Source organism: Procambarus clarkii, chromosome 69, assembly GCF_040958095.1.
Source record: "Procambarus clarkii isolate CNS0578487 chromosome 69, FALCON_Pclarkii_2.0, whole genome shotgun sequence".
Taxonomy (NCBI): Eukaryota; Metazoa; Arthropoda; class Malacostraca; order Decapoda; family Cambaridae; genus Procambarus; species Procambarus clarkii.
In genome coordinates, this window is record NC_091218.1 from 18,030,389 (window position 1) to 18,174,567 (window position 144,179).

Below are 144,179 nucleotides of genomic sequence, written 5' to 3' on the forward strand. Positions count from 1 at the left end.
CCACCCACAGGACGGGTGTGGAGGTCTACGACCACCCACAGGACGGGTGTGGAGGTCTACGACCACCCACAGGACGGGTGTGGAGGTCTACGACCACCCACAGGACGGGTGTGGAGGTCTACGACCACCCACAGGACGGGTGTGGAGGTCTACGACCACCCACAGGACGGGTGTGGAGGTCTACGACCACCCACAGGACGGGTGTGGAGGTCTACGACCACCCACAGGACGGGTGTGGAGGTCTACGACCACCCACAGGACGGGTGTGGGGACCTATTACCACGCACAGGACGGGTGTGGGGACCTATTACCACGCACAGGACGGGTGTGGGGACCTATTACCACGCACAGGACGGGTGTGGGGACCTATTACCACGCACAGGACGGGTGTGGGGGCCTATTACCACGCACAGGACGGGTGTGGGGGCCTATTACCACGCACAGGACGGGTGTGGGGACCTATTATAACGCACAGGACGGGTGTGGGGGCCTATTACCACGCACAGGACGGGTGTGGCGGTCTACGACCACCCACAGGACGGGTGTGGGGACCTATTACCACCCACAGGGCGGGTGTGGGGACCTATTACCACCCACAGGGCGGGTGTGGGGACCTATTACCACCCACAGGACGGGTGTGGATGTCTACGACCACCCACAGGACGGGTGTGGATGTCTACGACCACCCACAGGACGGGTGTGGAGGTCTACGACCACCCACAGGACGGGTGTGGAGGTCTACGACCACCCACAGGACGGGTGTGGAGGTCTACGACCACCCACAGGACGGGTGTGGAGGTCTACGACCACCCACAGGACGGGTGTGGAGGACTACGACCACCCACAGGACGGGTGTGGAGGTCTACGACCACCCACAGGACGGGTGTGGAGGTCTACGACCACCCACAGGACGGGTGTGGAGGTCTACGACCACCCACAGGACGGGTGTGGAGGTCTACGACCACCCACAGGACGGGTGTGGAGGTCTACGACCACCCACAGGACGGGTGTGGAGGTCTACGACCACCCACAGGACGGGTGTGGAGGTCTACGACCACCCACAGGATGGGTGTGGGGGCCTATTACCACGCACAGGACGGGTGTGGGGACCTATTACCACGCACAGGACGGGTGTGGGGGCCTATTACCACGCACAGGACGGGTGTGGGGGCCTATTACCACGCACAGGACGGGTGTGGGGACCTATTACCACTCACAGGACGGGTGTGGGGGCCTATTACCACGCACAGGACGGGTGTGGGGACCTATTACCACGCACAGGACGGGTGTGGGGACCTATTACCACGCACAGGACGGGTGTGGGGACCTATTACCACGCACAGGACGGGTGTGGGGACCTATTACCACGCACAGGACGGGTGTGGGGGCCTATTACCACGCACAGGACGGGTGTGGGGACCTATTACCACGCACAGGACGGGTGTGGGGACCTATTACCACGCACAGGACGGGTGTGGGGACCTATTACCACGCACAGGACGGGTGTGGGGACCTATTACCACGCACAGGACGGGTGTGGGGACCTATTACCACCCACAGGATGGGTGTCTTGTGGGTTGACCCCATACCCCAGCCCATGAGCTATAGTTGACCCCATACTCCAGCCCGTTAGCTATAGTAGACCCCATACCCCAGCCCGTTAGCTATAGTAGACCCCATACCCCAGCCCGTGGGCTATAGTTGACCCCATACCCCAGCCCATGAGCTATAGTTGACCCCATACTCCAGCCCGTTAGCTATAATAGACCCCATACCCCAGCCCGTGGGCTATAGTAGACCCCATACCCCAGCCCGTTAGCTATAATAGACCCCATACCCCAGCCCGTTAGCTATAATAGACCCCATACCCCAGCCCGTTAGCTATAATAGACCCCATACCCCAGCCCGTTAGCTATAATAGACCCCATACCCCAGCCCGTTAGCTATAATAGACCCCATACCCCAGCCCGTTAGCTATAATAGACCCCATACCCCAGCCCGTTAGCTATAATAGACCCCATACCCCAGCCCGTTAGCTATAATAGACCCCATACCCCAGCCCGTTAGCTATAATAGACCCAATACCCCAGCCCATGAGCTATAGTTGACCCCATACCCCAGCCCGTGAGCTATAGTAGACCCCGATACCCCATACCCCAGTGTGTAAATATATAACAATCGTGTAACTAGCTTCGACAAATAAAATCTATAAAACGCGTTCTCTAACGAATTAAAAAGTTGTTCAGCCTATGCCTTATTAAAAAATAAAACCAAAAACTACCTACTTTCATCATCATAGTTTCCTACCAAGTGCTTTAAACTCGCACTGCATCTTGTGCTACCCACAAGATTTATAGGGAGCTGAGCGGACAGCACGCTGGACTTGTGATCCTGTGGTCCTGGGTTCGATCCCAGGCGCCGGCGAGAAACAATGGGCAGAGTTTCTTTCACCCTATGCCCCTGTTACCTAGCAGTAAAATAGGTACCTGGGTGTTAGTCAGCTGTCACGGGCTGCTTCCTTGGGGTGGAGGCCTTGTCGAGGACCGGGCCGCGGGGACACTAAAGCCCCGAAATCATCTCAAGATAACCCACTCCCCAAAATATATGCGCCAAAGCCATTCAACTTCACCTTTGTAATCACTGCTATCAACCTTTATCATCGTTATGTTGAACGCAAATTTTACTACAATGTACCCGTTAATATTCTTCAAATTTTGCTGCAAATTACCTACTAAAAATTATCTGTTAGATCAAGTACCTGCCTGACACGCTATGCGTTTAAGTGGCTTTGTAACAATGTAAAAACATCAATGCTCTGTACTCTGATAACCCCAATGTACCTTCTTGTATATAAAAATATTGCTTACATTATAATGAGGCGCCAATTGAAATATATACAGATAATAATTCATGGAAAAATTATTATAATTTACTGAGAACTACCAAGATTTCTCAAAACAAAACTTCGAGTCTTCAATTGGATGCAGCCGATCCATATTCAAACAGGATGGAAAATATTACGCAAATTTCACACCAGAAGTGGAACTGGAAAATTACAATTATCATTAACAAGTTTGAACAAACTATTCGGGCGAGGGGACGAGTATTATGGTACGTGAGGAACTGTCAATCTACCACAGGGAAACTATGAATATTAGCAGCATAGGAACTACGAGCATTACATGACATAAGCACTATAGTACCCTCAAGAGAGGTTGGATTTTTCGGGAAACAAACGTCCTCGCGGCCCGGTCTCCGAGTAGACCTCAGCCAGAGTGCTTTTTGAACTTGTGGACTGAGCTTTTTCTGGTGGTGGTTCGGTCTTTACTCTCTTGACAGTTATTCTTTGGGTTCCGTTCGTTACGAAATTACAGATCTATCTTCCTACTTTCCCACTAATTCCTTTTGTATACAATAACTGACAAACGGAAGCCATTTATACATAACAACCCAAGCCTAGTGACGAAGGAATAACAATGTGTTTATATATATAGTTATCGCGCCTAACCCTAAACTATGCAGTACACCCCCTTATTAATAGTAAAAGCTAAAATTTACCTTAGTACGTTAATAAGAAGTGACTGTCCATACACCATTTAAACCCAACAAAAGAAATATCAAATGGCTTAGCTGGCCAAGAGAGGAGGAAGCAGCAGGCCCGCCACCACCAAGGCCTCGGGCCACACTGATGTCTCGCCTTGTCTTCCATTCAACGAAAATGTCAGCCAAGGTGGTAGTTACCGTTAAATAGTTACCTCAACTACTATTGGCAGTTTTAGTTAACCAATTAATCAAGAATTAATATATAATTCATTAGTAAAGTAGCCATACACTTAAAAGATTATTATAATCTTTGTAAAGAACAATCTTAGGAAATGTTTAACAATGCACGCATTGGAATTGTCCTTTTGCAGTTCATTAGTCTTGATATTTTTTCTGTTTACTCATATATATACGTCCTATCTCCATAGATAAAGGAGGAATTGTGTATTGTGTATTTTACCTCAATAAACTTATTTCAATTTCAATCTTCATAGTACATTTTACGGGCTATTCATGCCCGTGCCACCTCTTGGGTGGTTTAATCTTTATCAATCTTCATAGTACACACAACTTGCTGATCACTCCTCCAGTACTAAGGTCGTTCATGTTAATCATGAGAGGGAACAGGCACTTCTAAAATGAGTCATCCTTCACTCCATTTATGCGGACCTTTTTCATCTATGCGCTCTGATTTTCATCAGTTATAATAAAATTCGTTAAATATTACTACATAATAAAAAATTATCATAACTCGTTATTGTCCACGAGGGAAATTAAAATGACTTCAATATACTGAGCCGAAGGATTGAAAACTCAAAATGCATTGATCACATTCATTGTGATCAGTGCCAGTGTAATATGTTGGTCTATGAGGTTCCAGTTTAAAATATAAACAAATCCTATTCTCTTCTTAATTCGCATAGCTTTACAATAGTACTGTAAAATCAAATATACAAGATCAGCTGACCGACATTAAAATTACATTCACAAACTAATGAACAGTTTTGTTGAAATATCGAGTTAAGCCGCAGTTAATATATTCAAATGAATTTTGAATATATTCGATTTCTTAATATTCAAACCATCCCTTTGAAGGGATCATCAGGTTCTAAATCCGTCAGACTTAAGACTATGCCACTCGGCTCTCATATAAATTTATCAATTGAGGGTATACCCCCCCCCTCTTGCTGTTGAACATGATCAATTACATTAATAAGGGACCCCGCTAAATATAGACCAAAGGGCTTGCTGCGGTCATCCCTATATGAAACTGGATAAAATATCTCCATATTAAAGTTACAAAAGCGTATAAATTGGATTTAACAAGATTTATGCGTATAATTTCCTGGGAGCTCATCAATGTTTCCAAACGGCAATGAACGTACCCACTCTATTACGACGGGGATAATTTAGCAGCGAGCAAATCTCCTTATAGACTATATAATCGCAGATAAAAGCTGGTTAACGAGCAGTAAAGCAATACCCTTGACGCTTTATGGAGGAAGCATTAAAGCTAGACACACGGCGCTCGACAACACCAGAGGAAGATTAATAACAAGTTGACGGAGTACGTAGTAAGGCACACTACTATGATAACAATACATGTATAGTAGACAGGCTAGGAGACGTGGAGGACAGACAGAAGGCGGGGTATATTATCAGCCATAAGTCTGATGTAAATTCCGGCTGCAGTAGAAGCAAATTAGCCCAACCACTTGGGTAATTCCATTCCATTCATGCCTCTGTTCACCTATCTTTTACCTAGGAGGTAAAAAGACAGCAAATTACACACAGAAATCACAATAGCGTGATGTATCAAATGAACAAATCCACAAGGGCCGTGACGAGGATTCGAACCTACGTCCGAGAGCATCCCAGACGCTGCCCTAATCGACTGAGCTATGACACGGTCAAAAGAGTTGAAGCCAAAAGTTCTACTGAACTTACTTGGATCCTGCAGCCTCTCCGAGACACAAACCAGAGTTTTGCACAACTCTCCCATGCACTCGAGCTATGTCAATAGGTCAATAGCTCGAGTGCATGGGGGGAGTTGTGTAAAACCCTGGTTTCTCTCTTGGAGAGGCGGCAGGATCCAAGTAAGTTCAGTAGAACTTCTAGTTTCAACTCTTTTTGACCATGTCGTAGCTCAGTCGATTAAGGCAGAGTCTGGGATAGGTTCGAATCCTCATCACGGCCCTTGTGGATTTGTACACAGCAAATCATTTTAAACTCATTATACGTTTCTATTTTCTGTTTAAAATCAAAACACAAGGAACATAGTTTTACAGGAAATGCATTAGTTGCTATTTTGTATTCAAAAAGTTTTACAGTAAGCTCAAATGTCAAAACTTGATACAAAATTAAGTTTTTATTATTTTAATTTTAAACAAAATGAAAAAAAAAAGCAGCAACATGCATCTGATGCATGAATTTCTTTCGAGCATCTGATATTCCTTCATCCTTTGCAATTTTATCATGATTTTTTTCTTTTATGTCCTCTGTGCTGCTTGTATTTTGTATTAATATAATTTTTGAACCAACTCGGTTGCTACATGTTCAATCCGTTTGAACCGATTCATACTCATTTTGCCCATTTTTTCATACATTTTTTTCAAACGGCTGAATCAAATGAAAACCGTTTCCAGATCTATACTACTTTTCTGTAAACATGTGGATAAAAAGTAAGCAAGTAATTATCAAAGATGATGTGGATAAAAAAATGTCTAGCACTTTACTCCAGGATATAAGTATTATAAGTATATACTCCAGGATATAAGTATTATAAGTATATACTCCAGGATATAAGTATATTTCCAGTATTCCCTTGGCCTCAGCATGCTGCTTAAGAGTAGTTATTCTCTGTTGACCAGACCACACACTAGGTGGTGAAGGGACGATGACGTTTCGGTCCGTCCTGGACCATTCTCAAGTCAATTGTGATGAAGGAACAGGAGGATCAATAAATAGGCAAGAGAGGTGAGGAGCAAGGCAAAAGGTACGAACAATAAGGTTAGTTATTCTCTCACCAGCTTGATCAATTCTGCAAAACTGCCTCCATTGCTGACTTTCTGGACGCCCATATAGTATCAAAGTTTCTTTAGTCAGTGCAAAAGATTTGATCTGATTGCATTGTTCTTCATTTAGTACTTACTAAAAGATGATGTAAACTGCCAGAAAAAAGGTCGTAAGTAATTACCAAAAGAAGGCACCAAACCGGGAAGGCTATATAGCACCATCAAATGTGCAGAATAATCAGAGGGTGCTAAATATCACCAAGGATGCCAATACGAGAACAAACACATAAGGCGAACGACATCAAAAGTATCCAATTCACCAAGAATTCTATTGAGGGACAAGCGACCACGAGGGACGGTCGGAAAACAAGACACACGCTCGTCCTGGAAGTCAGGATATTCAACAAGGATATGCACGATTTCTGATATGCGTAATTTCTGTGTGCATACTAAATAAGATCAGGATCAGTAAAATCAGGGTTAGGGGGCATGGATAAACTTAGCAAGGGAGTAGGAGGACGGACAGGGTCCAGAGCCGGAGGAAGTAGTGGAGAGGGGCGGTCAAGGGAATCAGGGGAAAAGGGGGGTTGGGGCAGAAACATGAGAGCGTACCTCAGCTAGGGCAGCAACTGGGAGAGAATCGAGGGCTAAAGAAACCTCCATATCTGGGACGGGGGCTCGACCACTGAAATGGGAGGGGATGCAGTGAAAGAGTTGGAGTGTGGGGAAGAAAGCAATGCCTTCTTACCTGCTGGGAAGGAAGGAGAGGAGCCAGGCTTATGTTTGATTTAAAGAGACAGGTGTGCCAGCAGCAATGCACTGGGTGACAATCTCCAGTCTCAACAGGAGAAGAAAAAGGGAGCGGTTCACATGAAGATTGTTGGGAGGATGATGGACAACAGCCTGGACAGACAAGCGGTATGGAGGGCCAAGAGACGGGGAAGGGCTGGGAAGAAGGATCGTGAGGAAACAGGAAAGAAGACACAGAAGATATGGCAGACTGGAAAGGAAGGAGGGGAAACCACCAGATGGAGAACCAGGAGGACAACCCCTTAGTTCAGAATGCAAAGGAGCAGGGTAGGAGGCAGTGAACATGTCCAGATCCAGGACCTGGAAATGGTTGTGAGACTGAGAAAGAAGGGAAAGGCGAAGAGAGGAAGAAAGCAATGCACTAGCATAAGATATGCCAGCGAAAGAGGAGAGACTTGGCGTCTCGCTTCAGGAAAGGACAAACAACCGTGGTGCTTTAAATTGAGGATGGCTTCCTCAAATTTGTAGTGTATACACGTGCGGGAGAAGGTAGGGTGGGCATCACTGCAATTGAGGCAGTGAGCCTGGGAAGAAGAGCACTCTGTCTCAGTGACCAGAGTCCCCACACATGGGCATAGAGACAATGCACTTGTGCATTTGAGAGCACCATGCCTAAATTTCCAGCACTTATTGCAAAGTCTAGGAGAGGGAATGTACTCCAGAACAGAGCATCTGGCACCAGCAAGAATTACAGAAGGCGAAAGGGTCCTACTATCAAAAGTGATCTTCACAACTCGAAGAGGCTGATGACAACCACGAAGGGGTCGAGTGAACGCATCAACCTGGAGGACAGAATGGCTTTGGGCTTACTTTGGACAGTACTGGCATTTAAATGGGCATTTTTGGGGACCCAAACAGGGGTCTCCCCCAATGCTGGACAATGAGGCTAAGCGGGCAGCTGCTTCCTGAGAAGGAGCAGCAACGACACGTGTACCAAAATGAGTGGGGTCAAAAGTAACAGAGGTATCCACTGAATCAACAAGGTGTTTATGGAGGAAGAAATCATCAGGACATGTAGAATCCAGATGGTTGAGATCAAAGTATTTAGTCCATGTAGCAGGACCAAACAAGGCATGGAATGTAGGAGCACTGGTAGGAAATGCTCCTACATTTTAAGTGAGTGCGTCTGTAGGGGTGGGGATGGGGTGGGGGGGGGGGGGGGGGGGGTGGGGGGTGGCACTGAGCACCCCCAGTAAATTGAGGGGGGGGGGTAAAAGGTAAAGTTGTCACAATGAGAGGAGCCGCCACTCCAGGTGATGAGGTGGTCATCAGTGACAGTAACACAGCAGTGGCAACATCAGGATCTGCGGGTTGGTACAAGAATTCAACCAACTACGAACCACTTATTTTGATGAAAGGGAGCAGTAGAACAACAGAAGTACACTTACATCACATCAGGCTTGCATAACCATGTGCATGGGAAATAGGTTTACAAGTTCCAGAAGATGAGAGAAAATGTCAGCACTGTGGAGAAATGTCCGACAGACCACTGGAACATTATCTAACACGGTGCAGTTACAAAAACATTGAGATTTCAACTTTGATTCAACAGAGCAAAAGTTGTTAAAACATTTGGGGGCAAAATCATACTGAAGCAACCATATGAGTCAAAGTCATGCTCCGCTTAAGTGAAACAGAAACAAGCAACATTTTGTGCGGGAGGGGGGATAGTCGGGAGGGTCAAAGAAGTAGCTTTGTGTGGGCCCAATGTAGCAAAGGCTACAGAGCCCGGTCTTCCAACAGTCTGACTCTAGGACCTGGTCGTCCACCCCACAAGCCTGGAAAGTTGCAAGAGGATCATTCAGAGGCATAGAAACGAGTAGGTAATAATTTCATTCACAAATAAGCCCCCATACCCACCATGCAGCCACAATTAGAGGATAGGACACTCAACCAGACAGGAGTCCCCCAGGGGTGCATCGTGAGCATACGCCCCACAATCGCCACCTTAAGAACCGTCAGTCCATCGAGATCAGGTTCAGCAACCAAGGAGAGCATTGACAATAAAAGCATTCCCTTGCTCAAAACATTGGGTACCATAGTTCTATGGGCGAGTGTGTGCCTCCCCAAATATCCGGGTGTCAAAACAGAAGATGTCCGAAAGAATAATCAAGAATGGCAACAAGTCGGCAGGAAATGACAATTAGAGAGAAGAGAGGGGAGGAAAAATGAAATATAAGGAAGAGGAAACAGCTTCCAGCAAAATTAGTGAAGATGGCAGCAAGAGCATAAGGCTTCAAAAGGACAGAGGACTGTCCCATGGAGCATCACACCCCGGCAGCCACCCACGAAGCCCCCCCTCACGATGACAATGGGCTGGAAAGGGAGGGAGAGTATTAACCAAGGTAACCTTTTAACTTCTTTCCTGGATAAAAAACATTCATAGGATAAATAACATTTGTTGATGCTGAATATTTATATTTGGAAGCTTGTGAACATCTCATTGTTTAAATGTTCCGTTTCTTGACTGACATCCTAAGCGCAGCACATTATGAGCATTGGTGCCTGACCACAGTGCCCAATACTGGCAGCATTCATAAAGAGCAGAATATGCAACATGTTTATGACTTGGCAACATTGTTCTAGATTTGTTCAATAAAATGATGAGGGAATTTTTCCGCTCAGACTAATCGCCCCAAGATCATCTTCAGTACAGTACGTATAATTTTTACATGTCTAATCTGCCCTTTGATAAGCCTGACCAGGTTATGGTAGACTCTGTGCTTGGCTTGTTTGTACATGTGATTCATAAAAAACTGGATATACTGTAGTTTACATGACACCTATGAAATGTGCTAGATGGGACATACACCTTCTGACTCTCAATAATTAGATATAAGAACATCGTCTACATTAGAAACTTTCCCTCTGAGACTGAAGTATAAAAGCATGGATAAAACTCATAGGAAATAGGTTCATGTATTATGCCTGAAGCTCACAAAGTAACATCCTTTTTTTAAAATTAAGTGAACAAGAATTACAATAATAACATGATCTTGTATCAAACAAGCATAAATATCTACGAGTAAGTTTTGAATATATACTACTGAATAATGGCAGTATATAACTCCGTCTTTATACACAGTCTTGGTGACCATACGTCATTCTATTTACATGAGGTTTCCTACTGCAGTTTTCTGTACATGACTTTCAAGAGAGGTCAGGTGAGGTTGGCTGCAAAACCAAACAGGTGACTAGGATGCCTTTGTCAAGTTTAATCGAGCAATGTGTGTCAGGGAATTTGGCAGCTTCTGTATATACATTTCACTTTCCCTATCTTGACACAAACTTATGCTTGACGTAGCACTGACAAGACTTTCTTCAAAGTTTCCATGGGTTGCAAATTAAGTTGCTTCTAAATGACACTACATAAGACGTCCAAGCAGCTGGCACACCGCAACTGAGAAGTGTCCGTGTTACTTGTACAACGCTCAAGCTTTAGGAAGAAATTTCAATACCCCACTTTCCTTAATGTCCATCATGAAGTTATCACCAATGTCATTCAAGAGGTAATGGTGTAACCAATATGCTAATGACAAAAGGTACAGGATTAATAATGTTAAAACATGAGAAAAGAAAAGATACAATAATAATAATAATAACTTTTTATCACAGACAAAAGAACAGGTACGGCAACATATTGGCTACACCTCTCATATTACGCGTGCAAAATATATGCCGAATATAATTTTGTTTAGCCATTCAAGACAATTTTTATGACTATGATGAATACAGAACAAGATAATAACAAATGCTTGAATATTGTCTGCATGAACTGAATTCCATTTGACTTCAAGCTGATGAAAATAGTCACCATATCAAAACTAGCATTATTGCACAAAATTGTGAGCAAGATTGGACAATTGTAATAAATTTCATGTATTAATAGTAAAAGGCCCAACTTTAATATGTTGTGTGCCATCTGCACCTTGTGAATTGTTATATACCCTTCATTCAATACCATAAATCTTTGCCAATCCATACAACTTACAATGACTAAACCTGGGATTACAGTATTTAGATGCTTTATCATTTAAACAGCTGATTTGTCTAAGACTAAAAAGAATTTTGATTTTTATAAATAAAAATTATATATTATATTATATTATATTATATTATATATATATATATATATATATATATATATATATATATATATATATATATATATATATATATATATATATATATTTGTGTGTGTAAATTCATACTGTGTGTGTGTAAATAGACACACAGTGTATGTACTTACATATGTATGTATTCAATGCTGATGATAGGCAAAGTCAGGGTTATAAAATCTTTATATGTCTTTGTTAAGTGCTGAATATATCAAATTATTATTGTACTACTACCCCTCCCTCCCCCCCCCCCCCACCCCCAAAAAAAAAACTTATATCAATTACTGCAGCAATACATTTACATTAAGAATTTCTTAACTTTCATCATGAGCCTTCTCAGCTTTCATTATGTTAAGAAAACCAATATAAAAATAATATGCACAGTTGTAGCCATAGAGTTGATTTATCAGTTTAGAAAATATATCCAACAATTGGAAGGATACATTCCATGTAATAAAAATATGCAATCGATAGCAATGTTTCACAATAAGAAAAACTTATTTCACTTACCTATTTCACTGACTTATACAACCAAGATCTCATCTTTGTGTACACACTGCACTGCAATCTCTGATATTATATAATAACACCAGAGAAACTGTATAAATAAAAGAATCACAGGTTCTACATCATTTGTGCAACACATTTAAGAAAATCAACCTGTAATCATTCTAAACAGCTATAACAATTTTGGTTATACCAACTCCACAATCATTCTAGCAACATATTTGGCAAGCGAACAGTACCGCTGCATCTTGAAATATTCATTACATCAATATAAAACAAACACGACACCTGGGGACTTGTGGCCAGTGAAATGGATGACCAAGCTTTGATACTCTGGTCATCCCCCCGTGTACACATCCAAGATTGGTAATCTTTCCTTTGATTAGTCTTACAGTTAGAGTAGTTGAAGAGAAACAATTCACATATACACACATCACAAAACCTCTTCATACACTCAGTTCCCTGAGGAAGCAGATCCAGCAATATACTGCCTTCAGCACAATACTGAACCATCTCTCCACATAAATGGCTTAACTTCAATACCAAAAATCCAACTTGGCAATTAGAATCAAGAATGTTAAAATGAAGTACAGTACCAGCATGTTAATAACTGGAGATAAATATGGTGACCTAAGTAACATATTTATAAATGATTACATAAGGAACCATTAATTTTTTCTGTAATAGTAAATGGATTATTGAGATAATAATGACAATAGACAAAATACAGCATCAAAATTAATAATAATGAGGAGTGCCTTTGAAAATGAAAGACGGGATAATTTATTTCATACCAAATGTATAAAGATATTTGAAACTATTTATAATTGTATCTAGGATGGTGGGTGGAACTCTCTAGTTCCGGTGATGGAAGAGATGATGTCATAAAATGCAGTGAAGAAGCCCAGGAGAAGAATACACAGTGGCACGATGCTTAGCGCCACGGCCTGTTAGAGAGGTAAGAGAGCATGGCACATTTAGATACTGTGAGTAACTTAAAACTTATACAATTCTTAACAAATTTCAGAATTCTCCCCTTCCAACATATTCTGTTCAAATTGATAGATATTACAGGTATGCTGATGGCTTCTCTAGACAAAACCTATCAAAATATCAATATCAAAAATCAAAATATCTTCTAAATTTGCAAAATATCTTCTTCCAACAATATAATTTCCAGCATTAGTTAAGAATATCATGCAACTGATATTTTTCCTTAAGAGTATTCCTTCAATAACATTTAACTGCCTCCAAATTTTCACTTTAAGGCGACACATTTTGAGAGATGCATTTTAAAAAACATACCGAGTGAACTTTACTGTATATGAAAAGCTTCTTGAGCAGGACACACAGTGTAAGAGCAGGTCAACTCTGCATTCAGGTAGCTGAAAGCCTTACAAATGCTTCTTGGGTCGTAATGGTGCTAGGTAGACACTGGAGAATGCTCACTTCAACCCAGAATGACTACTCAAAGCCTATTAAGTACTCCTTAGCATCACATAGACCACTTAAGAGTGATCTAGCCAATTACCCATGCTGGAAGCTCACTGTTCTCGTGACCTCGCTCGTGACAGCTGTGGCCTCCCTTAGAGTCAAAAGTTTCCACATTCCGGTTATTTTATCTTGGGTATTTGTTGTCACTTGCTTTATAACCACTGCAAATTGACTTCCAAATGGATACTGATCAAGAACAGAGCCAATCCATGACAAAAGCATTGAAAGAAACACATAAGGAAAAGTTAAAGAGTTTTCGATGAAAGTATAGAAAGGCAAGACATATATACTTATATGCAAGTATCCCTTTACAGTATTCTATTGCGAACAATTTGATACCAAATTGAACGACGTAGCATGAAAATTGAGGTCAGAAAGCTAAAATGAGTATAAACCATTTATGGGTGGTGGTGGTGTACATTACACTGCTCAGCTGACCTTGAGGTGCGCGGCGAGTCACCCGAAGGGGCAGCGAAAGTGTTAAATGAGAAGGTGGTGGAGGCCAAAATCCTCAGTACAGTAATTTCAAAGCATCAGTTGACAAAGAGTACTGGGAAGACGGGAAACCCCAAGTGTAGCTCTCATCCTGTAACTACACTTGGGTAATTACACCTCTCTCAAGTCTCATAAGCACAAACATGCAAAATACAGTAGTACAAAATAGTGACAGGCATCAACACACTTGACAAGAAGCAAATTCTTGAAAGTGGCAACCTCAAGAACAAGGCCATAAATTCAAGCTTCGAAAAAAAAGATACCCACACAAATATATTAAAGTCCTCTTTTGCAAACACAGTTGTGGACGGTTGGAACATTTTCAACGAGAAAGTGGTTGATGCCAAAACCATCAGCAGTTTCAAAATGTCAGAGAAACAGGTTATAGGCAAGATTATACTCAATGAGTATAGCTCTCAATCAGTAACTACACATGTGTAATTACACACTTTATGGTCAAGTATACATGTACTGTACAGTATTTAGTTGCACATCTTTTCTTTTGAACATTCATTAATACTGTAATTTAAAAAATACAGCATCTGATAATGGAAAATTCAGATTAAATTTTATATTATTGATAAAAACAAACAAAATTTTTTGACAAAGTGGTTTTAATTTTATGTAATAATTGGGGCACAAATAAATCAGAAAAGCACTAAAGGATTAAAAATGCAAGCGGATTTCAACAGCATAAGCTGAAAAAGGCAAAAAGCAACACACACACCTGGTTAAGAACCCTAATGCAAAATACTGTAAAATGAGAAAAATAACAAATTTGATAATAAACCTCATTTATCCCTTTTTGAAAAGTGAAAGAATATAAAGTGAAAAACGATACATAAACAATAGTTTATGCATTGTGACCGAATGGAACTTAAGTGATGGTACAATCCCAAAATAGAAAAAACTTATTTTCATATTCCTTTGTTTTCTTTTGCCCTTAACAAGCTTCCAGAAAAGTTACTAGTATAAATTCTTAAATGACAGGAAATTAATTCGACAAGAAGTGTGATTTTAGGGAATTCTCCCATACTCGGGTCCAGGCACTACGTGACTCCTGTCCCCGGCCACTTTATTGATAGGTGGTTAAATGTTCAGTATAGCATGCATTTATTTGCATACATCACAAATCCACAGTTAGGTGCATTTAACAATTCAGACTAAATAAACATGCAATTACATTGTTAATTATGTTTCTAGCTTGTTATGGGTTTGTTAGAAAAAAACGCAGGCATTTCTTGACATGTCAAGTCTACCAATACATTTAGTCTTCATAACTATACACAAATTACAAAGGTATTAATACACCTGGATGGAAAATTATTTTAGTGCAATTATGATCATTTGCTTCTGGATTGTATTTTAAAAGATTATTAATCTCATATCACATAATAAATAGAAGGAAAATTACAGTGCAATAGTTATGATTGCTACAACACGTGAGATCATGGGATTACAAATTAAAGTATGGATAAGCTTGTCTTAAAATAAGACACACTTAAGCTGTCATTCTCCATCATATAAATATCTTGCTCCATTTTCAATGAAATGGGATTAGTGATTTACATATTTTTCCATGTATGAATTTAAGAACCAAATTTGCTTATTTAGTGACTTGATGGAAGTTATGGAGAAGTACTAAACACTCAAGTTGAAATTGTCTCAGAATTTAGAATAAAGCATGTAACTATTACAAGAGACTCACCAACTCTGTAAAAGTTATAAATGATATGTTTGAATATAAACTATTGCAAATTATAAGTGAGCCATTTAATGTAGAAATTTATTACCAAAATATTTTGTAAAAAAAAAGACAATTCCCCATCCAGCAAATCCACACAGCCTCACACTGTTATAGAATCCAAGTAGAAAAAGCATAGGGAGAAGATCAAGAAGAAAAGTAATTATCTAATCCCTCACTTTACTCTCCCTACAACACTCCTGCAACTAGCAACACACGGCACCAGTTGTGCCATCAATTACCTGTAGGTGTGACTTGTGGTCGGGCCGAGGCAGCAACAACCTCTTCCCAAGGGGCCTTCTAAGAGCCTTGCAGGGCTTACATTCGCTAATATCTCAAGGCTTCTGGGACTGGCTCAGACTAACTTCTCTGTCGCACTCAGGGATTATATTTAATTCTCTCGATTTTTTTTTTTATATTAGAGGACTTCTACATATCTTTTTTACAAACAATAGCTATATATACATACTGTAGTTATATTACATAGATACAACAGTAGAAGGGATGCTATGCAACACTAGTTTATATATACTAGTAATATTAGCTTAAATCAATATCAAGGGGAAACTGTACAATCTAAATACACTTTAATATAACCTATACTGTACATCAGTAATACAAATCTTGGCACAATGATCACACACGTTGATCGAAAATAGGGATTTTTTTTAAATCTATAATTCCTCTGTTTCTTCTGTACATTTTGCAATAACTTGCCAAACAACAAGCTTTAGTGCATGTGTGTTAATAACAGGCAAACTCGGATGTGTAAAAGCTTTGCTTATTTCTTCCTACAAAAGGCTTTGAAGAAATTCAGAGCCAAGAACCAGAGCCATCACCACAACTCCCAAGACCCATGTTGGGATCGTCTGGGGGGAGAGCAATAAACAACCAAACGTAAGAAAACAGTCCAATGTGCCTCAGCATGCTTCATGTTTTGATGAAAGATGGATTTATGTGAAACTTTCTCTAGAAATATAATAAAAAATGCTTATATTTAACTGACAAAGTCTTATCAAGTCCTAAGACTTTTAGACAAGAGCTTCATTACTCTTCCTTGCTCAGACAAAAACAGCAAATAAATATAAAACAAAATTTACTCAAAGAATTGTGGACAAATGTAAGGGAATTTTTTTTTTGTTTACTTTGTCTTATGATTTCTAAGATAACGTACTTTATCTTAGCAAGCAAGATGGAAAAACAATCAAACAAGCCATGAAAGTAATCCAGTCTCATCTTTCAACGGTCTATAAAACAGAATTCCAGAACTGCAAGTGTTATGATAAAAAGTTGTACTCCAGCTAAATTTTTGTTTAAGAATTTCATCAAACTGGAAGCTAGTTTTGAAAATCAACTCAAATATGGATTTATTGTCTTCCACATGTAAGACAACACTTGCAAGTACTTGGCAGTCACGCTGAGGCAAGTGGACAAAACAAAGGAAGTAAAGTCCCCTTATTGTTACACTCAAGATAAAGGGGAAGCCTGAAAAAGCTGAATAAAGAACTCAGGCTGAAAAAAAAAACCTATCGGTGCTTAATTTAAAAACATGCAAAAGATTTCTTTTAAGAAGACAGAAAAATTATATTTGATTATAAGACAGCAAACAATAAGAAGACTTCCTATTATACAAAATATACATAGCAAAACAACTTTAAAATAATATCAAAATGAATGAAAATTGCTAAAAACAAGAACAATTTCAATTGCTGAACTTCAGCTCTAAAAGTATAACAAAATAAATTATAAAAGAAATTGATGAGCAAAATTTACAAGTTACTTAAACAAACTATAGACAAAAAATGATATTCAACAGGCTCAAATATTGAAAGATTACAGACTATAATTGAACATACCATCTTGTTTTGTACGGCCAGGAGCTCATAATCTTCATCCACTATGCCGAGCTTACTCCGTAGTTGATTACGCTCTTCCCTCAAGGAAGCCAACTCCTCTTGAAGCTTTTCCAGCTTGTTTGATACGAATGATGTGTCCTGAAAGTTAGGTGAAAAGCTTTTATTATTCGTCATTCAGTGTACCTGACTGATAAGACCCATAAAAAATAAGCAAAGTGAAAGCCAAGAGAGGCCATAAAATACAACAAATTGTAGGAAATGTAAACTGTGAGGTACTACTGTATTTTGGTATTAATAAAATTACTGTTTGGTAATGTAATGTAAATGATATTATACATCACTTACATTACTACAAAGTAAATGCTGTATAATATTTATAAGCAGAAATATTATACATCATTTACATTGTAGGTTCTGTATTAGTTACCTTCAAAACTGGCGTTATTAATCCATCAATCAAATCTTGTCGAGTATCATTCAGATTTTCGCTACTTTTCCTCTTTTCAGTTTCTAGTGTTTGTTGAAGAATGCGTTCCCTCTCCTGCAAAGAGGCACATTCTTTCCGAGTCTGGGATAGCTCTTCATTTAATTTTATCAGGGTATTTTTTAATTCACTAAGCTCTATTTCTTTGGCTGTAACCGATTGACTGGTTTCGGGAGAGTGTATGTTGTAAGTCTGAGTTCCAGAATTATCTGGTGTATTGCTAACTGATATTCTTGAGGAAGACACTGAAGTTTCATCTGCACTTGGGTTGGTAGTACTCTCCTCGGTGGATCCTTCCCTTGTTGCTGGAGGGGTGTCACATTCGTCGAGGGTGTCATTTCTCAAGAATTCATTACTGCCAGAGGGGACGCGAGATGGAGGAGGAAGAATCAGGGGCGTTGTCGGAGAGGCCTGGTTGAACTGCAATCTCTCCTCAAGCCCTACTATCCGTCTCTTTAGAGATTCGGCTTCCTGCACACTAAGGCTTGCTAATTCTTCTGCCTCACTTAGTTTCTCTGGGGAAAAAAATAAAAAATAAGGAACATGAGCATATAAATAAATTTGAAGTGTGAATGAAATGGGAAATCACCATATGTGAAATGTAAACTCAGGAATCCCTTATTTGAAACAATAACTTTAAAACATTGAATCAATCTATCTATATCTATATATCTATCTATATCTATAGATATCTATCTATATCTATAGATATAGATATATATATATATATATATATATATATATATATATATATATATATATATAGATCTCTCAATATGACGTGAGCTTCATAACAATGATTATGTTTCTTTTACCTCTAAGTAATCGAGTTTCCTCCTGAGCAGCCTGAACCTTCTGTTGCTCGTCCCTTAATCTTAGTGTAAGGTTTGACAACTGCATCTGCACCTCTTTAGAAGAATCCTCAAGACGGCTCACTTGATTTTGTAGTGATCCAACTGTTTTCACCTTTTCACTCATTAAGGCTTCACTAGCCTATAAAAGGAAACAGAATTAGGCAAGCAAATGATACGTATGAAAAAGGGAATTTACATTTTCAGCCTGTCCACATACATATGTAAATCTGCTAGATAAACTGTTATCATCTGCAAGCAATAATATTGTACTGTATTGAAAAACGGATCAGGAAGCAACACAATCAATGTACGAGATACAAAGTTGAAAGAACAAAGTGGGTAGAGGCAGTTTTTTCGTAGGCAAGAGAGAACACGACACAGAAGGCAGATGGAAACAAACAAGCCACAAACTAAATATTTGTATGCACTGAGTGAGAGAGAAGTGCAATGAGCTCTCATCATGTGTAACGGCAGTAACCACCATTCACATCATTAAGAGTAAGTATGACCAAGTACTGAAACATTGGGAATAATAAATGCACCAGGAGCAACAACCACGAGGAGGGTCTTCAAATTGGATATCACTCTCTATAACTAGAACTAGGTTAGTACATGTGCTACTCCCTACACTAACTCTCTACATCATGTAACACAACACATCCAACTCCTTCCTTGTTTGTCACTCTACAAAGTTCTTCCTTTAACTTTGTCCCATATTTTCCAAGTTCATGAAGGCCATTTACACCTTGCAATCTTTCTCACGTGTCTAAAGGAGCTGTCACATCGGCAAGAAAAATAATATATGCCAAACCAATGCTGGTACTTTAAGACACTCGTGCTCTCTAGGGATGGAATATTCTTGCACACTAATGGCCCTATTCAAAGCTGGAAAAGCTGCTGACCTGGAGAATGTGTAGAAAACTTTTACTACTTGAATCCAATCAATAAGACATCTAAATTATTTGGAGTGCTTAAAATCCCTCAAACTGTACTCCTTGGAGTGTAGGCACAAGAAATACATAATTTACATCCAGAAAATATTAGAGGGATTGGTTCTTAACCTGCACACTAAAGTAATGCCTTAGGAGGAGGCAGGAGGCATGGAAGAAGGGGAAAAATAGCCCCACTAAGAAGTAGATATACAACAGGAACTCTAAAATAATATTATCATTACAGGCCTAACACTTCAACACCCTCGTTCTCAATTACACGAGGTATAACAAGTCAACCTCTTTTGATATTCAAAAGGGCAACTTGATAAACACCTCCAAAGGGTACCCGAGTAACTGGGGGTGCAATTTATATTAGCGCGTGTGTGCAGCAGTGTTCAAGTCTTTGAGTCTTATTGACCACATCATCAACTACTTACAGCTAATTGTTGCCGAAGGTTGGAAGCTTCATGTGATGCTGTGATGGCTGCTGTAGATGCCTGCGCCAAATCGTCCCGAATACGAGTTACTTCCTTTTCTGAATCCTCTTGTGCTTTTCGATTAGATTCCAAAAGTTCTGGGGCAGAATTACCATCATTAATTTCTTAGCCATAACATCTTTATTAAAAGGCAAAATATATTACAGTACCTTTACTTGCATCAAAATGATGTTCAAAAGCTCCCCACGGAGCTGAAGATATCCACGGTTGTTCCGGCAATATTTCTTATACTCACTGGGAGGATGTTGAACAACCATGGACCTCTGATGTTTATACAGTGTTTTCTGATTGTGCCTATGGCAGTCCTGCTCTTCACTGGTTGTATTCTGCATTTTCTTCCATGTTGTTCACTCCAGTAAGTTGTTATTTGTAAGGGGTATTGATCCCTTATGGGTATTTTACCCTTAAGGGGGGTCCCTTAAGTATTTGTAAGGGGTATTGCTAATATCCATTACACCACTTTCCTTCTCCAAACAACATTTTTTTTTTTAATCATTTAACAAAGCTATAAAGTGAACAAATCCACAAGGGCCGTGACGGGGATTCGAACCTGCGTCCGAGAGCATCCTAGACGCTGCCTTAATCGACTGAGCTACGACATGGTCAAAAGGCACATGCTCTTGTGGATTTGTTCACTTGATGCATCACGCAATGGTGATTTCTGTGTGCTATAAAGTGAAGCTCAGTGATTTAATATAGTGAATATCTAAAATCCCATTGTAAAAAACAAGAACAAAAATGATTGAAGGCAACACAAATTGGAGGATTAAGAACAGATTGAACTAATGAGAGAATAATTTACTGTATTTATTTCCCTAGCATTTATAAGGGGCAAACAAAAATCACTTTCTCGTACAAACCTTGAAGTTTTAAGATGTCAGAGCGTAATATTGATTCTTGGGCTACCTCCACTTCCTTTTCCTCATCTTTATCCTCCAAACTACCATTAACATTCGAGTCCTGTTAAAAAGTTAAATTTGTCATAACATCTTAATCTTTAGAGACATCTTAATGACAACTTTACTTGACAGCAAATTTACCCCCTTCCCTCACCCAGCACTCTCGCGGTGTGCATCACACACAAAATAACTTGAATATTTCCTTTTTTTTTTTTTTTTTGCATTTTCCTTGCCTTTGGCATGCACATGTATTACATTATAAAAAAAATGGGGGAAGGGTACACATAGCCAAAGAAGAACATTTGATAACTACACTTTAGGGTAAAGGGGTTAATCTCCAATACTGGCCTTTTTATACTCTACAGTATAGTACTAATATTTAACCAACCCATAGTCTAAATTTCTTAATGACATCCACACTCTTTGTGCCTTTATAACAAACTTCAATTCATCTTGGGTTTCCTCCATTGTTCCAATAACATTTCTAGCTATCAACATCATCCCCAATACACATTGAATTTACATTGAAGCACTTTAATATATTAATTCAATCATTTTCCAAGTCGATTGAGAACAGTACTTTTTTGTTATTATCTAACTCGACTCTAGATCTTCTAAGTACGTACTACATTTTTCACAATGTTGATAATAAAGTAAAATAACAAAATGGATGTTTTACCATGCATTCCTTGGTCGGGATGATTGTGAGAGTAGTGTCTGCATCACGGGAATCATCCAAGTCATTCGGTCTTTCTTCGTCTTTGGTATCATCTTCATTTAGTTTGTCTTTACTTTTTATAGAATCCTGAGAAAACAATTAAGAATGAAAAATCTATGTTTTTATCAAGGTAAGCCGCTTGCAAAACAAGGATCTTAGATAATGCAATATATTGCAAACACAGATTCTTTAAGACAAACAGGCCATGGGTACAAAAATTGAGTTTAGTTATCCAATATTTCTTACGCGTTTAACTGGAAACAAAACCTATTTCTATTTATTTTCTATTCTATTTATAACAAAACCTTCGCTATTTATGGAATTACTAATGTTGCGTTTATTACATACAATAAAATAACAATTAAATAAATTACAGTACCTTCTTTTTCCTTACAAGAGTGTTGTCGTCGTAGATGTCATCATATATCACAGGGATCTCGGACACCACCTGGTACTCCCGTAAACGATCCTCTAAGGTTACTATCTGGGCTTGTAGGTGCTCTGCTAATGCTGTGCTCGCTCCACTCTTGGCTTTGTTGTCGGCAAGTTCCTCTGTTTAATACAAACCAAAGAATTTATTCAGATACCATTTATATACAACACATCTAGAATAATACAAAAATTAATAATAATAATAATAATAATAATAATAATATTGTGATCATGGAAAATGCTATAAATTTTAAATTGTCATGCAACAGCAAGCATGATTTAGGTAAAACAATGATGATATACACCCTATGTATTATGAAATCCATAAAGTCTGTAAATGTGATATAATACATCACATGTTGCTGCATGGAAGGTATATTTCAACCCTAACAATGGTGTTTTGCTTCACAAGTGTTGGGTTTGATTCCACACTACAACTGGCATATTACACGACTCAGAAGTGATGTAAACAATAATAATAACAAAAACACTCAACAATTTACACCTGTGCAATATTTAACATCCACTAAAGGAATGAATTATTATATACTGTATCCTATGATCTTCAAAAGGCTTTTATATTTTAATTGCCATACAAGCACTAATTAATTACTGCATACTATCATATAAAAACAAATTAATTACACTGTGACCTCCAAAATCTGCATCATATTATTCCATATTTCCAAACAATAGATAGTTTTTTTTACTATTCGTTACCCACTTCTACTGAGTTTTCTTGGAGCAAATGATGTAATACACATTTCCACATAGACATACAGTATATCAACAATGACTGTATTCATATAAATAATAATTCTGCACGAAAAAATAAAAACATTAATTTGTTCTTACTAGCATTTTCGTACCACAGACTGGAGTTGGTAATCCAGAGGCCATAAAATACAGTTACAGGTGCTATATGTCTTGGCGGATGACACTTTAATCATAAAAAATAGCATCCCGAAACTAGAGGCCATCTTATAGACCAGGTACAAAAATAGGGGTTATCTTGAGATGATTTCGGGGCTTTAGTGTCCCCGCGGTCCGGTCCTCGACCAGTCCTCCACCCCCAGGAAGCAGCCCGTGACAGCTGACTAACACCCAGGTACCTATTTTACTGCTAGGTAACAGGGGTATAGGGTGAAAGAAACTGCCCATTGTTTCTCGCCGGCGCCCGGGATCGAACCCAGGACCACAGGATCACAAGTCCAGTGTGCTGTCCACTCGGCCAACCGGCTCCCTTAAAATTTCACTCAAAATTCCAAACTATAATTTGTAAGCTATTAAGATTGTAAATAAAAAAACTCAAAATCCGGTACAATCATTCGTAGCGGAGAGTCAGCAAAGGTTGCTGGGGTTTCTTATCTTCTCAATAATATTAAATGTCCTTGCAGTAGCACATTTATTAAGATTCCTTGGCCACTTCAATGACTTAACTTAAAACTTGCTTCAGACTTTCTTCCTCTTGCTAGTTGCTCCATGATAATGATACAAATTTCTTAAACTGGTTCAGACAGAAACTAGCAATAGATCAACATGAATCTCTTTGTAACTCTGCTTCACCAACCTACTGGTAATGCCCACCACCTCAGTCAACGTGACATCACATGTATGATATGTGAACAAATTGATCATGGACTTTAGTTAAATTACCAACTACCACTACAGACAACAGTCTATTGTATTTACCTTATTATGTGCCTCATTGATATCACAGACAATTCAAACAATTTACTGGTACTGTATCATATCATTAAGATATGATACCTTGTAACTGGTAATACCTGTACATTCAAGGTATTGAATTCATATCACCGTTTGGGGTTCACTGACCTAAACTTCACCACAGATTGTTATGGTATTTGAGGTCATCTTGTATCACAGATATGAGCTAAAACCACGAGACTGAAATTTGTAAGTTGTCTTATCTGGCGAGATATACAGTGCAGTACTATACTGTACTACTTTGTAATAGCCACTGTAAACTCTCATTATGAAGAGCCTTAAAATCCTCTAAGGCTCACTGTTTGATGTCATTCTTTTTTCTGGAGACTAACTGTGCACCATCAACAGTCAGGTAAGGCTACAGAGATACATATATTATTGGCCAATACCATCCCAATCCTCATGCTTAGAAACTTTCAATGTTTTTTGTCACTTCTCTTTCCTCCACTGCTCCCCATTTTAAAAACTATATGGTCTAGTTCTTGTTTTTTTATGTCAAGGAACAGCACTAGTAGCCGGTCGAGGGAGGGAGGGAGCCGGTCGGCCGAGCGGACAGCACGCGGGACTTGTGATCCTGTGGTCCTGGGTTCGATCCCAGGCGCCGGCGAGAAACAATGGGCAGAGTTTCTTTCACCCTATGCCCCTGTTACCTAGCAGTAAAATAGGTACCTGGGTGTTAGTCAGCTGTCACAGGCTGCTTCCTGGGGGTGGAGGCCTGGTCGAGGACCGGGCCGCGGGGACACTAAAAGCCCCGAAATCATCTCAAGATAACCTCAAGATAGTACCAATGTCACACTCCTGTGCTGCTATCACATTCCTCTAGTAACTTGGCCATATTATCCATGGCATGAAAGTTTTTCTTATCATTATCTCATCTACCCACACTATTCTTGCCTCACAATATGGCGTCAATTCGCAAATAATTAAAAATCAGAAGAATAACCAGTGAAAATGCTTCGGTAACAATAGTTCAGACAACATGCACTCTCACTAGGGCTACAAACACAACAGAATATGCCAAACTCTTAAAAATGTATCGTCCTGTACAATAAAAGTTTAGTAAAACAAAAAAATAAATGCATAACACTATTTTGAATAATAATTACAAATAAAAAAGCAAGGTTAGCTAAAATAAAATAAAATGAATCAATCTGAATTTCAAAACATTCCCCTCAGTTACAGGATTATCAGTAACAGAAATTAGAATTCTGGTGAAGCAGATTTGATCTATTATTTAAAGGTATCAGTTATATGGAAGTTCATATTTTGGAGGTTGCAGTGTACTACTCTTTTCTGTACAACTACTAGTTCATTTCTTTATTTCTTGGTAATAAACCCAAACAAGCTAACTTCTCAGCCAATATTTTTATGGTTTCCTAAAAAAAAAAAATGAAAAGTCAATCAAATAAACAATGAAAACTTACCAGGACTGCATTAAAACTCTCCATATAAGCATCTGTTTGTTGCAACACAAAAATCTTGATATCACTACAGCATAACTCAAAAAAGTGCTTTCAGAATAAATGCTAATCACACAAAGAGCAAAGCCATACAGTAACTACTGGTAAAATAGCTCTTTTCTACAATTAGTAATTCACATGCAATACAGGCAGAAAAACAAGATGGAGGCAACTAATACTATCAATCAAGTTTTTTATGTACACGCTACAATTAGCTAAATGGTAATGGTTTAACATGATATAAGATGAAGATAACATTTACTATTTACTGTACTGCCTTCCTAGTCCAACTTGATTCTGATTTATATGTAAATTCTGGCATCTTACCTGCTTACACTGATGTAATTACTTGGACAATATGAACAATCAAATCTAGCAATGTATTTATGGATTATGGATTTATGATTTCTTAAAAAAAATGTCTATAAAATTATTTAGTTAATATTGGGATTCAAGTAAAAGCCAGGATGAGATGGAAACTCACCCTGGAGGCGGGCGCGCGTGCTCAAGCATCCAGCCTCCGCACTATCTGCCAGCTCAGCTTCATCTAGAGTAGACAGACAGCATTGTCCGTCAGCGTTAGAATCATTAGCCAAGGTGTATTCATTCACTATCATCATGAGCATCAGTTAAGGTCACCAGCCACACTCAAAACATACAATTATTACAAATTTCAGTTTTATAAGCAGCTGATCTTTTCACTTCAGAACGAGACATGTATCACCTTTATTTTTTATTGAAATGACAATCGATAAATGATAATGTACACAATTCATTAATCTACACGTGCAGATTAATTAGTCCCTAATTAACCTTGCCTGCAAACAAGACTAGTAAACACAATGATCACGACAAGTAAAGCTACTATGAGCCATTTGAAGGTCCAAGCAGCTAAAATGAGGAGAAATGCTAATTAGGAAAAAAGATAACTTGGCCATAGTCAAAGTTACAAAATTAAAAAACTATCTCCTATTTTTGATCACTGTACTGTATATAGAGTGATGAGAGCCCTTAGGTGCACATGGAACAGAGCTCTCCATTGCAAATATAGAGAACAGAGTGGTACCACATGGTATATGGACATAAGAGTATTCTACAGTAAATAGCAAGGAGAGGGTACTCAGTTGTAAATAGAGAAAAGGGAATATTCCACAGTAGATAAAAGCGGGTACTATAATATACTGCCAGCAGAAGTAAACAAAAATCTTGAGGGGACATCTACCATACTGTTTTGTTGAGTGATATAAAAGAAATGTTCAAGGGTTCAGCTGGGGCCTTCATCAAAAGTATCTGGTCAAAATTAGGCTACAATAGACTGGATAGGAGGAACACCAGACCTATGTTTAATGACTAGACACAAAACACACAAATTTAAGAAAAAAAAAAAAGGATAGGAGGAGACGGGATAACACACAACTTCCATGTTATGACTTGCACCACCTTCATAATTAATCCAGTAGCCATTTGCTTGCACTTGGAAAGAACTACTAGGGAAGAATGACGACTGCCTCAGAGAGTACATTCAAGTGAAACAGGAAGACAAGGTGATGTTGGAAATATGAAGCGGACCACCACCACTAGTCTATACCAAAGAAAAATGTGTGGGGAAGGATCTATACCAAAGAAAAATGTGTGGGGAAGGAAAGCCCATTTTGTTTCCTCACAGAATGGGTTCTACGGGCAACTTAGACCAAACGTAGATAATAAGTTAATAAGACTCAAAATTACACACCCAACTCACATATCTGAAATATAGGGAGTGACAACTTTCAATCTATCCTGGACCACTATCAAGTCATTAAGAACAGTGGTAGACGAAGTCAATATATAAAGATTAAAGTGAAAGGCAAGAAGACTAACGTATAGGAATAAAGGTAAGGGAACAAGGGCTAATGACAAAGAGAATGAGGTGAAATATAGACAATATAGAACATAATAGAAAGAAGAGAGAGATATCCTATATGAGCTAAAGGCTAAATGATCTACCACATGAATATAAAATGAACGTATGGCAAATGAGTTTGCATACCAAATACTTTTTTAACATTTAAATATGTACATTGTTCCTCTTACCATGGAAAGATCAGATTTGCAAATATATACTGTTTGTAGTAAAATATTTTGTCACTCATTAATATTTCATCAGTCATGCAAATATCTGCCAGATATTAGTAAATTCAAAGTTAATAATTTTATAGTACAGTATTAATAATAATGACACACTACTGAAAGTCTATGTGCTTTTTGCTTTAATAGCCCAGACAATCCTTCAATATAACCCTCACTTTCCTCTCATCATAACTCTACATGACTCCACTCACTGCTTCAAAGACAAAATCTAACCATATTATCAGAAAAAGTGAATATGATTAAGTAGGCAATGGAAAGAAAGAAGTGCCAAATGACAAAATTATATATTTATAGAAATAAAGATAAATACACAGTTCATCTCTGTGTGTGTAATGTGTTGCTACCCCAGAAAACCCCCTCTCTTTCTCTCTCTCTCAGAGCAGGGGACTATGACAGAGGAACCCCAAGTAGGCCAAAATAAGCACCCAATCCATTGTTCTATATTCTTTATGCATTCCTAGCATCTTTTTGGTTAGCAGTCAACTACCTCTTTCCATCGTGATACTCGTTTTCTAATCACAAACTTTGAATTTCTCTTTACAATTGTATTGCCAATTATCACTCCGCTTTGTCCAAATCACCATAGAGCAATTCTCTGAACCCTTTCCACTACCTTGTATCTTTGCCCTCTGCTGTCCAACATATTCTATACACATCTCTATTCCTTACTTCAACCATTTTTACATACATACAGGTAGTGTATATATATACATTATCACTACCACATTTTCCACTTTCAGACTGAAGAAAGGTGAGCAATAGGTTATAAAAGGTTATACTGTACTTTGAACTAATAATAAAAAACATTAAAAATATTATTTGTTCATTCATTATATCATTCACAAATACAACATATAGTGACATGGATAAGCATTAACACACTCCAGCAGTTATTGAAGATTACAATATACTGTACTAGTTATGAACATTCAGTCAAATTCACACCTAAGTCAAATAACAATCATCAGACCCTTTTATTGGTAGCAGTCTGAGGTGGAAATGTAAAACAGAGCCAACAATATTGATGACGATATTGATAACTGGGATAATATTGACAATATTGATAACTGGGACAACTATGTAGATCATAAAGAAAAGGGAAGAAATACTGATGAATTTGAAATGGAAATTACAGAATACAGTATTCCAATAGTTATAGAAATACTGTACTCTGCAGCCTTTTGGGTTTCTAACAAGAAAAAAATTAACAAAATGTGTGTAGAAACAGAGAAAGCTGATGAAGAGTAATATGTCACACAACACGAAAGTATATTGTATTACAATGTTCCAAAATGATGACAAACTTGTAGTTATGACAAAGAAAGCTACCGATAATTGAGATGCATGCCAACTAAATTCAAAGCAAGTTAAATGTCTACATTGAACTATATACTGTGCTCTAAGTGGCATGAAAAGAAAATTCATTAAGTGTTCAAAACGCACACACGCGCACACACACGCACAAACACACCCTCAATTAGAGGCACTACAAATCCTTCATTAATAAAGTCAAGTTACACATGCATTAATAATCTACATTTCTGGTATGCTTAGAGTACTGTACTTCGCTGTGAATACTTACGTTTGAGCTGGGAAACATTTGCCTCGGCTTGCCTGAGTTCATCCTGAGCAGTTTGAAGGCGGTCCTTTAGTGTATGGATCTCCCTCTGTGTTGTTTCTAGGGCTTGTTTGATGTCACAAGGCTCTATACTTAACATATCCACACCTGCAGATATCAATGATATTGTAACCACAAAGCATCAAGCACAAATTTCTCCACTGATCATACAAATTAATAAATTAACCACAACTAATTACAGGATTTTGTTTAATACAGTATTTACATAAACATCCCATTTCTTCTTTGCCTTATTATGCATACATTAAGCAAATTTCTGATTTTCAAAATGTAATAAAAACGTACCCTAACAGAATGGTAAGGCTTTATTCATTTTTATTTCATTTCATTTTGATTCACTATGGAATGCTAGTTAACGTGCCTAAAGACATGGGTTAAAGTATGCTTAGTCGATACAATTTCTTAAAAAAAAATAAGAATAAGGTTTTCACATTAGATAACCAACAGAGTATAATCTAAATTTACCCTTTAGCTCTCGCAAGTTTTATGTGCAACCTCCTCATGACAACTTAAATCTCACAGCTGAGAATGACCCCAAGGGACGTTTTCATTAATGGGATACCGACAATGACCTATATATCTGTCCATTATTAAAATGCCCCTGGAATAACAAGGGCCATCAACAGCAAGTCTATGAACTCACCACAGTCCCAGTCATCTGGAACGCTTGACTTAATTACACAATTCAGGGGAACAAGGTTTCATAGAAGGATGTTCCAGCTTCTGACAGTTGCTGGGCTACTATGATTGGTTATACAGACTTTTGGAAAGACTTTGGAAAATGTAACCAAGGTGTACAAATCAAATTTGTGCAAGTTTATCAAGATGATAAAATGCATCCCAAAAGGATACTTTTGGGATGCTTAGGCTATTTATACCATCCTTAATGGTGTCCAACCACTGGGACTGTCAGGAATTGAATGCTGTCTTGCAAGAAACAAGACCATCACCCTACTGTCCACCTGAAGTGGCTGGACACCTAGTGTAATAGCATAAAATATGTTATCAACAAATAATTAGAACCCCAAGAAGATAGTTTTTCAATCTAACAAGCCAAATATAAATGAATAACTGCTAAAGCTCTGCACCTCATAAGAAAATAGATCATTAAACAGACAAACTCAGTTTAGTAATCAAGCAGAACTAGAAACACGAGAAAATAGTTACTTTTAGAAAGAAAAATAACAACGAAAGTACCAAAGTAAACATAGAATTTCCATTCCTTTCATATTACATAGCAACACATTCTCTTAAAAACAAAACAAATTAAGTGTACCTGAAGAGTCTTTAACTGGCTTTATAAGTCCACTTATTTCACCATTTTTAATATTCTCATATTTTGCTTTCATGGCACATAATTGTTCTTTGGTGAAGTCACTTTCTGCTGTTATACTTTCTATTCTAGCCATTAATTTATTTTCTTCACTAGATTTCTCAGATAATTTGTTTTGTAGTTCTTTTTTCTCCTGTTCGTAGTTTTCTTCTGCATCCTTTAACTGGTCCTCTGCAGCCTGCAAAAATATCAAACTTATGATTATATATGAATATACATAATTATATATATATCTGGGTCATACAGAAATGAGTCTAATAAAGTATATTATGCCTTGAAGTTAGCAAAATATGCTTTAAAATCCAATTCAAATTCAATCCCAAAAGCAATAGGCAAGTTTACCTGCACTATTATGCACATAGGAAAGGTTGACTTGACCTTAACCAGTAACCACACATGAAGGTTACCTGCCAAGGTACGCACATGCAGGTACAGTACCCTGCAAGGTACTCATAGTTAATGTTGCCTAACGTCCACTATGTCCACTATGTAGACAACAAATACGTCCAAAACTCTGCCTGTTCACCTGCTTGCCCCACACATTGCTGCATCATATACAGTAGAACAACATTCAAATTTGTTGCTCTTCTATAAAAAGCTAAAACAATACTGACGTGAGGATCATTATGGAAATATAACCCAAAATGACTACAGTACACCTCTGGGGGGCCCCTATTAAATATGGGTTAAAATCAATAGCTAAAAATTAAGAGATAGTTACAATAAATAAGAAACATTGGATTTGTTAATAACCACCTTTAATTTTTCTGTTAGTTGTGCAACTTGTTCACTTTGAGCAGACTGCTTCTCTAACAATTCAACAAGCTCCTTTTGAGTAGTTTCAAATATTTCCTTCATATGAGCTAATTCATCTTCTGATGTACTTAATGTTCTGGAAAAAGAGGGAAGAAAGTTACAAAGTAAAATTAAATTCCATCAAATATTAATAGCACAGTACTGTATATGCTTTTACCACATGAATGATAAAATTTAAATCTTTCCTGAGCAGATACAGTACAACATTTACCTTTCTAAATCTGCAAGTTTTGTGACAGCATCTAACTTTTCCTGTAAAACTCGTCTCAGTGATTCTTTGGCAGTGGTTTCGTACTGACCCTTCTCGTCCAGTAATCTCCTCATCTCTTCTCGAACACTGTCTTCAGGGTAATTCTACAGTGCAAGAGACATTACAATATTAGCAGACATGAATATTTAGTTGTAGTTTATCCCTTCTGTCTTTATGTTACAAATACAATACATAATTACTACCCAATTAAGATTCTATTCTATACACTACAAATATTACAATTGTTATCATTAACGACTACCCAGAACACCAAGATAATTCTAAATCCCTCTGTTATCTTTAGTATAAACACAAATGTTAAGACTGATATACAGTACATTATAGCATATAATAATTTAAGCAATATCATTTGAAATTAACAAAACCATACATAAATTATTATTGCCATTAAATAGTTATTCCATATTTATGATATTTAGGTATGACTGGTATGCCGTGAAGTGATTGCAAGGAACAACGTCCCCGCCGCCCAGTTTCTGACCAAGTATGTTACGTTTCAACGCATAAAACTTGCTAAACTATGGTAATTAAAATAAAGCTAATATTACAATTAAGTTTAATTAAAAATCAACCTACACAGAGCGAGCTTACTCGTCGTACATTAAACCTTCAGTCCCACCATCATGAAAGTTAAAACAACAAAATTACATTGTAGGCGTACTTTAGCATATGTAGTAAGTTGAGCTTCAAGAGTTTCAAGTCGCTGAAGTAATCGGTCTTCATCAATCATTGCTTTCCAGCTGTGAGTAGCTGCTTCCTGTTGAAGATAATTAAAACATTGCTAGAATATAGTGTACTAGATGGTAAAGGAATACAGAATAGTAACGCTGTTAAACATTACTACAGGAGTATCAGACCATGACAACACCACCACCACTACTCCTTCTCTTACTTCATTCACACCTATTATTGTCAAGTTTTATCTAGGCAACATTTAACATTTATAGCACATGTACAGCATTTTGCCTTATATCAGTACAAAAGAAAAAATATATACTATATATATATATTTAGAACCTAAAAAAATATCTGTACAATTGAAGAGAGAATTACAAAAGCTGAAAGCATGCTGTATATACAATGATACTCCCCTACCCCACATGCTTAATGTGTGTAAGTCAGTGACGCTAGCCCTAGACATCTGGCCACCCACCTCAGGACAGACTGACTTCTTATTCTATATAGATAGATAAGGTTATGACAAGAAAAATCCAGCCACCATGACATTCATCATTGATATTCACGTGCTTTACATACATTACTGAGATAAGAGAATTGCAAGACTATCTGAAACATTTCCTTACGACTCCAACATTCTCATATGATTAAAGGAGGGAATGTGTGGGTAAAAAAGTGTGTCCAGACTTTTGATACACTCCATTCTTGGCCAGCCATGTAATTGTCCCTAGTCAAAAATGCTGGTAATGTACACCGATTCATAAATATAACCAGAAGGTAAGTACAGTAAGGCTCAATGATAAGCACAAATGATTTGCATTAATTCATTCTCAACCTGCACAGCTTTAAATTTACACATTAGCTTCAAAACTTCATATCGCAGAACTCATTTGTGTAACTCCACTTTCACTTAATCCAATGTTGGACAGTACTTCACAAATTACCTGTATACAGCACCTCAACTTCTCTTACCTGAGTAGATGAAACCAGACGTTGTAAAGTCGCCAATTTCGTTTCAATTTGTTGTTCCCGATGCTGAGCTTCCTGCAGGTATGTACGTAGCTGGTATAGTTCCTGAGCAGACACACTAGACACTGCTCCACCCACTGCTGTTGACGGACTGCAAACACAATTATTCCTTCACCGAGTGAATTGAAATCATTGAGCACGAGTGCTATTTTAACGAACCTAATTTGTAAATATTAGTACTGCACTATACTGAATAATAAAGGAGGCAAACTTGAAATCAGTTGTGGGGAATGGGGTTTCCCCTCATGGTAATTATTTAATGGCATTAGGGTCAAGTTACAGGTCTCTGGACACTTGAGTTATTGACATTCACAATGGGACAGTGTAGTTGTGAGTTTATTGAAAAACTTTTTGTATGAGTTGAGAGGCAACATTGTTCTTTAAAATGACACTGGAATAGATGCTGTACTGTACATGTAATACTCACAGAGATATCTCTTCTGTATTAATAAAAAACAGTAGCACCCATTTGTAAGGAAATTTTGCTTGTATAGCGATGTACAGTACATTATACCTGAACTCTATATTATACTACTTTTCATTTGTTTACTATTAGGCAACACTCCTGGCATAACAGTTGGTTCAGAGGTCAGAAGAGTTGTTTTACAACTCAAAGGTCCCGGACTCTATATCTACACAGGAGACACATTTGAGCACATTTACTCTCACTTGATATTTCTGTTCACCTAGCGGTAAATAGGTACTTGAGAGCAAGGTAGGTGTTATGGGTTGCATTCTGAGAAAGCCTAGTTATTAGCCCAGGTGGGAACTTTAATAAGCCTAATAGGCATCCTGTCCCCAATAACAGGAAACATCCAGGTGCATCAGACTCCTGCCTCGGGTACCCCGAGCCGGTCGGCCAAGCGGACAGCACGCTGGACTTGTGATCCTGTGGTCCCGGGTTCGATCCCGGGCGCCGGCAAGAAACAATGGGTACAGTTTCTTTCACCCTATGCCCCTGTTACCTAGCAGTAAAATAGGTACCTGGGTGTTAGTCAGCTGTCACGGGCTGTTTCCTGGGGGTGGAGGCCTGATTGAGGACCGGGCCGCGGGGACACTAAAGCCCCGAAATCATTTCAAGATAACCTCAAGAAGATAACCCCCAATGTTTGATGGGTCATTTCTTGGAAAACAACAAGCATTAATGCCTCTTATTATAGGACATGACTGTGTTAGTGCTCTTCAATAGAATTTTCATACTGCTGTAGTGCCTTTTTTTTTACATGCCAATGCATCCAGAGACTAAAGACTGGCAACCTGGCTCAGTTATTTATTCCTTGTACACCACTGAGCATTAAGGGCTGATATTAATATGCAAAGTAGCCTGGTGTGTGTTTTGGTACATGCTGGTGGCAGTTTTAATTGATATGGAGATACTGAACTTATGTTTGGAGTATGGAGACTAGAAACAGGACTAATTCAGAAACCGGTGCCTAAAAAACATTACACAATGTCCCTTTTGTGTGTAAGGACTATACATTTGTCAGAAAAAAAATTAAATCAAATATAGCTCCTTAACTTTTATGAAACTGAACTTGGGATTTTTATAGGAATGTTCAAATGTTTATCCTCATAGGTTTTTATTATATACGTTTCAGGTTTCAATATGCTTTTGGAGGACATTCAAAGAGTACTGTACTTGGGATTTTGTGGTTCCATTCTACATATGCACAGGTACAAGAGCTACAGAGTTTGACCAGTGCCAATGTCTGGAGACCAGTGACTGTTCAGAGATGGGGAACTTTTTACCTTTTATGATAATTTTGATTATAAAATATAATAAAAGAAAAAAATACAACTTGAAATGTCACTGAAAAAAGGGAGAGGAAATTAATTTTATAAACTTTTCAGCGATATGGTAAAAGAGAGAATAGTCAAGCTCAAACTCTGCAACTCCTGTTATTGAAACCCAAGACCTAAAATATTATTTTACCTGGCTTTTGCTTCTTGACCATCAGGCATATACAGCTTCAATGTCGCAACTATACAGCCATGTGTCACTGTAAAGAAATGACAAAATTATCAAAATATAATCAATAAAATATATATATATATATATATATATATATATATATATATATATATATATATATATATATATATATATATATATATATATATATATATATATATATATATATATATATATATATATATATATATATATATATATATATATATATATATATATATATATATATATATATATATATATATATATATATATATATATATATATATATATATATATATATATATATATATATATATATATATATATATATATATATATATATATATATATATATATATATATATATATATATATATATATATATATATATATATATATATATATATATATATATATATATATATATATATATATATATATATATATATATAAACACACACACACACATTATATATACTGTATGCAAATGTTAATCTGCTGTGAATTATACAACAAATTTTTTCAAGCTCGTAATAAAAAAATAAAAAATTTACAATTTTTTTCCATGTTTTAAATTATTAACAATAGCCTTACCTTTCTTGGAATTCTCCATGACATCAACACCAAACTGTACAATGTCCCCTGAACAGACCTCCCTCGGTGCCGACTCTTCAGATCCCTTGCTGAGGCGCTGGTTATTGACGAAGGTGCCATTGCTGCTCTTGGTATCTTGCAGGTAGAACTATGATAAACAAAATAATAAGCTCAAAAGCATATAAAAGAAGACTACTGTTGAGTAAAACATCTTGCACAACATTTTCCATAGACAAAACCATGAGCCTATGAAGATGTGGTGCCCATACCTATGCCAGTGTCCCAGAGAGCCAGAGGTACTGCTGTTAAGTGGTCTTACACCGCTAAAATATCCAGCTCCAGTACTGCACTTACCTCACTCAAAATATTACTTGCTCAAGTAAGCTCTTAACATTTTATGTTTGTACACATACATAGGCTGCATGAACATGAATGTCTTGCTGATATAATATACAGACTCAACTGCATTTATCCATGACTATCAGGTTTCAGACTAAATATAAAAATCTTATTCACTTGCAGTTAAAATACATTATCTATACAGTAATATAAATGAACTTCAAATAGTCTGCAAGGCACAGTTAAGCAACAAACGGCAGTATTATTCACCTTTCCATTCTCATACCACAAGAGGGCATGGTTCCTGGAGAGCACCTTACAGTCAAAGATGGCATTGTTGGTTGCTGGCCGGGCACGAGCCACAGATCTCCCAATCTTCACCGGCTGATCCAACACTAATGTTCTCTCCTGAGGACAAAATAACACATTTGATATGTCGTTCACTTTTTAGTCTACACACACACACACACTCGCCCATTACTAAAGAAACATTCACATCTAACAATTATCCACGTCTTCCTCACTCAAATTAAATGGTTCAAGATAACCTAAGAAAATCAGAATGAAGGTGACTGCTGAAGGCCTATACGAGGCAGCAGCTATTTATATCCACCCCAACTATTTACATCACCCATATATGTGTATGCATAATCTACGCTTCAAATAACCCGGCGATCCCACATTAATTATGTTACCAGGTAATGTGTTACCTGATAACATAATTAATTGTGACAACATATTAATAGTGGTTTCAAAACAACCTCGTTTCAAAACCATTATTTACCCAGGTCTTTCCTCGATCTAAACTCTAATGATGAGCACTTCAGCTCAATAATGGGGGACATAATTATGAACATACTCTAAATGCTACTGAAGGCTCAGTCCAGTGAAAAACCCTTTCCTCAATGTCAGGGAACTTTGACCTTTATTCACAGTTCTCACGAAGACGATTTGCTTAGTGAGGGTAACTCCAACATTCGTAGTGACAACTCCCCAAAAAAATTATTCTACGCACTGCCAAGACATTTATTAATTCTGATAATAACTAATAATGTAATACTATGCAAATAAACAAAAAATTTTCTTTAATGTAAAAACAATTAAGGAAATATATGCAGAGCAACATTTAACAATGCTGGTGACTGCAAAACTTCCAAAGGTAAGTAAAGATATGCAAATACACACACACACACACTCATTAGGTCATTATGGAACAGCTGCACTACCACAATCAATTGTCAGTCTTACAAAATTACACACTTCAAACAATTTTGTCATTTTACTTCACTAATTTGAATTAACCTCAAAGGCCTGAACAAACACCAAACAAGCATTAAACACACTTAAAAAAAATGAGTATTTTCTACCTACTGGAGCATATTGGAGCATACACAACACCACCTCCATCTTTACGTTAGTGATGCAGCAGCCATTCCCACCCCTGCATTACTTGGCAACCAATACCCTTCCACACATAAATATCCAACATTGTCTTCTTTGTACATTAAATTTAGCCCACTTCCTCCCCAACACGGACACAAAAACTAAGTACCGCCTGAAGAAACACTAAAATATCGCACCACCGCACCCGACACCGTACATCATAGGGTTTTGTCCCACCAGTCACAGTGCAACCTGATGCCATACAGGAATACAGGTGCAAGATGGAGAGAGAGAGAAGGGGAATATGAAGAACAGTTGTGGGTAGGAGATACAGTAGGACTGAGAAACATTGATGGGGAAGACGACAGGAAGAGGGAGAAACGGGGAACAATTTAAGTAGGATGAAGGAACCCAAAATGACAGACTAAGACACCGCGCTATAAAAACATAGGAAAAGATAGAGCCCCACCCACCTACACCATCCCACAATAGATTACAACACATATACCGCGCAAAGAGAGGTTTAAAAATAAACAGCGAGTCTACCACCTGGCAACTTCCTGCCTGTCTCCCAGGTCGGCCATTACAAGAGCTCCCTGGTTGGTCTTTACACCAATATAAAGAACCACAGTCCTTCCTTTGATCCTCCTCTGTTGAGGCAGTTGTGGAGGACCACATCTGGAAGCCTTCCAAGATTTCCTCCTCCAGATCGTTCACATTGCTAAATGGAGCCAATTTATTGCCTCACCGGTTTACAGACTTTAAGATTAGCGTTTTCCATTTAGAGTGAACAGTTATTTTGTAAGCGTAAAGCAATGTAGTACATCCTCCCCGCTATATCCCAGGAACCACGACCTAGCCAACCCTCAATGCTTACATACCAAGTCAGCAACAGTAACAAATTGCAAAGTGGTTGGCTTTCTGGTGACGGCAAACAAGTGATCAATGCAAGTTTACATACAAGGTGACAAGAGGATGCTTGAGCAGAAGACGGGGGGGGGGGGAGCGGGCAGGGGAGGGATAGGGGCAGGAGAAAGATGGGAGTATTGCCTGTGAAGTGAGGATATCAACTAGGTCTTATTTTTTTAATACAATTGACTAGATGTGGGGATAGCAGCCGGTTCCAATGATATGACAGGCTTCTAATTGATGTGGTTGACAATCAAATATCCGCACGAACCCACACAAACACAGCAGGCCTAAGAGTTGTATCGATGTTATATGCCCCGCAGTTATGTTATTTGTGTGTCAAAAAGCAAGAACACGAGGCAATACATTGTGTTGTTACCCGCATCAAGGTTTACGTCAGCTTGTATGGTTTCCTTCTGCACAAATATTTAGTGAGAGAACTGATGTAAGGTCTTGATGAGGATGATAACTTGGTAAACCTTAGGAATTGTGGAAGCATCATAATAAATTATAGCAAATCTGATACAGGTATACAGAAGCATGCACGAACAACATATGCATTAATATCTCCAGGCCCAGGCTATGGCATAACCACAATGAAGAGCTGACGACGAATCACAATAACGTGGCTAAAGTATGTTGACCAGATCACACACTAGAAGGTGAAGGGACGACGACGTTTCGGTCCGTCCTGGACCATTCTCAAGTCGATTGTGTGAAGTCTTTATTAAGTCACACAATCGACTTGAGAATGGTCCAGGACGGACCGAAACATCGTCGTCCCTTCACCTTCTAGTGTGTGGTCTGGTCAACACAATGTAGAGATCATTTGCGCTAATACAATAACAAATATATACCACAACATCCTCTGACCAGGATGGGTAATTTCAGTCCTTGGTGACTTATTGGTTTGGGGGGCCCAATCAAGTTCTCATACACTATAACGTATCTGGACAACTTAAGAAAATAACTTAAATAGCATGATGTTAAGAGAGAAAAGGTGCAGAAGAAAAGCGAGGCAGCATGATAAATAAAAAAGGATAAGATGTGGCAAGGAAGGGAAGCCAGGCCGAGGACCTGTCACATTACCCGTTCCCTCACCACATGGAAGGGAGGGAGGAGGTGCAGGTGCCAGAGGAAGGAACGACTGAGGGAGGACTAGGCTGAGGTACACGGGCCTTACATTACCCACCTTAGGTTCGGCCAATTTAGTGCATCAGGGGCCAGATTCACGAAGCAGTTACGAAAGTACTTACGAACGTGTACATCTTTCCTCAGTCTTTGACGGCTTTGGTTACATTTATTAAACAGTTTACAAGCATGAAAACTTGCCAATCAACGGTTGTTATTGTTATAAACAGCCTCCTGGTGCTTCGGAGCTCATTAACTGTTTAACAATTATAAACAAAGCCGCCAAAGATTGAGAAAAGATGTACAGGTTCGTAAGTGTTTGCGTAACTTCTTCGTGAATCTAGTCCCAGTTTAGCGACGTCGTGAACACACTTAGAGGACGGAGCCGCTCCCAATCACCGACTCTTATAATCCTCAACCACCCACTTCCTCACAACACGCCTCCCCTAGCTAGCCCTCACCCCACAATATTATAGTCCTCTAAATATCGATAAACCCCCACAATCCATATATCTAGGCCCACCACATTATTGTACAGCAATCAAAGCCTATGATATTACAATTATGACGGTATTGTAACGTCATACACCTCGCCAACACTGAATAAAACTAAATTTTATCAATTTTCGCTAGGCTAGGCAAGGCTAGGCTAAGCTTGGCTAGGCTAAGCTTGACTAAGCTAAGCTAAGCTAAGCTAGCCAAGGCTTTTCTAAGAGTAACGATGACGTAGATAGGTAAAACCTCTTTTAAAAACAGGCCGAACCAGTGTTGAAAAAGTTGAACATTGTTGGAGTAATTAGCAGGGCGTGAGGATAACGAGGAACACCAGCATGAACAAGACTGCTTTTTATCCTAAATTTGCTTCTCCGTAATAAAGAATTAACTTTTTAGCATGTGTTTAGCGGCATATCATGAATCACTGCCTTATGTGGCTGCATTTCAAATTCGTAAACAGAAACTATGTACATCTGATGTAGTGTAACCTCGTGAAAATATATGCTTCAATCCACAATTTAGACGTATTGTGTATGATCATCTGTCCTGTGTGGCAGTGGATATGTGCAACAGACCTAATTGAATTATTAAAATTAGGAAAAATTGTACATAAATTGTCATTAAAGATGTTAAATCATCATCTCCCTCGTTTAAGATCAGTCGTTATGCTTCACAATACCAGCGAAAAGCAACACACACACACACACACACACACGAGCCGGAGTTACAAGCAACAACTAACGTGCGCCTATGGAAGCACAACAAGACAATATCAAAATAATAAACTTTTTTTTCCACCGTCGCGTTCTGTTCCCCAGATGACCCCGACAATTGTCTGGCAAGGTGGCCACACACCGACACCTGACACCTTAACATCTGGCGCCCCAACATCTGAGCTGCCGACGCCATCTACCAAGACTCACATATTAAGACTTCCCTGCTTCCACAAAGTCTTACTCTCTTCCCTACAGTCGCGTGTTTTCAAAACCCACAAATTGTTAACAAAAGACCCCGTGTATAGATCTGCCAGGAAGACAACTAAGCGTGGAGGTAGGGTAGGGCACGAGGGTGAAGAGTGAAGGCAGAGTGAAGGCAGAGTGAAGGCATTCAACAAACATTTCCTCATTCTTATGTGGCTTGTTGATCTTGACGCACGTGGTCATCTACCCCCAGCCAGCCACGGCCCTTCTCACCCCTCCCCCTTCCACCCCATTCCATCCCCCTCCCACACACACATTAATTCAAGTACAGTACTTAAACAGATCTCCCCACCATGATAAAGCCTACCGCTTCTCAACGCTATTTGGTATCCTTGCCCGCAGCTCTTTCTTATAACTGTATATTTGCTGATAATCTCCAGGTTTTTGTCAAATGTTGTCGCTGGTGTTGATACCGTGGCTTGTGTTTAATATTGTGGCTGGTATTGTGCTCGAGAGCAAAAGTGCTCGACCATTAACCAGCGAGCGCTTAAACAAGCGAGGCATTATTAACCTATTATTAACCTATCCGCACTCCCAGCAGCGCACCCAAGCTCCACACAACACACCTCACCTCTCGTACCTGCAGTATATCTCAAAGTTCTTCTACTACTTGTACAAGTTTTACTAGCCAAGCCCCAGTCCCTGCTCCTGTGCCAGATAAGTCCACTACGGGATCACCATAGCCCGTGCTGCTTGGAACTTTTTCTTCCCAGTAGCTGAATCTAAAAACCACAACAACTAGCCAAGCCCGGCCTGGGATCTGGCTTGTCTTGTGATAACTTGATCTAAAACGGCTGTTGTTTGGAGCGGCCCGCAGGCCCGCGTATCCACTACAGTCTGGTTGGTCCTCCTTGCATTAATCACAAATTTGACATAATTGATATGATAATGCTGATGTAGTTCAAGCCCCGGGGGGGGGGGGGGGGAAGAGGTTCGACTGTCCAAGAGGTGACCGCCAGCTACAAAAGGCGGGAGCCAGGTGGTGAGGATTTACGGTGGCTTAATCTTCATCGATCAATCAGGTGAGGATTAGTCCCTACAGGCTCTCTCTGGCGACATAGGCCTAGTGTGTGTGTTCCCTGGAGTGCACGGGAGGCATAAGCCGGGTGTCATACCTGCCGACCGCGCCCCACCACTTTTGTCAACCACGCTATATCCTGGTTCTCCTTTACTTGCAGGTTGACCTGGAGAGGGTTCCGGGACGTCTACTTCCTTCCGAGCTACTTCCTTCTGGCCACACTCGACTTGTGATAACTTGGTCTAACAGGCTGTTGTTTGGAGCGACTCGCAGAGCCACATATCCACTACTACCCGGTTGGTCCGGCACTTCTTGTACAAACTCTTGAAACTTTCGCCAATATTTCTTACGCTTGCAGGGATAGTATTGACCAGCCGTCCATACATTACTCTCTGATTGTGCCTATGGCACCTAAGCTCTTCTCTGGTCCTATTCTGCATTTCCTACCATATCTTTCGCTCATCTTTTGTTATTTTATAACATGGAAATTTGGGACCCGGCCTTCCAGTATAAGAACATAAGAACAAAGGTAACTGCAGAAGGCCTATTGGCCCATACGAGGCAGCTCCTATCTATAACCACCCAATCCCACTCATATACTTGTCCAACCCGCGCTTAAAACAATTGAGGGACCCCACCTCCACCACGCTACGTGGTAATTGGTTCCACAAATCAACAACCCTGTTACCGAACCAGTATTTACCCAAGTCTTTCCTAAATCTAAACTTATCCAATTTAGTATGGACTATGATACCTCTCGTCTCCTTCCCAGAGTACATACTGAGATCTTTCACACTGTCCTAATAATTTAGATGCTTTATAGTACCTTTTTTATGGCCTTTCTTAGCACAGTAGTAATATGTTCTCAACAGGATGGTAGAGGGAGCTACGAACACCAACAGTCCATTAGATCCTTTATATTTACAGTATGTCGTGTATTATATACAGATAGCAAATAAGTAGGCAGCAAAGAGATACGAGTATTGAGTGAAGACTAGTACGTTGCGTGTAGGATCTCGGACGTAGGTTCGAATCCTAGTCACGGCCCTTGTGGATTTGTTCATTGAGTGAAGAGCCATAAAGAGTGAGGGCGGTAGACAGTAGCAGGGACCATATGCAGGTACTGTAACCACCGCTGGTGTCTGCCCCCACACCCTCATGACTATCGAATTATTGACCAGCGTCTAGTACACCTCCCAGGTAAATACATGGCAACGGACGGCTGTTTGCGTGTGTGTCTGTCTGTCTGTCTGGTGGTGGTGGTAACTGTACCTTCTGTCACTAATCACCTGTGTGTTGGACGGGGCCACGTGGCTGCCTCTCTCTACCCTGCCTCGTGACTGCAGTTAATGGCCGTGGTGGCGGCACCCGGAATTTTATTCATCAAGTATCCAACGCTTCCGTAGTTTGTTATTTGGCGTTATTCTTTATCTCTCACACCATGTTTTAACTGCATACGCACCCCCCCCACACACACACACACAGGTTCTCAGGAACCTGTACACCTGTTGATTGACGGTTGAGAGACGGGACCAAAGAGCCAGAGCTCAACCCCCTCGTAAGCACAAGCAGGCGAGTACAATTAGGTGAGTACACACACATGAAAGATATAACCGACAAAATAAAAAGATGGATCTCTCATTTCCTAACAAACGGACCCCAAAGAGAAACAGTAAATTCTTTATCACGCCAAATCCGAGCTGGTACTTGGAGACACGAGGCACTAGTGCCATCTGGGTGTGGAATATTAGTCCACACCAACTGTCCCAATAAATACAATTGAATAAACCATCACAGTCATTAAGAACGCTTAACATGTCTCGGACTAGTGGAGGGGGGGGGGGGGAGGCACGCCAGATACATAATTATTTACACTTGGAAAATATTAAGAGGGACTGATTTCAAATCGGTGTACGAAAATAACTCCCTATGATTTAAACAGTCAAATCAGTGTGGATAACGGTCCAAAGCGGAGAGTAGCCTGTCCAGGCATAATATATTAATACAGTGAGCGGGGGCGGTGCGATCTAATCCGGTGTTAGGCTACGAGAAACATCGCCTCAGCGGCCGTACACGCCAGCAGTCATTCAGCGCTGCATTACACTACCTGTATAGTGGTCCCTCATCATGAAACATATTCAACTCTTGCCTATTTTGCATTCATTTCTAGCCACACAAATTCCACTCCTCTGTTACCACCCTCTCACCCCCCATACCTTAATCTACAACTCTACCATAAAACATTTTTCGTACCTGTCCTTCCCAATTCTCACATCTTAAGCCTTTTTCTTATCCCTGAGAGAGGGGCGAGCGAGGCGTTGGTGGAGGCAGTGTAGCCGGCGGGGCCACCTCTCCCTCCAAAAACTTCCCTATATACTATTTGTTTTATATACAATCTCCATTTCAGGCTATTTGCGCATTAGGTAATGGGTGGAAGGTGGGTGGCTCACCTTGGCCGATTGTGCTCCCCCCCGCCCGCTAAAATATTACTGACCCTCACACACACACACACCGACCACTCCCCAACTGATCAACCCACACCACTCACACTGACTTTATCACTCCCGCCCACATCACTGCCACCTACACAACTCATGACTCTGACACCCACATTCACACTGGTGCCCAAACATCACTGACTGGCTCAGCCTCTACACTCCCGGCTTGCCTCCTCGCCCAGGGCCACACACACCACCACCAGTCACCACCTTGCGACATCCTACCACTCACTGCATGTGTGGTTAAGAACACTATTCCCATGTCAGGGAGCCTTCCAATGCCGCGTCCTGAGGCAGGGACAGACACAAGGACACACACAGATTAAGCAAGAAAGAGAGGGCTGGGCGGACTGCATTTTCTTGGATTGTCGGAAAGCCTTTGACACAGTACCGCATAAGAGGCTGGTACATAAGCTGGAGAGACAGGCAGGTGTAGCTGGTAAGGTGCTCCAGTGGATAAGGGAGTATCTAAGCAATAGGAAGCAGAGAGTTACGGTGAGGGGTGAGACCTCCGATTGGCGTGAAGTCACCAGTGGAGTCCCACAGGGCTCTGTACTCGGTCCTATCTTGTTTCTGATATATGTAAATGATCTCCCGGAGGGTATCGATTCATTTCTCTCAATGTTTGCGGACGATGCTAAAATTATGAGAAGGATTAAAACAGAAGAGGACTGTTTGAGGCTTCAAGAAGACCTAGACAAGCTGAAGGAATGGTCGAACAAATGGTTGTTAGAGTTTAACCCAACCAAATGTAATGTAATGAAGATAGGTGTAGGGAGCAGGAGGCCAGATACAAGGTATCATCTGGGAGAGGAAATTCTTCAGGAGTCAGAGAAGGAAAAAGACTTGGGGGTTGATATCACGCCAGACCTGTCTCCTGCAGCACATATCAAGCGGATAACATCAGCGGCATATGCCAGGCTGGCCAACATACGAACGGCATTCAGAAACTTGTGTAAAGAATCATTCAGAACTTTGTATACCACATATGTCAGGCCAATCCTGGAGTATGCAGCCCCAGCATGGAGTCCATATCTAGTCAAGGATAAGACTAAACTGGAAAAGGTTCAAAGGTTTGCCACCAGACTAGTACCCGAGCTGAGAGGTATGAGCTACGAGGAGAGACTACGGGAATTAAACCTCACTTCGCTGGAAGACAGAAGAGTTAGGGGGGACATGATCACCACATTCAAGATTCTGAAGGGGATTGATAGGGTAGATAAAGACAGTCTATTTAACACAAGGGGCACACGTACTAGGGGACACAGGTGGAAACTGAGTGCCCAAATGAGCCACAGAGATATTAGAAAGAACTTTTTTAGTGTCAGAGTGGTTGACAAATGGAATGCATTAGGAAGTGATGTGGTGGAGGCTGACTCCATACACAGTTTCAAGTGTAGATATGACAGAGCCCGATAGGCTCAGGAATCTGTACACCTGTTGATTGACGGTTGAGAGGCGGGACCAAAGAGCCAGAGCTCAACCCCCGCAAACACAACTAGGTGAGAACTAGGTGAGTACACACAATGGTCACGCAAGACAACTCCAGCCACATCTTTATAAGATCTGACAGTCATAAACTGATAGAAGTTGCCCAAGGTTGTGGAGTGCGCTGATGGACGGCTGATATTGATCACAAATGAAAATCAGCACACAAAGGCCAGCAACGCAGAAACAAATTATATACAAAATACAAATAAAGATTGCTTAATATTTAGCCCATGGTTAAGGAAGATGGGACATTCACTGATGAACCAACGTGTGAAATACTGGGGACACAGTACGAGCCAAAGACTAATAATATAGAACAACACTACACTTCTTGATGAAGTCCACTTCCGGGTTCACACGTCACACTAGCCCTACCGGACTCACGAGGAAGCCAAGCACATTCCCTTCTCGCTCCAGTAATTCAGCAGTCATTACAAAAGCCGACATATCCACTGGAGAAGGAGCCTGGATGGTACACCTTGAGGTTATCTTGAGATGATTTCGGGGCTTTTTAGTGTCCCCGCGGCCCGGTCCTCGACCAGGCCTCCACCCCCAGGAAGCAGCCCGTGACAGCTGACTAACACCCAGGTACCTATTTTACTGCTAGGTAACAGGGGCATAGGGTGAATAGGGTGAAAGAAACTCTGCCCATTGTTTCTCGCCGGCGCCCGGGATCGAACCCGGGACCACAGGATCACAAGTCCAGTGTGCTGACCTAGTTTGGTCGACACACAACACACCACAAACACTTACCTAATACTTAACACTGTCACTCCTGTAACAAACCTCACATAATACCATATACTATGCACACCAGAGGCATAACTAGAAAAAAGCAACTAGATGAATCTTACATATCCAATGATTCGAATGTGCAGAATAGGTCAAGACTCTACACAAACACCATCCATCACGTGCTCACGACTGTCCAACACTCCTGGTATACACTTGAAGAGGGCATCACTGACCGACCTCTCACGGTGTTCAAAAGAGAACTTAACATATCCAAAGGATACCCGATTAACCAGGCTGTGATAAACGGCGTCTAACGACCTGGTTGGCGTCACCACCAACTACTAGACCTGTACGAAAGACCTCTGACCCGCGGAGACAGAGATTCTTAGAACCAACAACAGGTCAATAGGTATCTCCGTTGCATCCTGGAAAGCTCAGCTGTTTGCCCAACACACTTTCCGTCCTAGACAACAGAAACCAAAACCCAGTTAAACCACGCCACCGAGAGGAAAACCAGGTGGGACGGGGGGGGGGGGTAGGGGGTAGGGGGTAGGAGAGAGAGAGAGAGAGAGAGAGAGAGAGAGAGAGAGAGAGAGAGAGAGAGAGAGAGAGAGAGAGAGAGAGAGAGAGAGAGAGAGAGAGCTATGAGGGGAAAGCGCCAAGCCATTACGACTATATAGCCCTTGGAAGGGGTCATGATAAGGATTTGGGATGGGACGGGGGGAAGGAATAGCACCCAACCACTTGGACTGTCGGGAATTGAACGCCGACCTGTATGACGCGAGACCCTCGCTCTACCGTCTAGTCCAAGTGGTTGGGGAGGGGAGGGGGGGGGGGGGTAGGAGATACAGGACAATAGGGCACAAAACTGTTAGAAGAATAATCAGTTGGCAAACGAGACTCCAAGTTACAGACCCGAATGATAGAATAAGACACTATAATACTCTATACGGTGGAATACTGCTGTACATCAAGTGATCGTGTAAGCTTAGTGAAACTACTCACCTCCCAATATACATTTAAATAAATCATTTACGGCACGAACTTACTATTAAACATACATAAATTATTCTAATAATTTGATGACCAGACCACACACTAGAATGTGACGGGACGATGACGTTTCGGTCCGTCCTGGACCATTCTCAAGTCGATTGTGACTTATAATGGTCCAGTAAATCTAATAATTTACAATCGCTCAAACTGTGTTTCGTGAAAGGCAGGAGAGAGAGATGTACAAGATGTGGTGAGAGGCAGGAGAGGCAGTATCAGGTGTGGAGGCTGCCACGCCGAGGTTCACTTTGCATGCCTCCCAAGTCAAGGTTTCCAGGTGGTGGTGGTGGTGGCTGTTATAGCTTCAGCTACTCGGAACAAGTTCCAAGTAGCACGGGCTATGGTGAGCCCGTAGGTACTAAGACCGAGCATGAGCAACATAACCCCGCCATCAACACATTGCTACACACGTGCAAACAAACCATCACCCTCCACACCTCATCATTTCATCAATCAATTGGCTAATTATGCGTTTATCCGCTAATCCACCGCTCCCATCCCTTCACTCTCGTCATCCATCAAAACAAGCACTTTCATTCATCACACGTAACATTCATTCAGGTCTCGGTAAGTGTTGCAACTTGTGATGAGAAATATACTGAGTGTAGTGGGATTTATTGTGTGTGAGAGATGTCCTCAGGTGGCGGCTTGGGTCGGGGGAGAGAGAGAGAGAGAGAGAATATTAAAGTAGGTAGACGCGAACACCACAGTAGGGAGGAATAAATGAAGAACATAGCATAGAAAGAAAAAATTGGTCACGCAAGGGAAGAGTAAAACGTGGGAAAGGAAGGAAAATGAAAATAAAAGAGTATGGGAAAGGAGAAGAAAAACACGGGAAAGGAGAAAGGCGAACGAGAGGGAGATAAGGAATGGGGGGAGAAAATGGAATAGATAAGTACCGCAAAGAAAATTCTCAAAAGGAATTGATAGGGCGGAGAACTATTATTTAGCACGGATGGAACACGAAGAAGCAAACAAGGAATAAACAGCTGAACACTAAGTACCCAATAGCTTCAGCCAGCAGCTGTTTGATGGTTGAGAGGCGGGACCAAAGAGCCGAGGCTCAACCCCCCTCCACAGACACAACTAGATGAGTACACTGCACCTCTGCTATGACTAAGGCCACTCCACAAGAGCCGAAGGCAGAAACAAAGAATCATAGAAGCTGACCCGAGTATAAAAGAGGACTAAAGTTATGCTTCGCTCCATCTTCTTTAATCCTGTGATCGCTCTTTTTTACTACAGAGGGCGGCATGTGTCTAGTCTGGCACCAGTCACCTCACACACACACACGAGGCAATAGGTGGTTAGGTGGAGGTTACACACGAGGTTAGGTGACACTACACACACACACACACACACACACACACACACACACACACACACACACACACACACACACACACACACACACACACACACACACACACAGTTTAACATCTAGCTACAAGAGTCCAATAGGTTCAAGAACCTGTACACCAGTTGGTTGAGAGTCTAAGAGGCGGGACCAAAGCTCAAACCCCGCACCAACATCTAGGTCAGTACTACAAGGCAGGGGCCAGGAGCTCCGGACACTTCATTCCTAACTATAGACACGAATGGCAGCAACACTTTACGGGCTATTCATGCCCGTGCCATCTCTTGGGTGGCTTAATCTTTATCAATCAATCAATCGGCAGCAACACTAATGTCACGACCATTGGGATCACCACTACGACACAACACCCATCATCACAACATCCCAAATACCATCTACCGTCAACCCTCTCCACCACACAAACCCAGCACCATTTTCAAGAGGAAACTAGATTGTATCCTCCAAGGAGTGCCGGACCAACCGGGCTGTGTTATGTGGACCTGCGGGCCGCTCCAAGCAACAGCCTAGTGGACCAAACTCTCACAAGTCAAGCCTGGCCTCGGGCCGGGCTTGGGGAGTAGAAGAACGCCCAGAACCCCATCAACCAGGTATATGTGGGCCTGCGGGCCGCACCAAGCAACAGCCTGGTGGACCAAACTCTCACAAGTCAAGCCTGGCCTCGGGCCGGGCTTGGGGAGTAGAAGAACGCCCAGAACCCCATCAACCAGGTATATGTGGGCCTGCGGGCCGCTCCAAGCAACAGCCTGGTGCACCAAACTCTCACAAGTCAAGCCTGGCCTCGGGCCGGGCTTGGGGAGTAGAAGAACTCCCAGAACCCCATCAACCAGGTATATGTGGGCCTGCGGGCCGCTCCAAGCAACAGCCTGGTGGACCAAACTCTCACAAGTCTGGCCTCGGGCCGGGCTTGGGCAGTAGAAGAACTCCCAGAACCCCATCAACCAGGTATATGTGGGCCTGCGGGCCGCTCCAAGCAACAGCCTGGTGGACCAAACTCTCACAAGTCAAGCCTGGCCTCGGGCCGGGCTTGGGGAGTAGAACAACTCCCAGAACCCCATCAACCAGGTATATGTGGGCCTGCGGGCCGCTCCAAGCAACAGCCTGGTGGACCAAACTCTCACAAGTCAAGCCTGGCCTCGGGCCGGGCTTGGGCAGTAGAACAACTCCAAGAACCCCATCAACCAGGTATATGTGGGCCTGCGGGCCGCTCCAAGCAACAGCCTGGTGGACCAAACTCTCACAAGTCAAGCCTGGCCTCGGGCCGGGCTTGGGCAGTAGAACAACTCCAAGAACCCCATCAACCAGGTATATGTGGGCCTGCGGGTCGCTCCAAGCAACAGCCTGGTGGACCAAACTCTCACAAGTCAAGCCTGGCCTCGGGCCGGGCTTGGGCAGTAGAAGACCTCCCAGAACCCCATCAACCAGGTTAAAACAATCACCACCTCAAGCAGCATTACAAGTGACAAGTTTCCAGACTTTAATTACAATATATATGTACATGTGTACGTAACATTAACAATTGTGTACTTAGCTATTAGAAGACTGTCACCTGCTTAGCTAAACTACGAGGTTCAGTTCCTGAACCCATTATGTCTCTCTGTAACCCTTTCCAACGCCGCCCACGGGATGGGTATGGGGTGGTTATCTTGAGGTTATCTTGAGATGATTTCGGGGCTTTTAGTATCCCCGCGGCCCGGTCCTTGACCAGGCCTCCACCCCCAGGAAGCAGCCCGTGACAGCTGACTAACACCCAGGTACCTATTTTACTGCTAGGTAACACGGGAAACAGGGAAGCAGTTAGTTTCCCAATCTATGCGTAATAATAAAAAAAAAACTGAATATAATTATAACCCCACAGCCCAGACCAGAGGACAAGGCTCAGAACTTTACGTGTAAGGCAGTAAGTTCCTGGCAGGAACCATGACAGCCCGGGGCATCAAGCCTGTCAAGCCTGTCAAGCCACAAGTGGGGGTTGTGGACCCCCAGGACATCAAGTTCAACCACACGGTTGCTATAATTACTATAATTTCAGGAGAATAGGTTACACACACACAATCAAAGAACACTGTATGAACATTACAGGTGCACGGCTGTTCAATATCCTCTCAGCAAGCATAAGCAAATTACAGAAACGAAAGTGAACTTCAAGAAAAAAACACTTTCCCCACAAGAAGTGCCGGGATATGTAGTGAATATGTGTGCCTGCAGAATGCTTCAACCAACAGACTGATGAACAAGTAAACGAGAACCCCCCCCCCCTACCCCCCTTCAGATACACAAGAACAATTACCAGAATAACTATAGAAGTGTTCAAGACTAATGTAGGAGGGTTCCAGGAGGTTATGACTGCTCAAGTCAACACAGGGAGGTTCAATGATGCTGATAAAGATTAAGCCACCCAAAAGGTGGCACGGGCATGAATAGCCCGTAAGGAGGTACGAGTAGCGCCTCTGTGATCCCAGGGGACCACCAGAGAGAGCGAGCAAGCAGAAAGACAGGGGTGTTAGTCTACCGAGGGAGACCAAGTATACACTGGTTTACGGGAGTCTACACCAGTGTGATGCATCAGTCTACATCACGATCACCCCACCACTAGGCCCCCCCCCACCTGTCACTTCCCATGACAGATATCTATCTATGTAGTCGCCTTGCAGCGGCACAGCCGGGGAACGTCTCCAGCTTTAAGAAATTGCAGTTAGGTGCGGTTATGCGGGCACTGGTTGATGGGGGGGAGAGGAAAGTCTTTGTGGTTAGTTCATTTACCATCCTGTGAGTGGTAGTGGACCCCCATACTCATCCTGTGGGTGGTAGTGGACCCCCATACCCATCCTGTGGGTGATTGTGGACCCCCATACCCATCCTGTGGGTGGTAGTGGGACCCCCATACTCATCCTGTGGGTGGTAGTGGTACCCCCATACCCATCCTGTGGGTGGTTGTGGACCCCCATACCCATCCTGTGGGTGGTAGTGGACCCCCATACCCATCCTGTGAGTGGTAGTGGACCCCCATACTCATCCTGTGAGCGGTAGTGGACCCCCATACCCATCCTGTGGGTGGTAGTGGACCCCCATACCCATCCTGTGGGTGGTAGTGGACCCCCATACTCATTCTGTGGGTGATTGTGGACCCCCATACCCATCCTGTGGGTGGTAGTGGGACCCCCATACTCATCCTGTGGGTGGTAGTGGTACCCCCATACCCATCCTGTGGGTGGTTGTGGACCCCCATACTCATCCTGTGAGTGGTAGTGGACCCCCATACTCATCCTGTGAGTGGTAGTGGACCCCCATACCCATCCTGTGAGTGGTAGTGGACCTCCATACCCATCCTGTGAGCGGTAGTGGACCCCCATACTCATCCTGTGAGTGGTAGTGGACCCCCATACTCATCCTGTGAGTGGTAGTGGACCCCCATACCCATCCTGTGAGTGGTAGTGGACCCCCATACTCATCCTGTGAGTGGTAGTGGACCCCCATACTCATCCTGTGGGTGGTTGTGGACCCCCATACTCATCCTGTGGGTGGTTGTGGACCCCCATACCCATCCTGTGGGTGGTAGTGGACCCCCATACTCATTCTGTGGGTGATTGTGGACCCCCATACCCATCCTGTGGGTGGTAGTGGGACCCCCATACTCATCCTGTGGGTGGTAGTGGTACCCCCATACCCATCCTGTGGGTGGTTGTGGACCCCCATACTCATCCTGTGAGTGGTAGTGGACCCCCATACTCATCCTGTGAGTGGTAGTGGACCCCCATACTCATCCTGTGGGTGGTAGTGGACCCCCATACCCATCCTGTGAGTGGTAGTGGACCCCCATACTCATCCTGTGGGTGGTAGTGGACCCCCATACTCATCCTGTGGGTGGTAGTGGACCCCCATACTCATCCTGTGGGTGGTAGTGGACCCCCATACTCATCCTGTGGGTGGTAGTGGACCCCCATACTCATCCTGTGGGTGGTAGTGGACCCCCATACCCATCCTGTGGGTGGTAGTGGACCCCCATACTCATCCTGTGGGTGGTAGTGGACCCCCATACTCATCCTGTGGGTGGTAGTGGACCCCCATACCCATCCTGTGGGTGGTAGTGGACCCCCATACCCATCCTGTGGGTGGTAGTGGACCCCCATACTCATCCTGTGGGTGGTTGTGGATCCCCATACCCATCCTGTGGGTGGTTGTGGACCCCCATACTCATCCTGTGGGTGGTAGTGGACCCCCATACTCATCCTGTGGGTGGTAGTGGACCCCCATACTCATCCTGTGGGTGGTTGTGGATCCCCATACCCATCCTGTGGGTGGTTGTGGATCCCCATACCCATCCTGTGGGTGGTAGTGGACCCCCATACCCATCCTGTGAGTGGTTGTGGACCCCCATACCCATCCTGTGGGTGGTTGTGGACCCCCATACCCATCCTGTGAGTGGTAGTGGACTCCCATACCCATCCTGTGGGTGGTTGTGGACCCCCATACCCATCCTGTGGGTGGTTGTGGACCCCCATACTCATTCTGTGGGTGGTTGTGGACCCCCATACTCATCCTGTGAGTGGTTGTGGACCCCCATACCCATCCTGTGAGTGGTAGTGGACCCTCATACTCATCCTGTGAGTGGTAGTGGACCCCCATACCCATCCTGTGAGTGGTAGTGGACCCCCATACTCATCCTGTGGGTGGTAGTGGACCCCCATACTCATCCTGTGAGTGGTAGTGGACCCCCATACTCATCCTGTGAGTGGTAGTGGACCCCCATACTCATCCTGTGGGTGGTAGTGGACCCCCATACTCATCCTGTGGGTGGTTGTGGACCCCAATACCCATCCTGTGGGTGGTAGTGGACCCCCATACTCATCCTGTGAGTGGTAGTGGACCCCCATACTCATCCTGTGGGTGGTAGTGGACCCCCATACTCATCCTGTGGGTGGTTGTGGACCCCCATACTCATCCTGTGGGTGGTTGTGGACCCCCATACTCATCCTGTGGGTGGTAGTGGACCCCCATACCCGTCCTGTGGGTGGTAGTGGACCCCCATACCCATCCTGTGGGTGGTAGTGGACCCCCATACTCATCCTGTGAGTGGTAGTGGACCCCCATACCCATCCTGTGGGTGGTAGTGGACCCCCATACTCATCCTGTGAGTGGTAGTGGACCCCCATACCCATCCTGTGAGTGGTAGTGGACCCCCATACTCATCCTGTGAGTGGTAGTGGACCCCCATACCCATCCTGTGGGTGGTAGTGGACCCCCATACCCATCCTGTGAGTGGTTGTGGACCCCCATACTCATCCTGTGAGTGGTAGTGGACCCCCATACCCATCCTGTGGGTGGTAGTGGACCCCCATACTCATCCTGTGGGTGGTTGTGGACCCCCATACCCATCCTGTAAGTGGTTGTGGACCCCCATACCCATCCTGTGAGTGGTAGTGGACCCCCATACTCATCCTGTGGGTGGTTGTGGACCCCCATACCCATCCTGTGGGTGGTTGTGGACCCCCATACCCATCCTTTGAGTGGTAGTGGACCCCCATACTCATCCTGTGGGCGGTAGTGGACCCCAATACCCATCCTGTGAGTGGTAGTGGACCCCCATACTCATCCTGTGAGTGGTAGTTGACCCCCATACTCATCCTGTGGGCGGTAGTGGACCCCAATACCCATCCTGTGAGTGGTAGTGGACCCCCATACTCATCCTGTGAGTGGTAGTTGACCCCCATACTCATCCTGTGAGTGGTAATGGACCCCCATACCCATCCTGTGGGTGGTAGTGGACCCCATACTCATCCTGTGGGTGGTAGTAGACCCCCATACTCATCCTGTGAGTGGTTAGTGGACCCCCATACCCATCCTGTGGGTGGTAGTGGACCCCATACTCATCCTGTGGGTGGTAGTAGGACCCCCATACTCATCCTGTGAGTGGTTGTGGACCCCCATACTCCATCCTGTGGGTGGTTGTGGACCCCCATACTCATCCTGTGAGTGGTTGTGGACCCCCATACTCATCCTGTGAGTGGTAATGGACCCCCATACTCATCCTGTGGGTGGTTGTGGACCCCCATACTCATCCTGTGAGTGGTAATGGACCCCCATACTCATCCTGTGGGTGGTAGTGGACCCCCATACCCATCCTGTGAGTGGTTGTGGACCCCCATACTCATCCTGTGAGTGGTAATGGACCCCCATACTCATCCTGTGGGTGGTTGTGGACCCCCATACTCATCCTGTGAGTGGTAATGGACCCATACTCATCCTGTGGGTGGTTGTAGACCCCCATACTCATCCTGTGAGTGGTAATGGACCCCCATACTCATCCTGTGGGTGGTAGTGGACCCCCATACCCATCCTGTGGGTGGTAGTGGACCCCCATACTCATCCTGTGAGTGGTTGTGGACCCCCATACTCATTCTGTGGGTGGTAGTGGACCCCCATACTCATCCTGTGAGTGGTTGTGGACCCCCATACTCATCCTGTGAGTGGTAATGGACCCCCATACCCATCCTGTGAGTGGTTGTGGACCCCCATACCCATCCTGTGAGTGGTAGTGGACCCCCATACCCATCCTGTGGGTGGTTGTGGACCCCCATACCCATCCTGTGAGTGGTAGTGGACCCATACTCATCCTGTGGGTGGTTGTGGACCCCCATACCCATCCTGTGAGTGGTAGTGGACCCCCATACCCATCCTGTGGGTGGTAGTGGACCCCCATAGTCATCCTGTGAGTGGTAGTGGACCCATACTCATCCTGTGGGTGGTTGTGGACCCCCATACCCATCCTGTGGGTGGTAGTGGACCCCCATAGTCATCCTGTGAGTGGTAGTGGACCCATACTCATCCTGTGGGTGGTTGTGGACCCCCATACCCATCCTGTGGGTGGTAGTGGACCCCCATAGTCATCCTGTGAGTGGTAGTGGACCCCCATACCCATCCTGTGGGTGGTAGTGGACCCCCATAGTCATCCTGTGAGTGGTAGTGGACCCATACTCATCCTGTGGGTGGTTGTGGACCCCCATACCCATCCTGAGAGTTGTGGGAAAGGTTAGAGGCATATAATAGGCTCAGGAACTTGAGTGGTGCAGCTTTCAGGTCTCTGGGCATTTGTTAGTTCTTCTAAATCTGAATAAATTTATTTAATTTGTACGTTTCTAATAATTGCATTACATAGTCCAAAGTCATAATCAATGTCGTCTTTCCTGCAAGCCTCATTGGCCAATCGATCTACAAAGTCATGTTTTCCAACTCCAACATGGGATGGGATCCACACAAATTTTATACAATAGTTATTGACAAAAGAAGGAATGGTGCCCAACCACTTAGACGGTCGGGGATTGAACACGGACCTGCATGAAGCGAGACCGTCGCTCTACCGTCCCATGTGATGGGGGAGAGAGAGACACCAAGAGGAGTGGAAGGTGGAAAACGTAGAGACGGAGACTACCTTGAGGTTACCTTGAGGTGCTTCCGGGGCTTAGCGTCCCCGCGGCCCGGTCGTCGACCAGGACTAGAAGGTGACAGTGGGAAGGGTGCGGGGTGAGAAAGCTAAGAAACAGGAGGTGGTGGTGGGAGGGATGGAAAGGGAAGGGAAAGTGAGGCCCTCACGTAACACACACTTAAGAACACTAACACAAAATTCCTCTGATAGCCCCCATGAGCAGGATCAACGTCCCGGCGCCACATCACTTACTTGCCCATCCTGCACCCCACTTGACACTCCCACACCCCCACCCCAGGGGGGGGGGGTCCACTGCCACTTGACACTCCCGGGGCTCGTCCCCCTTGACACCCCAAGCCTCGTCCCCCTTGACACCCCAAGTCTCATCCCCCAAGCCTCATTCCCTTGACACCCCCGTCTTGTCCCCTTGACACCCTCTGGTCTGGACGTTCACACTACACACCAGTTGAGACCTCAATTATCGTGCACATCCTCCACTGCACCAGGAGCTCCACACACCCTCCCATCCACACCCTCGCGACAAGCGTCACCACGATGGCGTCATTGAACACAAAATGCGCACAAAAAGAACCTCTGGCATAGTCAACAATGTACAATCCTTATCACGGTGAAGAGCTCACTCCCTCCCCGTCTCTAGACAATATGCTTGCTCCGGCACTTTTTCTCATCCTCGTATCGGACATAGATACACCAGGTAGCTGTGACTCATACGTCAGGCTGCGAGCAGCCGCGTCTAACAGCCTGGTTGATTAGTCCAGCAACCAGGAGGCCTGGTCGACGACCGGGCCGCGGGGACACTAAGCCCCGGAAGCACCTCAAGGTAACCTCAAGGTAAGGTAGCTGAAACACACAATACACCCGCCAACACCATTCCTTCAACCAGTTTAAAACTTAAGATACATGACTATGTTTTCCATACGGAGAACAGATGGCACACCAAGAGATAAGAGAGCAGAGACAGGAAGCCAGGAGGTATGCACGCAGATGTGAGAGTCAAATGCTGATTGGCTGGGCCTGGCCCGTACTCCCTCTCAACACTCCCTCATACCCTAGGCTCACATTTAACTACGGGATCACCATAGCCCGTGCTGCTTGGAGCTTTTGGTTCTAGGTAGCGAATCTTAAACAACAACGTAAACTCACCAGAATTAAATCAATTCATAGATCAATTCGCCTTTGGATATTTGTATATGAAAATATATTCTCTTTTTTTTTCGTTAAACTCTCTAATATTTTGATAGTTCAGTCTTCAAGAAGGAAACATTAATACCGCGACCCGGACTTGGCTGGCGACGTTTGGGTCAAACCTGGAAACGTTGTTGTTGGTCGTTTGTTTAGAGTCATGTTTATTGTGTCTTGTCCTCTTCCACCATAGTTCCCAGTGACGTGTGAACCAAGAACAGCGCACCACATGCCCTCCAGAGTACAGGCCACACTCCCAGGCACACCCGTGGTAACATGGGAACACCCGTGGTAACATGGGAACACCCGTGGTAACATGGGAACACCCGTGGTAACATGGGAACACCCGTGGTAACATGGGAACACCCGTGGTAACATGGGAACACCCGTGGTAACATGGGAACACCCGTGGTAACATGGGAACACCCGTGGTAACATGGGAACACCCGTGGTAACATGGGAACACCCGTGGTAATATACCTGGAGCATACCTGGAGAGGGTTCTGAGAGTTCTTCTACTCCCAGAGCCCGGCCTGAGGCCAGGCTCGACATGTGATAACTTGGTCCACCAGGCATGGTCCACCAGGCATGGTCCACCAATATGGGAACACCCGTGGTAACATCTTGAGGTTATCTTGAGATGATTTCGGGGCTTTAGTGTCCCCGCGGCCCGGTCCTCGACCAGGCCTCCACCCCCAGGAAGCAGCCCGTGACAGCTGACTAACACCCAGGTACCTATTTACTGCTAGGTAACAGGGGCATTCAGGGTGAAAGAAACTTTGCCCATTTGTTTCTGCCTCGTGCGGGAATCGAACCCGCGCCACAGAATTACGAATCCTGCGCGCTATCCACCAGGCTACGAGTCCTCCCTGGGACTCGTAGCCTGGGAACATGGGAACACCCGTGGTAACATGGGCACAAGAAGGCTTACTAGCGCACTCTCCTAGTCAACAATTAAGACTCCTTCACATAAGCCTTAGTACTGAAGACTTACGCACTGAAGCAGCACGCCATTCAACTCTGCACACACACACGCACTAAGTGCCAATGAATCAACATGTCCTCTCAAGTAACATTGCGGTTATCGCGCTGGGTTCGATTACCAACGTCCCCGCGACCCAATCTCCCACCACATCTCAGTTACGCCTCGCTGTACCATATAGGCCCCCCTCAACGTACAAAATACAACGAAACGTTATGACACACACACACACAAACGTTTTTTATGCATTGTTAAGTTAGGTTGGGTGGGTTCGTAACTACGGCACGCAAAGTTTCCTTACTACCCCTCTCAAAGTCTCCAAGACCCTGTAGGATTTCATCAATGTTACACCCACTGTACTCCTTTATCCTACTCCTTTATGTACTCCTATATATATATATATATATATATATATATATATATATATATATATATATATATATATATATATATATATATATATATATATATATATTCCTGCAACTGATGTAGTCAGTTTTACAAATGCTGTTGCAACTGGGACTATTATTCTTGCTACATCTGCTACAGCAGTTGCTACGTTGGGGCCGATTCTTTTATGTGAAGGCCAATCCCAGGAGTGGAATACTTGGCACGGGGCTTCTGGCCGGGCAGACAACCCTCCTCAGGAGTGGAATACTTGGCACGGGGCTTCTGGCCGGGCAGACAACCCTCCTCAGGAGTGGAATACTTGGCATGGGGCTTCTGGCCGGGCAGACAACCCTCCTCAGGAGTGGAATACTTGGCACGGGGCTTCTGGCCGGGCAGACAACCCTCCCCAGGAGTGGAATACTTGGCACGGGGCTTCTGGCCGGGCAGACAACCCTCCTCAGGAGTGGAATACTTGGCACGGGGCTTCTGGCCGGGCAGACAACCCTCCTCAGGAGTGGAATACTTGGCACGGGGCTTCTGGCCGGGCAGACAACCCTCCTCAGGAGTGGAATACTTGCCACGGGGCTTCTGGCCGGGCAGACAACCCTCCTCAGGAGTGGAATACTTGGCACGGGGCTTCTGGCCGGGCAGACAACCCTCCTCAGGAGTGGAATACTTGGCACGGGGCTTCTGGCCGGCCAGACAACCCTCCCCAGGAGTGGAATACTTGGCACGGGGCTTCTGGCCGGGCAGACATCCCTCCTCAGGAGTGGAATACTTGCCACGGGGCTTCTGGCCGGGCAGACAACCCTCCTCAGGAGTGGAATACTTGGCACGGGGCTTCTGGCCGGGCAGACATCCCTCCTCAGGAGTGGAATACTTGCCACGGGGCTTCTGGCCGGGCAGACAACCCTCCTCAGGAGTGGAATACTTGGCACGGGGCTTCTGGCCGGGCAGACAACCCTCCTCAGGAGTGGAATACTTGGCACGGGGCTTCTGGCCGGGCAGACAACCCTCCCCAGGAGTGGAATACTTGGCACGGGGCTTCTGGCCGGGCAGACATCCCTCCTCAGGAGTGGAATACTTGCCACGGGGCTTCTGGCCGGGCAGACAACCCTCCTCAGGAGTGGAATACTTGGCACGGGGCTTCTGGCCGGGCAGACAACCCTCCTCAGGAGTGGAATACTTGGCACGGGGCTTCTGGCCGGGCAGACAACCCTCCCCAGGAGTGGAATACTTGGCACGGGGCTTCTGGCCGGGCAGACATCCCTCCTCAGGAGTGGAATACTTGCCACGGGGCTTCTGGCCGGGCAGACAACCCTCCTCAGGAGTGGAATACTTGGCACGGGGCTTCTGGCCGGGCAGACAACCCTCCTCAGGAGTGGAATACTTGGCACGGGGCTTCTGGCCGGGCAGACAACCCTCCCCAGGAGTGGAATACTTGGCACGGGGCTTCTGGCCGGCCAGACAACCCTCCCCAGGAGTGGAATACTTGGCACGGGGCTTCTGGCCGGGCAGACAACCCTCCTCAGGAGTGGAATACTTGGCACGGGGCTTCTGGCCGGGCAGACAACCCTCCCCAGGAGTGGAATACTTGGCACGGGGCTTCTGGCCGGCCAGACAACCCTCCCCAGGAGTGGAATACTTGGCACGGGGCTTCTGGCCGGCCAGACAACCCTCCTCAGGAGTGGAATACTTGGCACGGGGCTTCTGGCCGGGCAGACAACCCTCCCCAGGAGTGGAATACTTGGCACGGGGCTTCTGGCCGGCCAGACAACCCTCCCCAGGAGTGGAATACTTGGCACGGGGCTTCTGGCCGGCCAGACAACCCTCCCCAGGAGTGGAATACTTGGCACGGGGCTTCTGGCCGGGCAGACAACCCTCCTCAGGAGTGGAATACTTGGCACGGGGCTTCTGGCCGGCCAGACAACCCTCCTCAGGAGTGGAATACTTGGCACGGGGCTTCTGGCCGGCCAGACAACCCTCCTCCGACTCTCATCAAAAAGTCAAAAGCCCAAAAAAAACAATCTAAAAACTGATGGTCAAAGCAACATTCCTTGTCTAAATGAAAAGTATGATCAACAAACGTCAAAGTCTAAGCTAGCAAATTCAAAATCTAATAAGATAAGTCTAAGTTAAAACCTGATATTAACCAACTTTAAAAAAAAAAGTCAAAAAAAAAAGTTTGAAGTGCCTAAACCAGTTTAATTAAAAGTTAAAATAAACAGTACTTTGATTTTTCTTTCTAATTCATCATTTACATACATAAAAAGTAAGATTTATTTAAGAATGCATGAAATGCGGCTAAGCCAAAAAGGTTCCATGCCTTAGTCTCCAATCCTCAGATACAAAGAATTATAAACACGCCTAAAAATATATATGAGAAGGTATCTTATTTAAAAACGTGAATGCTATTCCAAGTATTTGTGAATAATGCTTTAGAATACACATTAGAGGGTGTATAATACACATTAGAGGGTGTATAATACACATTAGAGGGTGTATAATACACATTAGAGGGTGTATAATACACATTAGAGGCTGTATAATACACATTAGAGGCTGTATAATACACATTAGAGGGTGTATAATACACATTAGAGGGTGTATAATACACATTAGAGGGTGTATAATACACATTAGAGGGTGTATAATACACATTAGAGGGTGTATAATACACATTAGAGGGTGTATAATACACATTAGAGGGTGTATAATACACATTAGAGGCTGTATAATACACATTAGAGGCTGTATAATACACATTAGAGGGTGTATAATACACATTAGAGGGTGTATAATACACATTAGAGGCTGTATAATACACATTAGAGGCTGTATAATACACATTAGAGGGTGTATAATACACATTAGAGGGTGTATAATACACATTAGAGGCTGTATAATAAACATTAGAGGGTGTATAATACACATTAGAGGGTGTATAATACACATTAGAGGCTGTATAATACACATTAGAGGCTGTATAATACACATTAGAGGCTGTATAACACACATTAGAGGCTGTATAACACACATTAGAGGGTGTATAATACACATTAGAGGGTGTATAATACACATTAGAGGGTGTATAATACACATTAGAGGCTGTATAATACACATTAGAGGGTGTATAATACACATTAGAGGGTGTATAATACACATTAGAGGGTGTATAATACACATTAGAGGGTGTATAATACACATTAGAGGCTGTGTAATACACATTAGAGGCTGTATAATACACATTAGAGGCTGTATAATACACATTAGAGGCTGTATAATACACATTAGAAGCTGTATAATACACATTAGAGGGTGTATAATACACATTATACGAGTGGCTGAATAGCTGGGGGGGGGAGGGAGAGGGGGGGGTTTCCTAGGATGAAAGATGGGGGTGGGGGAAGGTAGTGGTGGGTGGAGGGCTTCAGTGATTGCAAGCTTTATTTTGTCTTTTGTATTCCCTTACTGCTGATAAACTCTACTGACTTTTTCCACAAACATTTCAAAGCTAGTTGACCAGACCACACACTAGAAGGTGAAGGGACGACAACGTTTCGGTCCGTCCTAGACCATTCTCAAGTCGATTGCGAGAGAATCGACTTGAGAATGGTCCAGGACGGACCGAAACGTCGTCGTCCCTTCACCTTCTAGTGTGTGGTCTGGTCAACATACTTCAGCCACGTTATTGTGACTCATCGCCTGCATTTCAAAGCTACTCCCCCCGCCTTCCACTCCCCATCTATCTCTCAACACCGTAAATATGTAAACAACGCTAGAAACAATAGTTGGTAATAGGCTACACTGCCAAATAACGAATAGTAGAAAGACCTATTGGCCGATACGAGGCAGCTCCTATTTATACCCCCCAAACTCACTCATATATATCAACAGCCCCGCTCCTGTGCCAGGCAAGTCCACTACGGGCTCACCATAGCCCGTGCTACTTGGAACATTTTGCTCCCAGTGGCTGAATCTAATATGTTGTCTAACCTAAGACTGGAACATTCAAGCGATCTCACGTCTATTATGGTGGCCGAGCGGACAGCACACTGGACTTGTGATCGTGTGGTCCCGGGTTCGATCCCAGGCGCCGGCGAGAAACAATGGGCAGAGTTTCTTTCACCCTATGCCCCTGTTACCTAGCAGTAAAATAGGTACCTGGGTACCTATACCTGGTCAGCTGTCACGGGCTGCTTCCTGGCGCCCGGGATCGACCCCGGGACCACAGAATCACAAGTCCAGCGTGCTGTCCGCTCGGCCGACCGGCTCCTAAGAATGGCTCCGACAGTGCTTCTTAAGAATGGCAAAAGAAGGTGGATAAGGAGATACGGTAATATAGTCAATTATAGGTATGAATGTGATGCAATACTTATACACTCTATAATTATATGTATTATCCGTTATGTTAACAGTTTCTTCCACTTGTTCGTTGAGTCATCACTCCACAACAGCTGCCCTGAACTACAACAAAATTTCCCTGACTATATTGATTGCTATTGACTTAAATCACGCGGACTAAGCGTTCCATTGAGGCGGTATTTAACGAGCAGAGTTAATACAGAGATTTACTGTGGCTCTCCCACTACAACCCCAGGGTCACACAAGTTTAGCAGTTGGACGCACCCACACTAATAGAAGCTATCTCCGCTTCCCACCTCCCAGTTCCTCACTGACTGGCTAGCAGTTCAACTGTAAGTCAACCACCCACCCTTCAACAAGGCACCGTTTATGCTCTCTCCTGGCAGGAGGGTCAGCAATATGGCTCCTAAGATTAAGTCACACAACCTGCTTCACCTACACAAGTCTCCAAGGAAGATAACCTATCTTCGACGTCAACTCGAAGCTCAGCCCACTTTAAAGACTATTCCAAAGCAAATGTGGAGGTTATTTTTAGTAGAGGACAAAGCTATCAGATCTACAGTCTGTTGATACAAGTATCAATACGTCTGTACCCGAAACTGAATAATGCCAAGGGAAGGGAGACGAGCAAGGAGGCAGCGAAATGGAGAAAAGGGAGAGTGTGTGGGTGGCGAAGGGAGGTGGAAAGGGGGTAGATATGGAAGAGGGGTAAATATGGAAGAAGGGGGAAAAAGGAAGGAGGGGAATTGGGAAGGAAAGAGACTGAAATAAGAGAAATAAGAAAAACAACCACACTACTACCTGACCACAACAGGTCCCTTGTCACTATGCCAAAACCAAGGACTAGTGCGACTGTGCACGTGAACATGCCTCCACCTGGTGCACACGCGAGGGCGTGCACAAGACACCCTCAGCCAGACGCAGTTTTTTTTATTATTATTATTTCCTACCACAGACGTGGCCACACTTTTACAATGCTAACCAGCATACATACATTTTCTTCTGTCCTCCATGGACAGGGTTAGAGATGTGTTAAACATATAGTTCAGGGATTTATTGATCAACCACAGAAGGTGATTCGGTGCTTTTAAAATGCTAAGCTAACCTACATACGTACATACATAGATACACAGATTTACGTATGCCGAAGTGACAGGTGCCGCACTCTGCTATCGCCGCTGTCTCGGTTCCGTAATACTCTCTCACGCACTCGGTCAAGGGCTTCACTACCTCACTTGCTTCACCTCTCGTTCTCTACCACACTACCTCACTTGCTTCACCTCTCGTTCTCTACCACACTACCTCACTTGCTTCACCTCTCGTTCTCTACCACACTACCTCACTTGCTTCACCTCTCGTTCTCTACCACACTACCCCACTTGCTTCACCTCTCGTTCTCTACCACACTACCTCACTTGCTTCACCTCTCGTTCTCTACCACACTACCTCACTTGCTTCACCTCTCGTTCTCTACCACACTACCTCACTTGCTTCACCTCTCGTTCTCTACCACACTACCTCACTTGCTTCACCTCTCGTTCTCTACCACACTACCTCACTTGCTTCACCTCTCGTTCTCTACCACACTACCTCACTTGCTTCACCTCTCGTTCTCTACCACACTACCTCACTTGCTTCACCTCTCGTTCTCTACCACACTACCCACTTCTCCTCTACCACCCGCGCCATGTCACTCACCCACACTCATATTTATCCAAGATCACAATGACACTTAATCCGTCTCACACCATCAAAAATCCACACATAACTCACCGGCTTGCTGCCCTACTCTCCCCCCCCCCCACCACAGGGACCTGCCTGCCTGCCTGCCTGCCTGCCTGCCTGCTCGCCCAGCCATCATGAATTAATTTCCGATTTACACCCGAGGATCCATTCCTATGGGAGGGGAGCCAGGGGAGGAGGGAAGGGGGAAAAGGAAAAGTTACAGGGAGACTTAGTGTGTGTGTGTGTGTGCATGGACGTGTCGGCTTCTCCACTCTCCTGCCCACGCTCCAGGCTCATGGAATTTTATAATTATAAAGAAATGTCAAGTGCCAGCAGCACGAGCCCTCAAGTGAGTGCTTGGTTACCAGGGAGATACCAGAAGCACTTACAACACCACATTTACTACATGGGAGAGAGCAAAGATTCTCTCAAATGTATGGACCAGTTGCACTAACATCACACTTAAAGAGTTTTTGAAAGAGATCAAGTCACACCTCCAATTCAGTTTGGAGCAGACCAATGACCGTCACAACTCCCAGGTCAACATGGATTTAGAGCAGGAAGATCCTGCTTTTCGCAGCTACATGGCCACTATGACAATCACTGATGCACTAGAAGAAACACAGAATGGAAATGTGGTATACGTGGACTTTGTACAGGGTTGTTGATAACTGTGACCATGGAGGGAGCCGGTCGGCCGAGCGGACAGCACGCTGGACTTGTGATCCTGTGGTCCTGGGTTCGATCCCGGGCGCCGGCGAGAAACAATGGGCAGAGTTCCTTTCACTCTATGCCCCTGTTACCTAGCAGTAAAATAGGTACCTGGGTGTTAGTCAGCTGTCACGGGCTGCTTCCTGGGGGTGGAGGCCTGGTCGAGGACCGGACCGCGGGGACACTAAAGCCCCGAAATCATCTCAAGATAACCTCAAGATAGTAGGAAGGAACATGGAAAGGCTCTGAAAATAATGATGTCTGACGACGTAACATAGAAAATACTGTAAGGCCGGGTCCCAAATTTGCTCGATAAAATAACATACTGGACCGAACAATATGGTAGAAAATGCATAATAGAGCTAGTGAAGAACAGAGGCGCCATAGACACACTCAGAGAACACTGTATGAACATCACAACCCCAGCAGGTATAACTAATATTGCTGGAACAAAAGTATACTTATCCGAGAACACATTTACAGTTTACTGCAAGAAGTGCTGGACTAACGGAGTGGATATGTAGGCCTGCGGGCCGCTCCAAGCAACAGCCTGGTGGACCAAACTCTCACAAGTCAAGCCTGGCCTCGGGCAGGGCTTGGGGAGTAGAACAACTCCCAGAACCCACTCCAGGTACAATCATGCCCTCCACACTCTTTCTCCCCGCCCCTCCACAATCTTTCTCCCCGCCCCTCTACAATCTTTCTCCCCGCCCCTCCACAATCTTTCTCCCCGCCCCTCTACAATCTTTCTCCCCACTCGTGGTCCAATCAAGCAGTGGGTGGCATCTTGAGGTTATCTTGAGATGATTTCGGGGCTTTAGTGTCCCCGCGGCCCGGTCCTCGACCAAACCTCCACCCCCAGGAAGCAGCCCGTGACAGCTGACTAACACCCAGGTACCTATTTTACTGCTAGGTAACAGGGGCATAGGGTGAAAGAACCTCTGCCCATTGTTTCTCGCCGGCGCCCTGGGATCGAACCCAGGACCACAGGATCACAAGTCCAGCGTGCTGTCCGCTCGGCCGACCGGCTCCCTCGCGGCATAACCCACAAGGCTGTCTCACCTTTAACTCTCTACAACACCCACTTCTCTCTTCCTCCCTCACTTCTACTCCAGCAAAATATATCTTTAAAACCTTCACCACCACCCCCCCCCCATCTCCTCCCCCAGGCTCTTCCATAACGCATGGCTCTCTTTCCCTTTTGCCTCTCCCACCCTCGCCCCCTCACCTTTTCAACCCCTTTCCCTCGCTTCATTGTCTTCCCCTCTCTGTCTCTCCCTCCTTCCTTTAAATCTTCCCCCTTCTCCGTATTGTTTTCTTCTCTTTGTCCGTGCCAGTGTTCCTCCTGGTCTCTCCCTCTCCCCCCTTTCATTTGACTATTGTGCGTCCCTGTCGTATTTTCCTGGTCACCTCATGCTTCTTTACCTGTTCTTGGCACAGCCCTCTGCTCCTTCCTCTCTCTCTCTCTCTCTCCCTCCCTCCCTCCCTCTTCTCTGTCTCTCTGTCTCTGTCTCTCTGTCTCTCGTTATAGTGCCACTATTGCCCTCACCACCATCTTTCTGCCTCCTGCTTGATGGAGGTTCTGGCAGTTCTTCTACACCCCAAGCACCCTTATTCCCTCCCTCCTCCTCTCAACCGCAATTATCCTGTTCCTTTTCTTTCAATCTAGAAGCCCCCCATCCCTCACCCTGGATATTCTCTTCCCGTTCTCTCATTTCCGTTCACTTGCCTATCTTCACTTCTGCGTCTCTTCCTATTTCATCCTTGGACGAAGCCTCTCTTTAATGTCTCTCTCTCTCTCTCTCTGGAGGTGTATTAAGTAAACTGTATGGGATGGAGCACAGGTGGTGGTGGACGGGTGCTCCACCACAGTCACGGGCGTGGTCGCCACCTTCCCACCACTGGCAAGGTGGGAGGCTCACCCTGGGACAGGCAGTGGTGGGTGGGAGAGGAGCAGTGGCCCACCCTGGGACAGGGAGTAGTGGGTGGGAGAGGAGCAGTGGCCCACCCTGGGACAGGGAGTAGTGGGTGGGAGAGGAGCAGTGGCCCACCCTGGGGCAGGGAGTAGTGGGTGGGAGAGGAGCAGTGGCCCACCCTGGGACAGGGAGTAGTGGGTGGGAGAGGAGCAGTGGCCCACCCTGGGGCAGGGAGTAGTGGGTGGGAGAGGAGCAGTGGCCCACCCTGGGACAGGGAGTAGTGGGTGGGAGAGGAGCAGTGGCCCACCCTGGGACAGGGAGTAGTGGGTGGGAGAGGAGCAGTGGCCCACCCTGGGGCAGGGAGTAGGGAGAGGAGCAGTGGCCCACCCTAGAGAAGGAAGTGGTGGGTGACCCGCCGGGAAGTGGTCAGAGGCCTCTCTGTATCAATCTAGAGCGCTTCCTGCCGGACCTTGACATCAACATCACAATCACAGCTTTACGAGAGTAAAAACAGAGTTAATAGATATATTCACATACTTGTAAAGGCTTCGGATACCCGTGTACAATATACCTGATATAATCCAAATACACTAGGGCGGGTCGCGGGCGCCGTGAGCCACAGAACATCTTGGCGATCTATAATAATTTCAGCACATCTAAATCACAGTTTTTACGATGTTCAACCATCCAGTCTTGACCCATACACACACACATGCTATCAGTTATCTTTACCCAGTGAATAACATGTTTTATTCTATTTTATCAATTCAGTTTTATGTATGTACAGGTTGGGGACCGATGCCTGGATGGTTCAACTGGCTGCGTACCGCTCCGTCCCTCCGTCCTCCCGTTCCTGTGGCTTTCCTGTCCTCGTATACTTGTGTATACTTGTGTATACCTGTGTATACCTGTGTATATCTACCACACGCGTCTTATCATACTCCAGGAGAACCACCACTTAACCAACGTATGTTTCGTCGCCCAAACAATCTACACTATCAACCGGAACAATTCTAGTAGGATACCAACATAATCACCCACACATATACCCATATGTGGCAGACAGATATACGGCATATAGACATACCCAGTCTATATAAACTATCACCCAAATGATAGTAGTATAGTATTCAGATATTGGTGCAGACAGGTGTTGTGGTGGTGAAAGGTTGTACACCGAGGTGCCTCGCTACACCTTGCCCAATACACTTACCTGGTTGATACCTGGTTGATGGGGTTCTGGGAGTTGTTCTACTCCCCAAGCCTACACTTGGTGGCAATGGCGTGTCTACACACCTCTCTCTCTAGCCAACACCTTGTCCTCACTACACCCATTGCCTTATCTACGTTACCTGTTCATGTTTACCTCCTCAAGGAGCTGCCCACATGCCAATGATTTAATACATAATGTAAACAGTCTACACAATATAATGCTACACGGTCAAATTATGCCACAACACTTACAATCACCGCCTAATAAGTATACTTAATGATAAACTTAAGTGTGTATTCACACAGTATACCTTAAAAATGTTCCTACTTGTTTCTATGTAAGTATATGTAAGCTACAATTACTTGTATGTCTGGTGGAGCACTTAAGAGAGTTTACCAGGCAGTCTTACTTCATCACAACTAATTAAAACATGGACTCTACTGTTACTAATAAAACACACATCTGATTATGATTATAGGTGGAGACATCCGCCCGTCGCCTTGAGGAGCATCCTCTTGCACCCTGGCCACCACAAGCCTGCCCAACCGCTGCTGCTGCAGCTGACACACCTATGTACCCACGCACGGTTACTACTCGCTACCAGTAATGATATATGCCAGTTACTCAAGTGTTACAGACTCTAATAGAAGACGCGGGCCACCCCTGGCTGAGATTGTTGTTGTTAGAGATTCAGCTACTGGGAACAAGTTCCAAGTAGCACGGGCTATGGTGAGCCCGTAACTTACCTGGCACAGGAGCGGGGCAAGTAGCACGGGCTATGGTGAGCCCGTAGTGGTCTGGCTGAGAGCACTCAGCAATATGCTGGTAGGAATTCCCCACACTGGCGTGTGTGTGGATGCCTCCACCTGCCGATGACCCCAGCCACACATCCATCTATATCCACACCAATCCTGGAGTATAGTGCTCCAGTATGGAGTCCATACCTTACCAACAACACGACGAAACTGAAGCAGGTCTAAAGGTATGCCACTAGGATAGTCCCAGAACTCATACGTCTGAGTTACGATGAAACGCTGCGTGAATTGCACCTCACGTCGCTGGATGGCAGAAGAGTTCAAGAAGACATGATCACCACATACAAAATTCTCAGATGAATTGACAGGGTTGATAAGGACATTATTTTGCAAGAATGATACTCGCAAAAGAGGGGACACAGGTGGAAACCGAGTACCCAAATAAGCCATAGAGACATTAGAAAGAATCTTTTCAGTGTCAGTAGTTATTGGAATGCATTAGGAAGTGATGTGGTGGAGGCTGACTCCATTACACAGTTTCAAATATAGATATGATAGAGCTAAATAAGCTCAAGAACCTGTACACCAATGCATTGACAGTTGAGAGGAGGAAGCAAAGAGCCGAAGCTCAACCCCCCCGCAAGCACAACTAGGCTGAGTACATACTACTGAACAAACTAAACTGTAATCGCGCATGCGTGCGTGTGCATGTCTGTGTGTGTGTGTGTGTGTGTGTGTGTGTGTGTGTGTGTGTGTGTGTGTGTGTGTGTGTGTGTGTGTGTGTGTGTGTGTGTGTGTGTGTGATGTATATCATCATTGTAAATGAGATCAAGTGTTCAAATGAGCATCAGATGATGAGTGGTAGATAATATGATGACCAGACCACTCATCACAAGAGGAAGAGACGACGACTCTTCGGTCCGTCCTGAACCAAGTCTACTGGTTCGTCTACTGATGATAATGATTGTATCAATCTACCAGATACTCCTCCAAGACGGACCGAAACGTCGTCCTATCCTTTACATCGTCTGGTGTGTGTGATTTAGATATCACAATACAAAGACAAGATAACGGACAGACATCTTCCCCTCTCCGCCCGATGCACCACTACCCTTCCCCTCTCCCCTCTTACTATCCCCCTAACCCCTCTAATCCTGTTCTCTTTCCCATCATCGACCAGACTACCCCACCCCTCTATCCTCTACCCCTGGAGAGGATTTACCCTGGAGGCCAAGCCAAGGGAGGCTGAGTAATACGAGGCGTCGAGTGTAACTCCGTGTTGTAGTGAGGTGAACCTCGGGGATCGAGTACTACTCCATTGCCGCCCAGTTCCATCCCGACGTCTATAGTAACGGGGCATGAAAAATGAGGAAAGCCTGTGGCATCCTGTCAAGGCTGAGACGTTGCTGTTATAGATTAAGCTACTCGGAACAAGTTCTAAGTTGCACGGGCTATGGTGAGCCCGTAGTGAACTTACCTGGCACAGGAGCGGGGCAAGTAGCACGGGCTATGGTGAGCCCGTAGTGAACTTACCTGGCACAGGAGCGGGGCAAGTAGCACGGGCTATGGTGAGCCCGTAGTGAACTTACCTGGCACAGGAGCGGGGCAAGTAGCACGGGCTATGGTGAGCCCGTAACTTACCTGGCACAGGAGCGGGGCAAGTAGCACGGGCTATGGTGAGCCCGTAGTGGATTTACCTCGGGGAGGATGTAAAGATATACTACCTGGGACCGCTGGCTGTCTCTCTAGGAGCGGCTCGAATTATAGGATCACGGTGCAGGGGGTAGAGCTACAAAAGGTATAAATTATATAGATGTATAATTTTAAGACAATCGTGGTCCTATTCTGAAGCAGTTTGCTTATTGCTCAAACTGCTTCACACGCTGTTTAGGATACACACATGCGAATTTGGCTCTCTGAAACGTAGTAATACATGCCTTTTAAAGCACAATTTTTGCTACGAACAACCAAGCCTATTGTTTAGCCTTACCTTAAGTGCTTTACAAAGACAATCCACAAGCTCCACAGTATATTATTTAGGCCAGTTGTAATATATTCACCAAATATACATGAAAGATATCAACAATTAAGGTGACTATAGTGGCGGTAGACTTAATAGGCCACGTTGGTGATAACGGTTGGGAAAGTAACGGTTATAGCCGCTATAATGCCCCATAGCAGTGGCGTTATTGATGGTAGTTGTAAGGGTGGTGATGTTATTGTGGTGGATTGTGGTAGCGGGGGAAGCCAAGAGGGACATGGGGGGGGGGAGGGGGATGGGTGTTAAGAGTTAACAAGTTAATGTCCATTGGCTAGATGGTGCATTAGTCTCACCAGCTGGGGTCTAGCCGACCAGGGTGCTCTTAGGAGAGGGGGAAAGTTGTGCTAGGCAAGAGGGAGAGAGAGGGAAGACAAGGGCAAAGATGAAGGAAGAGAGGGAGCTGCGGGTTGAGAAATGCCCTTGAAGGGGGGAGTTAAGGAATTGAAATAGATTTAGATAAATGTACTGGAAGTGATACAAAGAGGGAGATAATGAGTGTGGAATGAGAAGAATTAGAAGTCAATTAAAAATGAAAGGACATGGAAGAGCATAAGAGGAAGATGATGATGGGTAAGGGAAGGAAAATAAGAAGAGCGGGTAGTGGGGGGAGGAGGGGGAGGGTGTAGCTGCAGTGTGCATCTGCAATGACCTCAAATATTCTCACTGATTTATACAGTCTCACGCGGCGACTGTGGGACCCGCACGGTCACAGCTACACCCCCCTACACCACTCACAACACACCCTACACCCCCAACCTCCCCTCTGACAACACACCCTTCACCCCCCCCCCACCTCCACCCATAGCGTCGGGCCAAATCAAATTATAAAAATGAGCTTCGGCGAGTAAATATTTCAACCCCTCAAATACCTTCACATTCGTCCTGAAATATACCCAACCTACGACTGACAAAATGAAAGCTAATAAGCACATACACAACATACATCGCTACAGTAGGCTTAAACGTCGAGCTGCGCCAAATACAACCAAATACACACACACCCATTACCAGGCTTCAACTCAGGGGACGTCTATTACATCAACAACATTTACACTTGTAACCACCATTAGCTCAACACTTACAGAGCCAAACCGTTCTCGCACCTATTATACCTATAATAGGTTAAGTAATAATTGTAATTACTAAGCAATAAGATGCTTATCTTAACATACTCAGAAGGTTAGGTAAAGTCGGTGTTTTCTATGAAGCTTTTCAAGGTAAAATAGTATGTTTAGTATGTCACATCTGCACGTATTTAATAAGTCAATATTGACTGTAAGAAAGTGCGAGAACGGCTTGACAGAACACACCCCCCCCCCCGCCCCCCTAACAACCTTCAACACAGGGGTTGGTGTTGTAATAACCACCAGGGTTGTTATTGTGACCACCCCCATTACTCGTCCCCTGCTTTACCACGCCAGGCGGGGGGATACTAGCAGATGGTTATTGCACTCTTTACTTCCACACCAACGTTGTCACAAGTCGACCCTGGCCTCGGGCCGGGCTTAGGGAGTAGAAGAACTCCCAGAACCCCATCAACCAGGTTGTGAGGATTTGGTCGCCTGTCACTCATATGTCTGGGTGTACATGGCCTGTGTAGGTTTGGGTGTACTTACATACTATACACACACACATGCATGCATACACACACTCGCCAACTATGTAAGCACATACATATGCATGTACTGTCTGAACGTGCGTGTATGTATACATATATCCAGCATGTATGTACGTATATTTGAGCATAGTTCCAGATGAAAATCTCGAAGCAACAGCAACAAAAGTCAGCAATTTAAACTTGAGCCCATCCTCACTCTAGCCCAAGGAGAGCCGGTCGGCCGAGCGGACAGCACACTGGGCTTGTTAACCTGTGGTCCCGGGTTCGATCCCAGGCGCCGGCGAGAAACAATGGGCAGAGTTTCTTTCACCCTATGCCCCTGTTACCTAGCAGTAAAATAGGTACCTGGATGTTAGTCAGCTGTCACGGGCTGCTTCCTGGGGGTGGAGGCCTGGTTGAGGACCGGGCCGCGGGGACACTAAAGCCCCGAAATCATCTCAAGATAACCACCCAAAACTATAGCAGCTCATACCGAACACTTAGGTATGAATAACTTAGACTAAAAAGATATATACAAATTATTACACTTGTGACTTTCAATTAAAGCGATGAGAATTATTTTGCCAAAAGATATATCATTAAATAAGAATGATGAGAATGCAATCTAAAGGAAAATAAAGTAATTACTGTATCCTATACAGTCATAGAAGTTTACGAAGCCTCTGAGTATTACATGGACACATTCAGAGATTATCCCGGATCACAATCACTGAATACACAACTCATTTGTAACAATCTGATTACACTCACCATTTAAAATGTTTAATAAGCCACCACGGCCCTTGTGGATTTGTTCATTTGATACATCACGCTATTGTGATTTGTGCGGGAATAAGCCGCCTCTTCGTGACGGTAATTCCTTAATAATTACAAGTATCCAATTAGGTCTGTCACTGCTTTATCACCTGACTAGTAGTTTAGTACGTTCACGATAAAAATAAGGAGGACGGACCGAAAGTCTTAAAACCTTAAATAAAAAGCCTTAAAACTTTAAATAATATAAAAACCCAGTACCAGCACTTAACCTACGCACCGCTCCTGTGCCAGGTAAGTCCACTACGGGCTCACCATAGCCCGTGCTACTTGCAACTTGTTCCGAGAAGCTGAATCTACAACAAAAACTACTTAATCTAACGATTCTCAGCAACTCCCACCCCCTCCATAGCCAAGTAAAATGTTAGTTTCCTTACAGGAAAGAAGAGAGAATGGGGGGGGGGAAGATGGTGGAAGGGGAGGGGGGAGAGAAGCCAATGATAACACAGTGGTGTAAGCATCATGGAGGAGGTATGTGAGGTGTAGGATGGAGGAGGGGGGAGAGGGGGAAGGAGAAGGGGGGAGAGGGGGCAGAGGGGTGGACACAGCTGGCCAACTCTTGCACCACAGATGGGCTTCAACTAGCATCAACACCCCATGGTTCGTGCCTCGTCGCAGCCAAGCTTCCACGGGCACTTGTCTACCAGAGCAGATTTACCCGCGCACTCCACCAGTGCCTCTAACGTGGTTGATTAATGTTATTCTTGTTGGTTAACACTCGCTACTTGGACCAAAAAGTTCCCAGTAAGACGGGCTATGGTGAGCCCGTTACCTGGCACAGGAGCGGGGCTGTAAGTCTCGCCTGCCTGGGGTGGATTGATTGAGGAAGATTAAGTTACCCAAGAGGTGGCACGGGCATGAATAGCCCGTAACTCTATAACATGGTGTTCAAGAGCCTTATTATATAGTTGACCGTAATGCATTGCCAGTATTTACGGGCTATTCATGCCCGTGCCACCTCTTGGGTGGCTTAATCTTTATCAATCACTTGCCAGTAACATGCCGTGGTCATTACCCCTCATCTCGGTAATCTAGTGTAGAGGTTATCTTGAGGTTATCTTGAGATGATTTCGGGGCTTTTTAGTGTCCCCGCGGCCCGGTCCTCGACCAGGCCTCCACCCCCAGGAAGTAGCCCGTGACAGCTGACTAACTCCCAGGTACCTATTTACTGCTAGGTAACAGGGGCATTCAGGGTGAAAGAAACTTTGCCCATTTGCTTCTGCATCGTGCGGGAATCGAACCCGCGCCACAGAATTACGAATCCTGCGCGCTATCCACCAGGCTACGAGGGCCCCCGAGGTGCAGATAACTGTTTGATGGTTGTTGTTGTTGTTAAAGATTTAGCTTCTCAGGACGAAGTGTCCATGTAGCACGGGCTATGGTGAGCCCGTAATTGAGTTTGGTTATACATGATAACCTTTTTCCTGTGATTGCTTGATGGGGTTCTGAGAGTTGTTCTACTACCCAAGCCCGCAGTGTCTCCGTTGCTTCTCCCCCCCCCCCCTCAATCACTTAATTCCTCTCCAAAACTGAGCGGTAGTTACATAAACTAAACTAGGTGCTTGGCGGAATCTTATTGTATACACTCACCTTTATGACTTACTAAAAACTCCCGTGCTTCAGTATTAAATATTTAATCCTGCTAATATGTAGCCCTTGTTTAAGAGTTGAGATATTGCAAGTATGAGGCTAGAGCATCATAGGAGTAAGGTCAGTGTTACAGAAGTGGTTACCGTGACCTAGCTTGGGCGGATAGCTAAATAAACTTTGGGTTGAGCGCCATGATGTGTCTCTGTCTGACCTTTCCACTGTACCCCCAGAGGACAGGTATGGGGTGCATAATAAACCACCTTCTACATCGCATTCTTCCCTCCTCCCCGTGCTTCCCCCAGCCCGCCCGCCCACACACACACACACACACACACACACACACACAGTTAGGGGGGACATGATCATCACATTCAAGATTCTGAAGGGAATTGATAGGGTAAAGACAGGCTATTTAACACAAGGGGCACACGCACTAGGGGACACAGGTGGAAACTGAGCGCCCAAATGAGCCACAGAGATATTAGAAAGAACTTTTTTAGTGTCAGAGTAGTTGACAAATGGAATGCATTAGGCAGTGATGTGGTGGAGGCTGACTCCATACACAGTTTCAAGTGTAGATATGATAAGAGCCCAGTAGGCTCAGGAACCTGTACACCTGTTGATTGACAGTTGAGAGGCGGGACCAAAGAGCCAGAGCTCAACCCCCGCAAACACAGCTAGGTGAGTACACACACACACACACACACACACACACACACACACACACACACACACACACACACACACACACACACACACATGGGGCCTCGTAGCCTGGTGGATAGCGCGCAGGACTCGTAATTCTGTGGCGCGGGTTCGATTCCCGCACGAGGCAGAAACAAATGGGCAAAAGTTTCTTTCACCCTAAGTGCCCCTGTTACCTAGCAGTAAATTGTACCTAGGAGTTAGTCAGCTGTCACGGGCTGCTTCCTGGGGTGTGTGTGTGGTGTGGGGGGAAAAAAAAGTAGTTAGTAAACAGTTGATTGACAGTTGAGAGGCGGGCCGAAAGAGCAAAGCTCAACCCCCGCAAAAACACAACTAGTAAACACACACACACACACACACACACACACACACACACACACACACACACACACACACACACACACACACACACACACATGAGAGCGACCCACGCACACACACGCGCACACACATGCGCACACACATGCGCACACACACACACACACACACACACACACACACACACACACACACACACACACACACACACACACACACACACACACACACACACACACACATGAGAGGTATGAGCTACGAGGAGAGACTACGGGAATTAAACCTCACTTCGCTGGAAGACAGAAGAGTTAGGGGGGACATGATCACCACATTCAAGATTCTGAAGGGGATTGATAGGGTAGATAAAGACAGTCTATTTAACACAAGGGGAACACGCACAAGGGGACACAGGTGGAAACTGAGTGCCCAAATGAGCCACAGAGATATTAGAAAGAACTTTTTTAGTGTCAGAGTGGTTGACAAATGGAATGCATTAGGGGGTGATGTGGTGGAGGCTCACTCCATACACAGTTTCAAGTGTAGATATGACAGAGCCCGATAGGCTCAGGAATCTGTACACCTGTTGATTGACGGTTGAGAGGCGGGACCAAAGAGCCAGAGCTCAACCCCCGCAAACACAACTAGGTGAGTAACTAGGTGAGTACACACACACACACACATGAGAGCGACCCGCGCGCGCGCGCACACACACACACACACACACACAAGGCTAAAGGAGCTGAACCTCACATCCCTGGAAAACAGAAGAGTAAGGGGAGACATGATAACCACCTACAAAATTCTCAGGGGAATTGACAGGGTGGACAAAGACAAACTCTTCAGCACGGGTGGGACACGAACAAGGGGACACAGGTGGAAACTTAGTACCCAGATGAGCCACAGAGACGTTAGAAAGAATTTTTTCAGTGTCAGAGTAGTTAATAAATGGAATGCACTAGGAAGTGATGTGGTGGAGGCTGACTCCATACACAGTTTCAAATGTAGGTATGATAGAGCCCAGTAGGCTCAGGAATCTGTACACCAGTTGATTGACAGTTGAGAGGCGGGACCAAAGAGCCAAAGCTCAACCCCCGCAAGCACAATTAGGTGACAATTAGGTGAGTACACACACACACACACACACACACACCCATGAGAGCGGCCCACGCACACACACCCATGAGAGCGGCCCACGCACACACACCCATGAGAGCGGCCCACGCGCACACACCCACATCGCCCTGTATATTTCTCAATTGGAAAGATCAGCGCGAGTTAGGCAACACTCGATGTCTCCTGTTCACTCTGAACTGCCTCCAGTTCTTCCTTCCGAGTCTTTCTTTTCTATGATCAGAAGTCATTTGTTACAGTCCGAGCCTGGAGCCTCGGGGTCCAGTTCTCAACTTTAGTAGCAGTTACTGTCTAGGGTTTGGCTCAAACTGCAGCACTTCCCGTCCATACCACGTGCTGCTCTCCACACTTTTGGAGCTCAATCATCACTTGCCGGACAACTGACCTTGCCACACCCGCCAAATAAGTGACCTTGCCACACCTGCCAAATAAGTGACCTTGCCACACCTGCCAAATAAGTGACCTTGCCACACCTGCCAAATAAGTGACCTTGCCACACCTGCCAAATAAGTGACCTTGCGACACCTGCCAAAGCCCCCAAAAGAACAGAGCCCAAACACCACACACATGCCACCGGAAGAATTAGATGATTGATGAAGATTAAGCCACCCAAAAGGTGTCACGGGCATGAATAGCCCGTAAGTGGTGGCCCTTTTGAGCCATTACCAGTATCAAGAGCTGATACTGGAGATCTGTGGAGGTGCGACTGACCCCTGCGTGACGGGAGATGTCTCCCTTGTGAATGTGTTAAGATGAAGATTAAGCCACCACCAGTATCAATAGATGATACTGGAGATCTGTGGAGGTGCGACTGCACCTCCACAGATCTCCCGTCTCGCACAGCGTGACGGGAGATGTCTCCCGTCAAGTGAAAAGAATTAGAATTGGATATGTTGTTATATATTCAGCTACTCGGAACAAGCTCCAAGTAGCACGGGCTATGGTAAGCCCGTAGTGGACTTACCTGGCACAAGAGCGGTTGCTGTAGAATTGGAACGCCAAATGCATCATATAGCAACAGACCCAACAAGGACAGTAGGCTGGGGCAGACCTGAACCTCGCTTCCATATCACTGGTAAGGCTGATTAACTGATAAAAGATTAAGCCACCCAAGAGGTGGCACGGGCATGAATAGCCCGTGGATTTGGATGGATTTGGGGGTGTAAAATAAACGAAGACAGTCAAACACCTCAACTCTCCTGCAGTTGGGCAAACTCGCCAACCGTTGCCAAAAGCCACTTAAGAAGCATCCAGTTCCTTGAGCCCTTTGATGGCAGTTACTCTGGCAACAATGTCTGCTGGTCACTACCCAAGAAATATCTCCTCTTGTACCCGAAAAAGAACTACGAAACTAAATGTCATACAAAACAAATTATGTAAACAATATTTTCATATATAAACAATTTTCAAACACAAACTATCAACAACAAAAGGCCACAGTCGTCGAAGTGTACGGATTAAATGATGGCCGCCCCGAGGCAAAGCTTTTTTGGTACCTTTTAACCCAAGGAAGGTTTGATCAGACCAACACGACGTGACAGCAATCCTGGGCGACAATGGCTAAACCTGTCGTTCTTAAGATGGCTGGCGATGGCGTCTTCGGAGGCGATACGAACATGAGGACGACCCATTGTGAGGGGACGACCTATTATGAGGGGGACGACCCATTGTGAGGGGAACGACCCATGAACAAATCCATAAGGGCCGTGACGAGGATTCGAACCTGCGTCCGGGAGCATCCCGGACGACCCATTGTGAGGGGGACGACCCATTGTGAGAGGGGAACGACCCATTAAGGGAACGACCCATTGTAAGGGGTCATGGCAGCGCCGTTACTTGTTATGAGAAGATATTTGATGTATTAATCACTTTCTACCACAGAGAAGTTGGCCAACCACTTGGGCTGGGCGGTAGTGTGACAGTCTCGCACTACACTACACACTATTTGGTGCACACTACGAGGAAGTAGAGAGGGCGGGCCAGTAGTACACGCTACCCCAGGCACGCTGGAGACACCTAGGTGGGTTATCTTGAGATTCTAAACTCTATCTTGATTCTATCTTGAGACTGGCTAAACTCGAACGCGGATGTTCCTTGCCAAGGTGAAGGCAGGGAGGTCTTGGCCACAGCTCACGCCACCTTACACTTCTACCTTACACACACACAAGCACATGCACGCACTCACCCACCCACAACAATCACACTAAGGCACTACCAAATTAACAGTGACACGGTAAGCTAGGCCTGCCTGCTGCTCGGTGAATGAAAGCACTAATGTCTCACAATCCTGCCTCATTTGCCACTCCAAATAAAACACCATTTTTTTTAACCTGCCCATTAATGTACGGACCCAAGCAACCCACCAAACCTATTAGGCCGATGCATAGAAAACGTTATTAAGGTTTTACTAGCAAGTCGCTTATATTACGAGTTGTTCACTGTTCACTTGGTGTAGGAAAAACCTCAATGACACGATGCTTCAACGAATTTATATTTCACTCATAACAACATAATATACGAATATTCTAATAACCTCAAGAAACCCCGACCTTCCTGTGACGTCAGCTGTGTTTACATAGCCTGAGTTGCCAACTAGGAATAAAGACTGGCGCACCGGGTGTGTGGTGCACCCAACCCATCAACTGTTGACACTGGCTCCTCTCCGTCTCTAGGGCATTCAGAGCATCATCTCGAAAGACTGTAGCCCACGGGAGACATCTCCCGTCACGCAGGGTGCAGTCGCACCTCCACAGATGTGCCTGTGCTGTTTAACACAAGGGGAACACGCACTAGGGGACACAGGTGGAAACTGAGTGCCCAAATGAGCCACAGAGATATTAGAAAGAACTTTTTTAGTGTCAGAGTGGTTGACAAATGGAATGTATTAGGAAGTGATGTGGTGGAGGCTGACTCCATACACAGTTTCAAATGTAGATATGATAGAGCCCAGTAGGCTCAGGAACCTGTACACCTGTTGATTGACAGTTGAGAGGCGGGACCAAAGAGCCAAAGCTCAACCCCCGCAAGCACAATTAGGTGAGTACAGATCTCCAGTATCGGCTCTTGATACTGGTAATGGCTCAAAAGGGCCACCACTTACGGGCTATTCATGCCCGTGCCACCTTTTGAGTGGCTTAATCTTTATCAATCAATCACCTGTGGCCACTGGCGCCCATTTCAACGTTATTTACACAAGAGCGGTCGTCGTGCACCCAGGCACGGCTAGCCAACTATAGTGTTTGTAACAAGGAGCATGAATCCTTCAGGGCTGGGGCTAACTTTAGCGAGGAGTCAAAGCACAAGCTCGCTACCCATCCAACACAAGCATGATAACACACACGTGGGCCACAGTAAAATGCTTCCACGAAATTTTAGCCTAATCTTATAGACCCGCAAGTGTTAGGTATAAGAGACGGGAGAAGGAGAGAGAAACGGGAGAGAGAGAGAGAGGGTAGAGAGAGTGAGGGGGTGAGAGAGTGGGGGGAGCGGGGGAGAGAGAGTGGGGGGGGAGGGGGGGAGAGAGAGTGGGGGGGGAGGGGGGAGAGAGTGGGGGGGGAGGGGGGGGGAGAGAGGGAAAAGAGGGGGGGGGAGGAGGTTTAACTCATTAAGGAGTGGACTTTCCATGTAGCTCAAACTTCTCAACTCTGGGACTAGTCTAGTAACATTGTTCTGGAGTTCCTGTACCTTCGTTGTGTGTTTACGATTTTTTTTCCTCCACGCCGGAAGTCTCGTATTACACAACTGGGTTGAGGTAAATGGTTTACCTTGGTATACCTTGGTATACAATGTCTTGAATGACTTCCGTACTCAGATTTCTAAAGGCAGCTTTAATGTTAACTAACTTTACAAACACAGTTGCCGATAATCATTTAAAGCGGCCATCGGAAGACTGTCATAGGAGCCAACACTTTTATTCTGATCTAATTTCCATTTGGTATCTTGCGAATGGCTTCTTCCCAGAATCATGACTTATTACGTTGCATTTTCTTAAATTAAACTCTAGTAACCACATTTTAGATAATTCTTTCCGGTTTTCCCATGGCATCTTAATTTACCGAAGCATTTAACTATTCATCCTTCTTAAGTTTGAATTATCAACAGACAAGAAATTGTCAATATATTCAACAAGATCAGGAGCCAAATGAGTTATAATATCGTAGTCCTAAGGGTCCGAGTTCGATCCCCGGGGGGGGGGGGGCGGAAACAAATCGCAGTTTCTTTCACCCTGATGCACCTGTTCACCTAGCAGTAAACAGCTACCTGGGCGTTAGACAGCTGCTACGGGCTGCTTCCTGGGGGATGTGTAACAAATAGGAGGCCTGGTCGAGGACCGGGCCGCGGGGACGCTAAGCCCCGATAATCATCTCAAGATAACCTCAAGATAATGTGTAACTTAACATTTGACAACAATAATTTATCTCGTAGAAGAGAGATTTGGGCTTCGAATCTCTTTTTGGAGCCGGTCGGCGGAGCGGACAGCACGCTGGACTTGTGATCCTGTGGTTTCGGGTTCGATCCCGGGCGCCGGCGAGAAACAATGGGCAGAGTTTCTTTCACCCTATGCCCCTGTTACCTAGCAGTAAAATAGGTACCTGGGTGTTAGTCAGCTGTCACGGGCTGCTTCCTGGGGGTGTAGGCCTGGTCGAGGACCGGGCCGCAGGGACACTAAAGCCCCGAAATCATCTCAAGATAACCTCAAGATATTCTAACATTAGCCTTATACATGGAGTGATTCGCCACCGGTTGTCTGGTGGGAGTTTTATTCACAGTTCAGTTTGCATAACTGTTGGCACCTAATCAAGAAGGTTGTTGTTGTTTGCGTCAAGCAAACTCCCGCCTTATCAGATAACCTTCACCGTGTCCCTCAAGTTACACACAAGATAACTGTGGGTTATCCTGGCTAAGGTACTGCCTGTTTCCTTTCTTGAAACACAGGTTGTTTGAACAAATCCACAAGGGCCGTGACGAGGATTCGAACCTGCGTCCGGGAGCATCCCAGACACTGCCTTAATCGACAGAGGTTAAACCTGTCGTAGCTCAGTCGATTAAGGCAGTGTCTGGGATGCTCCCGGACGCAGGTTCGAATCCTCGTCACGGCCCTTGTGGATTTGTTCACTTGATGCATCACGTTAGTGTGATCTCTGTGTGTAGAGGTTGTCTGTGGGCGTGGTGTACCAGGTAGTAATTGCCCGGGTGTCTGCTCGTGCGTCTCCACACATGGAGGCGGGACCAAAGAGCCAAAGCTCAACCCCCCATCACCACAACTAGGTGAGTACATCTGTATGAGAGAGCGTGGCCGCCATACTCATACAAAGGAACGAATCATACTTCACAAATCTGAAACATATCGACAGTGTTATTCCTCCCTTATATTCAAAAGTCCGAGTCCCCCTTCCCCTACCTTGAGGTGCTTCCGGGGCTCAGCGTCCCCGCGGCCCGGTCCTCGACCAGGCCTCCACCCCCATGAAGCAGCCCGTGACAGCTGACTAACTCCCAGGTACCTATTTACTGCTAGGTAAACAGGCCCATTACGGTGAAAGAAACTCTGCCCATTGTTTCTCACCGGCGCCTGGGATCGAACCCAGGACCACAGGATCACAAGTCCAGCGTGATGTCCGCTCGGCCAACCGGCTCCATTCGACTTGCTAATCGTAAACACAGTTAGGCAAACGCAGCCTTCCTCCCCCGTGACGCAAGCAATGTTTAACACGATGAGAAAGAAAACACTGGCGCTGACGCCCTAAGCGTTTGGGCAACAAACAACATTGATATATCAGTGTTTAGTAACGGCGTATGAGCACAACACCTGCGCTAGAGGTGGGTAATATCTGGCAGTGTTGCGTTGACTTGTGAGTCCTCATGATGGAACACACCCACATACAAGGTGTGACCCATGCACCACCCACATACAAGGTGTGACCCATGCACCACCCACATACAAGGTGTGACCCATGCTGCACCCACATACAAGGTGTGACCCATGCACCACCCACATACAAGGTGTGACCCATGCACCACCCACATACAAGGTGAGACCCATGCACCACCCACATACAAGGTGTGACCCATGCACCACCCACATACAAGGTGTGACCCATGCACCTACATACAAGGTGTGACCCATGCACCACCCACATACAAGGTGTGACCCATGCACCACATACAAGGTGTGACCCATGCACCCACATACAAGGTGTGACCCATGCACCACCCACATACAAGGTGTGACCCATGCACCACCTACATACAAGGTGTGACCCATGCACCACCCACATACAAGGTGTGACCCATGCACCACCCACATACAAGGTGTGACCCATGCACCACCCACATACAAGGTGTGACCCATGCACCACCCACATACAAGGTGTGACCCATGCACCACCCACATACAAGGTGTGACCCATGCACCTACATACAAGGTGTGACCCATGCACCACCCACATACAAGGTGTGACCCATGCACCACCCACATACAAGGTGTGACCCATGCACCACCCACATACAAGGTGTGACCCATGCACCACACACAAGGTGTGACCCATGCACCACATACAAGGTGTGACCCATGCACCACATACAAGGTGTGACCCATGCACCACATACAAGGTGTGACCCATGCACCACCCACATACAAGGTGTGATCCATGCACCACCCACATACAAGGTGTGACCCATGCACCTACATACAAGGTGTGACCCATGCACCTACATACAAGGTGTGACCCATGCACCCACATACAAGGTGTGACCCATGCACCCACATACAAGGTGTGACCCATGCACCACCCACATACAAGGTGTGACCCATGCACCACCCACATACAAGGTGAGATCCATGTACCACCCACATACAAGGTGTGACCCATGCACCACCCACATACAAGGTGTGACCCATGCACCACCCACATACAAGGTGAGACCCATGCACCACCCACATACAAGGTGTAACCCATGCACCACCCACATACAAGGTGAGATCCATGTACCCACATACAAGGTGTGACCCATGAACCCACATACAAGGTGTGACCCATGCACCGCCCACATACAAGGTGTGACCCATGCACCACCCACATACAAGGTGTGACCCATGCACCACCCACATACAAGGTGTGACCCATGCACCACCCACATACAAGGTGTGACCCATGCACCACCCACATACAAGGTGTGACCCATGCACCACCCACATACAAGGTGTGACCCATGCACCACCCACATACAAGGTGTGACCCATGCACCACCCACATACAAGGTGTGACCCATGCACCACCCACATACAAGGTGTGACCCATGCACCACCCACATACAAGGTGTGACCCATGCACCACCCACATACAAGGTGTGACCCATGCACCACCCACATACAAGGTGTGACCCATGCACCACCCACATACAAGGTGTGACCCATGTACCCACATACAAGGTGTGACCCATGTACCACCCACATACAAGGTGTGACCCATGCACCACCCACATACAAGGTGTGACCCATACACCACCCACATACAAGGTGTGACCCATGCACCACCCACATACAAGGTGTGACCCATGCACCACCCACATACAAGGTGTGACCCATGCACCACCCACATACAAGGTGTGACCCATGCACCACCTACATACAAGGTGTGACCCATGCACCACCCACATACAAGGTGTGACCCATGCACCACCCACCAGTGTCACCCATCCACACTATGTGCTGTGCACATCCCCCAGTACCTTCCAGGTCAGCCATTTCTCTATCATTAACTATACAACAATATTCTAATCTAGAGTTTCATTTTAAAACATCATTGGAATAACACATAGTTTAACTGTTTATATTTAGCCTATTATATCTCCCAGACAGCTATAATGATTCCCTAATTGTGTTCTAAGGTGAAACTCATCATCCGAATGATGATGTGGATGAACCAGACTGTTGACGGCAACTCCAAACATGAAGCAAAGGGTGAAACATGAAGCAAAGGGGGCAAAGGGTGCAAGGGGCACACGTAGAGACGATTCTATCAACACCAAGGGTCATAAGACTCTTCAACACACTCCCCCTCTACACATAAGGGGCATAACTGGCCAACCTCTCGCGAACTAATAAACATCTCGAAGATACCTGATCAACCAGGCTGTGGCTCGTGCCTCATGCTGCGAGGAGCGGCGACTAACATGGTTGACTAAACCGACCCTTACACCTATACATACCCACAAGCCTATACCCACACCACCACTCCGATATAATGCCCGGATACACATTTTCACGCAAAAACACAGCCCCGCTCCTGTGCCAGGTTAGTCCACTACGGGCTCACCATAGCCCGTGCTACTTGGAACTTGTTCCGAGTAGCTGAATCTATAACAACAACGGCCTCCAACACCATATATTCCAGGACTCGATCCACAGACACAACTAATGAGAACGATGAATACAAGAGGAAACGAGATACAAGAGAGAACGTGAGATACAAGAGAGAACGTGAGATACAAGAGAGAACGCGAGATACAAGAGAGAACGTAAGATACAAGAGAGAACGCGAGATACAAGAGAGGAGAGAGAGAGAGCAAGAGAGATGCCAAAATAAAGCAATCTATAGACATTCACATATAAACGGCACTCTGAATGATTAAACCAGGAGAGAGGTGGCACGGGCATGAATAGCCCCATAAGGCACTCTGCCATAATAAGCCAGCTATATTAACCGGTGCCAAGTATACGTTGAGATGACGTGCCACGCACCTCACGACCTGCCCCCCCCCCCCCCACCCCCCCCTCTTATACTAACACATACCTCAACCTCTTTACCTAGAGGCGCTTATCTTGAGGCTATCTTGAGATGTCCTCGACCAGGCCTCATTTTTGTTACACATCCCCAGGAAGCAGCCCGTAGCAGCTGTCTAACTCCCAGGTACCTATGTACTGCTAGGTAACAGGGGAATCAGGGTGAAAGAAACATTTTGCCCCTTTGTCTCCACCGGGGATCGAACCCGGGACCTCAGGACTACGAATCCGAAGCGCTGTCCACCCAGCTGTCAGGCGCCCCTTCCCGCACAGGGGGCGCTTCCCCCACAGTTCTTCTACACTCAAAAGCTGAACTTAATTGAGACTTTATCTTGTGGTAACTTGATCAAGAAGGCTGTTGTTTGAAGCGTCTCGCAGGCCTACACATCCACTACAACCAGGTTACACTGGTACTTCCTGCGGGGGTCTTGTCCATCGGTCTCTAACATCTCCACTTTTGCTCCAGCAATCTATTTTATGTTTGGTGAGAGGTTATTGAAGCGCCGTGGACCTCTGACGTTCATAGTGTTCTCTGTGCTCAATTCTATGTCAATCCCACACCTCCAAGAAAGCCACACCCCGCATCAAAGCCACAACCTTCATAAAGCTAAGAGAGGCCAGGCCGCTCAACACCACCGCTCCTGTGCCGGGTAAGTCCACTACGGGCTCACCATAGCCCGTGCTACTTGGAACTTTTTGTTCCAAGTAGTGAATCTTAAACAACAACAGAGGGGAGACTAGAGGTGGCGTTGGCCAGGAGGGTAGACGAGGGGTTCTCGTGCACAAGGAGGAGGAAGGAAGAGGAAGTAGAGGAAGTAGAGGAAGGAAGAGGAAGGAAGAGGAAGTAGAGGAAGCACCAGCAAGTATGAGGACCAAGCAAGGGTAACGCCTCACATAACTCCCCACAAATGAGAGGAGACTAGTAAGAAGAGCCTTAAAGGTGAGGGAAGGGCAGGGAACACCTCCCCTACACCCAACCTCAGTCTACCTGACGTGACCTCCAGTTTACCATATACCCTACAATTTACCAGTCTGCCTACATTGGTCTGCAATTCACCAGTTTAAATCCCTTAATATATACAGTTTACCAGAGTTTGACAATCTACAGTTTATTACAACTTTCACACAAGTTTACTTTCAATTTGCTTAAGGTGACCCGAGCGGGTTGAAAATGAGCGAGAGTTGAGGAGGGTTGTGGATGCAGTAGTTCACCTCAACCCTCGACCACCACCACCACAACACACACGTAGTACACACCAATTTAGGCGCCAACGGAGCCGCCTCAAAATTCCAGTGATTCTAGTTACATTAAAACCAAACATTAATGCTTCCCCGAACTACGGAACCTTGGTCTTGGTTCCGGGAACCGAAGGACCTACACAACCAATGTCAGTATTGCCTTGGTGCACCTTGCTAGATGTCTCTAAGATATTCGTCGTCACATAACCGTACCATCTGGGCTCCTCACACCAGCAACCGTCACCATTAAGCTAGCAACCAGCTGGCTGGTGTTACAGATTCAGCTACTCGGAATAAGTTCCAAGTAGCACGGACTATGGTGAGCCCGTATGTGGACTTACCTGGCACGGGAGCGGTGCCACCAGCTGGCATTATCGTGAGGTCAGCTGTAACAGTTGGAGGGCACTGGGTGCCAGCACTCCTGTGAAGGTCTCAGCTTTGTTTACGTCCAGAGAGATAAACACACCTCCCACACACACACACACACACACACACACACACACACACACACACACACACACACAGACACACACACACACACGCACACACACACACGCACACACCTCCCTCACACACACACACACACACACACACACACACACACACACACACACCTCCCCCACACACACACACACACACACACACACACACACACACACACACACACACACACACACACACACACACACACCTCCCTCACACACACACACACACACACACACACACACACACACACACACACACACACACACCCACACACACACACACCCACACACACACACCCACACACACACACACACACACACACACACACACACACACACACACACACACACACCACACACACACACACACACACACACACACACACACACACACACACACACACACACCTCCCCCACACACACACACACACACACACACACACACACACACACACACACACACACACGTGGAAGTTGCAAGAACAATGATGCCATAATAGTATCCCGCGGACACTGTACACTCAGCACATATAACAGGTGATTATAAGAGTAAGGACACACGCACCCACGTGCTGTCACCACTCGAGATATACTATACAAAGCCGTGCACACCAACCACTAAGACTTTCGTAATAATGTATCATTGTGACCAATGATGCTGATGTCACGCCAGACCTCACACCACGAGTACAGGTCACGTCCTGTACAGCAGACTACAAGCGAAGAGTAACAATCAACACACACACCTACCTAATATATCCCCAAACATACAAGACCTCCATGTTACCATTTTAGGCGCTCTCTGGCAGAGAGGTTGAGCAGTCACGCTACACTCAGTCATCTTAAGGTTTTCCAGCGTCAAGAAAACTGTCAATTTAACTGCCACGTGTTCCATTGTAGCTCATTAGTCAGAGGAAGAACAATACTGCAGTGCCTGGATGATACCTGGTTGATGGGGTTCTGGGAGTTCTTCTACTCCCCAAGCCCGGCCCGAGGCCAGGCTTGACTTGTGAGAGTTTGGTCCACCAGGCTGTTGCTTGGAGCGGCCCGCAGGCCCACATATACCTGGTTGATGGGGTTCTGGGAGTTCTTCTACTCCCCAAGCCCGGCCCGAGGCCAGGCATTGAAGTGCCTTCAATGTAACTAAATTACAGGAATTTTGACTGGACTATAGTGTCAAAATTGGGATCAACTGAGAGGACAGGTTGAGGACGTTAGAAGGGGGTGTGCAACAGGTGATCAACAACAACTTTCTTGGAGCTACAACAATCTTGTTGGAGCTACAACAATCTTGTTGGACTTACAATAACCTTGTTGGACCTCAATCCCGCCCGCCAGCTTCACAACCCGCCTCATCCACTGAGTTACTCAATCATTTATATACTGCTTTACTTAAGCAAAAGTACAGATATATACATAGAATACAAGATGATTGTATGATTCATTGGTCAGTCAAATACAATGCCCAAAGCCGCTGATACGTAGCGTGCTTCGACCATAATGTGGAAACAAAAATGCAACACTTTCAACTAAATGTGATCAAAAACATAAATGAATCGAAGTAGAGAAATGGGAATAAAATGACAATTTTGACGCGATGATTAGAGCAACAAAACTTGCAACACAAGAGATAGCGAGAGAAAGTGTTACAGAGGCACGTGATGGGTTCAGGGACGGAGCCGTTTAGATAACCAAATAATATTGTGACACTAGTTACACGAGAGATAGATAGATAGTATTTGGTGCAAGCCCCCCCCCCCCCATAGGCCTATCTGCTTACAAGATAAGGTACTAGGGAGGCCTGGTTGGAGACCGGCCCGCGGGGACGTTGATCCCTGAAACCTGCACAAGGTAGGTCATCCCTTCTCACTTCCCCCTTCCGATGTGTTTTAAAATGCTCCAATAATGTCACGGTGGCATTTGGTTACCCGTCAAGCGTTTCCACTCACCATCAACGCCTTGATATATATGACCCTATTAAAAGCCAACAAGAAATAACAAAACATATAAAAATAGATAACGATAAAAATCAAGATAACGCCTGAATCTTGCTTGAAATTGATGGGCTGCACCGCTTATCTTGATGATGTTATCAGTGGACAGATGTGGTGGCAGCATCTTGGTACACAAGCACATCACACCTACCAACCTTCCTTTTCTTATTAATACATGAGGTACATCTGCATTAGTGCAGCTACCCTAGACTATATGAAGTGGAGTACAGTGTGTCAAAAAAGCTAAGTAGGTGATGCTAAAAAAATCCCCATCACACAGGATGGTTAGTCATACAGAGGCATGTGATAGGCAGTCTGCACTGGCAGACTCCAGAAGCATTTTGAGGATATCATCAACACAAGATTGAATAAGGTAGCAGTGGTAATACAAGTCCCCATCTCGCAGGATGGTTAGTCATACAGGGCCATATATTTAGTAGCCTGCACTGGCAAATTGTGGGTACCTTCCTACCTGTGCTACCTCCACCACCTTGAGGTTACCTTGAGGTGCTTCCGGGGCTTAGCGTCCCCGCGGCCCGGTCGTCGACCAGGCCTCCTGGTTGCTGGACTGGTCAGCCAGGCTGTTGGACGCGGCTGCTCGCAGCCTGACGTGACCACACATTATGTTCTTGAGCACAGCCTAGCCTAAGCTACTCTATACCTTTGAGATGTATTATATTGTCTCAATAAACGTACTGGAACTTGATGTCAGCCACGGAAGCTTGGCCACAGCTATGAGTTGTATCGAGAAGAATACTTTAAGAGGCCCCAAGGAGTCTCGCACCAGGCACGGAGATAAAGATATAGTATACAAATTGCCTCCATTAACGTGCCTCCCACACCATACTTCCTTACCCTTCACCAGCCCGGTATTACATCACACCCTCACAGTGTATCGTAGTCGTCTCTACGGTCTCGAACATTATCCCAGGGGAGATACCACAATGACTTGTTTACTAACAATACTCTTTGATGGGCACACACACACACACACACACACACACACACACACACACACACACACACACACACACACACACACACACACACACACACACACCCTCACACCGTTATATGACAAAGAGTGCTGGGTAGACGGGACACCACGAGCGTAGCTCTCATCCTGTAACTACACTTAGGAGGTAATTACACTTAGCTAAATACACACACACACAGCCACCATTATGAATCATTATTATTTCATGAATTATTACCAGAAATAATATTATATATACTATCCATAATTATCACATACCTAATCCACCAACACCAATTTGAATGGCAAAGTAACTCCATACACAGTAATAAAGTGTGTCACATCTTGGCAGCCTCTCCTGATGCCGGAGTTTTCAACACCCGACGTGAATGTCACACAATCATCTTAATTATTTACACCTACAGCTACACCCTCTCAATAACTGAGGCGCTGTAGAGGGTGTTGAAACACTCTCACACACTCTTGACCGAACGGGCATTCTGCGCCAGGATCTCAAAGTCTGCATCGGCATCATCATTAATAGAACGTTATATGCCTCGTCTGTACCATATATCTTGAGGTTATCTTGAGATTGATTGATTGATAAAGATTAAGTCACCCAAAAGGTGGAACGGGCATGAATAGCCCGTAAGTGGTGGCCCTTTTGAGCCATTACCAGTATCAAGAGCTGATACTGGAGATCTGTGGAGGTGCGGCTGCACCCTGCGTGACAGGAGATGTCTCCCGTATATCTTCAGATGATTTCGGGGCTTTAGTGTCCCCGCGGCCCGGTCCTCGACCAGGCCTCCACCCCCAGGAAGCAGCCCGTGACAGCTGGCTAACACCCAGGTACCTATTTTACTGCTAGGTAACAGGGGCATAGGGTGAAACAAACTCTGCCCATTGTTTCTCGCCGGCGCCCGGGATTGAACCCAGGACCACAGGATCACAAGTCCAGCGTGCTGTCCGCTCGGCCGACCGGCCCGACCGGGGAGGAGAAACTTTGCATATGAAAAGTTTGGCTCGAGCTAAATCCAGCAACCCACCCAGTGTGTTCGATCCTGAATGAAAATAACACCTGTCCGTGTCGCACTTTGGCTTCTGCGCAAAGTTTAATTAAAATTCATAGCTATTTGAATACGCTCTCCGGGATGAAGATATATATATATGAGAAACTATACTGCGTGCGTGCGCGCGCGCGTGTGTGTGTGTGTGTGTGTGTGAGTGTAATTACCTAAGTGTAGTTACAGGATGAGAGCTACGCTCGTGGTGTCCCGTCTTCCCAGCACTCTTTGTCATATAACGCTTTGAAACTACTGACGGTCTTGGCCTCCACCACCTTCTCATCCTAACTTGTTCCAACCGTCTACCACTCTATTTGCGAAGGTGAATTTTCTTATATTTCTTCTGCATCTGTGTTTAGCTAGTTTAAATCTATGACCTCTTGTGTGTGTGTGTGTGTGTGTGTGTGTGTGTGTGTGTGTGTGTGCGTGTACTCACCTAGTTGTGCTTGCGGGGGTTGAGCTCTGGCTCTTTGGTCCCGCCTCTCAACCGTCAATCAACAGGTGTACAGATTCCTGTATGTGTGTGTATGTGTGTGTGTATGTGCGTGTGCGTGTGTGCGCGCGCGCGTGTGCGTGTGTGCGTGTGCGCGCGCGCGTGTGTGTGTGTGCGCGCGTGTGTGTGTGTGTGTGTGTGTGTGTGTGTGTGTGTGTGTGTGTGTGTGTGTGTGTGTGTGTGTGTGTGTGTGTGTGTGTGTGTGTGTAATTACCTAAGTGTAGTTACAGGATGAGAGCTACGCTCGTGGTGTCCCGTCTTCCCAGTACTCTGTCGTATAACGCCTTGAGATTACTGACAGGTTGTAAACAAACTTCAGTTAATTACAACATGCAGATATTTTACCATCAGCGCAGACGAAGGTTTCTAGGTCACCGGGGCCCAACTTGACATTCTCGCAGAGAAAACCACGAGAATAGAATGTGACGAATGGGTGTGGCGAGTAATTCTGGGTATGCAAGGCCCTCCCCATCACCCTCCCCATCACAAGACCCTCACCCTCTTTCCCCAAATACTTTCCTCCCCCCAATGTATCCAGCCCTTTAATCTCACCCATATACAGCAAAAAGTTTCAGTTTCCCCTCAACTGTCTTCCCCATTTTCTCCTGTCTTACTGTTTTTCTTCTCCTCAGCCTTACCTAGGTAAGGAAGGCGAGGCTTCCATCAGCTACAATATTTACGTCGCTTCTCCACCGCTGGGCTTCTGCTGAAGTCACTCGCCACCACCACGCGGAAGCTGTATTTAACCCTTCAACTTCATGTATCTTTTACTCTTCCTGCTCAACTTCACATTATCCGACCTAACCAGACTCTAGTGTCACTCAAGGTCTCGTAGACTAGTTGGCTTCGTTCCCGACTCTCACTCGGGGATCCCGGGTTAGATTCATGGGCGGGAGAGAATGGTTTGTCATGTTTTGTGTTATCTAATGCTCTTGTTCACCTAGTAGGTCCCCCAGGGCTATTGGTGGTAGGTGGCCTGCCGGCCATCAACCTGGGTGATCAGGTATGTCTAAAACTTTAGAAAAGAATGTATATTTACGTCATCGCTGCTCTCTCACTCTCTTTCACACACACACACACACACACACACACACACACACACACACACACACACACACACACACACACACACACACGTACGTATATACGTAACTCAACCCCACAAACACACCAGAACATGTTTATATTTGCTGTAGAGACGTGTGGGGCCACTTGCATGCTAATTCATAATAGATAAACATTAAACAACATAAACCTTGAGGCTACCTTGAGGTGCTTCCGGGGCTTAGTGTCCCCGCGGCCCGGTCGTCGACCAGGCCTCCTGGTTGCTGGACTGATCAACCAGGCTGTTAGACGCGGCTGCTCGCAGCCTGACGTATGCGAGCAGCGAGCCTGACGTATGCGAGCCTGACGTATGCGAGCCTGACGTATGCGAGCCTGACGTATGCGAGCCTGACGTATGCGTATGCGATACTATTAAAGCTGAGAAATATATATTAAGGTGAAGTAACAATGAGCGAGAACTACCTGTTGTGTGTGTGTGTGTGTGTGTGCGTGTGTGTGTGTGTGCGTGTGTGTGTGTGTGTGTGTGTGTGTGTGTGTGTGTGTGTGTGTGTGTGTGTGTGTTTAAGGTTGCATAATGTACACACACGATCAATCACAATCACCAGATTAATCATACTCTGGGCACTGATGGTTTTCTCTGACCCATCAATTCAACAATTTAGTGGAGATGAGTTTGTGTCGGAATCATCCGGCTGAAGGAGGTAGGAGACCCAGGGTGTGGGTGTAGAAGCCGTCCAAGTCGACGGACGGACGGACCAGGCGGCGAGACAGTTGGACGGACGGATGGACGGACGGTAGCCGGAGGGACCAAGCAGTGGGACGGAAGGGGGAGAAAGGAGGGAGAGGCAGCTAGGATCTGGCCAGCCTTACTATTGATTGACCCTAAAACGCTGCTTACCTGCATACCAAACACTTGCATGGAAATCTTGACGATAACAACCCTTCACACCGGGAACAAAGAAAATTACATAGAAGGCAAAGGTTAGACAAGGACACGGCCGGGACAACTGAAACACGGACAGGTGTAAAAAAAAAAAAAAAAAAGTCACGGAACGGGGTAAAAAGGCGTAGGAGGGGGTAAAATAAGCCATTGGAAAGGGAAAAAAGGTAATAGAGGAGGGTAAAAAAGGCATTGGAAAGGGAAAAAAGGTAATAGAGGAGGGTAAAAAAGGCATTGGAAAGGGTTAAAAAAAGACATGGGGAGGGGGGTTAATAAGAAAAGGCACGGGAATGGGTAAAAACAAAAAAGCACAGGAGTAATATAAAAAAAAGATTACTGAAGAGATGAAAGGGGGGAGTGGTGGTGGAGAGGGAGAACAGGCAACTGGCGAGTGAGACAGATGACAATATACGAGAGAAGGAATACAGAACATAATTTAACACAAAAAACTGGGCGTGAGGAAGGCAGTACTGGGAAAACTGAACAAAAAACACAGGCTGCATGCAAAAGAATGAGAGGGGCCTTCAACCAAACATGATGGCACCATTACAGTCACAATCAAATACTGTTATTTGAACTACAAGGTAAATGTCACACTTCGAAGCCTGATGCTGAATGTTACACTTCGAAGCCTGATGCTGAATGTCACACTTCGAAGCCTGATCTGAATGCCACACTTCGAAGCCTGATGCTGAATGTCACACTTCGAAGCCTGATCTGAATGCCACACTTCGAAGCCTGATGCTGAATGTCACACTTCGAAGCCTGATGCTGAATGCCACACTTCGAAGCCTGATGCTGAATGCCACACTTCGAAGCCTGATGCTGAATGCCACACTTCGAAGCCTGATGCTGAATGCCACACTTCGAAGCCTGATGCTGAATGCCACACTTCGAAGCCTGATGCTGAATGTCACACTTCGAAGCCTGATGCTGAATGCCACACTTCGAAGCCTGACGCTGAATGTCACACTTCGAAGCCTGATGCTGAATGTCACACTTCGAAGCCTGATGCTGAATGCCACACTTCGAAGCCTGATGCTGAATGCCACACTTCGAAGCCTGATCTGAATGCCACACTTCGAAGCCTGATGCTGAATGTCACACTTCGAAGCCTGATGCTGAATGTCACACTTCGAAGCCTGATGCTGAATGTCACACTTCGAAGCCTGATGCTGAATGTCACACTTCGAAGCCTGATGCTGAATGTCACACTTCGAAGCCTGATGCTGAATGTCACACTTCGAAGCCTGATGCTGAATGTCACACTTCGAAGCCTGATGCTGAATGTCACACTTCGAAGCCTGATGCTACAAGCCCGGTGAGGAATTGTGGTGGTCACAGCTACTCATACTCGTGGCTGAGTGGACAGCGCTCTGGGGTCTTAGTCCTAAGGGCCCGGGCTCGATCCCCGGCAGAGGCAGAAACAAATGGGAAGAGTTTCTTTCACCTTGATGCCCCAGTTCGCCTAGCAGGAAATAGGTACCTGGGAGTTAAGACAGCTGCTACGGGCTGCTAGCAGTAGAAGAAAATATTCTCCAACTAGTATTCAGGAATGACTGTGTCAAGCCATCATCGTGACGAGGTGTCCAGTCTGAGCACCACTCTCATATCTCACACACACCTGCCTGTCTCTCATATCTCTCTCATATCTCACACAAAATAGTCCACAGCATTCCACTGTAGTTACAACTGCTGTCGACCAAGGAATGTATCCCGGTCCTAAACATACCTCTACATTACTGTGAACAACAGCCAAGTATAATTTTAGGATTAGATTAAAACAATAGACACCATTAGGCTACACTGCCACATAACTCTCCTCGCTTCAACACACTTTCTCATCCTCATATCGGACATAGATAAGGACACAAATTTTAGTACTGCAATTTATCATCCTTTGCAGATAACAGTCAAGACTTTTCATGAGAGTAGACGATACAGAAGACATAACAAATCTTCAAATTGATGCTAACAAGATCTTTCAATGGGAAAGACAATGACACGAGGTTTAATGGAGATAAGCCGATCTCTTAAGATAACTTCAAGAAGATAACCATGAGATGATTTCGGGGCTTAGCGTCCCCGCGGCCCGGTCCTCGACCAGGCCTCATTTTTGTTACACATCCCCCAGGAAGCAGCCCGTAGCAGCTGTTTAACTCCCAGGTACCTATATACTGCTTGGTGAACAGGGGGTATCAGGGTGAAAGAGAGACTGCTCATTTGTTTCCGCCTCTACAGGGGATCGAACCCAGAACCTTAGGCTACGAATCCCAAGCGCTGTCCACTCAGCTGTCAGGCCCCCCTGACTTGGATGGTGTCCAAGACAACATTATAAACGCCTCCTAAAGATACCTGATCAACCAGGCTGTGATTCAGACGTCAGACTCCGAGCAGCTGCGTCCAACAGCGTGCTGATCACACCAACCAGGGGCCTGGCCAGAGACTGGGACAACAAGGACATTGATCCCCGGAACCACCAGCAGCTAAACAATAGGTAGTTAGAGCTATTAGACATTAGACACTGTACATTGTTGCTGTTATAGATTCAGCTACTCGGAACAAGTTCCAAGTAGCACGGGCTATGGTGAGCCCGTAGTGGACTTACCTGGCACAGGAGCGATGCCGAGAGGCTGCCATGAATGCTCAGTGTTGTACAGTGCTCAGTACAGTGTTGTGGGGCCTACCCAGCCCTGCCTACTTGATACCCATGTGCGTGTGCGCGCGCGCGCGCCTCTTAGGTGATGCCTGTGGGAGTCCAGTTCTCACACGCAATGTTTCAAGTTCACCCCCTCAAACCTGACCCCAAAGTACAACACCCCCCACCCCAGCACACACACACACACACACACACACACACACACACACACACACACACACACACACACACACACACACACACTTAGATATGATAGAGCCCAATAGGCTCAGGAATCTGTACACCAGTGTATTGACGGTTGAGAGGCGAGACCAAAGAGCCAGAGCTCAACCAACGCAAACACAACTAGGTGAGTACACACACACACACACACACACACTCACACACACACACACACACACACACACACACACACACACACACACACACACACACACACACACACCCACACACACACACACACACACACTGCAACCTGATCATCGTATGTAATTACGTCTGCGACGCCACCCTCTCGCCACACACCTGTCCTTATGCAGCCAAATGCAACTTGCAGAACCAATCACCTCTAGGATGCCGTCCGCCCCGCAATATTAAAGCAGAGAGCCATGCGAGCCACCCCCCCCCCCCATGTGTTGCTCCAGCAGACACCTCACCAGACGTACACAAGTTACAAAGAGTGTACAGATAAGCTCACAACATCAGCTCACAGCTATCATCATGCTGATAATACTTCACCATTTTTACCAGAGATATCACTATCTTAACCACTATCATGCACAGTTGATTTAGCATAGGGTAGTGTACAAACAACGGGAACAAGCACAAATGAGTCAAAGAGACATTAGAATTAGAATTCCATTAAACTAATGGAATTGAACTGTGAAGGGAAGTGGGAGCCCAACTCTACATACATACACAAGTCGAGCCTGGCCTCGGGCCGGGCTTGGAGAGTAGAAGAACTCCCAGAACCCCACTCCCAGAACCACATCAACCAGGTATCAACCAGGTACAGCTTTAAAAACAGGCTCTGGAACCTATTCACCATTTGATTAAGGGTTGAAAGGCGGGACCCAAGAACCGTGTCTCTTCCTTCGCAAATACAACTAGTCTATTTACATTCTGGATCATTGAGAAAAATGTCTAAGAAAGGACAGTTATACAAATCGCGAAGCATACTTTAAACATGGATCAACTCAAATGTCTGTTTTCCCCCATACTTAAGAAGCATATCTGGAGGGGTATGCTGGTAGGGGTTCTACTCCCCGAGCCCGGACCCGTGAAACAAGTCTGATAATACTGACACATACAGGGCTGAAACAACCACACACACACACATACACTCTTGGTCCAACCACTTACACAAGTATTGGGAACTACACCAAAAAATTAACAGCTGTGGAATTGCTCATAACCACTTGCACGTAAGTATGTGCGTCCAAACCTGCCTCACTGAATCCCAAACCTACAAGGAACAGTTGCAGTGCCTGCAGTGTTGTGAGGACAACATTGCCAGGTCTCTCTGCTACTCTCACACTGGGCACCACGCTGCACCTACACCTGTGAGACACTCCCCCCCCCCCCCCCCCGCCCACTACACCCCCCCCCCCCCCGTGTCCATCAGTCTCTGTCACATGAACGGCTGGAGGGTCTCACCCTCCATAATATAAACATTCGTACACAAGCATCTGTGTGTATAGACGAATGCTACTCGGTATTCATCAATATACATCCATACATGTTGAAATACACGTGAAAACCCCTACCCACACTCGCAGCTTCTAGCACTAACAGCAAGCTTAGCTTACCTACCAAATATATACATACAGTACAGTATGTGTCAGCAAGGCGGACAGCCCGCCCTGTTGCCCTAACTCGTTCTCTGTTTCCCATTTCGAAACATATTCCTTATATACTACTTCATCTTTACTCCCTCCAATGCCATCAAGGTCACACTTCATATTTCTAAGACTTGGGGTTCATCTGGAATGTCATTGATGTTAGTAATGAAACAGCAAGCTAAGAGCTATTATTCTACACCAGCTCATGTGAAGCCTAACCCAAGCAAGGTAGTGATCTAACTCTGGCATCCTCCTTAAGTCTTCTCTGCCAACTTGGCAAATCGACAATCACTTAAATCTAAAGAAAACGTATCGAGTGATAAGCAACAGAAGAAACACTTCATCAAGAAGCATTAAAGGCCATAACACTGTCCCCCAGACATCTTAAACTCCATATAATTACGTTAACTCCAAGACGTGAGGACCCGAAAGATTGCCCTGCGTTGATTTGCTTCCTCACCAACACCCGACCACTGCAACCACCACAGCTTGGTCACACCACAGGCTTACCCACAACCACAGCCTGGCCACACCACAGACCTACCACAACCACAGCCTGGCCACACCACAGACCTACCACAACCACAGCCTGGCCACACCACAGACCTACCCACAACCTCAGCCTGGCTACACCACAGACCTACCCACAACCACAGCCTGGCCACAGCACAGACCTACCCACAACCACAGCCTGGTCACACCACAGACCTACCCACAACCACAGCCTGGCCACACCACAGACCTACCACAACCACAGCCTGGCCACACCACAGACCTACCCACAACCTCAGCCTGGCTACACCACAGACCTACCACAACCACAGCCTGGCTACACCACAGACCTACCACAACCACAGCCTGGCCACACCACAGACCTACCCACAACCACAGCCTGGTCACACCACAGACCTACCCACAACCACAGCCTGGCCACACCACAGACCTACCTACAACCACAGCCTGGCCACACCACAGACCTACCTACAACCACTGCCTGGCCACACCACAGACCTACCCACAACCACAGCCTGGCTACACCACAGACCTACCCACAACCACAGCCTGGCCACACCACAGACCTACCCACAACCACAGCCTGGCCACACCACAGACCTACCACAACCACAGCCTGGCCACACCACAGACCTACCCACAACCACAGCCTGGCTACACCACAGACCTACCACAACCACAGCCTGGCCACACCACAGATCTACCCACAACCTCAGCCTGGCTACACCACAGACCTACCACAACCACAGCCTGGCCACACCACAGATCTACCCACAACCTCAGCCTGGCTACACCACAGACCTACCACAACCACAGCCTGGCCACACCACAGACCTACCCACAACCACAGCCTGGCCACACCACAGACCTACCACAACCTCAGCCTGGCTACACCACAGACCTACCACAACCACAGCCTGGCCACACCACAGACCTACCCACAACCACAGCCTGGCCACACCACAGATCTACCACAACCACAGCCTGGCCACACCACAGATCTACCCACAACCACAGCCTGGCCACACCACAGATCTACCCACAACCACCAGCTTCCCCCACAACGTTACAACCTTAGTTTAGATTGCCACCCCAGCAACCAAAAATTACATTTGTATATTATGCCTCAGGATATATGAGAAAAGGTACAAAAAGCCTAATATCGATCACCCGTTCTTCTTGTCACCCCAGGAAGACTGATGGAACATTTATCCTCCCATTCTCCCCTCTCCCCCAGGGCTGACAGAACACGTATCGCCCCCCTCCCCAAGGGTTGATGTAACAGTCACCCCTTCCATTGAACTGATGGAACAGATACCAACCCCCGGAGGCCTGAAGGAACAGGTACAGGCACCACTCCCCTCAAGGACTGATGGGACAGATATCACCACCCTCTTCGCTGAACGAATTATGAAAGGCGTATATGAACAAGGTCACTAAACTATGATTGTAATTGTCGGCTCAAATCAGTGTGTAATACCTTTGACGTCATAATAAAATATTAATATAATAAAGTACAGCTTTAGATTTACACTACATACTATTTTGCATACAAATACACCTATGCACCGTACATAACAAATGTAGTGCATGAATAAACGTGTGTGTGAGCGTTCCACATATAAAGGAAGCAACATACATAAATGTTAAGAACTAATTACATGAGTGACACTAGCTAGGCTATATCTGTGAAGGACAGCAGGAGAGAGAGAGAGAGAGAGGACCTTCCAAGACGTTGGTCACAATAAGCGGACAATGTATTGTACTTGGCAACTCAACCACACAAGATGCCATGCTTGCCAACTCATGTGTGTGTTTTTATATACACAAGTGGGTACAGCAGTAGATTTCTGACTCCTGTTGGTAGATTGAGTTTTCTTTGGTACCCGTTTCCATGGTCAAGGATTCATATTAGATTTAGCGAGGTTCCACCCACCTTGCACCCATAAGATAACGTAAGAGTTTAGGGTAAATGTTAATCTTGTCTGATAATTCACTTGAGACAGTTAAGGAAGTCCCAGCTGTGTCTGGGCACAAGTGACAGGATGAACAACCCAACTGGGGTTTCTTCCTATTGGGGAGTGTTGTACATGTTGCTATGGTACATGCTACAGCAACCAGGAGGCCTGGTCGACGACCGGGCCGCGGGGACGCTAAGCCCTGAAATCATCTCAAGATAACCTCAAGATAACCTACCCTTACAATACTTCCCACGGCACTAAACAGACACTAACCGCCATAAAAACTTGGTCTTAAAGATATAAACCCAAAATATAACAATGTAGAGCTAAGGAACTACACCCCCACTTGTTACACCCGGGCTACAAGGCCCTCATCAAAGGAGTAGTGTCCAGGGGCCAGATTCACGAACCAGTTACGCGCTTACTTAGGAACCTGTACATCTTTCCTCAATCTTTGACGGCTTTGGTTACATCTATTAAACAGTTTACAAGCATGAAAACTTGCCAATCAACTGTTGTTATTGTTATAAACAGCCTCCTGGTGCTTCGGAGCTCATTAACTGTTTAATAATTGTAAACAAAGCCGCCAAAGATTGAGAAAAGATGTACAGTCGGTTCGTAAGTGCTTGCGTAACTGCTTTGTGAATCTGGCCCCAGTACGCTAGGTACTCTTAAACGCAACTCGCGCAAGTAATCCTTCTAGTCATAAATAATCCTAGGGGAAATCTGGAAGTTTTTGGAAAAATTGTTAGTGTCAAGTGTTGGAACTGCGAACCACAACTAGGAAGCGAGCTGCCCTATAAGCTCCCAGAGTCATCACATTAGTGGCCTCGCTGCTTGCAGGTCGGTGTTCGATCCCCGCTAGTCAAATTGGTACGCTTAGTTTCTTTACCCCCATATTCTCACATCCTTTCCAAGTGCTGTACAGTCATACTGGCTTACTGCTTTCTTCTGATGCTTTCATGTTCTTATCCTAGCATGACTGCCCTCTATCTAAACAAGCCTCTCTCTTAGTGGCTCATCTAGTCTACGATAGCCGGCGATGAGTCACAATAACGTGGCTGAAGTATGTTGACCAGACCACACACTACAAGTTGAAGGGACGACGACGTTTCGGTCCGTCCTGGACCATTCTCAAGTCGATTGACTTGACTTGAGAATGGTCCAGGACGGACCGAAACGTCGTCGTCCCTTCAACTTCTAGTGTGTGGTCTGGTCAATGTACGATAGCCGTTTACCTTCGTGGCTTCCGACGCCACCGTAGTTCCCAAGTTGTACTTGCAGGGAATGAGCCCCGGCTTGATGGGTCCCCCGAGAGAAAGGGTTGATTCTCGTTTCCTGTAAACACATTAACTCCATGCGCAGCCAATAGACTTTTAATAATCTAGATTACAACCTCTAAACCCGACATTAACTTTGCAGCAGCACCTCTAAAACCTCTGGTGTATAGTATGAAATATTCTCCCCCAGGTGGTAGTGTGTGTGAGAGAGAGAACATCCCACCTACCGAGACGACCGGACGCACAGCCAAGTCTTATCTACCACACGATAAGACCGCTGCTCTTGCTAAAGTTGGAATAAAATAAAATAAAATGTTGAATGTAATCTTAATGCAAGTCTAAAAATCTGTCATCAGGCTTCTCAGATAAATTTCTAGAGCAGAAGAGTGGTAACATTGTCATTGGTTAAACACGATACGACAAGAATATACAATTATACTGCTTGTATGGGGATTTAGATCATATGAAACCAAGTGTGACGGACAGAGATATAATCAAAGATTACAACGTCTTAGAATCTGTACAAAATCGAACCATTTAGAGAGATCTACATTAGCTTTAAACTGAATGACACACCTCTTGTGGGCAAGCAGTTGAAGAGGATAAGGGAGATACCAACGACACCCCCCCCCCCTCCCCCACCCACACAAACTCATCCTACCCAATCTCACATCCACCCACTACCACAAGATACACCTTCACATACAATCCTACGCGTATGTATCCATCAAGCCACAATTTGTACACATCTCCACACCATGTTCCCAAACACCAGCACATCCGCCTCAACAGAGTCAACGAGGCAAGGCATGAATATACAAGCACAAGGTAAGTCTCACGACACTGAAAACTGTACTCAAGGCCAAGCAACAGTTGAAGTTATACCCTAGCCATGTTAGAGGAGGATAGTGTGTGTACACTAGTTAGGTTCTGACGTAGCCTAGCCGATCCCTACATGTATCTCCAAGCTCTTATAACTCAGGATACGAAGCTTCTTGTAGCGATACACAGGGAGGGGTTGCTATAGCAATAATAGCAAACTATAGTGGTTGTGGTGATGATGTACGTGTAATGGAGGTGATAGAGACTAAGATACTGATAATGAAAGGTGGTTGGTTTGTTGCTACACACGTACACAAACAAATACCAATTAGTGGCCTAGCCAGAGGCCTAGGGCCCGCACACTGCAAAAAAGTGATACCGGAGGAAGTAGTGTTGGGAATATTGTTAGTGATTGGAAGGGAGGGATGGACAGGTAGGCCTGTGGTGGCATAAGGTGGCATTCGGCACACTATACACCACATACGCGAGACCAGTCCTAGAGCATGCAGCCCTGGCGTGGAGTCCCCCACACCTCGAACCTCACTCCAAGCAAAGGATATTGTTTATGTAGTGTATAAGCACATGTTAACTTTTAATAAGACTTGGTAACAAGTGGTCAAACACTGATGAGGCGGCGTTAGGGTCACGCTGTGGATATAGTGACACCACACAACACATGCCAGGCCAGTTTGGTGGTTCCTCACTGTGTGTGTGTGGCAGCTTGGTGGTTCCTCACTGTGTGTGTGTGGCAGTTTGGTGGTTCCTCACTGTGTGTGTGTGTGGCAGTTTGGTGGTTCCTCACTGTGTGTGTGTGTGGCAGCTTGGTGGTTCCTCACTGTGTGTGTGTGTGGCAGCTTGGTGGTTCCTCACTGTGTGTGTGTGTGTGGCAGCTTGGTGGTTCCTCACTGTGTGTGTGTGTGGCAGCTTGGTGGTTCCTCACTGTGTGTGTGTGTGGCAGCTTGGTGGTTCCTCACTGTGTGTGTGTGTGGCAGCTTGGTGGTTCCTCACTGTGTGTGTGTGTGGCAGCTTGGTGGTTCCTCACTGTGTGTGTGTGTGTGGCAGTTTGGTGGTTCCTCACTGTGTGTGTGAGAGGCAGTTTGGTGGTTCCTCACTGTGTGTGTGAGAGGCAGTTTGGTGGTTCCTCACTGTGTGTGTGAGAGGCAGTTTGGTGGTTCCTCACTGTGTGTGTGAGAGGCAGTTTGGTGGTTCCTCACTGTGTGTGTGAGAGGCAGTTTGGTGGTTCCTCACTGTGTGTGTGAGAGGCAGTTTGGTGGTTCCTCACTGTGTGTGTGAGAGGCAGTTTGGTGGTTCCTCACTGTGTGTGTGAGAGGCAGTTTGGTGGTTCCTCACTGTGTGTGTGAGAGGCAGTTTGGTGGTTCCTCACTGTGTGTGTGAGAGGCAGTTTGGTGGTTCCTCACTGTGTGTGTGAGGCAGTTTGGTGGTTCCTCACTGTGTGTGTGAGGCAGTTTGCTGGTTCCTCACTGTGTGTGTGAGGCAGTTTGCTGGTTCCTCACTGTGTGTGTGAGGCAGTTTGGTGGTTCCTCATTGTATGTGTGTGAGGCAGTTTGGTGGTTCCTCATTGTATGTGTGTGAGGCAGTTTGGTGGTTCCTCACTGTGTGTGTGTGTGGCAGTTTGGTGGTTCCTCACTGTGTGTGAGGCAGTTTGGTGGTTCCTCACTGTGTGTGTGTGTGACAGTTTGGTGGTTCCTCACTGTGTGTGTGAGGCAGTTTGGTGGTTCCTCACTGTGTGTGTGAGGCAGTTTGGTGGTTCCTCACTGTGTGTGTGAGGCAGTTTGGTGGTTCCTCACTGTGTGTGTGAGGCAGTTTGGTGGTTCCTCACTGTGTGTGTGAGGCAGTTTGGTGGTTCCTCACTGTGTGTGTGAGGCAGTTTGGTGGTTCCTCACTGTGTGTGTGAGGCAGTTTGGTGGTTCCTCACTGTGTGTGTGAGGCAGTTTGGTGGTTCCTCACTGTGTGTGTGAGGCAGTTTGGTGGTTCCTCATTGTATGTGTGTGAGGCAGTTTGGTGGTTCCTCACTGTGTGTGTGAGGCAGTTTGGTGGTTCCTCACTGTGTGTGTGAGGCAGTTTGGTGGTTCCTCACTGTGTGTGTGGCAGTTTGGTGGTTCCTCACTGTGTGTGTGAGGCAGTTTGGTGGTTCCTCACTGTGTGTGTGAGGCAGTTTGGTGGTTCCTCACTGTGTGTGTGTGTGTGAGAGGCAGTTTGGTGGTTCCTCACTGTGTGTGTGGCAGTTTGGTGGTTCCTCACTGTGTGTGTGAGGCAGTTTGGTGGTTCCTCACTGTGTGTGTGGCAGTTTGGTGGTTTCTCACTGTGTGTGTGTGGCAGTTTGGTGGTTCCTCACTGTGTGAGAGGCAGTTTGGTGGTTCCTCACTGTGTGTGTGAGGCAGTTTGGTGGTTCCTCACTGTGTGTGTGAGGCAGTTTGGTGGTTCCTCACTGTGTGTGTGGCAGTTTGGTGGTTCCTCACTGTGTGTGTGAGGCAGTTTGGTGGTTCCTCACTGTGTGTGTGAGGCAGTTTGGTGGTTCCTCACTGTGTGTGTGTGTGAGAGGCAGTTTGGTGGTTCCTCACTGTGTGTGTGGCAGTTTGGTGGTTCCTCACTGTGTGTGTGAGGCAGTTTGGTGGTTCCTCACTGTGTGAGAGGCAGTTTGGTGGTTCCTCACTGTGTGTGAGAGGCAGTTTGGTGGTTCCTCACTGTGTGTGTGAGGCAGTTTGGTGGTTCCTCACTGTGTGTGTGAGGCAGTTTGGTGGTTCCTCACTGTGTGTGGGACAGTTTGGTGGTTCCTCACTGTGTGTGTGAGGCAGTTTGGTGGTTCCTCACTGTGTGTGTGAGGCAGTTTGGTGGTTCCTCACTGTGTGTGAGAGGCAGTTTAGGGGTTACAGGGTGACAACAACAACAACAACAACAAGACAGGACAGTGCAACAGGTGCAAGTGATCTAAGTGCATAGTCTTGTTCGACCGACCACCGTGGCCAGCCTTGACAACATCACATTTATTTATTTATTTATATACAAGAAGTTACATTGAGTTTATGAGAGTATGATGTGTTTACAGCCTTGTAAAGCCACTAGTACACACAACTGTTTCGGGCAGTGATAAGTGACAAACAGCACGACAATCCCGGGAATAACACAAATGAACATCACAAAGTACAAGAACTTCCACTCTAGCCTGTGTGAAAGACCTGAGTCTTATGCCAAGGCAGTCATTCGCATCATTGTTAAACTGTGCTAACTACAGGAAGTAGTTAAACATCCAACTTGAGGGAGGGAGTGGGCTCGTGGCATTCCTGCTGCCACCCTACCCAACCCTGCCCACTACCCTCAGTACCCCCAACCCTCCTGCCCAGCCCTGCCCACTTCCCTCAGTACCCCCAACCCCCACCTGGCCCCCAACGGCCCTGGGAGTCGACGCCAATGCTGGCTGTGGGCTACGGGACGAGTACAACACCAACACACCATCACCTCTAACACATCGTGGGTTTTCTTCCTATTGGGGAGTGTTGTACATGCTGCTATGGCGGTATGTCCACTCACAAGATGAGTGGAGCTGCCCAATAAACTCGCCCCTCGGGGCAAAATTTAAAAAAAATCACCATAATTACACCTCGTTCAGCACATCCCTATATCTTACCTCCACCAATGTTACACTTAGCCTACACCACAACACACACCATTACTTGCCAACCTGTTCACAATCAAGACCATCAATGGGGCACCATGTCCCACCAGACCATTGCTTCCCATGACACCATTGTTACTGTACCCCCCCCTCCTTCCTCCCCCACAAGCACTACACTACCATCCAAGCAGTGCCACACCCACATACCTCCCCCTCATATTACAAGTGCCACACCCAAATACCCCTTCTCACATCACAAGTGCCACATCTGCCCCCCCTCATCACCACAATGGTGGGTTGACAGGGTTCCAGTGCTACCATCACTAATATTGGTGGGTTGATGGGGCCCAGAACTACCATGGACATTGGGGAGTTGATGGGGGACCTGAACTACCATCAACAATGGTGTGTAAGCTTTAACATGCCACTCAACCATCATCCACAGCGACATGCACACGCCCATCCCTCGCTCCCTCCCGTAGCTGGTCTCCTTCAACAGATCCCCCCACCCCCCCACCTGATCCACCATCACCCCATCCCCTGCCCAACCATCACCCCATCACCCCACCACATTGCCCCTCCCCCCCCCCCTTCGTCCCACCATCACCCCTACCACCTGCCCCATCACAACACTGCTCCTAAAGCCCTACTTCATATATACTGTATTTTCAAGGTATCACCACTCAGTCTACCCCCCATATCCCAGTCTACAATTGACATGGAAAAGTATTCTCCATATATTGCATTGACAATTTTGTGCAACAAGCAATTTCAGAACTACATAAATGTGTATACCTGGTAAGATATGCTACCAGGAATACCTAATTACTCAAGAATCATCATCCATGTACAGATTATGGGTCTTACCTTACCTTGAGGTGCTTCCGGGGCTTAGTGTCCCCGCGGCCCGGTCATCGACCAGGCCTCCTGCCTGATATTGTGATATTATTGTGATGATATTGTGATGTGATTGAATAGAAAAATGCTGTAAATATTGAAGAAAACATATATTTATGTACTTACAGGGAAAGGGTGGGAATTGGGGCGACACTGCAGTATTGCGCGTGCCATCATCTTGGATTCCGTGATAGGGGGGCCGCCCACAGAGGGGGGGACCAGTGTACGGACACCAACAATGTTCACCATCAAACCTAAGCCGCAGGCCAAACAATGACTTGTCCCTGTGGCCTAGTCAATATCTGCTAGGCCTCTTTTCCTCTACACCATTGGCACGCCAAGCGACGTACACTTGAGCACTTAGTCATATTAGCAAGAATATTTTGTTCTTTTTTATCATAAAATGGCTTCAATGTTGTTAAAACTGCACTGTAAAATGTTTCAAGTTCTTTTGTCACTAAAGTATCAAATTTGTGTGTGTAACTATAGTTACAATAACTGGTTACTGTAAATAACCAAAATTATTATACAGTAACAATGAAAAACTACAAAAACCTTTCAAATTTATATATTTTCAGTTAAACATTAGACAGCACCAGTCTCAGTGCAACACGTGACATTGTGTGATGTTTCTCTTGCTTCCACTCCTTAGCCCAGCGTCTGGAAAGAGAAATAATAAGTTTGCAATGAAAGATATCATTGTACACATTTCACTGGAAAGCGGCTAGTCAATAATAATTTAAAAAGCATGCAGAAGAACATGCCAAGTGTTTAATTATTACAGAAAATGTATATTTAATAAAGTCACAAATACGCAAAGCATTTTGGGCATACCTTAAAATAATCGGAAAGGTTGATGATATTCTTGAGAGATATAACAATTTTGCACCAAGACTGTAATTTTTTGTTGAATTATCTGCATGTCTCTTGTAAATTGTGTATACAGTATACCTAGGTCATAAAAGTATTTGTGTGTACGTCTGATACCATACTACTGTACTTGTGTAAAGGAGGAAATGTATGTTGTTTATCTCTCAGAATGTTTGGTAATATGTTTATTGTTTGTGATGTGTGTATATGTATGTATTAACACGATGTACTGAACGGGGTGAGAATAGCTTGAGCTACCTCATCCCTTTGTGTGTATTTTACATCAATAAACTTATTTCAATTTCAATTATTATTAGAATCAGGGTATCTGACAATAAAATTGTGCAATGGTTTATTTAAACACACTTGATCATCATGGCTGTGTTCGCCGGTCTATAATACGTAGACTACCGTACTGAACATACAATAGAAAATAGACAATTCACATAATACCTACTTATTACATGATAATCATGTGCCAATCTAGTGTGATTAAAGCAATTATTTTGTACAGGTAAATGGCCAGTGAATGTCCATCTAAATCCAAATCGGATAATCAGTCTCACTCATTGAACACAAATTGTAAATTTAAACATTTCCTGGGACTAAAGTCTATAACCCCTTCCACTCATTATTTAATATTTTATTACACGGGATGTGGTAAGCCCGTAGTGGATTTACCTGGCACAGGTGTGGGGTTGTACATGACTACTTTACATACATAGATTTCAATTTTAAATCTTCACTGAAAATAAGCAGGATGCAATGTAACAAAACTAATAATAGTGTACCGTATTATCAAGCAAAATATCTAATATTTTCCAAATACACAGAATGTAGTACAGTGGCACCTCGACTTACGAGTGCCCATACTTACGATAATTTTGAGTTACTCTGTAAATTTCATCTAAAAATGCGACTCGACATCCGATGGTGTCGTCGACTTACGATATTTGTTGGTACACATTCTGGTCGACCGAGCACGTGGTTCCCAGTCACACGGCCGACCTGTCTCAGTTTACTACAGCTGCCCACTTAGTGACGATCGCGCCTATAAGAAATTTCGCTTTTGTGGCGATTTTTTGGCTAACCATACTGGCTAAGAAAAAGGACATTATGGGTGCTAAAGTGATGCATCATTACAGACAAATGTTAAAACAAAGGTAAAAAATGCATATGTGCATATGTGGAAGCAGGTGAAAGCACATGTGTGAACAGCACACAGGATATGGTAGGAAACAAGACAATGAAAAATATCTGCAAGGAATGAATATAGAATGCTGCTAGACATGTAGATGGTGCTTGTTGATCTATGATACACAAGCAGAGTTGAATTTTTTAAATCTATAAACTTCTTTAACTATATTATTCACCTTTTGATCCAAGGCCTGATATCTTCCAAGATCATTTAGGTAAGAAATCGGATAATGATCATTGATAGATTGTCTTCATTAAAAAATAAAAATTGTTTTCTTCAAAACATGGTACAGTACAGTTAATTTGTACTCCCCTAGATGCACTTGCAGGGTTTGAGCTTCAGCTTTTTTGGTCTCGCCTCAATCAACTTGTGTACAGGTCCCTGTGACTATTGGGCTCTATCATATTTACCTTTGACACTATGTATTGACTGCCTCCACCACATCACTGCCTAGTGCATTCCATTTGTTAACTATCCTAACTGAAAAAATTATTTTTAATGTCTCTGTGGCTCATTTGAGTACCAAGTTTCCACCTGTGTTCATTTGTGTGTTCAGCCCATAGTAAATAGCTTGTCTTTGTCCACCTTGTCAATTCCTCTGAGAATTTTATAGGTGGTGATCATGTCTTCCCTAACTACAGTATTCTGTCTTCCAGGGACACAAGGTTTAATTCCCATAGCCGTGCTAAATGTAAAGACCACACGAGAGAATAACAAAACATTATGTTATTTCCACTAGGTATTTTATGCATTTTAGCCCTTCTTGAAGAAGCAGCAGTATGTTGAACCAAGTTATCACAAGTCGAGCCTGGTCTGAGGCCCAGGCTCGGGAAGTAGAACTCCTCCAGAGACCCTCTCCAGGTAAGATCCAGGTAAGCCCGATGGGCAAGAATTCAGAAAGGGCCATCATGATTTTGCTGTTTAACCACAACTTTTTTCCAATTACCCAAACTTTACAGGATACCTGATGCTTTATCATCTAGGGTCACTTGGAATTTATAATCATCCTGCTTGTTGTCTGTGTGGGGTCAGGTCTGGGAAACTTCAGGGGCTCATCAAACATATGTCAAATTGTGTTGCAAGTCATACTGAATGACTTTAGCTACACATGTAAAACCGGCCAATATAAAAATGACCAGTATAGAATACTGTATACGTTTTGTCATACATAGAATTGAACATGAAAGAAACTAAACCTTGTGTCAATGAAAGAAAATTTGGGGAGACACCAGAAGGGAGATTTTATCAGGTTATTTATTATATGAATTATTATGAGATAATGGAGCCCAAGGTGAAGACAAGTACCCAAATAAGACAGGGATATAATTAAGAGAAGAGTCAGAGTAACAAAGAAATAAAATGACAATGAAATGGTGGAGTTGGACTTGAAACATAGCTTCTAATAGACAAACGACAAGAGCCAAAAGGGTTCAGAAACCTGCACAACAATAAACTGACGATTGAGAGGTGGGAATCGAGCTGCAACTCGGTCTTTGAGCACAGCTAAGTAAGTACACACTATATGCCCAACCACTTGGGCTGGATGGTAGAACGATGGTCTCACTTCATGCAAGTCAACATTCAATCCCTGACTGCTCAAGAAGTTGGGCACCATTTCTTTCCCCCGTCCCATCCCAAATCCTTATCCTGATCCCTTCCAAGTGCTATTTACTAGTTGTAATGGTTAGGCATTTTCTCCTGATAGTTCCCTTCTCTTTGTTCATTGTGTATTTATATGAAATAGTAAAAATGTATAATACTAATAAACTTTTAACAAGGCTTTACTTTCATACTTAAAAGAAACAAGTGTTTAAGGGCAACTTCACTTACAAATCTATATAATAATGTAAATACGTGGAACAATTATAATTTTTTTCTGTCCAGCACCTTCCCGGGTGCTGGACCAGGGGAGCCGAGCGGACAGCACGCTGGACTGTGATCCTGTGGTCCCGGGTTCGATCCCGGACGCCGGCGAGAAACAATGTGCAGAGTTTCTTTCACCCTATGCCCCTGTTACCTAGCAGTAAATAGGTACCTGGGTGTTAGTCAGCTATCACGGGCTGCTTCCTGGGGGTGGAGGCCTGGTCGAGGACCGGGCCGCGGGGACACTAAAGCCCCGAAATCATCTCAAGATAACCTCAAGATTCCCACCCCCCTTCATTTCTGTTTAAGTAACACTAATACCCATACCTTAGAATATTCCAGAATATTCAGGATTTCAAGAGTGAAATATAAATGTCTAGTCTAACATCTAACTCCTAATAGTGTGATTTATTTGTAATAAAAATACCTGTATACTTATTTTTTTATTTGTAATAAAAATACCTGTATACTTATTTTTTAATAAAATAAGGTACAAATACCTATTTTATTAAGTACACATATTTATATATGTACTTAAGTAAAAAATAGAAGTCTAAATTGTGTGAATACAAAATGTAAAATGCATACTAAGAATAAAACCTTGAATTATAAAGACTTGAATCCTAAGCCATGTAAACATTTACGGTATTGAAATAATATGATCAGAAGCAACAAAAAAAGAATGAAAGTAGGAGCAAAAAAGGAATAAGCAAGGAAAGCCATATCAGTAGCACTTGACCAGTCAAAGATAAGGAAAAGATGGCAAAACCTAAGCCAAGTAGCACAAGACAATTTGCAGGTGACAATACAGTGAGAGGGCAATAATGGAGTAAAAGAAAAGTAAACAAGGGAACAAATTACATCTCGGATAAAGAGGAGAAATTTGAAACAGGAGAAAAAATTATATCAACAGTCTGCCGAGCTTGCAACTGAGGATCCTGCCCAAGACCCCTTAACCCCATGTTCCAACCTCAGCACCAAGGGAAGAAACGGGAAACAAATAGTGCAGATTGATGACGAGAGCTGTCGGATAATATGAGAATGGCGAGATGAGTAGGAGAAGGGGGAGGGGGGGAGGGCTGGATGTCACATGACGAGACATGACGTCCTGTTCTTAAGATTCCACAGGTGGTCATTACTCTTGTTGGCAGGAATGTTGAATACATATGCAGATAACAGCATTCAATAAGTCTGTGCTGGTTCCCCAAGAACGTTGACTAAGCCTACATGACATCTGAAGTAGCCAATGACACTGGCATACACACAATTCTTTACATCTCTAAATACATACTAATTCATTCAATGTTTCCCCATCCAATATAGCAGTCAGCAGCTAATATTCATTTCATACAGCAGCTTGGCCAATACTAACTGATGTCACCTTAAAATATATTTGAGGCTGCAAGAATGCACGGAACTTAAAAGTTGTAATTCAAATAAAGACTAGACTTAATTCATATAAAGTATGGGACTTAATTAAATGTTAAATAACGACGGTATTAATATCACCATTATGGATGTTCAAATGTTGCAACAAACTTGAGTAAGTTCATAAATACATTGACAGTTTTGTGCAGCCCCTTTCTTTAAATACATTAGAATTTTGAACTATTTGTTTAGCTAAAAGTCCTATTTAGTTTACAGTTTATCTTTCATAAGTAATCAATATAAATTACACTACAAAAGGTCACCTGCCTTACCACTCAATTGTTTTATAAACAAATGTCAAAAGACCTGTATTTTGAAATTAAATTCCTCCAAAACTGGTTAAAGCCAAATTGTTCCAAATTACTTTACTAACTTGAAGCAGCTACAACCTGTTAAAACTAACTTAAGATACAGAAACACTGACATAACTGAAAATAAGTTACAGGTTTGTACTACTTTGAACCCTCGAGATATATTTGAAATTTAAAAGAGGTATTTGTGGTTACACTTTTAAACCTTTAGTTACAGCTCCAAGTGTCTCACCACACACCTTACACCTAATCCTCACCCCCTCATCTCCCTAATCACCCCCCCCCCAATCCTCAACCACCCAACGAAAAAAAATTTAAGATTAAAGCCCAGATTTTTTTTAGAAGGTGCCAGTAGGCTGTGGTAGGCCACAACTGCCTCCCTCCACCACACACACACACAGCCTCCACCACACACACACTCCAATCACTCCCAATCACAATCAAATCCCCCTCAAGAAGAAAATAATACACCAAATAAAAACGTCCGCTATTGAGAAACCTCTCCATCTTTGCCTGGCTCGTCCCGCCGCCCAACATCCTATTTGAAGCCAGTTATCACAGCCAATCGGGACCCTCGACGCACTAACTGCCCAATTTGGTCAATACCTGTTTATGAAGGGGGATTTCGAGCCATATAAGCCACAGAATTCCTCTCCCTACGGCCCCACCGTCGTTACTCAGCCATCTTGCGATCACTACTGGGGAGAACACCGTTGCCAGATCTAACTTGCGGAAAGTAGCGAGCTGAGGGGCGAAAAGTAGCGGACTTGTGATAAAAGTAGCCCAATCTTTTTTAGTCAATGATATGGGTTTCAAAGTAATATATTTTGATAAACCTGTACTTGATGTCGATCTCGAACCCATTGTTGATGTGACGACTTATATTGAACTTTGTAACTAGCTCATCAAGATTATAACTTGCTTAGCTAAAGGAATTGTGGGGTTCAGTCCCTGAGCCCATTATGTGCCTCTGTAACCCTTTCCACTACCGCCCACAAGATGGGTATGGGGTGCATAATAAATGAACTAAACTAGAACTAGAGTACACTACACGGTGTTAATTGTTTTATTGATATTATTTCTTCACATACACACACACACATATTGTTCCCTTGTAACTTGTAACTCACTTGTAACACTTATATGATGTGCTTCCTATTTTAACCTGCTATGTTAAATGGGATTCTGGTATTGTGATTTGTGTATTTGTACTCACTGAATTTGTGCGCCCCTTGAGGGACTTGAATTAGAGGGGGTAGAAATAGCCTAAGCTACTCTATCCCTTTGAGATGTATTTTTTATTGTCTCAATAAACATACTTGAACTTGAGGTGGACTTTAATGTTTTTTCGGCAGCTTTATTTCCTTAGTTTCCCAGCTGTTTTCTTTACCGTGTATGTTGTAATAAACTATTCCTATATTTACAGTTGTTTCTCCCTGTGAAGATTATTAAACAATGGTGATTATAAGGGCGCGGAAGTTAAGCCTGGCCAGGGCCGCCAGCAGCCCTTGGGCCCGCCCCGGCAGCTCCCAGTCTTTAATTTGGCACCTTTGTGGCACCTTTGTAGGACCATGGTATAAGCCTAACATGTATATATACACTGGCTGCCTGTCCCCCTACACAATGATTTATTATTACCTATTATTTTATCATTTAATTTAAATATTAAATAAAATAATTTATTTAATTATTATAGTAAGTACTTAATAATTTAATAATAAGTAGTAAGTACATAAAAATGATTAAAAAGTACAGTTTAGTCATAGGAGATTCCTAGATTGGAATTCACTACCAAATTTCAATACATCCAAGTATTTTTAGTGTAAAATGCTGTTATTTTATGCATAAATTGTTGTTTTAATAATATTACGCTTAACCACTTGGGGTGGACGGTAGAGACACGGTCTCGTTTCCTACAGGTCCGCGTTCAATCCCTGACCGCCCAAGAGGTTGGGCACCATTCCTTTCCCCCGTTCCATCCCAAATCCGTATCCTAACCCCTTCCGAGTGCTATATAGTCGTAATGGCTTGGCGCTTTCACTTGATAATTGCCCCACCCCCCTGAATAATATTACGAGAGCAGTATTTACGGGCAATTCATGCCCGTGCCACCTCTTGGGTGGCTTAATCTTCATCAATCGAGAGCAGTACGTCCTAACCAGACATTATATGATGATATCCTCAACAGTTGATAAATAAAAGTAATTGCGGAACTCCAGTTATCTAATACTTATCATAAATGGTATAAAACCTTATCATAAGCCAAGGGATTTGTAGATCAGTGTTTAAAGGGAATTCGGAAGTAATAATAACTCAGCTGATGCCATCTGTCGGCAGACGAGAACACTATCAACTGGCTGGTCAACAGTGGCCATAAGATACAGCTTACGCCATCTGTTGACATCAAATTACACCTATAACAAATTACCCCACAAAATACTACTAGCGCCATCTCTTTTTTTTCCAACGCACTATAAATAGCCAAACAGCAACCCATAAGGCGGGTTGTTGTGCTCGGGTAGGAGGTTCCAAGCTCCGTCCACAGATGGTATGGGGTGCATAATAAATAGCATATCATTGGTAGATATTCTTTGTTGACATTCACACAACAGCCAATCACAGGAAGGGATCAGCTAAAGGCTCCATCCACTTAATAAATCATATTTATTCAGCACACCATCCTTGCTTATGACATTCTGCTTCAACTTTAATCTACCTAAAAAGTGAATTGTTAAGTATTTAAAAGTATTAATATAGTGATAATTAAATACTGCAGGACGTAACGAGTGTTACAGAAACATGGGCTGGTTACCTGACTTGTGACGTCATCAGTGGGGGTTGCCTCACACAAATAATGATACGCTGGTCTGCCCTCTTATTCCAGTAAATTATTCAGTTAGATGGAGATTTCTGTCTTGTTTAAAACAGAAATTGTTGTTCTTTTTCACAACAACCTTGTTGTTGTGCACAAGGACCTATTTCTTAGTTTAAATTTTATTCATTAAAGAGTGTTGGTATTCCCCGCAACAGCCAATCACAGGACAGTATCTCTGGAAGCTCTGCTTTCAACAAAGTTGATTCCTAATGAACTCTAACAATAAATTCGTTTAATAAGCGAGTATTTAGGGTCAAGCTACAGATGAACATTATAGGATAACGGTGTTTTAGCTTGCAGCTTCGTTAGACAGAATCCCTGGTCTTAATTTTAAAAATAATGAACTAGAAAGCGTATTTTATTGTTAACTTTTCGAGAAATAAATCCCAGTCTCATATTATGCGAACATTTATGCATTGATTTTTTGGCTTAAGTTCTTATCATAATCCCTTTTGCAATCTCAACACCATCTGGCTCGTATCTTGTAACTGTCTTCGTTACTTAGCCTCAAAACCTTACATTTGTCTTATATATCCTCAACAGTAGATAAAAAAAAGTAATTGCAGAATTCTAGTTACCTATATAATACCAGCATGGTATAAAACCTTATTATAAGCTACCAGACGTATAGATCAGTGTTTAAAGTAATAATAATATATTATTATTAATGTAATAATATTATTAAAATAATAATAATACAGCTGATGCCATCTGTCGGCAGACGAGAACACTATCAACTTTTTTTTTTTTTTTTTTTTTGTCTTTTTAGCAGGGATAATCCTGCGCGGGCCCTAAGCCTCTGGCTGGCCCACTAAGTGATGCTTGTTTCTGTATGACCTGGGCGGAGGATGAGTATGTATGACTCGTATGGTCGCTTCAGTAAGATGTTGCCATATGTGTTTAACAACTTCCTCTGCTCTGTTGAATCGAAGGTGAAATCTTAACGGGTTTGTAACTGTGCACTGTGTTAGATAATGTTCCAGTGGTCTGTCGGGCATTTCTCCACAGTGTTGACATTTCCTCTCACCTTCCGGAACCCGTAAGCCTATTTCCCATGCACATGGGTATCCAAGCCTGATGCGATGTAAGTGCACTTCCGTCGTTCTACTGCCCCCGTTCATCAAACTAAGTGGTTCGTAGTTGGTTGAATTCTTGTACCAACCCGCAGATCCTGATGTTGCAACTGCTGTGTTGTGGTCACTGTACATCTTTCGCATTGCTCTGTTTCGAATCACTTTCTTCATCTGGGAGAGACTCTGTGGTATGTAAATGTCTACATTCCTCCTCTTAGTAGCAAGTTTTGCAGCGTCGTCTGCAATGTCATTACCTAATAGTCCCACATGACTTGGCACCCAGTTGATAAGTACCCGTCGGCCTTGTCGTTTGAGTGTGTGCATGAATGATAAGACATTGGTGATCAGATGGATGTTATCACATAGGTGTTCCTGTTGCAAAGTTTCAATGGCGGTTCTCGAATCTGTATGGATGATAACATGTTGTCGGTGTTCAGCAAGAGCATGTTCCAAAGCCTTTTGAATGGCTTTATACAGAGTTTCCTGCTTTAACTGCAGCTCCGGTTTCTTGTCCCTGCTGGTCTACTGACCCATCCGTGAAGTAAGTGAAGCTGTCGGATGCCATGTTTGCTTCTACATGCATCTGTGCAAAGTGACGGAGCAGATGAGGATGTGTCTGGTTCTTCTTCCCGTCAAGAGCCATAATCTGAAAGTCTGCTGGCAGAGATTCCCAAGGCGCTTGTATAACAAAGTCTGCATGTATGTCGTCGACACCCCTCTCAGTGACTGTGTTTGCCATATCGAATGTATCGATGGCGTTTATCGCACAATGGGTCCACCTGTTGCCATTGGAGGCTCTTCTGTCCAGAGTTAGTGCTCCAGTGATCATATCTTTAAGTGAACTGATTCTAGGTCTAGTCAATATCTTGGTCAGCATGCACGCAGCAATCCCCTTTACCTTTATTTCAATCGACGTTAGCTTTGTCTCTAGTCTTAGGTTCAGGATTTTAGTCCATCTGGAGCACCTGTTATGACTCGCAATGCATCATTTTGAAGAACCTCAACGTTTGCCCACTGACCAGGAGAAAGAGTGAGTAAGGCAGGCGCTGCATAATCAACCAGGGAACGAACGGCGTGTATGTAAAACATTCTCAACACTCTGTGTCCCGCTCCTAGACGGGGCCCTGTGATTGCTCTCATTATATTTATTCGTGACTTTGCTTTCTCCTTTAGATATTGAATTTGCTTATGGAATGTCATTTTAAAATCAATCCACACTCCGAGATATCGATATTGTGTAACCCACTGAAGGTTAATGTCCTGAATGCGTAGGTGCCTGTCTGGAGCCTTGCCACCTAGTCTCATCGCCTTAGACTTCTGTGCAGATATTTTTAGCCCTAAAACACTGCATTCAGATGCCACTTGATCTAAAGCACCTTGAGCTTTATTTAGAAGTGAAGGACCCGTAACGACTAATGCTAGATCATCAGCATAGCTTAGCAATGTAACACCTTCTGTAAAGGACATGGTAACAAGGTTTTCCATAAGGATGTTAAAAAGACTAGGACTGAGGACTCCTCCTTGTGGAGTCCCATTCTCGTGCAAGTGGTAGTCCGACACTTGTCCTTGCAACTTTACTCTGGCATACCTGTGACTTAGGTAATCTTGAATCCATGCTAGCATTTTTCCCCTCACACCTTTTTTAACTAAGGTGTGTAGTATTGCTGGCGGGCTTGCAAGTTCAAACGCTTTCTCCAGATCAAGGAAGACCACTATAGCTGGAGCCGAGTTAACTGTTCCTAGTAATGTTGCTATGCAGTTGGCAGTACCTACACCTCTAGTGAAGCCAAATATGTGTTTATGAAGGTCTCCAGTCTTCCACAGTAGCCTATTTAAGACCATCCGTTCTGCAGTTTTACTAACGCATGATGTTAATGAAATGGGCCTGTAATTGCCAGGTTCATGCGGCTTAGGAATCGGGATGATGTCTGCTTTCTTCCAAGAGGGCGGTAGTTTGCCTTGCTGCCAAGACGCATTGATGACGTCCAATATCCCTCGGTCTCCAGCAGGACCTGCATGTGCGATCATTGAGTATGTAATGTTATCAGCACCTGGTGCAGTGTCCTTACCACCTTTTTTGGCTCTGCTTAGTTCCTGTTCGGTGAAGGGACAGTCACATTCGTCATTTATAGCTATGCCTTCATGAATGACTGTCATCCTCTCTTGTTTTAAGTGTTCTTGCTGCCTTCGGACCATTGCAGGAAGCTGATATGAAGCTGTTCTTTCTGCAAATTGGAGAGCAAGTCTCTCAGCCTCCTGCAATGGTTGAATACATGCCTGTGGCCGGGCTGGTCGACCTGATATAGTTTTAATCTGACCCCATATCTTGCCAAGACTACTATGTTCATTTAGAGTTTGACACCACTCAAACCATCTTGCCTCCTTTACTTCTCTAGAAACTCGCCTTGCTTCAGATATCACCGCTCGTAGCAGAGTTCTACCTTCTGGTGTGGGGTTTCTCTTTAGATGTTTTCTGAAGATATTGACTCTGTGGTTCTGTTCTTTAACGTCATTACTATAGAACCAATAGTTCTTTCGTTTTGTGTTACCTGCGATAATGATTGGAATAGCTTTGTTCGCAGCAGCTGCAACGGCTTCCTGCAGATTGGTCTCGTGAATGTTCAAATCCTCAGGTGGCGTGTACGTTGCATACCATTTTTCAAGTTCTTCTTGGTATACATTCCAATTGGCCTTTCCTAAATTCCACCGAGGCTGCGCAGGTGGTGTAGGAGGTCGTGCCAGGTTTAGTGTCGTGACAGTAGCATAGTGGTCACTAGTGATCACCGGGTCTACTTCCCACTTCGCCTGTTGCTGGAGTGCTGTGGAGATGAATGTAAGATCAAGGGAACCTCCTAGAATGTGAGTGGGTTCCCCAGTGTTGAGAAGTGTAATTTCAGGTACTTCTCGCAGAGCTGCAGCTAAATGGCGCCCATCTGCATTGGCTGGCCCAGTTGCACCTAACTCTGGATGATGAGCATTAAAATCTCCAGCAATAATTAAATTTTCCTGCGTGGCCAAGGCAAGCACTGCCTCTGCTTCTAGTTTACGTCTAGGGGGCTTGTAAACGTTGTATATGAGGAGCTCAAAATTAGCCATATTCACTGTAACTGCTAATACCTCTACTCCATCCCCACATGAAACTGAGTCTATTTTCTTGCTGGGTATGGTGTTTCTGACTAGGGTCATTAATCCTCTTAGTCTCCCCTGCTCATACGGTAGAACATAGTGCTGATATCCAGCTAATCTGAAGGATTTCGTGGCCGGGAAAAGAGTTTCTTCCAAAACGATTATTATCTGCTTTCGTGCCGATTGCAGCCTCCTGAAGTGTGTGTTTTTTATTTCCAAGACCTTGTATGTTCCACTGCAGAATTCGTAATGGCCAGACGACGGGTTCGGTTGGTGTTGCTTGTTCTACTAGAACTCCTCCTCGGAATCGACCTCTATATTCTCCGCCTCGCAAGTCGTGTCGCTGCAAATCGGACTGCATTGACAGGTCGTGGTCAACCCCGACGTTGTTGGAATCTGTGCATAACTGTGGTCCATCGCTATGTTGTTGGAAGTGCAGCAGGTCGGACTGCATTGATTGTCCGTGGTCATCCCCGGCAATGTTGGAATCTGTGCAGAACTGTGGTCCACCACTTTGTTGTTGGTATTGCTGCAAGTCGGACTGCATTGATTGCTCGTGGCCGTTTCTTGTGTTGGCGGAACCTGTGCATCTCTGCTGTTCAATACGTCTTTGTTGGCGTTGCTGCATATCAGACTGCATTGGCTGTTGTTGTCTGTCTCCTGTGTTGGAAGATTCTGTTGATCGTGGGTGGTCACTGCTTCTTGCAGTTGCGTTTGTGAATGTTGATGTTCCGGAGTCTTGACTATCCGACTGTTGTCGGTAGTCAGTATGTCCAAGTTGCGTCATTTGTCCTCCCGTGCTCCATCCTGTCGGAGACTGTCTATGTCTCATGTAACTGTGGTCTGCTGCACGATCTTGTCCATTATCACACAAGTGATGTCTTGAGTCTGTTGTTGCGAGGCGTTCTGCGTCATCTGTAGGCAATTGATAATGGTCTCTGCCATGATCTTCACGATGGTTTTCAGCTGGACCTCGGTGGTAAAACTGTATAGGTGAGGAGTAGATTCCGAAAGTAAGTGTTTTCTGCTCTTTTGCAATTGCTGGACTTCTGCAACACTTTCGTGTAATGTCTGATTCGGAATTGACAGATTCGGGAAATTTTGCTCCGTGAGAGCGGGTGGCTGTCGTGGCTGTGCACGAGTGTTCCAGACGTTGGTGTTGGTGGATGTATTGCTGGGCAGTGTGTTGATCCTGGCCTGAGCTGTCTGCACTTTTTGTTTCCGTGCAGAGCAGGTCGTGCTCCAGGCATGATGTTTGCCTCCACAATTTGGACATTTGGCTGTTGTGGCCTAGTTTGCCTTGTGCTTGGCAATACAGTCTTTGGTGGGATGTCTCAGGCTGCACACTCCGCACCTCTCCTGTCCTGTGCAGCGTGACTGATGGTGGCCGTATTTCTGACACCTGAAGCAGCGTAGGGGTTCCGGGACGTATGGCCTCTGTCGGTATGTCCCCCAATTTCCAAGACCGAAAGATTCTGGCACATGTCCCATGACGGTCACCAGAACCTGACGCGTCGCTGCCTTGTCTACTTTTGTGCGGCAACGTTCCGCACTCAGGACTTGCTTGTGTTCTAGCACTGGATCCAGGGGAAAGTCGATTGGGTATCCCAAAAGCACGACTCGTGTGCGTCGTTCTGAAGGGTCCAGCCTTACCAAGCACACAGGTTTCCCCTGCAGGACTCTTACCTTCTCTAAGTAATGTGCAGTCTGTTGGTCTTGAGGTGTCAGTATTATTTCTCCCTTCAGGTTGACTGTAATGGAAAGTTTGAGCTCTGGTTGTTCTTTTTCCATCGCCGTTACTACTCCATATGCTGTAGGAAAGTGGTCGGTCTGCATGATCTTGAATTTTGGAAGAAGTGCAGAGGCTGGCGATGTCTGGTGTGAGACTGGTGGTGTCCTCACCTGTCCCATACTGCTGTCCTGCGGCTGGGCTGTGGAGAGAGGAACAATGGCTGACACTGGCTGGCGTGAAACCGGTGGTGTCCTCTCCTGACTCATACTGCCGTCCCGTGGCAGCGTTGCGGACAGAGAAGCATTGACTGACACTGGCTGGTGGGTGACTGACGCTGTCCTCTCTAGGTCCATTACGTCCGCTGACTTGCTGGTAGAAGCAAGTGGTAAAGCCTCGATAGCAGTTTTCTTTGGGGCCTGCTGCACATCGGTCCCCCGTCCTTCCTCGTCCGAAAGCTGCTTCCATTCCCTCTTGCGCTGAGCCTTCCCCATGGCTCTCTTCACGTAGTGAGAACCGACTCCCACTATCAACTGGCTGGTCAACAGTGGCCATAAGATACAGCTTACGCCATCTGTTGACATCAAATTACACCTATAACAAATTACCCCACAAAATACTACTAGTGCCATCTCTTTTTTTTCCAACGCACTATAAATAGCCAAACAGCAACCCATAAGGCGGGTTGTTGTGCTCGGGTAGGAGGTTCCAAGCTCCGCCCACAGATGGTATGGGGTGCATAATAAATGGCATATCATTGGTAGATATTCTTTGTTGACATTCACACAACAGCCAATCACAGGAAGGGATCAGCTAAAGGCTCCATCCACTTAATAAATCATATTTATTCAGCACACCATCCTTGCTTATGACATTCTGCTTCAACTTTAATCTACCTAAAAAGTGAAATGTTAAGTATTTAAAAGTATTAATATAGTGATAATTAAATACTGCAGGACGTAACGAGTGTTACAGAAACATGGGCTGGCTACCTGACTTGTGACGTCATCAGTGGGGGTTGCCTCACACAAATAATGATACGCTGCTCTGCCCTCTTATTCCAGTAAATTATTCAGTTAGATGGAGATTTCTGTCTTGTTTAAAACAGAAATTGTTGTTCTTTTTTACAACAACCTTGTTATTGTGCTCAAGGCCCTATTTCTTAGTATAATTTTTATTCATAAAAGAGTGTTGGTATTCCCCGCAACAACCAATCACAGGAAGGTATCTCTGGAAGCTCAGCCTCCTTATGGACTCAGCACATGGCTCTAGCTCATGGCTCTCTGTTTCATCTCTTGTATATACAAACTATGACTTTTTCCATTACTGTTATAATAATAATTAATATATAAGATATAAAAGTTTTTACACAAAATGGCTAAATTCTGCCATTAAATGGACTTTGTCTGGTATACATACAAACATACACCAATTTATTACCATTCATCCATTATTAATTTCAAATGTAATGTATACTGTCTAGTTTTTTCCTCTCGCCATTACTTGGTGCAATATTTGAAAGTTGTCTATTTATTTATCGATCTATCTATTATCTTGTATTTATATTTACAAGTTTCTGTGCTTGGAAGAAAACTCTGCATTGAATTGGGACTAATTTATTAAATAATATTATTTAGTATTAATTAATATTTACAATTATTATTAATTACAATTATTTATAGCTTAGTTACTTTCATGTAACACGCAATTGTACATTATTAACATTATTCAATTTCTTTCTTTATTATGCACCCCATACCCATCCCGTGGGCGGTGGTGTAAAGGGTTACAGAGGCACATAATCGGTTCAGGAACTGAACCCTCTAGTTCGTTAAGCTAAGCAAATAACAATATTTGACGCTAGTTACAAAATTATAAACATTAATAACAATCAATTATTAACATTAATAACCCAAATTAGCACATCTTGCTTTTAAATTAGCCCAAAAAGCAGCAAGTAGCGAAATTAAAAATTTGGGAGCGCGGGGCTCTCAAAAGTAGCCCAATTCGCTACTTGTAGCCCAATCTGGCAACCCTGGTGGAGAGAACGACAAATGAGGTGCTAAAGTTACCTTCGTTATTTCTATTTTTAAATATCTTCGTAGTAATATTTAGTTTTTTTACTACTATTTTATATTTCTTTAAATATGTGTGATAGGTTATAGGGTTTGTTTTATTCAAAATACTACTCATATGAGGCCCTATACTCAGGCATAAATGAAAACAAATATGGCGAACTTCACCTGGTCATCCTTTTAGGTAAAAATCTTGCTCAACTAAGCTTTACAAAAACTCGTACCAGATTAATTTACATGAAATATGACAGAAATTAAAATTATTATCAATATAAAAAATAAATACAAGTGATTATATACATAATTTCATAATAATGTTTTGATAAATTTTAAATAACAATAACGTTTAGCATCTCAGTGTGAATCGTGTTCTTAGCTCAATCCGGGTGGAGTCGCCCGGTGCAGGAATATCTCCAGCTATCAATTTCAATTTCATAAGATCTCGAACCCATTGTTGATGTGACGACTTATATTGAATTTCGTAACTAGCTCATCAAGATTCTAACTTGCTTAGCTAAATGAATTGTGGGGTTCAGTCCCTGAGCCCATTATTTGCCTCTGTAACCCTCTCCACTACCGCCAACAAGATGGGTATGGGATGCATAATAAATGAACTAAACTAACTAATTTCATAACACTCCCACATTTTACCAATACTTATGCGGATAAACAATTGCCTTACATGCTGAATTATTTTAATATATATATTAAATGTACACAATCTATCGAAATAGTGTACAAAAGCATAATATGCTTTTTCACCCACAGGGTTATTAATCCGTGGAACCGCCTACCCGCCGAAGCCGTAACTGCCAAACTCTATTAATTTATAAAGTACAACTAAAAAAGATCCCCAAGGCAAATGGAGGGATTTTCAAATTCAAATTCAAATGTTTATTAAGGCATTTGTTTGATTTATAAATAGAGCTAGTACATACAATACCTAAAGCCACTAATACGCATAGCATTTCGGGCTTCGATAAGCCGCCGACTTCCTGTCCTCGTCGAGGCCACTAGTGTTAGTGGCCCTCAGGTAAAAATTAGGCAATGTCTATTATAATCTATTGTCTATTTGAACATATCTACTACTGTCTACTACCCTAACATGTCTGTTAGGAGTAGTTATTCAACTGTAGAATTATCTGGTGCGCCAGAGAATTCCATGGAAAAAGGTAGTCCATGGTTGGACTATCTGTATCCAACCATGATTGGATACAGATAATCTAAAGATACTGCTGAGATATGGTCGATACTGGATACTGATGAAGATATGGACCATTATGGTCCGTCCTGGACCACTCTGGCCCAGAACGGGACGAACCTCGTCGCGTCTTCATTATCTGATGTATTGTTTGATCATGAATAATGGATTTTTTTAACAAATAAAAATGTATTTACAATAATACTTCACAAAAGTAGGAATACAAGTAAAAATCTTATAGAAATTTTACAATAGGTATCCTATAAATAAAACTGTAATACATGTACGTTTTCTTCAATCGGAAAAGTAATAGAAAATGTAGACTTAAGGGCTAACTTGTGAATCTCTATACAGTCGACAGTGAAAGAAGTACTGAAGATGTTTGGACTACCCCTCACTCCCATTACCACTATTTGGACCATTCTCACCACCACTACAATTGTCTGGACTATTCTCACCACCACTACAATTCTCTCTTCTGTTGTACTCTCATAATTGTACTATTATTGTCTCATAATTAATTACCTTACCCTACTCTCAACAAATAAAAAATTGCTATTGTCTTCTTGGCTTAGTTCCTTTTTATAGTTGTTTACTTGTTACTGTTGTAAAGCCCACAACTCAACACTCGCTATCGTACCATATTTGTCTGTATATTCCATCCTTCCCCAAAAATAACGATAACTTATATAAATACTACTGGGTTTACCGCTGTAAATCTGGAATCATATATTAACGAGAGTGCTATAAGTAAAAGAGTTTTATCTTCACTGAAATATATCATAAGAAACGTGTATATGTCTAGCTTGTCTAACGAGGATCAGAAATTACAAGAATCAGCCAAGCCAGGGCGCAAAGGTTTTAATAACGACAGCATGACCTAGGTGCCATATCTCCCAAAGGAGGATCTAGAGTCATTGAGGCTCAGTGTCAAATACAAACAACAGGGGCACCTTGGCACCAGCACCCCGGACGAAGAAAGAGAACCCCCAGGTGCCCAGAACCCTGTTAACGAGCAAGTAATGAACCCTCTGGTTAGGGAGCTGGAGCCCTCTAGGTTAGCATCGTCCTCAGCGTCTGTGGATGATACAGATATGGAGAGCTATGCAGATCTGTGGGGCGATATAGACCTGAATGATTAGATGGACCAGAGAGACTACACTCGACTCTAGCAGCCACTTCTGATGAAGGAAGGACGAGGCTTCCTCAACGAGGCATTAGGGTAGTATAATGACAGAGTCTAACGCAACGAAGACTGGTTGGCGTATTGGAGGTCTCTAGGTTTTACCTCCTCCTAGTAATCTCAGTCACCCACCAGCCTCTCCTCCCCTGTGCCACTATCACCCACCAGCCTGTCGTCTCTTGGGTCATTTGTTTTAGTGCTTTCTCCTCTTAATTTACTTTCTCGACGGTCACTTTCGCCCTGCAGCCCGTAGGTAATGGAGCCCTCCAGGTTAGCATCGTCCCAAACGTCTGTAGATCACCCAGGCCTGGGGGACGATACTGATTTGTGGGATGAAATAGACCTCAATGATGAGACGGATCAGGGAGACACGTAGGACTTAGGGGACATGTAGGACTTAGGGGACACGTAGGACTTAGGGGACACGTAGGACTTAGGGGACACGTAGGACTAGAGGGATCCCACTCATCTTCAACTGGAAGATCCACTTCTATAGAAAAGTGTACGGGCTACCCACAACTGGGCATTGCACAACGACAACTTCTAAAACAACGAAGACTGGTTGACTATTGAAAAGTCTCCAGGCGTGTTCTGCTCCTGGTAACCACAGCAACCTGTAACTCGCCTGTCATATCTTGGACCACAGTTACCCGCCAGCCTTCCGGTAATGGAACCTTAAGTGGTAGACTCCGAAATGCTGTTATCAGGTCCTGAAGGGTCGTCGATGTCTCTGACTCACGTCTTCGCCCCGTGTTCATCGTCGAACGACTTTGGTGTTATTTACACCCCTCACCAACCAGTTGTTTACAAAGACCACATTCCCATGAATGAAAACTGGTTCCGCTGTTGCTGTGGAGGTCTGCCCAATCCTTTCTGGATCAAGTATGATGATCAGCTCACGTGTAATTTATGTCAAGAACGTTTCTCCCGAGTTGAGTGTGAATTCAACCCCTTCGACGATCCCAACCTTGTGCACTTCAATGTGAGAAGGGACGTAGAAGGTCCCTTGATCGTCCCACGTTTCGTGTTTGTGGTTGAGATTGACAATTTCCTGGACAAGGTTGTGGCAGAAGTGGCGGTCTCCGTGTCGCGATTCTTGGACCAAGAGTGTCCGACTGACCTCCACGTTGTAGCCTACAGTCGACTAAGACCGGAAATCTATCATTTCATTATTCATGACACTAAAGATTTGACAACTGTGTTGCTAGTCTGTAAACCCAAATATTATTCCCCATTTGAATAAGGTATATACTACAAAGTACATTTATTAGGAGCGTGGGAGTCAGTGAAAGATTTATTCGGTCCCACACGGTCTCGGTACCTATGTTTTGCCTCGACACTTCTGGAGGGTCACTTTGGCAAGCTGCTGCTCTTCAACAATCAAGAGAATCCCCTCCCTTACGAAGACCGCGTAACTTTGCACCGAATCATCAAAAGTCGAGTGGTTATTATTTTCAACACGAACCTTAACGTGGACAAAGAGACATTACTCACTAAGAATCTCCTTTATCAGTTGTTGTGTTCTGGAGGCGAGGTTCACACAGCCTACGACTTCGCTCTACTGGGTGTTCAAATCCGCCGGTCATTAGGGCTTTACGAGTTCATTGGCTTCAATGGATTTATTCAAGCCAAGTGTGGGACTGGATTTACCTTCAAAGGTGTGTGTGGCCTTGGAGTTTCACGCCTCCAAATCAGCGAAGACGGTAAGTATATGATATTTTCCGTCGCTACGATAAGCGAAGTTGACAGTTACATGTTGTTGATGGACCGCGATCAACCGAGGAAGGTCCTCCAGGCGGGCACTCAAATTAGTCTACAGGTTGAGTATTAATTCACTGACTATAAAGGAAATGTCCAATAGCAGATCTCCAATTTCCGCACGTACACACAACACTTGCCTGCCCGGAACCCCACGCCATACAGGCTGGGGGAGATGCTCAGACCCTTCTTGCACACTCAAGAAAGGTAAGGTTATCTCGCCGACTTGTCTGTCTTAGAAGTAACGGGGATGATTGTAGGTTTGTTGATGTTTTTAGCTTTATACGTATCATTATTCTATTCTGTATGATTGTAATATGTACATACAATCATATATGTTGTATGTGATTGTATACATGCTGGATGCGTATGTTGGTAGGGGTGAGGGAGGCCACATTTTCACAGCTTCATTCCTGTAACCATCTTCTCTACATCCCCAAATGTTTGTTTTAATGTCTTTGTGACTCATTATGTACTCATTTTTTACCTGTGTCCCCTTGTGTGTGTGTGTGTGTGTGTGTGTGTGTGTGTGTGTGTGTGTGTGTGTGTACACACCTTTTTGTTCTCACCTATTTGTGTTTGCGGGGGTGGAGCTCTGGCTCTTTGGTCCAGCCTCTCAACTATCAATCAACTGGTGTACAGATTCCTGAGCCTACTGGGCTCTATCATATCTACATTTGAAACTGTGTATGGAGTCAGCCTCTACCACATCACTGCCTAATGCATTCCACCTGTTAACTACTCTGACACTGACAAAGGTTTTTTCTAATGTCTCTGTGGCTCATTTGGGTACGAAGTTTCCACCTGTGTCCCCTTGTTCGCGTACCACCAGTGTTGAATAGTTTATCCTTGTTTACCCTGTCAATTCCCCTGAGGATTTTGTAGGTAGTGATCATGTCTCCCCTTACTCTTCTGTCTTCCAGTGTCGTGAGGTGCATTTCCCGCAGCCTTTCCTCGTAACTCATGCCTCTTAGTTCTGGGACTAGCCTAGTGGCATACCTCTGAATGTATGTGTGTAATTACCTAAGTGTAATTACCTAAGTGTAGTTACAGGATGAGAGCTATGCTCGTGGTGTCCCGTCTTCCCAGCACTCTTTGTCATATAACGCTTTGAAACTACTGACGGTCTTGGCCTCCACCACCTTCTCACTTAACTTGTTCCAACCGTCTACCACTCTATTTGCGAAGGTGAATTTTCTTATATTTCTTCGGCATCTGTGTTTAGCTAGTTTAAATCTATGACCTCTTGTTCTTGAAATTCCAGGTCTCAGGAAGTCTTCCCTGTCGATTTTATCAATTCCTGTTACTATTTTGTATGTAGTGATCATATCACCTCTTTTTCTTCTGTCTTCTAGTTTTGGCATATTTAATGCTTCTAACCTCTCCTCATAGCTCTTGCCCTTCAGTTCTGGGAGCCACCTAGTAGCATGTCTTTGCACCTTTTCCAGTTTGTTGATGTGCTTCTTAAGATATGGGCACCACACAACAGCTGCATATTCTAGCTTTGGCCTAACAAAAGTCATGAACAATTTCTTTAGTATATCGCCATCCATGTATTTAAATGCAATTCTGAAGTTAGAAAGCATAGCATAGGCTCCTTGCACAATATTCTTTATGTGGTCCTCAGGTGATAGTTTTCTATCTAGAACCACTCCTAGATCTCTTTCTTTATCAGAATTCTTTAAAGATTTCTCACATAATATATAGGTTGTGTGGGGTCTATGTTCTCCTATTCCACATTCCATAACATGACATTTATTAACATTAAATTCCATTTGCCAAGTGGTGCTCCATATACTTATTTTGTCCAGGTCTTTTTGAAGGGCATGACAGTCATCTAAATTTCTTATCCTTCCTATTATCTTAGCATCATCAGCAAACATGTTCATATAATTCTGTATACCAACTGGTAGATCATTTATGTACACAATAAACATCACTGGTGCAAGAACTGAACCCTGTGGTACTCCACTTGTGACATTTCTCCATTCTGATACATTGCCTCTGATTACTGCCCTCATTTTTCTATCAGTCAGAAAATTTTTCATCCATGATAGAAGCTTACCTGTCACCCCTCCAATATTTTCCAGTTTCCAGAACAACCTCTTATGTGGAACTCTGTCGAAAGCCTTTTTTAGGTCCAGATAGATGCAGTCAACCCAACCATCTACCAACCCAACCCAACCGTGTGTGTGTGTGTGTGTGTGTGTGTGTGTGTGTGTGTGTGTGTGTGTGTGTGTGTGTGTGTGTGTGTGTGTGTGTGTGTGTGTGTGTGTGTGTGTGTGTGTGTGTGTGTGTGTGTGTGTGTGTGTGTGTGTGTGTGTGTGTGTGTGTGTGTGTGTGTGTGTGTTAAAAAAATGGCTTAGCACATCATTAAAATAATACAAATTTTCCTCACTTGTCACTGCTTTATTTATAATCAACACATAACTACTCAAAGGTAATGAGCAATTATCGTTTGAGGGCTCGTTTGTCTTCCCTGTCCCTCAGGCTAATAGCCTCGTCTAGGCGGCGCTTGAAATCAAACACGAATTCATCAATTTTAACGTACTGAGCATTGAAAATTGCTATTGTCTCAAATACAAAGTGATATTATTGCTTACTAGAACTTGTTGACTAGTTAGACCTAACTTAGGTTAGGTTAGATGATTAGGTTCTGATTGTAATTATTATTGGAATTACGGAAAACATGAGCCACAAGCACTGCTTGAGATAAATACAGATGTGAGCCATTTGTGAATCGTAGGTTAAGTGTTTTTCACTCATAAACAGAGTTTGGTGGTTGGATTAACGAGCATTTAGCGGTTGTTGATGAGGAAAGGTTAATTATTTTCCCCTGTGAGTGGAGGGCATCTTGACCCGAGGCGAGACGGCCGCCATGACAGGTGGAGGCAGCCAGTTGCTCTCCGGCGTGTGACGAGGGAGGATGTGCGCGCTCGCTCTCACCTTCCCTGTAACAGAAAAGTCTGGATAACGACCTTTTCTCCCGTTCATTCGGCTCTATAATACCCGTGCTTCTATTATTCGCTGCTCAAGAAGAAGTAGCCGCCTTGTAAGGAAGTGTAACTAAATATGTTCAACTAATAAGTTTGGGTTCTCCCAGTTTGAGGCTCTGAAGAACAGCGTAACACCTGAGGTGTTAATTAAGAACTGTAAACCGCTCTTAACAACTCTAGGACCAGTTCAAGGACCACACTCACTCTGGGCACTTGAGGGCAAGACGGTAAGTGTTCTTATGTCTTCTTAAGGACTCTACGGTTCAATAAGCTATTTATTCTTGCAGGTTTGGCGCCATATTTTGGTAATTGTTTACTTCCAGCTGTTATTGTCACGTGGTCACCCCCGGGGGTCAGTGTGGTCACGTGGTCACCCCCGGGGGTCAGTGTGGTCACGTGGTCACCCCCGGGGTCAGTGTGGTCACCCCCGGGGTCAGTGTGATCACGTGGTCACCCCCGGGGTCAGTGTGGTCACGTGGTCACCCCCGGGGTCAGTGTGGTCACGTGGTCACCCCCGGGGGTCAGTGTGGTCACGTAGTCACCCCCGGGGGTCAGTGTGGTCACCCCCGGGGTCAGTGTGATCACGTGGTCACCCCCGGGGTCAGTGTGGTCACGTGGTCACCCCCGGGGTCAGTGTGGTCACGTGGTCACCCCCGGGGTTCAGTGTGGTCACGTGGTCACCCCCGGGGTCAGTGTGGTCACGTGGTCACCCCCGGGGTCAGTGTGGTCACCCCCGGGGTCAGTGTGGTCAGGTGGTCACCCCCGGGGTCAGTGTGGTCACGTGGTCACCCCCGGGGTCAGTGTGGTCACGTGGTCACCCCCGGGGGTCAGTGTGGTCACGTGGTCACCCCCCGGGGGTTTGTGTGGTCACGTGGTCACCCCCGGGTGTCAGTGTGGTCACGTGGTCACCCCCGGGGGTCAGTGTGGTCACGTGGTCACCCCCCGGGGGTCAGTGTGGTCACGTGGTCACCCCCCCGGGGGTCAGTGTGGTCACGTGGTCACCCCCGGGGGTCAGTGTGGTCACCCCCGGGGGTCAGTGTGGTCACCCCCGGGGGTCAGTGTGGTCACGTGGTCACCCCCCGGGGGTCAGTGTGGTCAGCATGTTGTCACCCCCGGGGTCAGTGTAGAGAGATTAAACCAATCATGAGCGGCACAACTTGAAAGTGAAGTTAATCATTTAATTTGAATGGTTTGACAGCCTTTGGCTAGTTCACTCCCTCCCATTACGGTATTAGCTCTTATACCGCGCTTCCTGCCATTACCTAATATTTATAGCTATCTTCTATAATATAAGAGAATGTCTGTCACTTTAGCTAGATAACCTCAAGATAGCTTGGGTAGGTCACTTTAGCTTTAGGTTAGGTTAGCTTAGGTTAGGTTAGGATAGGTTAAGTTAGGTTAGGTTAGGTTAGGTTAGGTTAAGTTAGGTTAGGTTAAGTTAGGTTAGGTTAGGTTAGGTTAGGTTAGGTTACCTTGCCCAAGTGTGTAGGGGAAATGGCATGGGGGCACATGACAGACAGACAGGCTGGTTAGGGTAGGCCTAATTAAATGCTTTTTTAAAATATTAGCAATTATAAAGACCCCTTCTCATGCGATTTTCATAGCGTCAAGTGTGAGGGAAGTGATGTATGGTGTGCTTTCACTGGAGTTTTGAGTGATGGTAATACAATATTTTCTGAGACACATGTAGGTGTTTCAGGGCTTCTTAATGATACATTTTCTGAGAAAAGTGGGAGAAGGGAGGGACCAAAGGGAAGGGGAGCAGGGGGTAATACGAAAGGGAGGGGTGAAGGGGTATATATATATATATATATATAAGGCACAACTCTCCTAAACACGAGAGTTAAGTATACAACTTTAGAACACTTTCCCACCAGGAGACTCGAACCCTAGCCAGCACAGAAGCCTTCCAGCAACTGGCATAACAGGTACGCCTTAACCCTCTGCACCACCGCTCAGACCCTTAAAAGAGATGGTAATTTCGGAGTATTTAAATCCCCCAAAGATCAACACCTCCCAAGAGCACCAGAGCAAGTGAGGGGTCATTTAGACGTTAATTTCATCAAGTCCCTGTTAATATGGGAAGACACAGTGTCTCTGCTTAAGGCACAACTCTCCTAAACACGAGAGTTAAGTATACAACTTTAGAACACTTTCCCACCAGGAGACTCGAACCCTAGCCAGCACAGAAGCCTTCCAGCAACTGGCATAACAGGTACGCCTTAACCCTCTGCACCACCGCTCAGACCCTTAAAAGAGATGGTAATTTCGGAGTATTTAAATCCCCCAAAGATCAACACCTCCCAAGAGCACCAGAGCAAGTGAGGGGTCATTTAGACGTTAATTTCATCAAGTCCCTGTTAATATGGGAAGACACAGTGTCTCTGCTTAAGGCACAACTCTCCTAAACACGAGAGTTAAGTATACAACTTTAGAACACTTTCCCACCAGGAGACTCGAACCCTAGCCAGCACAGAAGCCTTCCAGCAACTGGCATAACAGGTACGCCTTAACCCTCTGCACCACCGCTCAGACCCTTAAAAGAGATGGTAATTTCGGAGTATTTAAATCCCCCAAAGATCAACACCTCCCAAGAGCACCAGAGCAAGTGAGGGGTCATTTAGACGTTAATTTCATCAAGTCCCTGTTAATATGGGAAGACACAGTGTCTCTGCTTAAGGCACAACTCTCCTAAACACGAGAGTTAAGTATACAACTTTAGAACACTTTCCCACCAGGAGACTCGAACCCTAGCCAGCACAGAAGCCTTCCAGCAACTGGCATAACAGGTACGCCTTAACCCTCTGCACCACCGCTCAGACCCTTAAAAGAGATGGTAATTTCGGAGTATTTAAATCCCCCAAAGATCAACACCTCCCAAGAGCACCAGAGCAAGTGAGGGGTCATTTAGACGTTAATTTCATCAAGTCCCTGTTAATATGGGAAGACACAGTGTCTCTGCTTAAGGCACAACTCTCCTAAACACGAGAGTTAAGTATACAACTTTAGAACACTTTCCCACCAGGAGACTCGAACCCTAGCCAGCACAGAAGCCTTCCAGCAACTGGCATAACAGGTACGCCTTAACCCTCTGCACCACCGCTCAGACCCTTAAAAGAGATGGTAATTTCGGAGTATTTAAATCCCCCAAAGATCAACACCTCCCAAGAGCACCAGAGCAAGTGAGGGGTCATTTAGACGTTAATTTCATCAAGTCCCTGTTAATATGGGAAGACACAGTGTCTCTGCTTAAGGCACAACTCTCCTAAACACGAGAGTTAAGTATACAACTTTAGAACACTTTCCCACCAGGAGACTCGAACCCTAGCCAGCACAGAAGCCTTCTAGCAACTGGCATAACAGGTACGCCTTAACCCTCTGCACCACCGCTCAGACCCTTAAAAGAGATGGTAATTTCGGAGTATTTAAATCCCCCAAAGATCAACACCTCCCAAGAGCACCAGAGCAAGTGAGGGGTCATTTAGACGTTAATTTCATCAAGTCCCTGTTAATATGGGAAGACACAGTGTCTCTGCTTAAGGCACAACTCTCCTAAACACGAGAGTTAAGTATACAACTTTAGAACACTTTCCCACCAGGAGACTCGAACCCTAGCCAGCACAGAAGCCTTCCAGCAACTGGCATAACAGGTACGCCTTAACCCTCTGCACCACCGCTCAGACCCTTAAAAGAGATGGTAATTTCGGAGTATTTAAATCCCCCAAAGATCAACACCTCCCAAGAGCACCAGAGCAAGTGAGGGGTCATTTAGACGTTAATTTCATCAAGTCCCTGTTAATATGGGAAGACACAGTGTCTCTGCTTAAGGCACAACTCTCCTAAACACGAGAGTTAAGTATACAACTTTAGAACACTTTCCCACCAGGAGACTCGAACCCTAGCCAGCACAGAAGCCTTCCAGCAACTGGCATAACAGGTACGCCTTAACCCTCTGCACCACCGCTCAGACCCTTAAAAGAGATGGTAATTTCGGAGTATTTAAATCCCCCAAAGATCAACACCTCCCAAGAGCACCAGAGCAAGTGAGGGGTCATTTAGACGTTAATTTCATCAAGTCCCTGTTAATATGGGAAGACACAGTGTCTCTGCTTAAGGCACAACTCTCCTAAACACGAGAGTTAAGTATACAACTTTAGAACACTTTCCCACCAGGAGACTCGAACCCTAGCCAGCACAGAAGCCTTCCAGCAACTGGCATAACAGGTACGCCTTAACCCTCTGCACCACCGCTCAGACCCTTAAAAGAGATGGTAATTTCGGAGTATTTAAATCCCCCAAAGATCAACACCTCCCAAGAGCACCAGAGCAAGTGAGGGGTCATTTAGACGTTAATTTCATCAAGTCCCTGTTAATATGGGAAGACACAGTGTCTCTGCTTAAGGCACAACTCTCCTAAACACGAGAGTTAAGTATACAACTTTAGAACACTTTCCCACCAGGAGACTCGAACCCTAGCCAGCACAGAAGCCTTCCAGCAACTGGCATAACAGGTACGCCTTAACCCTCTGCACCACCGCTCAGACCCTTAAAAGAGATGGTAATTTCGGAGTATTTAAATCCCCCAAAGATCAACACCTCCCAAGAGCACCAGAGCAAGTGAGGGGTCATTTAGACGTTAATTTCATCAAGTCCCTGTTAATATGGGAAGACACAGTGTCTCTGCTTAAGGCACAACTCTCCTAAACACGAGAGTTAAGTATACAACTTTAGAACACTTTCCCACCAGGAGACTCGAACCCTAGCCAGCACAGAAGCCTTCCAGCAACTGGCATAACAGGTACGCCTTAACCCTCTGCACCACCGCTCAGACCCTTAAAAGAGATGGTAATTTCGGAGTATTTAAATCCCCCAAAGATCAACACCTCCCAAGAGCACCAGAGCAAGTGAGGGGTCATTTAGACGTTAATTTCATCAAGTCCCTGTTAATATGGGAAGACACAGTGTCTCTGCTTAAGGCACAACTCTCCTAAACACGAGAGTTAAGTATACAACTTTAGAACACTTTCCCACCAGGAGACTCGAACCCTAGCCAGCACAGAAGCCTTCCAGCAACTGGCATAACAGGTACGCCTTAACCCTCTGCACCACCGCTCAGACCCTTAAAAGAGATGGTAATTTCGGAGTATTTAAATCCCCCAAAGATCAACACCTCCCAAGAGCACCAGAGCAAGTGAGGGGTCATTTAGACGTTAATTTCATCAAGTCCCTGTTAATATGGGAAGACACAGTGTCTCTGCTTAAGGCACAACTCTCCTAAACACGAGAGTTAAGTATACAACTTTAGAACACTTTCCCACCAGGAGACTCGAACCCTAGCCAGCACAGAAGCCTTCCAGCAACTGGCATAACAGGTACGCCTTAACCCTCTGCACCACCGCTCAGACCCTTAAAAGAGATGGTAATTTCGGAGTATTTAAATCCCCCAAAGATCAACACCTCCCAAGAGCACCAGAGCAAGTGAGGGGTCATTTAGACGTTAATTTCATCAAGTCCCTGTTAATATGGGAAGACACAGTGTCTCTGCTTAAGGCACAACTCTCCTAAACACGAGAGTTAAGTATACAACTTTAGAACACTTTCCCACCAGGAGACTCGAACCCTAGCCAGCACAGAAGCCTTCCAGCAACTGGCATAACAGGTACGCCTTAACCCTCTGCACCACCGCTCAGACCCTTAAAAGAGATGGTAATTTCGGAGTATTTAAATCCCCCAAAGATCAACACCTCCCAAGAGCACCAGAGCAAGTGAGGGGTCATTTAGACGTTAATTTCATCAAGTCCCTGTTAATATGGGAAGACACAGTGTCTCTGCTTAAGGCACAACTCTCCTAAACACGAGAGTTAAGTATACAACTTTAGAACACTTTCCCACCAGGAGACTCGAACCCTAGCCAGCACAGAAGCCTTCCAGCAACTGGCATAACAGGTACGCCTTAACCCTCTGCACCACCGCTCAGACCCTTAAAAGAGATGGTAATTTCGGAGTATTTAAATCCCCCAAAGATCAACACCTCCCAAGAGCACCAGAGCAAGTGAGGGGTCATTTAGACGTTAATTTCATCAAGTCCCTGTTAATATGGGAAGACACAGTGTCTCTGCTTAAGGCACAACTCTCCTAAACACGAGAGTTAAGTATACAACTTTAGAACACTTTCCCACCAGGAGACTCGAACCCTAGCCAGCACAGAAGCCTTCCAGCAACTGGCATAACAGGTACGCCTTAACCCTCTGCACCACCGCTCAGACCCTTAAAAGAGATGGTAATTTCGGAGTATTTAAATCCCCCAAAGATCAACACCTCCCAAGAGCACCAGAGCAAGTGAGGGGTCATTTAGACGTTAATTTCATCAAGTCCCTGTTAATATGGGAAGACACAGTGTCTCTGCTTAAGGCACAACTCTCCTAAACACGAGAGTTAAGTATACAACTTTAGAACACTTTCCCACCAGGAGACTCGAACCCTAGCCAGCACAGAAGCCTTCCAGCAACTGGCATAACAGGTACGCCTTAACCCTCTGCACCACCGCTCAGACCCTTAAAAGAGATGGTAATTTCGGAGTATTTAAATCCCCCAAAGATCAACACCTCCCAAGAGCACCAGAGCAAGTGAGGGGTCATTTAGACGTTAATTTCATCAAGTCCCTGTTAATATGGGAAGACACAGTGTCTCTGCTTAAGGCACAACTCTCCTAAACACGAGAGTTAAGTATACAACTTTAGAACACTTTCCCACCAGGAGACTCGAACCCTAGCCAGCACAGAAGCCTTCCAGCAACTGGCATAACAGGTACGCCTTAACCCTCTGCACCACCGCTCAGACCCTTAAAAGAGATGGTAATTTCGGAGTATTTAAATCCCCCAAAGATCAACACCTCCCAAGAGCACCAGAGCAAGTGAGGGGTCATTTAGACGTTAATTTCATCAAGTCCCTGTTAATATGGGAAGACACAGTGTCTCTGCTTAAGGCACAACTCTCCTAAACACGAGAGTTAAGTATACAACTTTAGAACACTTTCCCACCAGGAGACTCGAACCCTAGCCAGCACAGAAGCCTTCCAGCAACTGGCATAACAGGTACGCCTTAACCCTCTGCACCACCGCTCAGACCCTTAAAAGAGATGGTAATTTCGGAGTATTTAAATCCCCCAAAGATCAACACCTCCCAAGAGCACCAGAGCAAGTGAGGGGTCATTTAGACGTTAATTTCATCAAGTCCCTGTTAATATGGGAAGACACAGTGTCTCTGCTTAAGGCACAACTCTCCTAAACACGAGAGTTAAGTATACAACTTTAGAACACTTTCCCACCAGGAGACTCGAACCCTAGCCAGCACAGAAGCCTTCCAGCAACTGGCATAACAGGTACGCCTTAACCCTCTGCACCACCGCTCAGACCCTTAAAAGAGATGGTAATTTCGGAGTATTTAAATCCCCCAAAGATCAACACCTCCCAAGAGCACCAGAGCAAGTGAGGGGTCATTTAGACGTTAATTTCATCAAGTCCCTGTTAATATGGGAAGACACAGTGTCTCTGCTTAAGGCACAACTCTCCTAAACACGAGAGTTAAGTATACAACTTTAGAACACTTTCCCACCAGGAGACTCGAACCCTAGCCAGCACAGAAGCCTTCCAGCAACTGGCATAACAGGTACGCCTTAACCCTCTGCACCACCGCTCAGACCCTTAAAAGAGATGGTAATTTCGGAGTATTTAAATCCCCCAAAGATCAACACCTCCCAAGAGCACCAGAGCAAGTGAGGGGTCATTTAGACGTTAATTTCATCAAGTCCCTGTTAATATGGGAAGACACAGTGTCTCTGCTTAAGGCACAACTCTCCTAAACACGAGAGTTAAGTATACAACTTTAGAACACTTTCCCACCAGGAGACTCGAACCCTAGCCAGCACAGAAGCCTTCCAGCAACTGGCATAACAGGTACGCCTTAACCCTCTGCACCACCGCTCAGACCCTTAAAAGAGATGGTAATTTCGGAGTATTTAAATCCCCCAAAGATCAACACCTCCCAAGAGCACCAGAGCAAGTGAGGGGTCATTTAGACGTTAATTTCATCAAGTCCCTGTTAATATGGGAAGACACAGTGTCTCTGCTTAAGGCACAACTCTCCTAAACACGAGAGTTAAGTATACAACTTTAGAACACTTTCCCACCAGGAGACTCGAACCCTAGCCAGCACAGAAGCCTTCCAGCAACTGGCATAACAGGTACGCCTTAACCCTCTGCACCACCGCTCAGACCCTTAAAAGAGATGGTAATTTCGGAGTATTTAAATCCCCCAAAGATCAACACCTCCCAAGAGCACCAGAGCAAGTGAGGGGTCATTTAGACGTTAATTTCATCAAGTCCCTGTTAATATGGGAAGACACAGTGTCTCTGCTTAAGGCACAACTCTCCTAAACACGAGAGTTAAGTATACAACTTTAGAACACTTTCCCACCAGGAGACTCGAACCCTAGCCAGCACAGAAGCCTTCCAGCAACTGGCATAACAGGTACGCCTTAACCCTCTGCACCACCGCTCAGACCCTTAAAAGAGATGGTAATTTCGGAGTATTTAAATCCCCCAAAGATCAACACCTCCCAAGAGCACCAGAGCAAGTGAGGGGTCATTTAGACGTTAATTTCATCAAGTCCCTGTTAATATGGGAAGACACAGTGTCTCTGCTTAAGGCACAACTCTCCTAAACACGAGAGTTAAGTATACAACTTTAGAACACTTTCCCACCAGGAGACTCGAACCCTAGCCAGCACAGAAGCCTTCCAGCAACTGGCATAACAGGTACGCCTTAACCCTCTGCACCACCGCTCAGACCCTTAAAAGAGATGGTAATTTCGGAGTATTTAAATCCCCCAAAGATCAACACCTCCCAAGAGCACCAGAGCAAGTGAGGGGTCATTTAGACGTTAATTTCATCAAGTCCCTGTTAATATGGGAAGACACAGTGTCTCTGCTTAAGGCACAACTCTCCTAAACACGAGAGTTAAGTATACAACTTTAGAACACTTTCCCACCAGGAGACTCGAACCCTAGCCAGCACAGAAGCCTTCCAGCAACTGGCATAACAGGTACGCCTTAACCCTCTGCACCACCGCTCAGACCCTTAAAAGAGATGGTAATTTCGGAGTATTTAAATCCCCCAAAGATCAACACCTCCCAAGAGCACCAGAGCAAGTGAGGGGTCATTTAGACGTTAATTTCATCAAGTCCCTGTTAATATGGGAAGACACAGTGTCTCTGCTTAAGGCACAACTCTCCTAAACACGAGAGTTAAGTATACAACTTTAGAACACTTTCCCACCAGGAGACTCGAACCCTAGCCAGCACAGAAGCCTTCCAGCAACTGGCATAACAGGTACGCCTTAACCCTCTGCACCACCGCTCAGACCCTTAAAAGAGATGGTAATTTCGGAGTATTTAAATCCCCCAAAGATCAACACCTCCCAAGAGCACCAGAGCAAGTGAGGGGTCATTTAGACGTTAATTTCATCAAGTCCCTGTTAATATGGGAAGACACAGTGTCTCTGCTTAAGGCACAACTCTCCTAAACACGAGAGTTAAGTATACAACTTTAGAACACTTTCCCACCAGGAGACTCGAACCCTAGCCAGCACAGAAGCCTTCCAGCAACTGGCATAACAGGTACGCCTTAACCCTCTGCACCACCGCTCAGACCCTTAAAAGAGATGGTAATTTCGGAGTATTTAAATCCCCCAAAGATCAACACCTCCCAAGAGCACCAGAGCAAGTGAGGGGTCATTTAGACGTTAATTTCATCAAGTCCCTGTTAATATGGGAAGACACAGTGTCTCTGCTTAAGGCACAACTCTCCTAAACACGAGAGTTAAGTATACAACTTTAGAACACTTTCCCACCAGGAGACTCGAACCCTAGCCAGCACAGAAGCCTTCCAGCAACTGGCATAACAGGTACGCCTTAACCCTCTGCACCACCGCTCAGACCCTTAAAAGAGATGGTAATTTCGGAGTATTTAAATCCCCCAAAGATCAACACCTCCCAAGAGCACCAGAGCAAGTGAGGGGTCATTTAGACGTTAATTTCATCAAGTCCCTGTTAATATGGGAAGACACAGTGTCTCTGCTTAAGGCACAACTCTCCTAAACACGAGAGTTAAGTATACAACTTTAGAACACTTTCCCACCAGGAGACTCGAACCCTAGCCAGCACAGAAGCCTTCCAGCAACTGGCATAACAGGTACGCCTTAACCCTCTGCACCACCGCTCAGACCCTTAAAAGAGATGGTAATTTCGGAGTATTTAAATCCCCCAAAGATCAACACCTCCCAAGAGCACCAGAGCAAGTGAGGGGTCATTTAGACGTTAATTTCATCAAGTCCCTGTTAATATGGGAAGACACAGTGTCTCTGCTTAAGGCACAACTCTCCTAAACACGAGAGTTAAGTATACAACTTTAGAACACTTTCCCACCAGGAGACTCGAACCCTAGCCAGCACAGAAGCCTTCTAGCAACTGGCATAACAGGTACGCCTTAACCCTCTGCACCACCGCTCAGACCCTTAAAAGAGATGGTAATTTCGGAGTATTTAAATCCCCCAAAGATCAACACCTCCCAAGAGCACCAGAGCAAGTGAGGGGTCATTTAGACGTTAATTTCATCAAGTCCCTGTTAATATGGGAAGACACAGTGTCTCTGCTTAAGGCACAACTCTCCTAAACACGAGAGTTAAGTATACAACTTTAGAACACTTTCCCACCAGGAGACTCGAACCCTAGCCAGCACAGAAGCCTTCCAGCAACTGGCATAACAGGTACGCCTTAACCCTCTGCACCACCGCTCAGACCCTTAAAAGAGATGGTAATTTCGGAGTATTTAAATCCCCCAAAGATCAACACCTCCCAAGAGCACCAGAGCAAGTGAGGGGTCATTTAGACGTTAATTTCATCAAGTCCCTGTTAATATGGGAAGACACAGTGTCTCTGCTTAAGGCACAACTCTCCTAAACACGAGAGTTAAGTATACAACTTTAGAACACTTTCCCACCAGGAGACTCGAACCCTAGCCAGCACAGAAGCCTTCCAGCAACTGGCATAACAGGTACGCCTTAACCCTCTGCACCACCGCTCAGACCCTTAAAAGAGATGGTAATTTCGGAGTATTTAAATCCCCCAAAGATCAACACCTCCCAAGAGCACCAGAGCAAGTGAGGGGTCATTTAGACGTTAATTTCATCAAGTCCCTGTTAATATGGGAAGACACAGTGTCTCTGCTTAAGGCACAACTCTCCTAAACACGAGAGTTAAGTATACAACTTTAGAACACTTTCCCACCAGGAGACTCGAACCCTAGCCAGCACAGAAGCCTTCCAGCAACTGGCATAACAGGTACGCCTTAACCCTCTGCACCACCGCTCAGACCCTTAAAAGAGATGGTAATTTCGGAGTATTTAAATCCCCCAAAGATCAACACCTCCCAAGAGCACCAGAGCAAGTGAGGGG

The 144,179-nt window shown here is 44.8% G+C and overlaps 1 protein-coding gene and 1 long non-coding RNA gene across 5 annotated transcripts in view; both read right to left on the reverse strand.

Moving 5' to 3' along the window:
* The window catches only part of LOC123772131 (uncharacterized), a 9,115-nt gene extending 3,691 nt beyond the window's left edge, over window positions 1–5,424 (reverse strand). Inside the window, exon 1 of the long non-coding RNA XR_006774622.2 lies at window positions 3,559–5,424. This is a non-coding gene — a long non-coding RNA (uncharacterized lncRNA). The remainder of the gene's footprint in view (window positions 1–3,558) is intronic.
* A 7,260-nt stretch (window positions 5,425–12,684) lies between these two features.
* Window positions 12,685–115,366, reverse strand: Slmap (Sarcolemma associated protein). 4 transcript variants are annotated; one of them, XM_045765130.2, is made up of 20 exons: window positions 115,257–115,366; window positions 109,107–109,640; window positions 36,639–36,776; window positions 36,030–36,177; window positions 35,415–35,481; window positions 33,425–33,572; window positions 32,436–32,531; window positions 31,715–31,857; window positions 31,444–31,579; window positions 30,631–30,865; window positions 29,298–29,441; window positions 26,070–26,132; window positions 22,345–22,517; window positions 21,927–22,052; window positions 21,209–21,308; window positions 20,289–20,425; window positions 18,881–19,058; window positions 18,009–18,580; window positions 17,582–17,719; window positions 12,685–12,939 (listed from the first exon to the last, which is right to left on the reverse strand). In XM_045765130.2, exons 2-20 carry the CDS (start codon window positions 109,227–109,229, stop codon window positions 12,826–12,828), a joined length of 2,979 nt encoding a protein of 992 aa, XP_045621086.1. In that variant the 5' UTR covers window positions 109,230–109,640; window positions 115,257–115,366; the 3' UTR covers window positions 12,685–12,825. The 4 variants fall into 4 exon arrangements, with proteins under 4 accessions (XP_045621086.1, XP_045621087.1, XP_069167207.1 ...); XM_069311106.1 differs by lacking the exon at window positions 12,685–12,939 and adding an exon at window positions 16,130–16,594; XM_045765131.2 differs by lacking the exon at window positions 26,070–26,132.
* Window positions 115,367–144,179: the final 28,813 nt, after the last annotated feature.

Bases quoted from the DNA above. Each gene is read 5' to 3' on its own strand.
- Slmap (XM_045765130.2), bottom strand. From the start codon at position 109,229: ATGGTGAACATTGTTGGTGTCCGTACACTGGTCCCCCCCTCTGTGGGC. The intron at 22,518-26,069 runs GTGAGTTTCCAT...TGTATTAAACAG, and splicing joins CACGCGCGCCCGCCTCCAGG to AGGAACTTGCCGACAACAAA. The intron at 19,059-20,288 runs GTAAGTAGTTGA...TTCCTTTTATAG, and splicing joins ACCTTCGGCAACAATTAGCT to GCTAGTGAAGCCTTAATGAG.